General features: G+C 44.9%; 2 protein-coding genes across 5 annotated transcripts in view; both read right to left on the reverse strand.

The window, feature by feature from the left end:
• Window positions 1–3,640, reverse strand: part of CDH15 (cadherin 15) — a 20,689-nt gene extending 17,049 nt beyond the window's left edge. The window contains exon 1 of the mRNA XM_042438718.1: window positions 3,530–3,640. Within this exon, the coding sequence (XP_042294652.1) occupies window positions 3,530–3,589 (60 nt within the window). The 5' untranslated portion in view covers window positions 3,590–3,640. The remainder of the gene's footprint in view (window positions 1–3,529) is intronic.
• A 12,126-nt stretch (window positions 3,641–15,766) lies between these two features.
• ACSF3 (acyl-CoA synthetase family member 3) lies at window positions 15,767–80,473 on the reverse strand. Of its 4 annotated transcripts, none has more exons than XR_006100544.1 (11): window positions 80,192–80,472; window positions 77,641–78,340; window positions 75,719–75,874; window positions 65,987–66,141; window positions 64,060–64,205; window positions 59,334–59,446; window positions 45,185–45,311; window positions 27,064–27,198; window positions 24,485–24,596; window positions 19,620–21,872; window positions 15,767–17,475 (listed from the first exon to the last, which is right to left on the reverse strand). XR_006100544.1 is itself a non-coding variant. In XM_042438048.1 (11 exons), exons 1-10 carry the CDS (start codon window positions 80,356–80,358, stop codon window positions 21,752–21,754), a joined length of 1,932 nt encoding a protein of 643 aa, XP_042293982.1. In that variant the 5' UTR covers window positions 80,359–80,472; the 3' UTR covers window positions 18,064–19,739; window positions 21,708–21,751. The 4 variants fall into 4 exon arrangements, 3 of the variants coding, with proteins under 3 accessions (XP_042293982.1, XP_042293981.1, XP_042293983.1); XM_042438048.1 differs by lacking the exon at window positions 15,767–17,475 and having other exon boundaries at window positions 18,064–19,739; window positions 21,708–21,872; XM_042438047.1 differs by lacking the exon at window positions 15,767–17,475 and having other exon boundaries at window positions 18,064–21,872.
• Window positions 80,474–144,179: the final 63,706 nt, after the last annotated feature.

The raw sequence follows: 144,179 nt of genomic DNA on the forward strand, positions 1-144,179 counted from the left end.
TATTATTATTATTATTATATTAATATCTTGCTTTTTCCCCAAAACTAGGACACAGAGCAGCTTACAAATTAAAATGGTGCAATGATTCTATGATTCTAATTAAAAAAACATATCAATGTGCACATTAAACTAGCACTAAACTAGTACAATATGAACACATCACTCATTCAAAGAATAAAATGCAATCGAAAGGCAAAAGCACGTCACTTTATGCATCATGCGGCTTTCTTATTTTGCACCAGTAAAACACCTTTATCTTCCAATTGTTAGTTACACCTTCATTACAAAATTGGGATTACAGGCAACAGGTAAATTTCAACGTTGCATTTATGGAGACAGCATTAATTTCGAATCAGACCCAAATGTGTCCTTCGGCCAAATGTGACCCCAGCCCTTTCCTCTCCATCTCTCCCTTGTTTCCCCCTTGAAATGTTAGACGCATCCCAGCCCTGAATTCCACCGCAGCAGGTGGCGCACCATGGATGCTCAGCCCCAAACTCCTGCGCATGGAAGAATGCCACATTCCCTCCGCAGTGAAAGAGGATACCCTTCTTCTTTCCAAGTGACCCACATTGTGTGTGCATGTCTCTCTTTATGGGGAAACTGGGGTTGCGGGGCTGGGGGATTTGGATGCGGTTGCTATTTTGTGGGGAAGGGAAGCAGCCCAGGAGCATAGCCTCCAACGTTTCGTAGATGCAGACTTGATCGTCCATCTTGATGGGGAAAAGTTGTTAATGAAGATGAACAGACAAACTAAGAGAGGCTGCAGCAGTTTGCTTTTGCTGAAGGCTACAGGAAAGGGCAGGTTTTTGACCCTTTGCTCTTGCTGAGTTAATGGCATGCAAGATACTTGTGCACTTTGGAATAATAATAATAATAATAATAATAATAATAATAATAAGTTAGATTAGTTAGATTAATTATCTTAGGGTATATTTTAATTTATGATGTTGATATTGTGGATTTTGTCCTTTGTATTTTTATATATGTGTATGTGTATGTGTGTGTGTATATAAAGCGGGATATAAATTATTATTAATATAATAATAGTAATAACTTATTTAATAATAATGGTTTTAAAGCAATCAAGACGATTGATCCATCAAATCTCCTTATCATTTTGCAGCAATAAACTGAGGACAAAGGGAGTAAGACGGAGGAGGACATCTTAAAAGGAGATGAAAAAGTGGGAAGGCAGATCATGAATCAGAGGCTGCATCCACACTTGGGAAATAACCCGGTTTGGTGCTGCTTTAACTCTGTCTGGCTCAAGGCTATGGAATTCTGGGAGTTGGACTTTGTTGTGGGGCCCAGAGCAAAGCTCTGCTCCGCTCCGGGCCCACAACAAACTCCAACTCCTAGAATTCCATAGCCTTGAGCCAAGGCAGTTAAAGCGGTGCCAAACTGGGTTATTTCCCCAGTGTGGATGCAGCCAGAATTGTCTCTGACAAATTGGTACAGATGGAGGGGAATGCAGAAGATGCTTTTGCTATTAGATGCAAGAGAAGGTTCGCAGATTCCACAGAGCTCCATAGAAAAAACCCAGAGCTTGTGAAAGTTGATTTTTTGGACTATAGATGAGATCCTGAAGGAGATGGAGCACATCATGGAACCTCATGGCAGTTGCATAACTTTGCCCTTTCGGTGAATTGTGATGTGGCACAGTCACTCCCCTCCGCCACGCACCGGATGCCATGTGCATGCCATGCACATGGACATCCAGGCACAACACACGCAGAGGTCTCCTTTTCTGTACAGCTGTTCTGCATTGGATATAATGCCCAACGCTTTCCATAGGGGAACTCATACACGTGTGAGACACCAACAGGGACAAAGAGCTTTAGAAAGATCTATCCTATCCCCCCATTTGCAAAGAGGACACATTTCTTGAAGGGGAACAGCCAACTTGGTGTTACTCAGTGAGCTTCTTCGCAATGCTCAAAATGGATCCTCTCTGGAGAGAAGGTGGAAATGTAGGGCATGTCCTGGAAAAGGAGGGCCTCTGGTCAGCCTGAGCTGATAGGGATAGAGACACATCCCCAAACTTGTTCCTGGGCTCATTCCAGCATCTCCCTCCAAATTTATCCATTTGCAAGGCCTGCTGTGCTCCAAAGTGGAGCTAATGTGAGCCACATGGAATGCAAGGTTCCTGTCTCCATTAGCCACCGGAGTGGGTTGCATTTTTATGCTCGCAGCTGTCCAGGACGGAGATTTCACGCTATTTTCTCCATTCAAAAGGCAGCTGGCAGGAAAGGGAGGAGGGAACCCTCTCTGGTCACCGTTGAAGAAATGGGGCACAAGGATCCAATGGCTTGCTGGCCTAAGTCTAACAAAACACAAATACCATATATACTCGACTATAAGTTGACCTCATGTATAAGTCGAGCACAGGTTTTGGGGCCAAAATAATAGATTTTGATATGACGCATGGATAAGTTGAGGGTAAAACTTAGCGTCATGTAATGAAAGATGTAACGGTTGAAGCAAAGGAAAACAATGCTAAAGAGCTTACAAAATTCCAGCAGCCATAACTATTTGTGCTCAAACTAAAGGCTGGATGGATGAGGGAGTGGAAGGGGGTCAGTGCTTCCAGGGCAGTTTAAACTCTTGCCTTTCACCTTATATATATATATATATATGAGTTAAAGTACAGTGGACCCTTCCCTTATACAGAGGATCCATTCCAGACACACACACACCCCGCGCGCAAGGGAAATATTGCATATGATCAAGCCCCATTAGAAGTAATGGGGTTTATGCCCATGGCGCGCCACGTGGCATGCACTGCGGGCACCCCCCATTATGTCTTCCTGGCATGCCGAGGCTTCTTCCAATGCGGGCTTCCAGCATATGCTGGAAGCTGCGTAAGCTGCACCCTCCTGTAACGCGGGCGCATTGTACAACACTTACCCATGGATAAATAGACTCCAGTTTTTTGGGTCCGTTTTTTTAACCTAAATTTGTAGACTTATACATGAGTAGACACAGTACTCCTATTGAGTGAAACACAGTGACAGTTGCAGAATATAATGTGCAAAAGTAACGCAGGGTTCTTCCCTCAAGCGCCACTGTCCCTAGGCAAGGTCTATGGCAATCCAAGGAGAAAGCAAGAACCCAGTTTCAATTCCCAGCCTTAGCTAGCAAAGCAAGAATCAAAGGAGAAGGTACCCTTTGGCACGTGCAAAGTGTTTTTCTCTTTGACTCAGCTGCAGGGATTCTGTATTTTTGTAGTTTGTGGGATTCTGACAGGGAGACCAATAAACTCCTAGCACTCCTCTTTGCTGTGTTAGTCTGGAAAGCCAGTATGCAAAGGGATCTTGTAGCCCCCTTTGAGAAGTTGGTAGCATGGGCTTCTCTAGACTTGAGCCCTACTGAGGAAGGAGGCTCAAGTCTAGGAAAGCTCATACTACCAACGTCTTTCTTTCCATTAGTCCCAAAGGTGCTATACTTAAAATGTCACGGTGGTGCCCTCATTTTGCCCCTTTCGTAGCCATACCCCCAAGGGACCCCTGCCCTGCCCTAGACTTACCTGTATGCCAAGGGCTGCCAGGAGATAACAGATAAGGAAGGAGAAGGGGAAGGTGCCCATCACGTCTGCAGCCTTTGGGCCAGCTGAGCATGGGATGGTCTCCGTCCTGTTTGCTTCCTCACACTCCGAATGAGAGAGTGGCTCTCTTTTGGACAGGGAGCTAAAATAGCTCAGCCGGGCCTCTGTGACAGACAGCACATGTGTTGCGCTGGGGCCTGGGAGAGGAAGGCCGGGGGACGGATGCGGCTTGGAGGGCCTGGCTTGCATCTCTCCCCCTCCAAGATGCTCACATCCACTCCAACACAGACCCATAGCCCTGCTTTGAGAAAGGACTGAGGCTGCAGAATTTGCACTGGGAGCACTGACTCCCAGGAATCAGTACCAAACCCAGTGATGGGGGTCAGACAGAGAGAGAGAATGAGAGAGAGGTGGGCTGAAAGATGGTCTTTCTCCCCACCTGGGAATAATAATAATAATAATAATAATAATAATAATATACCCCACCCACCCACCATAACCAATAAATCATAATTATAAACAGTAACAATAAAACCCCTCTACTCTTTCATCCATTAAGAGTAAGCACAAAGAGTTATGTCTGCTGGAATTTGGTCAGATCTTTGACATTGTTTTGCTTTGCTTCACCCTTTAGATTCTTTGCTTTCTGCTCCTATGTTTTACCTTAGACTTATTTCTATGGGTCGTATCAAAATCCATAATTTTGGCCCCAAAACTTCCCCTCGACTTATACACGAGGTCGACTTATAGTTAGGTATATACGGGTATCCTCCCCAGTATACCATCTTTACTAAGGACTGAAACAACAAAATGCAGGCACCTGACTAACTTCTCCAAGGGTTTTCTTTTTCCCCTCCTGTTTGGTTTGTAACACTTTGCCTGATGAAGAAGAAGCCCATGGAGCTTTGAAAGCTTCCAACAAGTCTATTGTGTGTATTTTGGTTGGCCAGTAAAGGTATCACTGGTGGTTTTTGGTCTGGATTTGTTAAATGGCCAACACAGCTACCCCTGAATGTTTTCTAAACAGGATACACAGGTAGGTAAAATAAAACTTACTTTATTGTTACATCCTGGTTCCAGAAAAAAATAACTAATCGGTAGAGAAAACCTACTTTTGCACAGAGATCCCTAAAAGCTGGTCTCCGTGTGTGTAAGTAAGAAGAAAAACAATCTTTAGTAACATCTTGCCGGACGAAGAAGAAGCCCATGGAGCTCCGAAAGCTTGCAAGAAGCATGTTGTGCATTTCGGTTGGCCAATTAAGGTATCACTGGGGGGGGGGGTTGTCTGCAATTTTTATGCTTGGGTTTGACTTGACACAAAGGAGTCTTGGATAAGTTTCTGTGTTGTTGGCCAAGGCCTTGGAGGGTTTGGAGAAGAGGAAGAGGAGGAGGAAGAAGAAGAGAGGCAGGTGCCAGTCTGGAGACCGGGGAAAGGCAGCAGGCAGAGCTTCATGGCGGAGGCAGAGAGTGGCCCAGGCATTGCAAGGGTTTTTCAGTTTGCCTTTGGGGCCGAAGAAGCCTGAGTGCGCTTCCCTCCTTGCAAAGCACACTTGTGCCAGTCAGTTCAGGGGATGTTTCAGGACAGCTGCAGCCTCAGCCATGGCAGCCCCATTCCCAGCTGGCATCCCTTGCAGCCGCAAAATGGGGCAGGAGGGATGGGGAGTGAGTAGGGGCCAGAAAGAGGGCTTGGAAGCTGGAACCACATTGCAAGTTACAACAGCTTTGTGCTTATTGTTACACAGAGTCAGAGAACTTTTTTCACACAGAGGAATGTGTGAAAGGGAGGGGGGCAATCCAAAAATGCAAGAAATTATGTAGTATCTTATCACACGCACAGACAGACGCAGCGTCCATCCGAAAGAGAAAGCGGCACGAATGCAAGTGAATTCATCACATGAGTACGTACCCATTGGCTTCTTGATTTTGAATTAGCGTGTTTGCGTATGCGCTGGCAGGGCAGGATTCCATGGCTGACAGTAATCCCATGACTGAACTGGAGATGCATTTCATACTAATGTAACTGTGAACTGACTGTGAATTTGCAGTGGGAAAGGATTTATAAATTCAATATTTTCCCGAATTTGGCTATTCCTGGGATGTCTCATGGTTGCCTTTGGATTGCGTATCCTTTGCGTGTGACACTGTTTGAAAATCTTGTGCAAAGTAACGTGAAATACTATGGATGACCCTGGATTTACCTTTGGTTAACCTTCCAATTTCCCCGTGTGATAAAGTCCATAGAGTTGGACGGGACCCCAAGGGCCATCCAATACAACCCTCTTCTGCCATGCGAGAAGTCACAATCCAAGCCCTCCCTGAGAAATATGGCCATCCAGCCTCTGTTTAAAAACCCCCAAAGGAGAAGACTCCATCACCCTCAAAGGAGGCAGCATATTTCGCTGTCGAAGGGCTCTTACCGTGAAGAAGATCTTCCTGACACTTGGCTGGAACCTCTTTTCCTGTACTTTGAATCCATGGCTCCATGTTCTAAAGCGATTTCGCGGTCGTTCGCAGGTTCTTCCTTTGAACGGAACAAGGCATTTCGATGACAGGAGTACTGCAATGAGCCAAGGAGAAAGAGACAGAGTAGTGCAATAATGAAAAAGCAAAATGGAATTAACTCATATGTTCTAGTGGGTTTTTCAGGCTATGTGGCCATGTTCTAGAAGAGTTTATTCCTGACGTTTCGCCAGCATCTGTGGCTGGCATCTCTAACATATCTCTGAAGTTGCCAGCTACAGATGGCGGCGAAACATCAGGAATAAACTCTTCTAGAACATGGCCACATAGTCCGAAAAACCCACACAAACCTATGGATGCTGGCCATGAAAGCCTTCGACTTCACATTGGAACTAACTCAGTTTGTGAAGTCAAGGGCTTTCATGCTCGGCATCCATAGCTTTTTGTGGGTTTTTCAGGCTATGAGGCCACATGTTCTAGAAGAGTTCATTCCTGACATCTCTGAAGATGCCAGCCACAGCTGCTGGTGAAACGTCAGGAATAATCTAGAACACGGCCTCAGAGCCCCAAAAAAACCCACAATAAACTATTAACTCTGTTTGTGCAATACATCATTGTGCGACAAGAGAGTCAGTTCTACTTTCAAACAGAAGGCAGGACTACACTTTTAGTTGAGTTTTATGTTTGTAAGGGAGAGAGGTGAGACGGGGCATAAAAAGCTAAGGTAAACCATAGAATCCTAGAGTTAGAAGAGACCACAAGGGCCATGCGCTCCTGCCATGCAGGAACACAGAATCAAAGCACCTCCGACAGATGGCCACCCGGCCTCTGTTTAAACACCTCCAAAGGTGAAGATAAACTCCATAGTTTATTATAAACTCCGTGTGATAAACTCCATAGTTACAAAAGCCTAACTATACTATGATGCTCTTCCACACCTAGGACTTTTATCCCATGGGAGGCAAACGCCCGCATCCCATGAATAAACGGCCATTAAATCCAGTGAATATCCTATTAATATCCTACAAGAGCTGGACTGTTTTCACACGACATCACCATGCAGCTAAATCCATGCAGGTTGAAAACAAGAGAGAGGAAGGGACAGAAGAAAGAGTTGTAAAACTATTAACCCCTGGAGAAGAGGAGGGGGACACAAAGTGACTTCTTCACCAAATCAAACTGACCAAATGACCACGGATATCATCAGTGCATCTGTCAGGAAGGCAGCCTCCTTCTCCAAAAAGAACACCAAGCTGCAAGGATTGATGCTACTCCAACAGTCAAAGTCTTCCATCCAGCATTCTCTGAAGATGCCAGCCACAGCTGCTGGCAAAACTTCAGGAATAAACTCTTCTAGATTATGCCACATAGCCCAAAAACCCACAAAAAACTATAGCCAAAGTCTTCCCAGGACAGATGCTCTGAGCCGGCTTGGCTGCCTTTGCCCGCCTAACCCTTTGCCATCCAGACTGCTGCTTCGATGCCCAGGTGCTGAGACCATCTGTGCCTCCTGTGAGGACTGGATGGAGTCCAAAGACGGCACCGGCACCGACATGACACACTTGGCAGGTGAGTGGAAGAGAGCGACGGAGGGAAAAGGGGAAAGAAAGCGAGAGGAAGAGGGAGAATTTAGACCATCACATCTCTGTTGCTCAACCCAGTTAGTGCCCCTCTGATCTGGGCTCCATTTGGCATCTCTATACTCCACTGGATGGGCATCACAGCCTCTGCTTTGGAAAGGAAAGGATGCTGAAGCCCCTTGCCCACCCTCACCATCATTTTGCTAGCTCTGAGGCCGGAGCAGATGGTTACTTTAAGGATCCGGCTACAACAGAGTTGCAGCGGCAATACCACCAGCTGCGCATAATGCTCTTTCATGCCATTCCCAGGTATGGTGCTGGTATGCAGAGGCCTCTCCCAGTGGAGCGAGTCACCCGTATTTGCAATTTGTGCCAGATGAGGGGATTAGTGTGCTAGCAGATGGCATGGCTCTTGGCAAAGGCCCAGATACTGAGTGTGCTGCGCCAGCGTGTTCCAGAGCTTCTGTGATGTTACACTTTTGGACTGTGGCTCCCAGAATCTCTCCCGGCCAGAATGATAGGAACTGTAGTCCAGAAAAAAGTGACCTCTCCTAGTCCTGTCCACATTCCTTTGTCTGTGGAGCATGTGTGTTTCACATCCTGCTAGTGACATATTCAGGGAGTAGGTTGTGCTATGCAGAGAGATTTGGGGGGGGGATAATGGACAACAGTCATGCCCAAATTTCATAGGTGGAGCTGTGTATGTGGAACCAATTGTATATGAGGTAGTGCATTCAAACACAAAGTAGCATGTAAATGTGTATAGCCTTTGCACATTGTGCATTGCAATCTCCCAAGGGGTTGTCAGCCCTTGACCATTGATCTACATAGAGAGTCTAATAGAGACATAGAGCTGGAAGAGGCCCCAAGGGCCATCCAGTTTAGCCCCAATCTGCCATGCAGGAAGACACCATCAAAGAACTCCCTGGGACAGATCCAGCCTTTGCTTAAAAAACTCCAAAGAAGGAGACTCCATTATCCTCCAAGGCAGCATCTTCCACAGTCAAACAGCTCTTACTATCAGAAGGTTCTTCCTAATGTTGAGGTGGAATCTCTTTTTCTGTAGCTTGAATCCATTGCTCTGTGTCCTACTCTCTGGAGCAACAGAAAACAAGTTTGCTCCATCCTCAAGATGACATCCCTTCAAACGGCTATCATGTCATCTCTTATCTTTCTCTCCTCCAGGCTAAACATACCCAGCTCCCTAAATTACTCCTCAAAGAACTTTGGTGGTTTCTAGACCTTCCATCATTTTGGTCACCCTCCTCTGGACATGCTCCAGCTTGTCAACCTTCATCTTGAATTGTGGTGCCCAGAAGTGGACACAGGATTATTCCAGGTGAGGTCCAACCAAAGCAGAATGCAGTTGATGTTTGCTATAGGATGGCTTAACGTAGTTCCAGCAGCAGATATTTTTCTTGGCCTGTATGTGCAAAGATGGTGGCATTTGACTGCCATTCAACACAAGGGTGGCATGGCACTATTAAAGAGGCATTAATTTACATGTAGAGATCTGCCACCTTGATGCAGACTCTCAGATATGATCTTAAAGAGGGCCCTAACCCTGGTCCTGATCCTGACCCTACCACTAGTTCTAACCCTGACTCTAAGCTTGACCATAACCCTGATCCTGATCATGACCCTAATCCTAACCCTAACCCTGATCCGAATCCTAACCTTGATCCTAACTCTAACCAAATACACAATTTCACCATGTGTTGATGGATGTTCATAGGCTGAGGATGTGCAAACATGAATAACTCCACCTGCCCAACCTTGAAGTGAAGCGGATCATTTCATATTGAACAAAAATATCCAACTTCTTGCATAGGAGAATGTATTCATGCATAAGACACCAGCACAATTCTGACCAATGTCTGCTGCATTCATGATAAAAATTGCCACAAAAGCACTGTCCCACAAAGAAGGAAGGAGGGTGGCATATCCTGCCTGGTTGTTGTTGGGCCTGTGTGACCTTCAATGTGCTGGAGGCAACTGAAGACAACAGACACCACAACCAAAAAGTCCATTTGCTTTTGCTGCACAACTTTGTTTTCAAGCTAGTTTCCCCCTCCTGCTGCCATGTCTTCTTGTGACCAGCAGAGGGCACTCAAATACAAAGGAAAGGAGGCTGGGACATCTCCCAACACACTCTCAGCTCCCCAGTTTTCCCAGTGGGCCCAGTGGCTGGGCTGGGATGCAGCCCTACCACCCTGAACTCCAATGCACCTGACCGCCTCCAATTTTGGAAGCTCTGCACGGTCAGGAATAGTTAGTCCTTGGACAGGAGACCACCAGGAAATGGCAGGGATCTCTCTAGGAAAGAAACTTGGCAAAAGCAAAATTAGCACTATTGGGCAAGATAGAACTTCCCCAAAGTAAAAAGGAACGGATTTTGTTGACTTTATGTTTGGATTAATATCACTTTATATCTCAGTGACGTAAACACATCTGAAAAAACACATGCAAATGCAGGCATTTTGCGGATTTTAAAATCCCGTTTGTGCACAGGATTTAACCAATTTGCCTCTGTGTGATAAAAGTCTGAAGACTCTGGAGACCAGGGTTCAAATCCCGGCTCAGCCATGGAAACACACCAGAAGAACAACAAAACTGGAAGGAACAGGAACAAAACCTGGGACTTTCCATTCAGTCTGTGTCTTTATATCTTTCTACACTGAATCAGACTAACAAAGTTATGTTTGTCATGTTCACTTTTGTTAACATGCTCCACAAAGACAAAGGCAAAAAGTGCTTTCTAAGGAGATTTGACAGGGACCGGATTCAGGAAAAGGCCCATTCCTTCGTCAGTATTGAAAGATGACAGTTAAAAGTTCTTACGCTTTATAAATAAACTGTAGTAACAATAGTAATAATAGTGGCCTAGCCTCTGCGTTTGAGGAGGGAAATGGGGAGGAGGAGGAGGAGGCCTTCATGCGTTTGGGGCCCGGGGCCAAGGCAGCAAATCACATTTAAAGGCCATTGGCTGTAGCGCGGCTGTCGCATCCGATGCTGTCAAGCGGAGCCACTGATCTGTGCAGGGCGGCTAGTGGCGATGCCATCTTGTCAGCCCACATATGCCCATCACTCTGTGATCGGAGGGGTGAAATGCGCAAGAAAGCGGACGCATTGCCAGCTGAGCGGGCGGCACATGGGAAAGGGAAGCCGGTGGAGATGTCCCTGCAAGGCCTTTGTCCTACCTCTCACAGAGATGCACAAACACACACACACACTGGCTGTCAGGTTGTCTAGCTTTCGAGACTCCATCCAAGAAGGAAAGGGAAAAGAAATAGCTATGGGATTCCTTGCACAGCTATGAAACCCACTTTGGGCAAGTCACACTCTCTCCGCCCCATTGGAAGGCAATGGCAAACCTCCTCTGACCAAACCCCAGGAAAGGTCACCGGTCAAGTGGCCATTTGCTGAGGCTGAGAGAGTGTGACTTCTTGCCCAAAGTGGGTTTCACGTCTGAGCTAAGATTTGAACCTTGGTATACTGAGTTTATCACACGGGAGAAAATCCCATTCAGAAACAGGGGTTTAAACTAAGAAAAAACCCCACAAAAGCGGGTTGATTTTCACTCGACGTCATTGTTAGACTTGTGTTAACCCAAACGGAAAGTGGGCAGAAAGTAGACAAAAGCCGCTCCTTTTCCCTTTTGGAAAATCCCGAAAGTAAAAAGGAGCCACTTTTGTTGACTTTCCGTTTGGGTTAACACAGGTTTAACAACGCCGTGTGTAAAATCAACCCGCTTTTATGGGTTTTTCCCTAGCTTTTAAATACTGTTTCTGCACGGATTTCTCCCGTGTGATAAACTAACGCTCAAACCGCTACTGCACGCTATCACAGTATAGATCAGTTGTTCCTCTGAATGTTTTGGACTTCAGATCCCAGAATTCCTGACTGTTGGCCAAACTGAGGCTGGGGCTTTTGGAAGCTGAAGTCCAAAACACCAGGAGGACCAAAGTTTGGGAATTGTAGCTCTACACAATACAGATGTAACCTCACTTTTCAAGGCAGTGCTTTCACCTCATTGCTCTGAGGATTTGGAGATGTAGGACCAGGCCCCAGGCATCCCCGATCCCAATGTCAGCCATTGCCAGGGATGGAGAAGCGGTGCCCCCTTCCGCCTATCTGTCATTCGCATATATGCCAGGCCAAATGGATGGATCCGTTCTGTCTTCTCTGATGGCTTTTGCTCCCTATGGCCCAAAGAAGCCTCTCCTCTCCTCGATTATCTGGCTAATCCCACGTCTGACCCTAATGCACTCTGGCAGGAGGGCAGCCTAGCAGATGGTCCCTGCCATTGGCACCCTGGAACCCGGGTGAAGTGGGTCGGTCTGGGGTTGGCATGGTGGGAGACCGAGCGAGGAAACTGCACATCAAATCATCTCTGACAAAGGAAGGGGAAGGTGGGAACGGGGGCGAGGGAAGCATATTTTCTCTGTCGTAGCCCCTGGGCCACTCACTTGTCTGGCATCCTAGGATGCTTACATCCAGGACAGTTGCAATGGCTATGCAGATGGGGCATAAAACAACAAAACCCTAAAAGCAAGATCTCCGATAGATCTTTTTATTAACAAAAGGGTTTATACTTTTTGACATTGGAATAAACTTCAGAGAAGATGAAGCACGTGTCCATCACTTTCGTGCCATTGCTGTGACTAGGCAGAACGCCGCAAGGTGGAAACGCTTGGTCTGCTTCTTATGCCAACGTCGGGTAAAATATAATGCCTACTTTTTTCCTTTTAAATTTCTGCCTTTTATTTTTTCTCTGATGGGAGGATTATAAATGCACCAATTCCTCACATTTGCCTAGCCACATGTGATACGTGTGTGTTTGTGTGTTGTGAGCCTTCAAGTCACTTGTGAATTATGGCCTCCTTAAGGCGAACAGTCTTTAACCCATGATAATCCCACAATTGCACTAATGGTTTTCACACAACGTCATGTTCAAAGCGCTATTATCCCACAAACAACCCGTGATAATCCCACAATTGTGTTAATGGTTTTCACACAATGTCATGTTATAAGTGCCATTATCCCGTGAATAACCCGTGATAATCCCGCAATTGCACTAACAGCTTTCGCTTGACGTTGAGATGAAACGTGATTCTAGTGCCAATATCCCTTGAATAACCAGGCAAGAAACAGCAGCAAATCATTCCCGCGAATGACTCTTTCCTATTTATTGCCTGGTTATTCATGGGATCATGGCTCTTGTGTTAATCTCATTTTAATCACGCTTTAATGTAAGTCGCACAATGTTTAATTTTTTAAAATTTTATTCCACATATATCAATACATCGATTATACAATATCATACTTACAATCCATTCCAGTCACTGAGCATTGTTTTACTGCAGATACTTGATTTTCCTTCTGCATATCATTCTTCTTATTCAGTTCATATGTCCTTTCATACTAAAATCCTTTCATTCTGCACTCCATACTTCCTAACAGCATTCATACTAAGTGGCTAAACTTATTGTTTAATTGTATGGGTTGCACGATTTTCATGAGTTAATCACTGTTTAAAATTCACATTTCGCCCGGTGTGAGAAACTCCATACAGAGGTGCAAATCCAACCTATGTCTGCATCTTTCGTTTTATGGTTGTTGAGGAGGAAATAGTTCATTACTTCTCTTGCACAACTTCCACGGAGACTCACCTTCCTTCTGGGACCATTCAGGGAATGGCAGTTTTATCAGATTAAGCAAAGGAATGATTCTGGGAGGATCAAGACAAGCAAAAGACCCATTGGCCCAGGAATCCGATCAAACCCTTTATATCCCACCTTTCTCCCACAATGGGACCCCAGGCTTCTAGAAACTCCTGTGTGAGCAACTGAGTCTGTTTCTTATATTTACACACCTCACAGCAAATCCCAATACTCTTGATTCGGTTCCAGCAAAAATAAACCGGCCGCGTTTTGCATTCCGGCAAAGAAGCAAAATTATAGATCGCAAATGGGATTCACATGGTTTCCTCTGTTCTTCGCAGCACTTAGCACTCTGTTGGCACTGAATAAATACACAAAGCAACTCCTTCGACATTCCTCAGGTTTGCGGTTGCAATCTACAGAGGACAAAGAAAGGGGCGGACGGGGAGCAAATAAGCTCCGTAACAAGTTGTATCTGAGCTTTCCGATGCTTGCGTGGGAATGAGAAGAACCCTGTTGTGGTTGCAAGCAAACATGTGCATTTCGTACCTTTCAATAGTTCTAGATGAAACCAGGATATGGCCAAGCAACATCAGAGTGTGGTGAAGATGTAAAATAGAATTAATAAGGAAGAACAGATAAGCAAAGAGAAGTTGCAACAGTTTGCTTTTGCCGGAGCCTCCTGGGAAGGGCTTATCATAAGGCATGACTCAATGGGAAAGACAATCATGCTTGGTAAGGTGGAAAAGAGTAAGACCACATTGTAAGTGGATTGATTCAATCCACGGCCCTGAGTTTGCAAGACCTATATATATATATATATATATATATATATATATATATCTCCTCTTGTTTGATCTTTTTAACACCTTTAACACCTGATGAAGAAGCCAGTGGAGCTTCGAAAGCTTGCATCATGCACTTTGTGCATTTGGATTAGTCCGATAAAGGTATTTGTGGATGCTGGATGTCACTGTACAGCACTGGTTAAATAGAGACTCTATATATGTTTCCTTCTACAATCTAGCAGCCTGTCAAGGCAGAAGGATGCATCCAGAACCTGGGGTCCTACATCCAGAGCAGCCAGGACCCATTGGTGTGGAGGGATGGAGAAGACCCTCAATGGCCTCCCTCTACTCACCCCCCAAAGTATGGGATGAGATGTGCCATCCTTGGCAGGAAGGCAGAAGCCCTGGCACTGAATGCCAATGCAGGAGCAGCAGCGGCAGCAATAAAGGCACCGGAGCCTAGGATTTTATATGGCAATAAAAGATAATGTCAGCTATAAAGAGTGCAGGCAGTCCCCAGCATTGTAGGCGGAGGGAGGCGTTTCTCTCTTTGTGTGTAGATGGCTTCCTTTTCCCCTTCTGCAGAAAGAAGAGCCAAAAGAAGCTGGAAAGAGAGGGCCAAGGATATCTATTTTGGGTGTGGGCTAGGCAAAGACCGTTTCCTTACAGCCAAGGAAAGGATATATATCCCTAGGAAGGACCCTTGCATTCCGCACTGAAGATGTAATCCAGTTTGACACCATTCTAGCAAAGTACAAATCCCAGTATTCCATAGCACTGAGCCGGGGCAGTTAAAGTGGTGTCAAACTGGGATGTTTTTCGAAGTGCAAATGAAGCCATTAATAAAATAGAATCAAAGCATTAAAAAAATTAAACAAAGGAGCAGACGTCCAGAGATGCTGCACCAAGTCATGCTCAATGTTAGAGGCGCTGGAGGCCAACTTCAGCATGGACATTTTATCTGCTGCTGGCTGAGCCCCATTGAATCTGTGAAGGGTTTGGGGGCTGTGGCTCCCATCCTCATCCTGATTCAGTCAATATTGGGGGAAGCGGTGACAAATTTCAGCGCAAAGTGTGCCGAACAGGTGTATCCATCATATTGATCCGTCCGGATGCAATCAATGGCCTCTGCCTCCCTTCCCAGGCTTTTCAATGGGAAGGTTAAGGAAAGGGTCCTAAAGATACTCTACTTGCCCACCTTTCGGTGGTCATAACATCTGGATACTGGCCCAAAGGTTCTTTCTCCAGTTTGCTTGCTTCATTTGGGCCCAGCTTGTTGTTTTTGTGTGTGTTCGAGTCCTTTCTGCCTGATGGCAGAAGGCAACCCTATCATAAAATCCCAAAGTGAATATCTAAAGTAGCACTTCTTGTCATAATATTCCACCACTGAGTCAAAGGAAATGTGCAAACTGGTCATTAAGGGCGGCCTGGGGGCAGAGTTGGGGCACATCATCCATATGTGCCAGAGGAGTGCCGTCCCTACGGCGGTGCGATGTTGTGTGCTGCTCCAGTCATGGTACTCCTCTGGCACTGCGTTTAAACAATGCAGCCCCAAAGGAGCGCCTTAAATTATACCGCTGTGGCTACTGAACCCTTTCCTTTTCCTTGCCGCAGCCCCGATCTGAGGAAGATGGAGGTGGTCTGCACAGCCCCAAAGTTCTTCAAGGAGGACCTTTTTCAGAAACCATAAATAAGCTTTTTATTCATGCCCAAAAAGAGGCACATCAACTTTGGAAGGAAATATGCCTGACACCAACATTTTATTCTTTCTGGCACTAGGTTAAAATCTTTCCAGTATGCATAGTGGGACGGGAGCGGATATAGCAATTCCTCCGTCCTGAAATATCAGACCCTTGCCAGTTACAAAGCATGGTATTTCTGGGCTGCATTCTGATGGTGTGTGTCAGGCCCTGCTTCCAGAGCATAGACTGAAGCCTAATGGACCTGCTGCTGGACCAGAGGACATTCCAGGGCCATGCGTCTCAGAGACAGACCACAGGGCAAGAGCAGCAATGTCAGAGAGTCCTGCTGCCCATTAAGTAGAGAAGACCACTTATCCCCTGCCTATCTTCCCGAGCGGAGACAACCAACACCTTGGGATCTCAGAGGATTTATGGGAAGCATCCATTAATTCAGCAGCAGCTGCATTGAGCTGCTGGTCTATAAACCCCAGCCCTACCATCCAGGTGTTACCATCAGAAATTATTTGACCTACCTGGAGGGACTGTGTTTGTTGACTCTGGCTTGGATGTTGTTGCACTCTTTGCCAGACCTGAAGCTTGTATACTGACTCTGTTTGGGACCGAAGGCTTGTGTTTACTAAGTAAAGTAAATGCCGAAGTGTAGGCTGCTCTGTTCTTGTTCTTGCTCCTTAGCTGGAGTCTGCTATCAGCTGTGTAGCAATCCGCCTTTGTGACTGCCCAGGCTGGGTTTGGGAGAGTGAGTGGGTCCTAAGGCAAAGCAGGTGGGGTGAAAAATACTATCTTGTCTTACTCTGAAGCTCTTACCACCAGGGACATAGCTAAAATCATTTAGAATTGGAATAAACACATACAAATGTGAGAAACCACCAAATGATAGGGAAGAAGACATGGCCATCTGAGTGAAGTCCAGGGGACCAGATTGGGACCTGAGGCTCCCTGTTCCTAGCATCCAGCATCTCACACCCCACTGGGGAAATGTAAAATGTGGAGTCCCCCCAAATGCCCTTTCTTTTGGCACCAGTAACATTGTCCCACCCAGACAGAGAGGTGCTGAGTTCAAACATTCATTGGCAAACTCTGAGTGGCTTTTAAAGCCCCCCTTTAAACAAACCAGGAACCCCCAAAGGAAAATGGCACACGGCCCCTGGCTCCCACCCCTCTGGCAGAGCTCGCATCCCTCACTCAAGCATGACAGGCAGCTGTTTTACTGTATTTGCTACCTGTGCTCATCCATCAAACCCATCGATCGGGCAACGGCAGAGTTTTATTAATGATCTTGTCAGTGGTCCCGGTGCAAGGTGCCGGGGGCTTGTCGGGAATGATAGATCATGGAGCGCCCGGGCTGCTATTTATTCTCCAGTGACCTTGTCTCTCCCCATTGTTGCTTGCTTAAGAGTTATGAATGTGAGACATGATAATTTGATATTGATCTATATGGTAAGTGAAAAATATTTACTGCGTCGCTGAGGCTTTAACAAAGGAGACGGCGCCATCCCTTCCCTCCCCTCTCAAAGGGAGGGCTCCTTCCTGGCACCCCATTCCTCCGGGAGCGGCCCCATGGGACATGTAGTAGTGTGCAATGATGCATTGGCAGGTGCCTGTCCATCCCTCCCACTTTCCACAATGGAGCATCAGTGTGTGCCAATGGCTGGTGGAATCTGGCTTGGCAACAGGATTGCAAGTCCACCAACAGAGGCAGGTGTCTCAGCTTCAGGTTTTCCAGAAATGTATTCCCTATAGGGAAAATATATATTGATTAATTGATAGATTGAAAACCATTATCTATGTTGCTTGACAAACTCTTTGGAAACGCTGCAGCCAGGCTGCTGACCAGGAAAATTACAAGGGACATATTAACCCCGTGTTGTAAAAAAATCACCAGCTACCTTTTGTTTCTAAGCTCAATCCTGGCTCTGATCTTTATAGTCCTACAGGGCTTGGGTCCAGGCTATCTGATGGTTACCTCTCTATGTGAGCCTGTCTCACTTTGAAAATATTTGGGGGAAGATCTGTCCAACCACCATTACAGATTATTTGGGAAAGGGAAAGGGCCTTCTCGGTGGCTGCTCCAATGTCACAAAATTCCCTCCCATGTGTGACTTGGTCAGTCTCCTCTTTGTTCTTGTTCTGCCAAAAGGCTGAGACCTTTTTATTTAGGGAAGCCTTTGGATTTTAACTTATTGTGGCAGAAGGGTCTTTTAAAGGGGTGTGTTACACCTTTACCATTTTTCTTGCATTTTAATGTGTTTTAAACTGTTTTAATATAGCATTTTTAACAGAACTATGCAGGTGATGGTTCAAAAACTTTAAGAAATATAGCTGTACAGTTGTACAGATTCTTTATTCACAGATTCAACCATCCATGGCTTGAAAATATTCCAAAAATAATACAAATTTCAAAAAGCAAACCTCAATTTTGCAGTTTTATATACGGGGGACCATTGTACTCTGCGATTCTATATAATGGGACTTGAGCATCCATGGGTTTTGGAATTGAGGTGTGCATGTCCTGGAACTAAATCCCAGCAGATACCAAGGACCCACTGGGCTTTAATTTTTTTGCAAGCTGCCTTGAGTCCGGTATTAATTCTCTCTCGCTTTCCCTAACATAACAAGACCAAAACCCACCATTGCCTTTTGACCATATGTTGCAATTGAAAGATTGCCTCTATAACCAGAAAAGCTGACAAGGCTGGAAACAATTCACCATTATTAACCTTTTTGTGTGCTGTTTCAAACAAAAGTCATGGAATGCCTTACTGCCCTGCCATAAGTATTGCAAGAGTCTTGGTAGTGGAGGGTATCTCTGTGTCAGTTCTTTGGATTAAATGCTCCTGTGGATAGATTTCAAGGGCAGGGCTTTCTTGGTGGTAGCGCTCCAGTTAGGAAACTCCTTTCCATCAGAGGTCTAATTGTCTTTCAAGCACTGATTAAACACATATCTATTTGTAGAGGCTTCTGGGGAAGTCCAGTCTGTCTGCTGTTGCTATTTGCTTGGACTACTTTTATTGTATTTTAAGAGACATTAGTAATTTTAGATATTCATAATTTGTGAATGGAGACATTTGTGACACAGGGTTGGAGTGAAATGGATAATGTTATCTTTGGGGGATGTTTATAGGAAGGAACTGGCCAAGCCACCTCTGAGTATTCCTTGCCTAAGAAAACCCCATGAAATCTATGGGGTCTCCATAAGTCGACAGGCCACTTGAAGGCACACAGACACTAGTTGACGCATGTCAGTTTTGATGTGTTGGGGGGGGGGGGAGGTTATTGCAAAACTTCAGCATAGGTTTGGAGTTCATAGTTAACAAAGCTATTCCTAAACATAACCCTGCATGGGTTTTTGGGTAGAAGGGACTTACCAGGCAAGATGTGGGTAGGAATGCAGAAAGGGAAAGTGTGTGTGTGTGTGCGTGTGTGTGTGTGAGAGAGAGAGAGAGAGAGAGAGAGAGAGAGGCGTGCCTGGGTTATTAAGAGAGGCTGGGACTTATTTGCTCTTCTCTAATGGCTGCCCCCTCCCCTTCGCCAGCCTGCATCTGTAGTCAAACAGAAGGAGTGTGTGGTGGAGCGTGCCGAAAGGACAGATCGCAATTTACAGCGGGTTATTAGCTGTCCCCGTGTTGAGATTACAGACTCCCCTAATGAGGGGCTCTTTTACTGCACCGTAAAAAATAAGGAATGGGGGGGGGGGGAACAGAGTGAAGAAGAACCTTAAAATATAAAGAGAGAGAGAGAATGAAAAGCAGGAGCCGTTGCTTGGAAGGGTTGGCAGGAGATGTAGAAGGCAAGCGGGACCAACTACAAAGCACTGGGCAAAGTGTGGGTTTGTGTGTGTGAGTGTATCTGAGAGAGAGATGCTGGAAGAGATATTTCACCTGGGACTCATGCAGGCTGAAGGTGAAGCAGGGCCAGGACGGATGAGACGTGAAGGCAGAAAAAGAGCACCAAATGGAAGCGTCTCCCCTGGGCCTGTCTTCGGCAGAAGAATGGGAATTCTGTAAAAGCATTTTAAAGCACATTGATCAGACGGGCGAAGTCTCCAGAGAGGCTCATTCCACAGCAGAGACGATGGCTGTGATTCCTCCACCCTCCCTCCAAATCCCATGAGGGTCGTGCAGCCCCACTTAAGAGAGCGCGAACTTTTGTCGCGCCTTGTCCTTTCCTCTGGCTGAGATATCCAATTATACAAATGAATACAAGCCGAGAAGTCAGTTTAAAAGGGAAAGGGAACAAAAGAACCAATAAGCTTCCAAGATTTGTTTTTTTTTTAAAGAAAGCGTGTGTTGTAACACTAAAGAAAACCAAATCTGCTGAGCACTAAGAGTTCAGGTTATGCTTTAAGCAATTCGCCTTTCAGCTGTGAGAGCATATGAGAAGCTGTTGCATGCATTCAAGTTGTTTCCGACTTATGATATCGCAGGGTTTTCTTGACAAGGTTTGTTCAAAGAGGGTTTGCCATTGCCTTCCTCTGAGGCTGAAAGTGTGTGATTTGTGTGGGTTTCCATGGCTAAGTGGGGATTCAAACCCAGGTTTCATGTACAGTATACCTCTGTTCTATTTGACAGCCTCTCAAGCTTTCCCCGTTTGCAAATCTATAGCCTATAGGTGATTAATGTATTTGACACACAAGCCATGTGAATTTGGAAACTCCCAGGTATCTGAGGTTATACATACCTAAATCCTATTGCTTGTCCCAAATACAAATGAGTCAATGGGACTGTTCTAATTAACACAAACCCGTAGGAAATCAGGCTACAGATTCCTCCCCTTCTTCCTTTCTCTCTTTTTCTTCCTTCTTCTGAGAAGATAAGCCCTAGCTTTGCTGAGTTCTCTAAACTGGTAGCCTATAGGTGATTGAGGCAACCTGAAGATATGTTCAGAATGTATGCTTAAATTCATCAGCAAGCTTTTCAAATATATATCCTTGAATGCTGCCTGTTTGCTTTGCATTTACTGCAGTCCATCTTAGACTGAACAAGCGATTCAGACCTTTTCACGGCTAATGAAGACTGCCTCTTAATTGAATAGTCCTTCTCAAAAAAGGGTCCAATGCCCTGGGAAACTACGCCAAATCTAAGAGATATCCTCCCAGAGGACTGCTGGCAGGTTCAAACTACAAGAAAAGAGATTCCACCTAAACGTTAGGAAGACCTTCCTGAAAATGAGAGCTGTTTGACAGAGGAATTTGCTGTCTCGAAGGGTGGTGAAATCTCCCTCTTTGGATGTTTTACAGAGGCTGGATAGCCATCTGTTGGAAGTGCTTTGATTGTGTCTTCCTACATTGCAAGATTGGACTGGATATCTCTTGGGGTCTCTTCCTTTCTTCCTATGGGCACTGCCCGGCTGACCTCCATCTTCCCTTAACCACTGAATGGCCATCAAACTGCTAAAATAAGAACTAAGGGGATATTCCAGACAAAGATACTGAATACTTCTTTCTGCAACAACCAATAAAAGGCACATGCAGGTGTAGTTTGATATTATACCTGCGTAGGTCACCAATGGGATTCCAGAAGTTGCAAACAGGACAAGATCTTTAGGGAGTGCAGAGTGGTGTCATGTTTGGGGAGGGCTGAAGCTCCTTTCCCAAAAGCCACAGGGTTGCCCTAAGTCTGGATGTAAAGACCTTATCTTCCCCCACTGGCGACTTATAGCTTCAAGCTGTACTTAAATCAGCTGCAGAAAAAGACCTGTCACCAACTATTAAAGAGGCCAGATAGAAGCAAGCCAGAGTTTATAAAATATTGACGTATGGTTATGAAAAAAAATCACAGATCTGGCCCCGTCTTAGACATGATCATAAGACAAAGTGTGTGTGTGTGTGTGTGTGTGTGTGTGTGTGTGTGTGTGTGCACAAGGAAGTGATCAGAGTGTTGGAAAGGAGAGTGGCATCCAATCACCCTTTTGGATAAACCTCAGCACAGTTGTTTAGCCACTTCCCGGCCAAGGGTGCAGGTGCCTGCCAAAGCTTTCCTTTTCTGCTCGGCTCCCTCTGGCATCGTCTTCCTTAGGAGGAGGAGTAGAACTGCTTGAGAAGGTACTTCTTGTCCACTTTGCCCATTTGGTTGCGTGGGATCTCCTCCACCAGCAGCAGCTCAGATGGGATGGTATAGGGTGCCATGGACTCCCTGGGACAGAGAAGCACATTCAGGTTAATGCACAGGCTTGATGCATACAGACTTTTAAACAATATCCCTGCAACCTGGGACATGGCCAGCATGATCAGATCTTGTGGGCAGATAAAGGACTCACACTCCAGTGTTAGAAAGACAAACATTAACCATCCAGCATTCGAACTGTCAAAAGAGCTTAACTGCTTTAGCCATAAACCAATGGGTTTACTAAAAATGTCAACTCCAAGTAAATATATATACTGACTTCCTCTGAGGCTGAGAGAATAGATTTGCCCACTTCCAGGGCTGAACCAGGATTCAAAGCCTCATCTCCCAGAGTCCTAGTTTAACACTCAAACCACTAGGCCATTCTGGTTCTAGAAAATCCTTGAAACATATTGGTTTGTTGCTGTTTTATTTGGAAGGGGTTTGCCATTGCTTTCCTCTGGGCTGAGAGAGTGGGACTTGCCAAAGCACAATCAGGAGTTTCCAAGGCTGAACAAAGATTTGAACCCTTGTCTCCTGGAGTCCAGTTCCAACACTCAAACCACTCAACCACACTGGCTCTCACAAATGATGACATTCTCCTATTTCAAGTTTTATTCAGGCTGAGAGAATATGGCTTGCCCAAGGTGACCCATGGTTAAGCAGGGATTTGAACCCCAGTGTCCCAGATTCCTCATCCAATGGTCAAATCGCTGTGCCAGGTTGGCTAGTGTTTCTGTGTGTATATCTGTGTGTAAGAGAAAGAACATCCAGGCAGAGCCCTTCCAAGAGGCAAATGGATTGCTTTTAATGGGTTCTCATCAATCCTTGCAATTAGATATGGCAGGCAGCGCAAGTGACAAATTGTCAACATAAGCACTAAGGAGCCCAGCAAACTCCTGCTCCACCTCACAAGCTCCAAGGGGGTAAACGTCCCTCCTTTTCTTCCCCTCCTGACATGGACAAGCCATGTTACTCTAGTGCCCATGTATGTATGATGGGTCGGACACCCAATAAGAGCATTTTCTCCTAATACCCCCACCAAGAGAGTTGTCATGGCATGAACCAAAGTCATCTTGCCTTCTGCAAAGGAAGGAAAGTGGGTGGGTGAGGGTACATCCTCTTGCCAGATCACCAACCTTGGGCCACATCAACCTCCGACAAGCACCGTTTCCAGCCCAGAGTCTGAAGTGACATGACAAGCCCACCGAGCATGTCAATGCTCTTTTCCTCATCCCCCCCCCAATTCCCTGCCACTGCCTCCAAACTATCCATGCCTCCTGCCATATGGGGCCTCCAACTTGAGACTCAGCGGTTGTCAGTGTGAAGAGGCTAGCGGCGAAAGCCACACAATGAATTGTTCTGAAGAGGGACATGTGTCTCCTGCCAGACAGCGTAGCAAGAGGAGGAAAAGTCAAAGGGGGCGACAGGAGGCAAGTGATGTGGAAGATAAGGAGGAGAAACAGGGTGAGCGGGAGAGAGAAGGAAGCCCACCAGGAGTGTCAGGCCCTGGAGGTAGCCGTTCGTTCGGTGAAAGGACCAAGAACCTCTGCCTGAGGTACCTGCCTGCCGCTTGGAGATGCATCACATTCTGACTGAGTCTCTCTTTCCTCAGGGATACAGATGAACTGCCAGTTTTTGCTATGAGGAAGGGGAGAAGGAAGAGGTAGGGAAAACAGGGTAGCACAAGAGCAAAGAAGGAGATGATCAAAGGGGTCATACATATTCTTCCTTCTCTTCTTCATCTTATGGAATTGAGGAGGTTAAAATCTTTGGGAAAAGGCTGTGCAGGTTCCCTGGCCATCCCCACAATTGGTTATTGGGCTATGCATACTATTATACATCTTGTCATTGTAGTTTAATATTATTCTCAGTTTCAGAGTCTACTGGATGTTTCTGCCTGGAGTTTGGGACCTTCAATGATTCCGATTCTATCAAGGAATCTAGGAATTAGCTAGATATTGTCAAATGATGTAGCACTCTCCAAGTAGTGATTTAATTCGAATTCACATTAGGGAATTCCAGCAGGTGTTGGCCCACACAACCAGAACTGATATCATGTCAGTGTGGTGTAGTGGTTTGGGCACTGAACTATTTTGTACCCCACATCCCTGCTCACCCATGGAAACCCACTTGAGAAAATCATACTCTCTCGGCTTCAAAGGCAATGGAAACCTTCTCTGAACAAATTCTGCTAAGAAAGCCCCGTTATATGGTGACTCTAAGTCAGAAATGATTTGAATGCATACAACAACAACAACAACAACAACAACAACAACAACACACCACCATTCTTGGCAGCCCCCAAGAATGTCTTTAAAGATAAATTTGGCCCTTGAATGAAGATGGTTTCCCACTTTGGGCTAGCTGGTGGAACTTCTGAAACTGATACAGGACGAAATTCATGCTGAAGTGAAAGATGGGGAAAACAACCACATATTACCAATGTATTTAATTCTTCATTTACTTGTTCAATACATTTGCAGTTTTTGCTTTAAAGAGAGGTGCTCAAAACATATTGAGAAAGACAGGAACTAGCTTGCAAAACAGGGTCTTGACTTCTTTGTGTTCTTTCAGAAAGACCCTGCTCTACCCTCATTAAAGGCAAAGGAGATAGCCATGAAAGGCAATGCCATGCTTACCTTGCCCACTCCTTCAATTCCTTGAGAGACAAAGTATGGCCTTGGTGGAGTTTGACCACAGCACTGACTTTCTGGCCCCACATCCTGTCTGGTGCACCAATCACAGCGACATCTGAGAGAGAAAGAGCAAAAGAGTCAGGCAAGAAAAAGTGATTTCTGGAAATCCCTTCCAAAAAAGATCTGCCAGAATTGATCTTTGAGGCACCAGGCAAAAGGTACTGCATTTACCTGGGCTTTTGTTGTTGTTTTTTTGCTCAGTCCAAAAAAGCCAATATGAACCTAGGCTGCATCAACAAGAATATAGTGTCCAGACAGAGGGAAATAATGCTACTGCTCTGTTCTGCTTAGGTCAGACCTCACCTGGAATACTGTGTCCAGTTCTGGGCACCACAATTACAGAAGGAGAGCGACAAGCTGGAGGTACCCAGAGAAAGGGCGAACAAAATGGTGAAAGGTCTGGAAACCAACAGGCCCTGTGAAAAGTGGCTTAAGGAGCTGCAAATGTTTAGCCTGGAGAAGAAAAGGGTAAGAGGTGATATGATGGCCCTGTTTAAATATTTAAAAGGATGTCGTACAAGCTTGTTTTCTGCTGCTCCAGAGTCTAGGACAGTGGTTCCCAACCTTCCTAATGCCGCGACCCCTTAATACAGTTCCTCATGTTGTGGTGACCCAAACCCTGAAATTATTTTCATTGCTACTTCATAACTGTAATTAAATAGGTGTTTTCCAATCGTCTTAGGTGACCCCCATGAAAGGGTCATTTGACCCCCAAAGGGGTCCCGACCCACAGGTTGGGAACCACTGGTCTAGGACCTGGAGCAATGGATTCAAACAACAGGAATGGAAATTCCACCTCAACATTAGGAGGAACTTCCTGACAGTAAGAGCTGTTTGACAGTGGAAGATGTGGTCTCAGAGTCTTCTTCTTTGGAGGTTTTTAAACAGAGGCTGGATGGCCATCCATCCCAGGGAGACCTTTGGTGGTGTCTTCCTGCATGGCTTAAGAGGGTTGAACTGGATGTCCCTTGGGGTCTCTTCCAACTCGGATTCTATCATCCAAATGGGATGTAACTCAAGCATGTGCCATCATGGCCAGATCCAAAGTCTTTAGAAACGCATGCAGCTGGCACACAATTTTATACTACTTTTATTCTTTTTAAATACACACACACAGGGCTATTTTTTTTTTAAAAAAAAACTGACTGTATTAATTTTTATGTTGTTGACTTCTTTATGTGCATTCGTAAAACTACCTGGATGTTGTTGTTGTTGTTTTCAAGGGCAGGGTAAAAATACTTTAGTAAATAAATAGAAAACACAGCCAGATGGCAGAGCCTAGGAGTAGAGAGGGGCAAGGGAAACCTGAGTGACAAGGCAAGGCGATGCCGCCTCTTCCCATATGTTTCTGCCTGTCCTCCTGAAAGCATCATCCAAGGCCCTGATCCAGTGGCTGGCTACTTCTGAGTAAGCCTTCTCTGCAGAGGTCCCCAAATTGTGTGCTGACCTCCTAGGTGTAGAATTGATTCAGTTTCCAGCACCAGGGAAAAGATATTTCTGGTTTCTTAGCCCCTTTACATTTTTATCTCATTGCTTGGTTTACACCAAACAAGCTGCGTTTTAAAATTGTCCTTCTTTAGGCTGCCTTCAGATTCATCTTCTATTTTTAAAACATTGCAACTGCTGCTTTTATTTTGTTTGTTGGTTGGGTAAGTGATGTTATGCGCTCATTAGGGGCTTTGCTGTGTTTGTTTTTATCGTATGCGTGGCCCTAAGAACTTTGGCTGTAGGGCAATTGGTGAATGAAATGAAATACGTAAAGACAGTTCCAGAAGCATAGAAGGAGATGCATGAAAGGAAATTATGGTATCACATCAGATGCTTTTCCATGAAGACATTAGAGGAACACCCAGGTCCTTACTGTATCTAAAATTACTGTATAATCTTCCCTATTTTAACCCCTCTTGTCATGTTCCTTTCCTTGGGCTGTCATTTTTGGGGGCAGTCATCTTTGGAGTAGAGCACTGCTGACCTAAGACTTTTGGCCACCTGAAGGAGCCAAATGCTGCTCCATATCCCATCATCTCTGGGACAACACATTAAGGCAAGGCTGAGCAAAATGTGGGTGGCTCCTGTGACCCACTTTCTGGGGACCCGGAAGCCCTTTAAAGTTTCTTTTTAAAAAATATCCTGCTATTTTTCAAGTGATTTTCACTCCTAAACTGGCTAAAACAACCCAAATTCAACTGCAAATGATGCAATTTGCTTCTCCTACCACCTCAGAGCTTACCTGACCTCCCAAACAACTTTCAAAGCTAGAAAAGGCTTAAAATAATCCCAAATGGCAACTGGAAGTGATACTATGTCACTTCCAGCATGACAGAAATGTGGTAATGTAGTATATATGTCTGTGTGTGTCTGTTTATGGAAAGTCTGTTTATGAAAACAAGTGTGATGGAAATTCCCCCTAAAGGCAATTTTTGTAGCGCTCCCCCTGGAGGTCCCCCGTGGTCTGGAGGACCACATTTGAGTGTGAGCTGCACCATGTCCACCCCTGTTCTAGACAGACAGATATAGTTTACCAGCAATACTCTGGTGGGCCAACAAATGGCGCTCAACCTCCAGGGCGCTGATTTTGTAGCCTCCGCTTTTAATGATGTCAACGGACGTCCGCCCCCTGATCCAGTAGGTGCCATCTTTATACACAGCTGTGTCACCTAGGAAAGAAAGAGAGGAGAGATGAAGGAAGCAGTCTGGTGCTCTATTTGCAGCAAAGACAGAAACTGCAGGAGGATATGATGCCTGGGATTGGGGTGCTGGAAACGCACCAAGAGGAATGGAGAAGCAGAGTGGGGACAAAAGCAGTGAAGATCCTCTTGAGGTCCTAGCCCAACACTCAGACCACCACACTATGCTCCACTCAATGGCTTCATGTTGACTCTGACTTCTGGTAACATTCCCCTAGGGTTGTCTTGGCAAGCTTTCTTCAGAGGATGTTTGCCACTGCTTTCCTCTGAGGCTGAGAGCATGCCTTGCCCAACGTCACCCAATGGGTATCTATGGCCAACCAAGGGAGAGTTCGAAACCTGGTTTCTTGGAGTCCAACACTCCAACATCATGCTGGCTCTACAATGCTACTACAGTGGGTCCATTGTATCCATTCTAGGACCCCCCCCCCCCCCCGTGGATACATGAATGTTCAACTCCTATTAAGTAAAATGTGCTAGTGAAATGGTGTCATTTAAATAAAATGTCAAAATCGAGGTTTGCCTTTTGGAATTTATATATAGATGCTTGAATCTGTGGATAGAGCATCTGTGGATATGGAGGACTGACTGTACTTAGATTAGCTTGGACAAGTGCTTACAATCGCCCTTTCTTGAAGTGCTTTTTCTTTTTGACCTGGAAATATTTAACCACTCAACTGTCTTCCAGACCCCTTGCTCTCTCTTTCCGTCTCTCACTTATCCTTCCCACATCTTATGTGTTGCTTCTCCAGGGCTCTTTGCAAAACAGCAGTCCACAGGACAAACACAACGGCCTCTTTCCCACCCTGTGCCATCTGCTGCCAGTCTGAAATGTCAGCCGAATCGGAGGCAGCTGCCTTGCTGTCCTCATGCCCTCCAAGGGTGACTTTCCAGAGGCATAGGGGCTTGCCCTCTGTAGGCTTGTAGTCAAGGGTCCTGTTGCCTCAACACACATTGGACACTTGAACTTCTTGATATCACACAAGGATTTCCAGAGGAATAGTGACTGTGCAGCAGACTTATGCCAAGGCATACCCCTGGTTCATTTAGTTTAGTATGGCTGGCTCTGACTGGCAGCTCAAGCTGAGAAAATGATCCCCATCACCTGCTGTCTGATGGAGTTGGTATGTTTAGTTTGGAGAAGACAGGAAAATGGGTTAACAGCCATCTTTTAAATATCTGAAGAGTCACCATAAGGTGGAAGGTGGAGTGAGGTTGTTGTTTTTTTGTTGCTCTTGAAGAAAAGACTTCAACCAATGGATTCAAACGACAGCACTATAGTCCCACTTTAACTGCCATGGCTATATCCCATGAATTTGTAGTTTCAAAAGACTGCTGGTGTCTCACCAAACTACAAATCCCAGGATTCTGTAGGCAAAGTGGTGTCAAATTGCATTATTTCTACAGTGTAGATGCACCCGCAGTCAAAGTGGAATCATAGCACTGTATTTATGCAGTGTAAAGTGGCTTCAGGAAATCAGTTTTTGGACCCTTGCAGAGGTACCTGTACTACAGAAACCATTGTCTAAGAGAAGGGCAAGTCAGACTCCAGATCTGTGGTGATAAAAGAAGGAAACTTGAAGCTCTCTTGGTGATTTCTACCCCAATTATTATGAAGGTCTGCCAGAGCAGCAACTTTCAGCAGCAAGCCCCTGTTGTGGAAAGTCAGCATAACACTTAATTGCTTTGACCGTCTTGTTCCCAGGGTGAGGCCAGCTGCACAGAGGCATCCTGGCATCTTTTCCTTCTCCCTTTCTGCTGCCAGATGGGCTACTTGTTGCTACATTGACTCCTGTAGAATACTTTAGGATTGAGGAAAGGGAGGAGAAAGGATGAATGTACAGTATAAAGGGCTTTGGGCTTGCTGCATCTGGAGGAACTAATGAACAGTTTGTACAGGTGAAGCCAGCTTGGCACAGAGTGTGGGACTAGGACTCTGGAGACCAGGGTTCGATTCCCAGCTCAGCCATGAAAACCATTGGGCGACCTTGGGCAAGACTCAGCCTCAGAGGAAGGCAATGGCAAACCTCCTCTGAACAAATCTTGCTAAGAAAATGCTGTTTGAAAACACTGACATTATGGACCAGGCCAACAACTATCATGTCAGAATGCACAGGGAAGCCCCTGGACTCCACAAACACCTGGACAACTTCAACAGGAAAGAAGAAACCCTTAAAGTGAACAATGTTTGGCTCCCAGTCCTGAAAAACACCAAAATCAAGCCCCAGCAAATGCAAATGAAAAGCACCCAGGGTTAATGGGATTTCCCAGCAGACAATGGATCATTAAGTAAATAGACACTCTATAGGTCTTGCCATTCAACAACAGAACAATAAACGAATTAACATGGAAATAGCTTCTTCTCAGTATATATACCTCACTATCTTCCATGCCAGCATTTTCTGAAGATGCCAGCCACAGATGCTGGTGAAACCTCAAGAATAAACGCTTCTAGAACATGACCTCATAGCCCCAAAACCCCACAAAAAAACTATGAATGCCGGCTGTGAAAGCATTTGACTTCACCCTTGCTAAGAAAAAGCCATGACAGAGTTGCTTAGGGTTGCCATAAGGTTTTGAAGGCACACAATAACAACTCTTGGATGAAGCACCTTGACTAGATGCCATCGCTACACCTGCTTTGATCCTTTGTGGGGGAATTTAAAATGGCATTTCCAAGATGGCACCTTTCCTCCCTAGATGGGCTCAGACAGCGTTGTGGCAAAGAGAACCCACAAAGGTGTCACTTCAAGGCAAAAGGCAGCTGTTTAGAAATATCCCCTGCTTCTGAATGTGCTTCTCCCTCCCTATTCTTGACATCTTCTGCTCTCAGATCCAAAATGTGGGGCAGAGAAAGACAAACTTCCCTGGGCCTTGGTTGAGACGGAAGGCCAGTTGGCCCCTCTCAGCCATATCGCAAGCCATTGTTGTCAGACTTTCCCGGGGAACTTTTTTGAATGGTTGGGGCAATCCTTTGAGAAGGGGCAAACAGAATGAGGCATTTCCCCTGCTGGATCCCTTTTGCAGAGGTTGCACTGGGCGAGTTAAGGACAAATGACATTTCAGTACAGGAAGGGTCTCCCAGGAAGCTCTCCTCTCAAGCTGTCAGATGCAATGGCAGTAACACCAGCTCCTTCTGCTTCTTTGGTGGTTTTGCCACAGGGATCTCAAAAGTATTTTGCCAAATGGAGGCAGTTAGCCCAAAGGTGGTGGTGGAGAGGGAAAAACTGGTAGGGCAGCTCATGGAGAAGAGCAGTCGGATTAAGGCTGGACTCCTTGAGTCTTCCATGGCACCAGAGAAGGGGCTCTTGATGGCAAGCAAGACCCTTTGAACACAAGAATCACTAAATCATGATGATTTAGTGGCCATTTAACCCAGCCTCCTGCCATGCAGTAATGCATGACTAAAGTATGCCTGAAAGAGGCTCAATGCAACCTTTGCTTAAATACCTGCAAAGAAGGAGAGTCCATGACCCACTGAGGGAGCTGATTCCACTGCTGAAAAGCTCATACCGTCAAGTTCTTCCTGGGTCTTTAGGTAGATTCTCTTTTATTGGAATTTGAACTCACTTGGGTTGTGCCCTAGACTCTGGAGAAGAAGAAAACCAGCTGGCTTCATATTCTACATGACATGCCTTTCAGGTATTTGAAGATGGCTCTATCGCGTCACCCTTTGCTCTTCTCTTTTCCAAGTTACATGTCCACTTTATTTCTCCAAAAAGGCCCCATATGCTTCAGAAATACTTGGGGCAAGGATGGGCAACTATGGAGGGGGCAGAAACCATTTTCTTCCCAATGGGCCATAGCACTGGTTTTGGTCATGCCAGAAGTGATATAACATTGCATCTGGCCATCATTTTGGCTGATTTTTGCAATGTGGTTTTTCCAGCAGTTGGGGGAGATGAACAGCCACATTTATGGCTAGGGTTATCAGATGGAAATAAATCTTCCTGAATTATATTTTATTTAAAAATTGGGCCATGACATGGTTTGGGGTGCTTCAAGGGCTGTATTTTGGGACCTCCAGGGCCACATGCAAGCCCACATGCTTGGCCCATCCTTGTTCAGGGCTATGGAATCCAACAATTGTTTTCCCCAATCCTTCTTGACAGTGTCGGTGGCACGCATTTAGAATTCCAGAGGAGCAAAGCCGTTCAATAAAAGGCCTTCTGTGGAAAGGAAGGTTTTGTCTCCAGCGTGTGGAGAACAGGTGCGGGAGGGGGAATGTGGGATGACAAACAATTAGAGGGAAGGAGTACGAGATTAATGATGGGATGGGAATCGGCTGTCCCCGCAACAGCCATGCGAGGTGCCAAGTTTATGGCACGCGAGGTTCTGTGATGTGTGTACGTGTGTGTTATGGACATAAACCTCCCCACACGCCCCAAATGAAAGCTGCATCAATAGTTCCCCATCTGCTCACATATATCACACACTTCATTCCAGTTTATTAGCCGGAATAAATCATAAATATTTCATTATACATCAACGGTGCTCGACTCCGGGAAGGCACAATCCATCACCCCGATGCTCCCCGCGACCCGCCACCTCACATTAAGCTTTCCAGTCTATTAAACAAGATTGATACAGTGTGCTAGGATGGACTAAGAGAATGTATTTATAGCACACCGGGGGAGAGGGAGGGCACAAGGAGCACGCAAGCAAGCCGCCCGGATGAGCCGGAGCTCCCCTCGAAGGGTACCTTGAGCCACACAGTTGCAAGAGAAAGCACAGCATCCATCAAGGTCCCAATGCCTCCCATGGGCCTTGGTGAAGGAGAGCATCAGGACAGTTTGCTCACATTCCAGGGTTAATTAAACTGCAGGGTCCACCAGCCAGTTAGCCATCCAGCTCACTCACTGCCCACTCATGACCTGACAATATCAAGGGTCCTTATTTCAAGGTGGGCGTGTGTGTGTGGAAAAGAATGAGAGGAGGAAGAATCCAGGGGACCCTCTTGTGGTCCAAATCCTTGTCCTCTAAGAATTTGCCAGGGGATGTCTGCTCAACCATTGCACCCTAAAGGCACCAGATCCCATCTGATCTTGGAAGCTGAACTAGGTCAAGCCCTGGTTAGTGCTTGGATGGGCCGCCAATGAATACCAGGTGCTGTCGGCTGTATTTCAGAGGAAGGAACTGGCAAAAACAACTCTGAGGATTCCTTGGCTAAGAAAATCCTATGAAAAAATTCATGGAGTCACCATAAGTCAGCAGGTGACTTGAAGACACACACACATACACACCTTGGAGGAAGGAGAGTTCACAATGGTGTTCAAAATCTAAACTGCTTTAAAAGATAAGAAGGGGTCTCCTACATTTGACTTCAATCTAGTGGTGGGGACTTAAGACCTTGAAGTTGAAGGCGCTCTATCATGGTTCCAGTTCATCCCTTTCCACTTTCTAAGATAGCCAAGGGACCTTCTCTTTTCTCATGATGCAAGCATTAGGTGGTGTCCCAACTTCTGTTAAGAGATCAAAGTACTCTCCGAAGGCTTTTGCACTACACAATGATAGTGCTTAGATACCACTTTTACTGTCTTGGCTCCATCCCATGAAGTCCTGAGATTTGTACTTTGGGGAGGCCATAGAGTAGTGGTTCCCAATCCTCTAGATGTTTTCAACTTCAGCTCTCAGAATGCCTGGTGGCCAAGCTGGCTAGGGCTTCTGGGAGTTGAAGTCCAAAATGTCAAAGTTTGGGAAAATAGAGTTCTTTGACTTTGCAAGACTTCTTTGGCACAGAAACTGGAATACCTCATGAAACTACAAAGCCCAGGATCCCACAAATTGGAGGCACAGCAGTTAACATGGGAGAAAAGTGCTTTAATGGCATAGTGTGAAAAAGACCTTGGCTACTGGCAGCAGAACATCAAGATAAAAATATGGCTAGTATTTTTGTCCCCGACCCAGTCCTCCTCAAGAACCCTGACCATCATTGCAATGTGGACCCCAAGATCTTCTCTGGAATTTAATCCTGTCCTCATGCTGAAAGAAGCTCCTTACATCTACCTCTCTTTTGCCTAGAAAACAACATTTGTCTTCTACTCAGTGGACAAGGTAACCTGCTGTTCCCGATCCACCACTGTCCTTAAGAAATGTTCATCGCTATGCTCCTGCAGCCCCTTCCATCACTCCAGCTGAACCGTAACTCCATGTGAAAGCCAGAGATGAAGGCCAGACCCCAGGATGCTGCTAGCAGGAGACTTCTGTGAGGTGGTGTTCACATGTCTTGTGTACACATGACAAGAGTCCCAAGTTAAAAACAATCTGAGCTGCATCCAGGAAATCTGAAGTGCATGAAAAGAGGAAGAAAGGGAGGAGGGAAAGAGAAAAATCTACAGATCTCTGCAGGTGACGGTGCCTCAGACGAAGAAATTATATCACTCATCAATTTGCCAAGCTCCAGACCTCTGCAGGTGATGAGATGCCTCAGACTAAGAAATTATACATCACTCATAAATTTGCCAAGATCCATTTTAATACTAATCAGGTTCTTTGCTTTCCCCTGACTGTCTTTGGGGCAGCTTTTCTCTCCCCTGGTGGTTCAAATCTTCCTTCTAATTGCTTAATGCACATTTCCTTTAAAGTGAAATAAGTCATGCCTCTCTTTCTTTGTACCCCTTCTCTTCTACCCCTGAGGTTACTCTAGCTGTGAATCCCCATCTCACTCCCTGGCTCTGCATGAATACCTCTCTCTATCTTTCATTTATGCAATGCCAACTGTGCACTGCATACAACCAAGGAGCTGCCTGGCAAACTGGAAATTCCTTTTTGCTGGATACAGCAGGGAAAGGGAAAGAGTTCCCTTGGCAAAAGAAGGGCACAAAGTTGGTTCAGTAAAAGGTCTTGCCAGGCAAACAGACCTCAAAGAAAGCGCATTCAAATCTATTGACGTTGCTGCTATTTATTGGGTCAGATTTGACTTATCTCTGATGAGAGACTTCCAAGATCATCATCAGGTCTTGCATCATCAGGTCTTGCAAACTCAGAGCAGCCATGGCTTTCTTGATGGAGCCTATCCTCCTGTACTGAGGTCTTTCTCTTTTCCATTTTCCCTAGCATTATCACCTCTTCCATTAGCCATTTCATCTTTTGATATGTCCAAAGTACGACAGCCTCAGTTTAGACATTTTTGGCTTCTAGTGAGAATTCAAGTTTGATTTGCTCGGTTGTTTTACATGCCTTCAAGTCAAATCTCCCAGAGTTTTCTTGGCAAGGTTTGCTCAGAAGAGGTTTGGCGCAGCCTTCATCTGAGGCTGAGAAACAGTGTGACTTCTCAGAGGTCACCCAGTGGGGTTCCATGGCTGTGTGGGAGTTTGAAGACTGGTCTCCCAGAGCCTCACCAACACACCAAACTGTCTCCGTTTCCTTGTCAAAACTGAATCTAAGGGAGTTTGAAATTGCCTTCCTCTAAGATTGGGAGTCAATGACTTCCCAAGGCCACCTACAGCCGTTTCTGTGGCTGAGCAGATATTCAGACACTAGTCTCTGGAGTCCTAGTCCAACACTTCTATTTATTTTTGGATGTGGAACTGTTTCCTGATGCAAAGGATGGATCAGATAAAGTCTACGAAAGTCTTCTTTTGCTCAGCTAGCCTCAAAGGGGATACAAAATCCTTTTGCATACTGATATTCCAGACAAACACAGCTAAGTCTCTGAATTCTGTTTCCTGAAGATTTCAACCCTTTTCTAAGATAATATAAATAATACTAACGATGATGCTTAGAAGGCAACTGAGTTCTTGGTTGTATTGAACAGGACTCTAAAACCAATGGAGAAACTTTGCTTTAGAGTCCCCAGCAATGATAATCGGGAGCCAACAGGACCCCTGCATGCTTTGAGAAACACAACTCAATTTGTGAGTAGGCCTGATAGGTGGTAGTTTCCTCTGTAGTTTTCTCAGAGTGTAGTCTTCTAAAGGAACAAGGTTAAATGATGCAATGGAGGAAGGATTTTTGCATGCCTTGGATTTGTTCCATTCTCCACACTAAGATCTGGGCTCTGGCAACTGATCCTTGAGAAAGAGGGAATTAAACCAGGGGCATGAAAGGCCTGGACCAACTTGCATCCTGCCAGCCTACAATGGAATTCTTCTCATGCTCCGAACTCTGGGAGTACGTTTGTATTCTGTGCACAGACGCACGGAGCCTGCTGTTGGAGTCACGCTGCGAGAAAGGGCAAAGCCCTGCCGAGATGAAAAGAACATGAGGAGCTGGTAGAGCCTCCCCTGGCATTTACACCTTTAAAACACACACACGCACACAGAGAAAGAATGGGAAAAAAGGAAACCCACTCAAGGGCATTTTGCAGAGCGCTTGGCTAATAAGCTCTTCTGCAAAAAACAAGGATGGAGTCAAGCCAAAAGACCTGGTGGGGATGCAAAGGCAGCAATGTCTCTCTGTGTGTATCATGCCCGCTGAGGCAGAAAGGCCCCAAGCAAGAGGGAGGCAAAAATGATCTAGCCTCTGATGATGCTCAAGCCAGCCTAGCTGCCCTATTTGGTGATTGTGGTGATGCCTGGGTCATGCAGCCTGGCAGCTTCCTATGCGTCCGAGTCTGTGAAATTGTCATTGACAACTTATGGTGACCCTGCGAATGACAGACCTCCAAGTCATCCTACAATCAACAAGCCCTACTCTGGTTTTGTAGACACAGGACTGCCATTGTGTCTTCCTGAATGGGTGTTGCAGTATTGCCCTAACAACTTCCTTGGCATCTGATGAGTTTCATGGCCCTCCCAATTTTAAGGTTTCCCCCAGTGTGTGTGTGTGTGTGTGTGTGTGTGTGTGTGTGTGTTGTGGGTGCTGACTTTCAGAAGTGCAATGAAGTAGGGAAGGGGAGCACATCTTCTGCCCAGACATAGGCTGACGATGCAACAGGTTTCTAGAGAAGAAAGTGGGTCACTCGAAAATGGGAAGTCCTTCTTTTCTTTTTGTCTCTCTCTTTCTTTCCTTCCTTCCTCCCACATTAGCATTTAAGTATTTATAGACATTGGTGCAGATGGTGAGGAGGAAAGGGAAAGGGGAGTTTGCCATGAAGCACGGCAGCTTGAGAGGCAGAATCCTAGCAAAAAAAGAAGAGAGATAGATAGAGAGAGAGAGAGAGAGAGAGAGAGGGTAATTGCAATAACCAAGATGCAGGAGTTACAAACTCCTCATTGCTCTTTCCCTCCTACCCTTTGCAGAACAGCTTCAGGATCAATTACAAGCCTAGCTAAAGCAAGCCATAACTCTTCCCTACATCCCCCCCAACCCCCATGTAGTGGTCTTTCTTGCATGTCTCTCACAAACAAGACGATTAAATGATCATAGATGGATGCAACACGGTGGAGTGGATGTGGAGATGGGTGTCGTGGCATGAATGGGGTTTTACCCTTCCCCAAGGATTCCTAAGCAGCCCCTTTGTTTAAATATCGCAGGAGCCCCCAGCCTCAGCTAGATACCCTCCCTCCTTTTCCTCATTGCTGCTTCCATCACAATGCCATTAGTTCTGAGTAAATATGTTCTCAATTGTCTTGAGTGAAATCCACAGGGAGGCTTCTGTTGAAAGCAAAGAGCCCAGGGCCATCACTCCCAATGATGCTATCTGTCCAGGATTACAGAGGGGATTTGGATGGAGGAGGAGGAGGAGGAGGGAAGGGGAGACCCTCAGAATGGAGAGGGGCCTTCTGCTTTTGTCTTTGTAAAAACAGGGTCCTTATCAGCTTGCAGGGCAAATAAATAACCCAGCTTAAAGAAAAAGGGCTAAGGGCTTGCAAAGTGTTTGGCCTTGGACTGGGGACGTGAAGGACAAAGCCCCGGCCTCCAGCTCAGAAATGTAAATCTACAATCTCCATGCAAGCCAGGAGAAATAATATCCATAATTTTATCCTTGCCGTATCACAAAAAATATATATTTCTGGGCAGTTTTCGGTCTGCGTCGGCACATCCTGAAGTGCCTTGGGAAATTATTCTGCTCACAAATACACATGGGGTTATTCTGCACCCCAAACTATCTTTTGCGTGTGCACAAAATCCATGTTTTTCAAGAAAAACTCACTGTTTCCAGAGACATATAAATTGTGTGTGTTTGTGTCTAGGGGGTTGCACAAAAACATCATTGTACTACAAAACCCCTATGAATTTCTGGAATCACCTCTTTCCCCATGAAAAATGTGCTTTTGAGCCCCCTAACACACACACACACATACACAAAATTGTTTCTGAAAACATGGTTTGTGCACAATATTACCATTTTTTTAATGTAATTTTATGTAAACCGCCCTGATCTATGGAAGGTGCGGTATATAAATAAAAACTTTATTATTTATTATTTATTATTATTTTCTATGCAAAAAAAGGTGTGCTTCTCTGTAGAATAATTAATCCAAACACTATGTGATTGTGAATATCAGGCAAAAACTACAAACCTTAGGAGTCCAGGAATGCCCCAAAGCAGGATGAAAATGCTCCCTAGAATAAGGTCACACACAGAGCTTGCTACTGAACAGACAATGTCCAAACCTCAGAGCTTCTCAATCCAAGGAAACCATGCTATCCACCAAGCTACTGTGGATCTATCAAATCTTACCCAATCTTACCTGAAATGGGGGGAAGTCCCTTTTTTGGGCTACTGCTCTTGTATCCCACAACCAATGGGGCCACTGACTATGCTGGCTGGGGGTTTCTGGAAGGTCTAGGAACTTCTGCAAGCTCTGCCAAGTTGACTAAACTGAGACTGTCATATGTTGCATATACCGTATGAAGACATGACCCACTAGAAAAGACAGTATTGCTTGGTAAGGTGGAAGGCAGTAAGAAGACCATTTTCCAAGTGGATAGACTCCATCAAGGAAGCCCTTAGTCTGCAAGACCTGAGAAGGGCTGTAACTTGGAGGTCTCTCATTCATAGGATAAGTCAAAGTTAATTTGATGGCAGCTGCCAACAACAAGAAGCTTTAGTTTTTTGTGGTTTTTTTGGGCTATGTGGCCATGTTCTAGAAGAGTTTATTCCTGATGTTTCTCTGGCATCTGTGGTTGGCATCTTCATCTCTTGACGCAAAACGTCAGGAATAAACTCTTCTAGAACGTGGCCACATAGCCCGAAAACCCCACAAAAAATGATGGATGCCGGCCACAAAAGCCTTTGACTTCAAACAAGAAGCTACGTTTTACCTTCTAACCGAGTAGTCACTACAAAATCCTCCTTGCTTCCTCCTCCTCTTCCCAGCCTCAGGGATGTGTATTTCTTATGGTGGCCTGAAACCAGCTCGTAACTTAGACACAACATTTGCAGGAGACGATAATTAAGCAATAATTTTAAACAACAAAAATAGTATTAATCGAATTTACAACCAAGAGAGACCATGTAAATAAACAGGGATGAGAAAAGGCATCGCCGGCTAGGATTTTAATTAAACGGGCTCTATTTATAGTTTGTGTTGATCAGGCGCAAGTGATTTCCACCTCAGGTGTGAATGCCCATGAGTGGAAACAGACACCCAACTCCGAGTGGGAAACACCTGCTTCTCTCTGGAGACTGTGACGGTGCCAGGGAAAGTCATAGCTAACCCACAGCGTGGCTACTACAGTGTGGTATCTGTTTAACTTGTGCTGGTAGATATGAAAGAGAAAGGAAGGAGAGCTGTCAAAAACTAAGCAAATGGCAGTGGTGGCTGGTGGCTTCCATGTCAATGGAGCAGGGGGTCCATTCCAGGTTTTTGGCTAGCTTTAAAGCTAGTTAATCTCACCTTCTTGCCTATCAGAGCCATTGCAGAAAGCAGGCAGAAGAAGGAAGAAAAAGACTAAGAAGTCTAGACGAGCAAAAGAAGCAATAAAGGGTTTTGATGGGGACACAGATTGGAATCTAGGTACAGTCGTCCCTTCCTTTATGCGCATAAGGGAAACACCACGTATGCTTGAGCCCCATTGAAAATAATGGGGCTTGTGCACACAGTGTGGCGCAGTACATGACATTGCTACATCCAGCGCACAGCTTCAGCATAAGCCAAAATCTGCATAGGACGCGGGCACACTGTATTCCAAGTGAAATGAGTTGAATAAATCTTGTAAGAAAACCCCATGATAGGTTTGCCATAAGTTGCAAATGACTTGAAGGTGTACAACAACAGCAACAACAACATCCACTAAATTAACAAAAGGTTCACAAAACTCCCTACGGATACATTGAATGCAGGCCCCATCTTCTGCATTTGCACAACACATCTGATGAAATCTAGAATATGCTAAACCCTCATTTTGAGAAAGGCACATGAAAGACAGAGACGTGACCTCCGTAAAAGGAATGCAAAAAAAGCCCTGAACGCTAAAAGGCAGGATTTGGTTACATGCAAAAAGAGCCTCATTGATTGTATTGGTGTTTTCCCAGCGCTTAAAAGCAGGGAAGCTTAACAGAAATGAGTCACCGTTTTAAAGCCCGCATCAAACAAGTTAAATAACTCTTACTTTCTTAACGACATATTAATCAAACGGCATTGATCCTCGAATCAGATTCTGTTCCCAGCCAAACCCTCTATCTTCCCGGCCTCTGATGCAGGCATTAAGGGAGTTTTATTCTGACAGATACAATACAGCAATCAATAAAGTCTTATTATATGGAGCTGATATACATGGATTTGCTCACAGGATTTATGCACCACTTCCAAACTCGGCCCTATTTCATGCCTCTGCCTCAACCTGTAATTGAAAATAAATCTCCCTGGATACTCTCGGGTTCTAGTTTCCTGGATGCGTCGGCACCTGTGAGCGGTGCTGGCCTCTCCTAGGAGATTACATAGCAAGACAATTCTGTTTCTCTGTGCCATTCATGCGGCAGCACGCCTTTCCTTTAGGGGAGAAGTCCTTTGCACAGTGGGGAGGAGAGGCATGCATGCGCTGAAGACAAAAGGCCATCTTTCAGTCAAATTGGCGTCAGCCACTCTCGACGGCTGTGTTCTTTCTACTGAGGTTGAGTAAGGAGATGTTCCTGTGGACTGGGCCCATTGTGCAAGAAGACGCAACGAATGGATTTTCAGAAATGTGGAAGGACTGTTGTTTCTTCACACCGCTATTCCTGGCACCTGGCAGATAGGGAGCATGCCAAGAAAACTGCCAACACAAGTAGCATCGGTGTACAACCTGGTGCTTGGTTTACTTGTCTGAGTGACCAGGAATTACCTGTCCTCCATGCCTACTAGACACTGTTTCTGGAAGGACACCATGATAGTGGTGATGTGGGTTGCACTTGTTTTATTTTGTTTAAACTACTGGGGATTGGCGGGAGGTGATTTCCCACAAAAGGAATGACCTTTCAGATTTCTCACAGGAAGACACAAGTTTGCCAATATGGCCCTGAGCAGTTTTGGACCAGAATTGGCCAACAGTCAGAAATTCATGGGGTCACCATGACTTAACAGGTGCTTTGAAGGTACACACACACAAGTTGCCTTGAGTTGCATTATTGAGAAAAAAGAGGGGATGATGATGATGATGATGATGATGATGATGATGTCACACCACACAGCTCAAATCTGAAGTACCTCAACCCATCTGTTTGCACTCCTGCTTTTCTCAAACTCTTTGGGGCCAAAGAAACAACGGCCGGCGCTGTTGCTTGAACATTTAAGAATCTAATCTTGGCAAGCAGGATTTTGAGATATCCCCCTGTCCCTCTATCCAGCCTTAGTATAGCCCTTACTGCAGTTGCAATCTGCTTCATTTGCATTCTACTCTACGGCGGTAATTAACTCTGTTTAGCTCGTTCAAATGTATCCTCTAGAACTCACTAAGTAGCAGTCATTTTGCTGCTATGCATAAAAAAAAAGGGGGGGGGACCACAAACCCTTAGGAGTAGGTATCTCCCTGGGATTCATCAGGCTTAAAACTGAGGCATCATCATTTGTGTATTTCTAAAACGTGGGTGTTTTCTGTGCACTTGATTGAGTGCAGAACTGGGTCCCTTGAGTATCCTGCTATTCATGTAAATGTAGCATGAGCACATAGGTGCTTTTAAAAAAAACCAGAACGGTTTGCATACCTTACTCCTTCAGAGATAACTTGGAAAAGGCAAAGGCAATACCTGGAAAAATCAGTGAATACAGCAAAGGAGTTAAGCAGAACATCTCCCACATCATGCTGGCTGAATCTGCCATGGCCCCATGCTATGGAATCCAGGGATTTGTAGTTTGGTGGAGATCTCGAGTTCTCTGACAAAGGAGGCTAAATATCTAATAAAATTACAGATCCCAGAATGCATTAGCATGGAGCCATGGCAGTTAAAGTGGTGCCAAACTGCATTATTAATCCTCAATGGTTGGCGGTGGGTAATGGCTGCATTTTCATGCACCATTCAGTGGTATGGAATACAAGTGTGCAGCTTTGTTGAGAGTTTATGTTAGCATCCTTAGGCTGCAGATCCACACTTTATTGAGTTTTATGGGGCAATAATGTCTTTGGCTTATAGACTGGCTGGCTCCTCATTCAGTCCTTCTTCCAAAGGCACCCTTCTTCTTACAAGAATATTGACCAGTTCTTCTCTCAGGTTTTGGCTTCCTCAACAGATGTCCTTCTCTTTGGAAAAAAACCTCTTTCGGGGAGGATTGTCGCTCTCAGTGTGCAGATTGGCCTTTTGCATGTGTGTTTGCTTGTGTGTGTATGTACGCTGAATGTAGATTATGCACAGCTCTGTGGATAATTAACAAGGCTGTCTGAGTTTTGCATTTCACCCTTGATCAAGCAGCACCATTTGTGGAAGTACATTGCCTCCCTCCTTCCAACATTTCAGAAGATCCAAAAAACAAAAAGAGGAGGGAGAATCAGGGTGGGTTGTGGGGGAAACCAGCAGAAAACAATCAAAATGCCATCACTCTCTTCCCATCTCTGTCAAATGAGATTAGAAAGGGGGGAAGAGAGCAGAGGTCTGTTGCCCAGACGTCCCCAACTCTTCTCTAATCCAGAGGCAGTGTCAATCTAAAAGCGTCCTGCTCCTTGACAGTGCCATCTCCTAGCTTGGAAGTTCAAAAATCTGTCCTGCGAAAGGGTTAAGTTTAATTTATACTGATTTCCATTTAATATCATTCTCTCCCCGTAGGAGCCAGCAGCTGTGAGCTGATTGTAGTTTCTCATTATGCAGTCTGTATCGCTAATGGTCTGTGACAAAGGCATGCCATCTTCCAGGCCGTACCCCCGAGAACCAATTAAACACACATACTTCCTTCCTGTTTGCCGTGCCTTACAATGAAATTAAACTGAATTTCAAAATCATTTTCTCCTAAAGACATCTCTTTACAATAATTAATGCATGCTATTCCTTTGCATCTGAAATATTCATCAGGAGGGTCGATATTTTTTCAAAAAATAATAAAGTTCATGAAACAAAAAAAGAAAGAAGCCGCACACCAAGATCAGATTGCCCCAAAACTCTTGAGTTGCCTGTTATCATCAAGCTGGAAAGTCCCACCGCTCACAAGAGGACTAGGGCAGGAGCAAAACACGTCTGGCTACAACTTTCATTTTACCTTTAAAAAATTTAAGTGGAACAGAAAATACATAGAAAGGCCACAGAGAGGTCACCAGAAAGCATAAATTGAGACCGACTCAGACGCAACCGCAGCATTTCAGTATTCAAAAATGCTTTGCACAACAACGTAGTGTAAAGATAAAGTTTGCTTTCCCTTTCTCTCTCCCTGCTGAATTTTGTTACTTCTTGACTGAGGAAGAAATCTGGATATCTCAAAAGCTGGCACCCAAACTTCTGGGCCCTTTTGCTGGGCCTTATTATTATAATATGGATTTTGGAACATATTATCTCATAGTCTTTACAACTCCTGCCTGACAGGGAGCTGGAGTGGATAGCCCTAGATTCTATGAAATCCTTTAAGTAGACAGATCAGAATCATTAAACTGCAGATAAAAAGTGTGGATCAGATAGAGAGAAAAAGGCCAGATGAAAACTAGCTATTGTAGAGGGGAAATTCAAAGAAGGATGTTCTCATTTAAACCTCTTTTTCATGGACATAATAAAACACCAGCTTTCTTCCTCTCACAGTGGGTGCATCTACACTGTAGGAATAATGCTGTTTGACACCATTTTAACTGTCTGCAGAATCCTGGGATCTGTAGTTTGGTGAGGCACCAGCACTCTTTGGCAGAGAAGGCTAAAGACCTTATAAAATCCCAGGATTCCATAGGACAGAGGTAAAGTACTTAAAGGGGTTTCAAATTGCATTATTTCTACACTGTAGATGCACCCAGTGCATCCTTGGCCAAGATAAAGAGGCATTTTTCTGTGCAACGTTGGAGGACAAGGATGGGGTGGGGAATGAGAATTGGCTGGAGGAAGGTAATGAAATTAACCGGATGCCCAAGTTTGTTTTGTCACCCAGATTAATGACAACCAGGGCTGAGTAAAGAGAGGACACGGGGTCCTGTGTGTACACAGTGACTAATCCAAACAACCCACCGCAGCTAATAATGATAATGAAAAAGGAGACAAACAGAGCGTTGGGTCAACAGGCTTAAGAGGCCATAATGGGTTTTGTTGCATTCCTCGCTCAGGCTGGACTGCCCTGGCACAAGCAAAGGCTGAGGCAAAGAAAGCTGACAGCGTGGGGGGTTGGACTACAATTCCTTGTAGGATCACCAGTTTCCAAGTGCCAATTGGTTCACTCAGTGGGAGCGCAGCAAGGAAGATGGGAACTGAAGTTCCTTTTTAAGGTATGACTTGATCGTGTTCTCCCTGCGGCCAGCTGGAACTCTTTAGGAAGCCCGACAGCCAGGGTAGCCCATGCTTCCAATATCATTGAATCTGCTCTGGATTTTAGTCTAAACTCTAGCGAAGTACTAGTACTGTACCACTTTATTCTGCTCTAGTCAGACCTCACCTGGAAGACTGTGTCCAGTTCTGGGCACCACAAGTCAAGAAGGATGTGGACAAGCTGGAATGTGTCCAGAGGAGGGCAACCATAATGGTGAAAGGCCTGGAAACCACCAAGCCTTATGAGGAAATGCTTAGGGATCTGGGTATTAGTCTGTCAAAGAGAAGGTTAAAGGGTGACATGACAGCCATGTTTAAATGTTTGAAGGTATGTCAGAGTGAGGATGGAGCAAGTTTACTGTCTGGTGCTCCAGAGACTGGAATATGGAACAATGGTTTGAATCCCTACTCAGTCATTGGGTGACTTGGGCAAATCACATTCTCTCAGCCTTAGAGAAAGGTGAAGGCAAGCCTTCTCAAAGTAAATCTTAAGAGCCAGTGCGGTTTAGTGTTTCAAGTGCTGGACTAGGACTCTACCAGACCAGGGTTTGAATCCCCACTCAGCCATGGAAAGTCACTGGATGATCTTCGGCAAGCCACGCTCTCTCAGCCTAAGAGGAAGGAATTGGCAAACCTCCTATGAAAAACTGTGTCAAGTATACCCCATTATAGATTTGGTTTAGGGGAGGCCATGAGCCAGAAATGACTTGAACAGAAAAACAACAAATTTCCAACATTTCCTCCAAAGAGCTCAGGGCAGCAACAAATGGGGATCTTCCTGTCTCTGCACAACAATTCTGTCAGGTAGGTCAGGCCCTGTGAGAAAGAGGACCTGGATCTTCCCGCACTCTCACCACAACACCACACTGTCTCATTTTTAATCAAAGAAAAAAGCTTTTTAATTATTGCCATTTACACCCCCTTTTTATTTCTCCCTATGTCTCACACTGTTTTGCTTCACTGGATGACCCTGGGTCTGAATATTGTAAGATTATATTACGGGGAGTGAGCTCGGCTGGCGTACATACCAAATGCAGAAATCCTGTGGGCTGAACCACATCAGCGAACGCTGTGCCGCCATTTCACTGCTGTAAGCTCAAGAAGGGTCCCACTAGGACTTGAGTTCAAATCCCTGACTTGATCAGAACTGGGAAATTGAAGTGTATGTACAGAAAACAAACAGTTCCACCAACCCATTATGCCCCCCCCCAACCTGGAGCAGAGTACCTGTTTTGAACCAGCCGTCCAGAGTAAAAGCATCCCTGGTCTCCTTAGGTTTGTTCCAGTATTCCCGAAACACTGTGGGTCCTTTCACAAAGAGCTCCCCTTCTTTCTCATCCAAACCTGGGGTCACCTGGAGAAAAAAAAAGGGGATGCCATGTAATCCACAAGCAAAACAGTTGTTTGCATTCATTCCTCCATCATCCTAAATAGCTGCACTCTCACAACACACACAACAATATCCAGAATCTAAGCCAAGGTGTCGCAAGCTCAGCGCCCCATGAAAAAACCTTGGTTTTTGGAATATTTTGGTTTTTGGATTTCTGGATAAGGGAGATTCAACCTATATTATACACTACGGTTCAGGATGCCATTTTCATTGTTTTGTTGATTACCAACTACTTGTATGGTCCCAGATCAATACCCCAGAGCCTTCCGGAGCCTTCTCCGTGGCTGTGCTTGGGCTTTGGAACTTCCTCCTTGCTGGACTTTTGTCAGCAGGTGAAACCTTTTTTTATTTGGCAGGCTTTAGGAAACAGTTTTGCAAGAAAGTGCCATTTCTTCTTGTTATTCTGTGCCTTAAAGTTGTTTCTGACTTATAGCAACCCTAAGTTGACCTGATCGTAGGGTTTTCTTGGCAAAATTTGTTCAGAGGTGGTTTGCCATTGCCTTTCTCTGAGTCTGAGAGTATGTGACTCACCCAAGGTAACCCAGTGGGTTTTATGCCTGAGCTGCAAATTGAACCTTGGTCCCCAGAGTCGTAGTCCAACACTCAAAACACTATGTCACTGGCATTCTTTCTTTTGTGCTGTACAACTTTTGTACTTTTTGCAGGTGGTGGTGGTGGCACTTTTGTACTCCTTTCCCCCTTTATTTGTATTCATTGATTTTCTTTCTATCCCTGCATTGCAAGGAGCAGACTAATAAGAATATTGCTTAGAAGCAGTTCCTGCTTGAATGGTGCTGAAGGAAGTGTTAAGGTCTGAAAGAAAGGTCCTCCTTTGGAGGTTTTGCAGCAGAGGCTGGATTGCCATCTGTCCCATCTTCTTATATGGCAGAAATGGGTTGAACTGGATGGCCCTTGAGGTCTCTTCCAACTCTTATGATTCTGTGATTTCCTCTTATATAGCTAAGTAAATAAAATAATGCCAAAATATTGAATCCCTTGGGAAAAGAGTCGGGTAGTCTGCAGTGCAAATCCCCATCCAACATGGGTGAGAGTTCTCCACACACACACACACACACACACACACACACAGAGAGAGAGAGAGAGAGAGAGAGAGAGAGTTTGAGAGAGGGATGGAGAGCGGGAGGCCACCACTCCTGCTGGTGTGATCACAAACGGCTGTACGGGCTCCAAATTCCTCATCCCTTCGGCTCGGGAGTCTGGCAGAGGCACAACCTGCTGTCTTATCTAGAGCGTGGGCTCCTTGGCAGCAGGCGCCTCCCTGATGTGCCATTTTGCGACATCACTGCTGGCTTGCAAACAGTAAAAACAGAAAGCCCGTGACGTTATCTTAATAGGATTTTGCTTCCTGAACTCGCAGTGATGCTGGTTGTGTTCCCCAGTGCCCACGGAGCATGTGAACTAGTTTGGCATTATCAGCTGGTAGTGATTGAACAGTAGTGTGTGTGTATGTGAAAATGCATGGAAAGAAATGCTCCTGGGCTACACCTGCTCACCTCCTGCACTCCTCAAAAATGAGTTTAGATGTTAACAGGCCCTCACGCTCCCAAATTTAAACGCACTCCTCACTCTCAGTGGAGTTATTGCTCTGCAAGCAAGTAGCTACCTGTCCTTTCTTCTGCCAAATCTCCAAGGCCTTCCCTTTTGTTGATACACCGGATCTAACTTACAAGCAGCTGTTGAAAGCATCAGATGGCTAATTGCATAGATATCCTATTCTCCAAGTGCCATATTTTAATGCACGTTTCAGCTGCTTTAATGCGTTCAAGCAACTTTAACATGCAGACACGGTGTGCCCTGGAAGGCTGGCGTTTGATAGCTTTCCGCCGCAAAACGGATTCAGCAAGCTGAGCGAGGCCAGCCGGCGTGCCAGATAAGATTACATTTGCCACGCATGAAAATAAAAAGGTTGTAATAAACTCTCTGAAGGAATAAATCCAGGTGATTATAAAATGCATATTTTCAATGCTTCAATTTTACCTCTCTATTAGGCAAGGTGGGCTAATGGAGGGACAAGACGCTTTTCTCAGATACAATTCCTCTGCTCCCAGAGGAGTGGGGATCTATCACTTAGGGGATCATTTCTAGGATAACCTGGCCCTTAGGCTGACAAAGTACAGCAAGAACCTGTGATGGACATTCACTCTGCTGGATTAAATGACCTTCCAGTGGATCCCACAAAGCATCTGCCATGTTATTGACCTGGAAAGATTTTGCTTTGGAACCTCACGCTTCTGACACATTGGTGTGCTTCCACCTTCAAGTTGCTTCTTGACTTATGGTGACTGCATGCATTTTCTGAGGGTTTTATTAAGCAAGGAATACTCAGAGGTGGCTTTGCTAGTTCCTTCCTCTGAAAAATATAGAACCTGATCTTCTTTAGTGGTCCCCTGTGATGTCCAGCCAGGACTGTTTGACTCTCCCCCTACATTTCCTTTCATATTGGTTCAGGCCGTGGTATGTTTTAGTGTAGGAAATGTTCATTGTATTAGTTGTGGGAGGAGCTGTAGGATCCCCTGCATTTTTCCAGGTTTGGTTTGCGCCTTCCCAGCATGTTCTGTTGTAGCTAGAGGCTTTTAGTTTGAGGCAGTCTTTGCTGTGAGCTGGCAGAGAGCTGTCTTTTGGTGGCAAACAGGCCCAGACAGCTGGAAAGGGCATTTCTTACACGTTAGCCAGATCAGTTACCAGGAACTAGTTAGCCGATTTAGTTACCAGGAATAAGTTAGCCAAATTAGTTACCAACATCAAATAAGTCAAAGAATTCAGGAGCTGAAAGACCCTGCACCAGCTCCATTGAGAGAGGAGATCAAACCAAGATCAAATCCAGAGAGATGACACCCTGAAGCAGACTGTAAAGTATCTTTTATTTCAAGTTATCTAGAGCTGGGGAGGAGAAAACCCTTTACTTTTGTTCTTTAAATTAAACTTCCCCCTTTTTTGAACTTTACGTTCAGCATCAGAGCCTTTTTAGGTAAAAGAGTTTGATTTCACCAGGGTACCGGCGTTGCACACCCAAATCTGCCACCATCTTTAGCTGGGTGTATCTTCACATCCCCCATCCAAGTACCAACAACTCCCCCTGCTTAGCTTTGGTTACATTCAAGGTATTTAGGCCTTTGTTTACCTGAGAATGGGAAAGCAGGATACCTTTGAAAGGAAAGGTGGGGAACCTATTTCAGCCTGAAGGCTAAACACAATTTCACAGAAGTCTTCCAGGGCCACTTTCCAGCTATGGGCAGGACCAAAGGCAAAAGGGGTAGAGCCAAAAAATCCCATATGTTTGCTTAAAGTGTTCATCACAATTGACTAGGCCATAGAAATGGCATCAAAGACCTCATATAAAAGTTGGACTAATTACATGCCTACAGCAGAACCATCCACAACAGTCAGAACGATCCACGTCATAGTAGTTCCGATTCCTATGGCTGGTTGTGAAAGAAGATCAATGCCTTGAAAAGTGGTGCTGGAGGAGAGATCCACAGATCCACAGATAGCCAAAAAGACAAATAAATGAGACCGAGAGAGTTGCCATTTTGAGAGGGACTGTGATTGAGCTTGCTGGAGGAGGTGCAGCTTGCAGAGAGCTGGGGGGGGGGGATAGAATAGGTTTCTGTCCCCCCACAAGGTGACCAGATGCCGTAACCACAAAAGAGGACAAGAAAAGTGTAGGATATTATAAAATAAAAGCTATAAACACTTCTTAGTCATGCCCAAAATGGAAGACATTTTTGAAATTCCTCCTGGACAGAAGATTGATGTGTAGGACATGTCCTGGAAAAGGAGTCTGGTCACCCTGGTTTAAAATCTCAACATCTCTAAAAACCTGGCTATGTCTGGAAATGCTGCCACTTGCCACATGAAAGCACTGGGCTAATGTGGAAGGCCAGAATGAAAAAGGACCAACATCCTTTCAATGAAATTTATTTTGGAAAGAGAATGTAATACTCTTTTCTCCTTTGCAACCCACAAGGGTTGTTCACCATTGGAGCGGACATCTTTTGCTCCAAGAGAGTTCGTCCAGGAGATATCCCTTGATGGATCATGTCCTTGTTTTAGAGGGGAAAGTCAGACACAGGCATTGGTATGTAGGGAGCAGCATTCCCCCCAAGATGAAGGGAGAGGAGGAGGAACAAAAAAAGCACGCCTAAGCAGCAAAAAGTTTAAAAAATGCTAATCTTTCTAGTGGGACATGGTTGTAAACGCGCCAGCTGTGCTCTCCAAGATTACCAGAGGCAGCATACGGGGGGGGGGGGGGGGGGAAAAAAAAATTTAAATTTTAAAAACACATTTCCAGGATGGCACATTCCACCTTCCACCATCATCACCGCCCAGCACTGGTTAAAAATGCAAAAGGCTTGCCCTGCTGGTTTATAGATTTGCAATTAAATGATTACCTGAATCAAAGTACTTAAGGAATACTAGGGAAGTTTCTTCGTGGCAGGGGTGGCAGGGTTAAGGAGGAAGGAAGAAAATCATTTCTGCTCATGCTGTCTGCATAAATGAGTTATTTTATCAATCCATTTGCTTAACAAAAATCAGAAATCTGAATAAACCATTTTTAATCAGAGCGAAAAGAACAGCAGGAGGCTCTTAGCCAGTGCCCCCTCCTGGTTTTTAAACTGCCGCATGGTACTAGCCACACAGTATTTGCCACACTGCGGGACACACTCATACACAGGCAGCCATGCATGCAACATTACCCTCACACTAACAACGCTAAGGGCAGACAGCGGTGCTGGCTAGAGAAAAGAAATTAAATCCTTGCTCGCCAATGTTTCAGCCAGCTCTCCAGAAGCCCAGTTGGTTTAGGAATTAGGACTTTTCAGGAACCTTTGCTTTCCACTAAAGAGAAGAGGAGGAGATGCAATCAGCCTTGGGTTTTCAGAAACATAGTTGTTGTTGTTAAATGAGTCGAGTCAACCCAGACTCGTGGTGACCCTTGGGGATGAGACATCTCCAAGACCCCTTGTCCTCCACTGCTCTGCAAAAGTCCTCTAGACTCAAGCCCATGGCCTCCCTGATTGAGTATATCCATCAGGCCTAATATTTATTTCTCTCTGTCCCAGCATACAAGGTTATGGGGTGCTGTCTGGTACATTCACCCCTAACAGTGGCACTGCCACTTCCTTCTCTGCAGACAACAGGGTTACAACATTTGACCAGATTTCTCAATCCCCCTGCTTCTTTCTTTCCTGTGCCCCTTTGATTTTTATCCTGCTTGGCTGGATGATGAGTTCTGGAGAACTCAAAAGACCGCACATTCCCATAACATTTTACTCAGTTCTAATAAAGGTATTGGGTCCTAAAGCAAATCATGCCTGAACTCTCCCTGGAAAACAAAGATGACTAAAGTTTGAGGCTGTCATATTTCAGCCACATCACAAAAGAAGGCACTACTCATTAGAAAAGACAATGATGCTGGGGAAAGTAGAGGGCAATAGAAAGAGAGGAAGACTGCAAGGCAGATGGATAGATTCAATCAGGGAAACCATAGGCCTGAGAATGCAAGACTTGATCAGAGAGGTAGAAGAAGATAGGGGGGGCTTAGAGATGTCTCATTCACAGGGTTGCCAAGAGTTCAGGTCAACTCAAAGTCAGCTAACAACAACAACAACAACAACAAAGGTATTGCTTATCTGTGAATTTCGGCTTGCTTTTGTTCCCTTGGACCAAAATAGCTTCCTTTGTTTCTCCATCCAAGGAGTGCGCATGTTTAATTTATGAAATTCACTAGTCTGTGACAAGGTGGTGATGACCCTTAACTTTAGATGGTTTTACAGGGATATGAAGGAGGAATTAAGTTGACTATTAAGTGAAAATAAGTATGCAAAGGGATCTTGGAGCACCTTTGACATTAACTGAAAGAAAGGCACTGGTAGTCTGCTTCCTCAGGTTTGGACTCAAGCCTATGAAAGCTCATGCTACCAGCTTCTTTCAGAGGAAGAGAATGACCACAATATACTGTAAGTGGATAGACTAAACAAGAAAACCCTAGCTGCCCTGAGTTAGAATCATAGAATCATAGAGTTGGAAGAGACCCCAAGGACCATCCAGTCCAACCTCCTGCTGAGCAGGAAAGCACCACTGAAGCCCTCCCTGTGAAAGATGATCATCCAGCTTCTGTTTAAAAACCTCCAAAGAAGGAAACTCCACCGCTCTTTGAGGAAGCATATTGCATTGTTGAACAGCTCTTATCATCAGGATGCTTTTCCTAATGTTGAGGTGGAATCTTTTTCCCCGTAGTTTGAACCCACTGCTCCGCACCCCAGTCTCTGGAGCAGCAGAAAACAAGCTCGCTCCATCCTCAACATGACATCTTGTCAAGTCTGCAAGACCTTAACAGGGTTGCTGATAACAGGGTGCCTTTGAGGTCTCTCCTTCATGGGGTTGCCCTGAGTCAAAGCTGACTTGATGGCAATTAAGAAAGTGACAGCACAGCAACGCAAGGCCATATCTGTCTTGTACCCTTGTGTCGCACACTCTGCTCACCTGTGTCCAGGAGACACAAGCGCACCTTGACCAGTAGCATCCTGGCAGCTGCAGGGGTTTTATGAGGTGTGAACCAAGGAGCAAGGGGCTCATTTTGCAGGAAGCCCACCAATCTGGCATCAGGAGCAATAAACTTTTAATCGCTGCCTATTCTGGCAGATTTGCTAGTAGTAAAACGCTCAGCAGCACATTACCCATCTCCTTGGCAACCTGGTCCCACATACCCATTTGTAATTAAAAATTCTCCCATAAGCTCTCTTTCCACACAAGCGGCATTATCGCTGCTACGAGCCGCGTGTCCTGCAGCAGGCTACAGAAGGCAATTTCGGAGCTGTGCCATTTCCCTCCTGCTGGAGAAGAGGCAGATTTCGGCTCCTTGGGGAGACAACGCCGAGCAAAAAAACCTAAAAACTAAAAAACAGAGCGGGGGGAAAGTCACCCAGAGCCCAGACTGTAATCTGCAAAAGCCACATTTCGCATCTGGCTTTGCAACGGTAACTTTTCATAAAGGAGGTTGAGAATAATACGATCAATTTGCTTTTCATTTTGGCTAGGTTTCACACTTTTAAATGTAGGGGAAAGAGAAATGAGGGAGAGAAAGAATAAAAAGAGAGATTTTAAATGCCAGGACCACTCTGTAATATCATCAAAAAATAAAATTACTTATTTACACAGGTGAGATGTTTCTGATGCAATAGGCAAATGATTTACTGAAAATAAACATATTTTACAAAGTGATGAGTCCAGACGCTAGATATCTAGCTCGACATAGACAGATACAGATGGACAGGTAGGTAGGCAGACACAGATATATACAATTATATGCTTACGGAGCCGGGGGGAAACTGCATCTCACCAAACACTCAACATGCTGCACAAGCAGGGTGCTAGGGATAGATGAAATGACCCAGAAATTCCTGAGCATAATTTAAATCATTGTCTATTCTCTTTTAAAGAGGTGATTAATTTTAATTCACAAGCATGCCTTGGAGACAGAGGGATCAGAAGAGGAGTCTTCATGTTGGGAATTCAAAACCTGCAGATTCCTACACCACCCCCTTTATGTTATTTTATTTTATTTACTATTGATGTGGTTTTGTGTTGTTGTTCTTCTTAAAAAAAAACACCACCAAACAGCTTACAACAGTTAAAAACAGGCAATAAAATAAAAGAGACGTAAACATCCCTGGGAAGTCACTGAAGGACAGAGTATGGAAATAAATGAACAAAAGGAATATAGGTCTCTTCCAACATCCAACACCCCCAGTAAAGAAAAACAGTAAAAGCAGCCAATTTAAAACAGCAGAGCAGCTCAGAAAAATAAATTCATCATTTAAAAAGCAGGAGGAAATAAGTGACTGACCAGTGTCAGGGCATAATATCTTTCCAAGCTGAAGTGAGCAATGGTGGCCCTCCACATGTTTTGGGACTGCACCTTCCATCATTCCTCACCTATCATTACCTAGACTAACTAGGGGCAGGTCAACGCTGGCCAGAATACTATGGGCTGCTCCTGGAATATTCTGGCCCCAGTGCTGCCCTGAATTCCTCCGGTTATCTCCACGCTTCAGAGCAACACTGGGCAGCTGGCTACACCCGCATCACACTGTGCTGTCTGCTTCCAGCACTAACACAAATCCCTCCTTCTGAGGTCAAAAATAAGGTGTCCAGCATCAATCCCATGGCTGGGCACTTTGTTGTGATCTCAGAGGGAGCAACTCATGCTAGTAACATCGATGCCAGGTGGCACAGCGGGACAATTAGCATTACTCTGGCTTTTCCTGAAAACAAAATTTAAGTCTTTTTAACCTGGTTTAATGGAGGGATGGCCTAGATTTGGTGCAGAACTGGCTTCACACTCGAACTGGGGCTTTGGCCTGTGCAGATATGTCCTAGGACTGCTTTTAGGCTGAGAGACCCAAGAGCTATTGAGGGGAGGTGCAAAAGGAGAGCACTGCCCCGCTAATAAGAAGTATGCCCTCCTAAGGAAGTGTTCCTTCAGTCCCCAAATTTCTAGCATTCCAGTAACTTCAAACTTCAGCTGAGCTTCCAGAAACAGAGAGCCTGAACAGACAGGCCAAAATAAAGCTGCTTCGGGTCACTTTGGAGGTATGCTGTTTAAATGACACATGCATCTGAAGTGGCCAGAAGCTATGCCAAAGCTGCACTCCAGTCCTTAGGATTGGAGCCTGGCTTTGGTGCAGTTTCCAGACTCTTACAGTGCATGCATCATTTCAACAGTATGCCTCAAAGTGATCCAAAGCAGCTTTATTTTGGCCTGTCTGTTTGGCCCAGAGTTTCTAAAGAAATAAGAAGTGGCAAGGAAGGATAGCAAGGGAAGGTGGACACACTATATCTTAGAATTCTAGGTGTGAACCATTTTCAAGGTCTCACCCGCTGCAATGCTAGAAATTTCATTTTGGGGACCAGAATTTTTACTTGTGGGGAGCAATGCCCTCATTCCCTCCCACCGCATAGCTATACACCCTGCAGCCAAAGGATGTGTCTGCCTTTCCCTGCATGCATTTGCAAACCCATTGGCTTCATAGAAATTGGTGAGTCACAGGGGCATTCGGCCAGCCAGCTTGGTGCCACTTTCATCTCCATCCTTCTGGGGGAATGGTGTCTTCTGTATAATGTAAAGAACAGAGGTGTTTCATTGGGGAAAGTCCAGCTGGCTATTTTATTACCAGCTCCCCACAGGAAGGAGAAACGTCACTCAAGCTCCCTGGTTTGTTAAATATTTAATGTGCCTCCAGGAGGGTTCTTGGAGATGCCGCTCAGTGTATTTCAGCGTCAGGCTGGCCTCCAGCTGAGACTGATAGAGGTGTGGACATCACATGTCTCTTGGCAAGAGAAAGCCACCAAGAGGGATAGTCCCTGGAGCACCTCCAGATCCCAAGTTTACACTACGGTATCTTAACAGTAAGGTCTGAGGTCTTTCTGCTTGCAAAGGAGGGCTGGGAAGGTGATGGCAAAAACTTCTCTTTCTTGCCCTATCTAAGATGGTGGAGGGTCTCTGCCAATCATAATAAAACTGTGCAGGCAAAATGGTGGCTTGTAGATGTCTGGGATCAGAACTCACATCAGTCCTGGCCAGGGTAACCAATGGTAATGGATTTGGGGCGCAGCAGTCTCAAACTAGTATGTTTGGTCAGTTAGCATGCAAGCAGATGTCAATGGAGGGGGTCTCTCCAAATGACTCTGGAAATTTGCTTGGGAATGCTGAATTTTCACTGACCTGCTTTGTTTGCCGCGATGCATATTTCTGCAGGAGCTGCCCAGGGTGCTGAAGATATTTGACAGCTAGTGTTCGTGCTAGATAGTGCTAAAAAAACTAGAATAAAGCACAGAGTAGATTTACCACTCCTCTGACATAAAAGCCACTGACTCAATAAGACTGAACCCATTGACAGAGTGTGCTCTACAACTTGGCTAGTTTCACACTGCTCTCTTCTTTTTGAAACATCCCCACAGCCACCAAAAACTGCTCACTCTCAAAAAAAAATATATCTCCCAAATTAAGAAATGTGGTGTTATTTTACAGCTGCAAAACCGTTTTATCTCCTGACAGCGCCCCATTGTTCCAACTCTCAGAGTCTGGTTCTGCTATCTAGGCAAGTGTCTCTTTTCTTCCCTTTTCGAGGAAGGAGGGGAGAAAGGGGGAAATGGTGATGGTGGAGGCTTCAAAAACAAACAAACAAACAAGACAGACAGACAATACCCGCTATGCTCCAAGAGTTTGCAGGCTCCTGCCAGCTGGGAAGCTACAGCCTATGAAATATGCATCACAGTGAACAAAGCAAGAGGAAATATCCAGTGCTGGGGAACCAAAAAGAGGAGGAGGAGGCAAAAGAAGAGAGTAACCCTTTCTTGCATGTAATGCTGTGATGGTGAAGGTGCGTGCATGTGTGTGTATGTGTGTATATGTCAGAGAAAGAGGGTAGAAGTAGCAGAAACTACAGAAGTAGTTTCCACCAGCAGCAAGGCAAAGAAAGGCTGGAGGAGCTGAGGAAGACTGGGAGTATACTTATCAAATTTGCAGAAGACACCACATTAGGAGGAGTAGCTAATACCCCTGAGGACAGGATCAAACTTCAGGATGACCTTAATAGATTAGAAAGCTGGGCCAAAGCTAACAAATAAATTTCAGCACAGAGAAATGCAAGGTACTGCACTTAGGGTGGAAAAATGAAATGAACAGATTTAGGATGGGTGATACCTGGCTCAATGAAACTACACGTGAAAGGGATCTAGGAGTCCAAGTAGACCATAAGTTGAACATGAGTCAACAATGTGATGTGGCAGCTAAAAAGGCCAATGCAATTTTAGGCTGCATCAATAAAAGTATAGTCTCTAGATCAAGGGAAGTAATAGTCCCATTTTATTCTGCTTTGGTCAGACCTCACCTGGAATATTGTGTCCAGTTCTGGGCGCCACAATTTAAAAAGGATGTGGAGAAACTGGAGCCATGTGTCCAGAGGAGGGCGACCAAAATGGTGAAGGATCTGGAAACCATGAATCCCTATGAGGAACGCCTGAGGGAACTGCTGGTTATGTTTAGCCCCAAGAAGAGAAGGTTAAGAGGTGATATGATAGCCCTGTTTAAGTATTTGAAGGGATGTCATGTTGAGGAGGGAGCAAGCTTGTTTTCTGCTGCTCCAGAGACTAGGACCCGGAGCAATGGATGCAAGCTCCAGGAAAAGAGATTCCACTTCAACATTAGGAAGAACTTCCTGACAGTAAGGGCTGTTCGGCAGTGGAACAAATTCCCTCAGGGTGTAGTGGAGTCTCCTTCTTTAGAGGTCTTCAAACAGAGGCTGGATGGCCATCTGTCAGAGATGCTTTGACTGAGAGTTCCTGCATGGCAGAATGGGGTTGGACTGGATGCCCTTTGCGGTCTCTTCCAACTCTATGATCCTATGATTCCTGTGCAAACAGGAAAACGAAAATGACAGGGATGGAGGCAACAAGAGATTCATTCTTTCCCTAAAAAAATGAGAAGGAGGACACATTTGTTATTGTAGAGCCTGGGAAACCAGAATTCTTCAAACGCCTCTTGCACCATCCAGCATGGCCAGTGCCCAAGCTGGGCAGAAGGACAACAGTAATGCAAGGCATGTAAAACAGTTCACATCTGCTGTGTAGTTCTCCATTAGAAGACGGAGAACACTTTGTGAGGCCTGGCTTCGGAGGGGGTCTGAAGAAGTCCAAGCGTGGAGGAGGATTTGTATATGCGATCACAGACACTTGGGAGTTAGTCGTTGGAATCCAAAGGGTCAGTTACCTAGTCAGACAGATCATTGAGGCCCATGCATTGCCATCTCTAGTTGAGCAAAGGGAAAGCTTGAGAGACTATATGAAATACTGCAAGAGGCATGAAGGAAGTCCTATCCCATCTAACCAACCTCATGGCTTTAACCACAATGAGGAGAGGGGCAAAGAGAGAATCTTTGATAGGAGAAGGGTTTCCAACATCTTGTGCTAACAGTGTCACCTGAAGTTGAAGGAACACTGCAATTTCTTCTCAGCACATGCCATGGCCTGTTGAACTGTGGTAGAGCCCCCACACTGGGTTTTATGGTAACTATCCTTGTATCTTAGGGATAGGGCTTAGCATCTTAGGCCGGCCTCATAAAAATGCACCCACAAAACCCAATGCAAATGAGGCAATGGCTGTGTCTCAATACAAGTCAGAATACAATATTATGCAGGCTCAGTCTCCCTTATAGGGAATTTCAAAATCCAAAATACTCCAAAAACCAAAACGTCTTTCATGGGTGGTTGAGATCATAACACTTTTGCTTTCTGATAGTTCAGTGTGCACAAACTTTGTTTCATGCACAAAATCATTAAAAATATTGCATAAATTACCTTCAGGCTGTGTGCATAAAGGATATACGACACACAAATGAATTTCATTTATACCTGTTGTAATCCGCTTTGATTCCTTTATGGAAAAGCGGAATATAAATAAATGAATCATAGTATTATTATTATTATTATTATTATTATTATTATTATTATTCATGTTTAGAACTGGGTTTAGTCGTTATACATATGCAAATATTCCAAAATCCAAAAAAATGCAAAATCCAAAATACTTCTGGTCCCAAACATTTCAGATAAGGGAGACTCAACTTGTGTGTGTGTGTGTGTGTGTGTGTGTGTGTGTGTGTATATTAAAAAAATAATAACAATGAGTAAAAACAGAGATAGGAATACTACTCTCATGCCCCCCCCCCAATTCTTGTCTACTGAGGGGAAAAGTATGGGATGAGGTTAATAACCACTGAAGCCAAAGAACCGCGGAATCCAAATCGGAAGCCGAGGATGGTGCCAAGGTTCATGGAAAGGTTTCTGTAGGCTCGCTAATGAAGCAAAGTGGGAGAAAGAAGGCTGAGAGAGCCAGCAAACTTCCCGCTAAGTAGATTATTGATCTCAGGGTTGTGCCAGAAACTAGTCTGCAAATTACATCAGCTCTCTTTCGGCACACAGCATCGCGGGGCTCTTGAGCGGCCGAGCATAGCTTCCTAGCTTAAGTGTGTGAGAGAATTCTCTTTGCAGAATTTCATCTCCTGGCCTTTTCTTCTGAGGCGCAGATTGGATTATGGACGTGAGAAACTTCAGAAGAGAAATTTCAGAAACAACACCCAAATAAGTTTGGATGCATCTCATGGTTCAGACTTTAAAAAAACAAAACATGAGGTTGTTGGTGGTTAACAAACGTTATAAATACACAAGAGTGGTTAACATATTACAGATTTTGAGATTCCTGCACTGCCGTAGGAACTTAATTCTTCCAAAAAAGAGGGGGGCAATTCCCTTCCATGGGCCCCATATGACCCTCACAATCTATCATCATCATCATCATCTGTATTTATACCCCGGGTCCAGAGCCTCCTACTCCCCTTCCAGGTTATCTGAAGTAATGTATCTCCCTATATGAGCCTGTCCATGCCTTGAGATTTTCTGTAGGCCTTTCCCCTCACCCAACTCCCTGATTTCATTTCTTCTGCTTCTTCTTAAGGGTTATGCTTGTAATTGCTTTTAATTTCATTAGTAGTTTGATTATACAGTATTTTAAAACTATTCTATGATGTAGATTTTTTTCACTTTAACCTTTTGTAATCTGCCTGGAGTCCCAGACTAGGAAAAGTCTGGATACAAATATAATAGGAATAATGATAATGTAGAAAGCCAGCTTGGTGTAGTGGTTTGGGTGTTCGACTAGAACTCTGTCATAGAAACCCACTGGTGACCTTGTTCAAGTCACACACTCTCAGCCTCAGTGAAAGGCAAAGGCACAGCCGCTCTGAAGAAACTTTGCTAAGAAAAAAACCATGATAGGTTTACATTAGAGTCACTGTGAGTCAGAAACGAATGACAACAATAATAAATTGTCATCCCAATGATTTTTCCCAACTGTCCCGCACATCTCTGAGGCGCAACATGAAGCAAGCTGTCCTTCCATCTTACCTTTGTGCCATTCTCGTCCCCTTCAGCATGGACGGTGTAAGCTGGACCATCCCTTTGCAAACTTTCTGTGGCAATGCGGACTTTTACTCCAGGCAGTGGCATCCCCACAGAACCTAAAATAAAGAAAGGATAGGAAAGTAGAAGCTGGTGGCATGAGTAGGAGGACAGAGGCCAAGCTCCATGAATGTCACAAAAAATAATGGGTCAGTACAAGATCAAGAGAGCCAGCACAGTGTAGCAGTTTGGTGTTAGATTCTCACTTCCTGGGATAGTAGTAGCCAAAGGCCCAGGGTGTATTATACCAGTTGAGAGCCAGCAGGAATTGAGCTTCCACATTCATCCTGGGTGTCACCTGTTGCATCCAGAAGACTGGGATGAAGATAAAACTTGGCCAAGACCAAAATGGCCCAAATCAGCAACATCCTTTGGATCATTGTGGTACTGCCCCAGGAATGAAGGATTGCTGCTACTAATGCCTGGGATCTGAAGGGACTGAGGTGTTGGACATAGATCCTTCTGATGGCATTTTTAAAAAGAAGAAGAGTTAAACATCAGACTGACTTATTTTCTGAGTGGGCTGCACATGTGTACCTGATTCCCAGCCCCTGCATGTACTCTGAAGACATAGAGGTAATTTAACTACTGCAAAGAGAGGGAGGTTTATGCTGTTGGGGCAATGCAACACTTTCCTTCTCCCCAGCATGCCCTTCAGCCAAGAAAGAGTCTCCAACAACTCACATCCTGCATTGCCAAAATAAACCCAGCATGTAAAAGAATTGAGAATTGATTTATCAGCAGCCCTTCCCACTGAGAAGTGGCTTATCCAGAAACGGTCCCATTTGGGCTTCCCCACTCTTGTCATGGCTACAAATGACAAACCTTTGGAAAGGGAGGGTTATGAAAAGGTGGGAAATGCTGACAGTGTTAATGACGGTGACACCAGGACAACTGTGCAATTGATGCCTTTGAGGAAAGACAATGGCTTGGACTGCTGAGGGCTCCACCACCATGTTTTTTGTTTTTTAAATTAACTCTGCATGGATAACAGGGGGACTGATTTGGCTCCATGGTGGTGCAAATAAGGATGGGGTGGAAAGGGAGCAGGCACACCAAGAGTGTTTTAATAAGCAACTAGCTTTGCTTCTTATTCCTGCCACATAAGTAGGGAGATATCCCAGGCTTTTTGTCCCCTTTCCCTTCCCTCTCCACCCCACTCCAGGAGCATTTACAAGCTCCTGGCCATTTGGCAAGTTGCCTCTTGAGCTGCCAACCACCCAAGACAGGCAGCCCTCGGAGAAGGGAGCAACCCTATTAGTCCTCCCCTGGCCTCCCCCCCCCCGACTCCCGCCAGCCCTTCTCTGTTTAAGTTAGTTGTCAGTTCTTCCCTGATAAATTTAATTGGCCCTGCGGTCTGTGTCCTTTGGTATCAGGGGACCTGGATGCTGTCATGCGTGGGGGTGTCCTGGGAGAATTGAAACAGGCCAACGATAAGGCTCTCAGCACTCTCCCTGTCAACAATCTATGGAGTCCCCGCTGTAGGAGCTATTAGCCGCCTCTGATCTAAACCTCCAATTAAAGTGGTGATTAGGCCCAGTGAGGCATTCGCTGGCCATGAATTATTCATCTCCCTTCACAGTAACAACACCAGGGGGATTCAGAGGAGAGAAAGAGAGAGAGAGAGAGCACTGCAGAAAACAGACGCATTTTAAGCAGGGATTTTAACCATCTACAAGCAAAACACTTGGCTCCGAATCTTTCATCTCCATTCTGTCCAACTCTCCACCTTCAGATCTCAGCACCCTGGGAGCAGACGTGTCAGGGACCTCGCAGGTGGCGGGAGGCAGGGGCTGGAGATTCTGGCAGTGAGGAGGCAAGGGGCACGAGGCAGAGGATGCGGAAGCCTCTGCAAGGGACAAAGATGGCAGAAGAATACCTTCACACATAAACACATATATAGTCCATGCTATAAGAACAGATCTATTTTGTCTGTTTGTTTGTTTGTTTGTTTGTATCCTGCTCTTTTCCCACGACTGGGACTCAGAGCAGCTTCACAGTATTTTTTTTTAAATAGTACAATAAAATAAAAAGTACATTGAAAAGAATTTTTAAACTGGTCCAACATCGAACATCCCAGCCTGTCCTTATAGTAATTCCCTAAATGCCTGTGTGAGCAGGTAGGTCTTCACCTGCCATCAGAAGGCCATCAAGGAGGGAGCCGTTCTGATCCATTCCCTGGGAGATCAGGGAGTTCCAGAGTCTAGGGGCAGCCACTGAGAAGGCCCTCTCTCGTGTCCCCACCAACCGTGTTTGTGATGGTGTTGGAACGGAGAAAGCCTTCCCCAGAGGATCTCAGAGTCCGGGCCGGTTCATACCAGGAGAAACAGTTTGCCAAATAGTGCCTGGAAACAAACTGGCAGCCAATGAAGCTGTTTCAACAGGGGAGTTGTATGGTTTCTGTAATCTGCCCTTGTTAATAGCCTGGCAGCAGCTCTTTGAACCAGCTGAATTTTCCGAATTCTTTTCAAAGGCAGCCCCATGTAGAGCCCATTACAGTAGTCCAAACAGGATGTAACCAAGGCATGTACTACCGTGGCCAAATCTGGCGTCTCAAAGAATGGGCACAGCTGGCGTACAAGTTTTAAATGTGCAAAAACACTCCTGGTCACAGCAGAGACCTGGGCCTCCAAGTTCAAAGCTGAGTCCAAGAGTACCCCCAGACTGCGAACCTGTGCCTTCAGGGGGAGTGTGACCCCATCTAACACAGGCTGGATCCCAATTCCCCGATCTGCCTTCCAACTGATCAGGAGCATCTCTGTCCTGTCTGGATTAAGTTTCAACTTGTTTGCTCTCATCCAGTCCATTACTGAAGACAGGCACTGGTTTACAACCAGGACAGCCTCCTTGGATTGAGGTGGGAAGGAGTAGTAGAGATCTAGGGAGAAGAAGTGTTATTCTGATAGAAGAAGTGTATCAGGGCAAAGAGGAGCCGCATTCCTTTGCTTGGGGAGACCTGATCCTAAGCCACTCTATACAGAGGTGTGTTATCTCAGATGCTTGCTGGCCAAGTCCCCAACAGAGGTCAATGGAGGGAAGGAACTGAGGATCTCCTCTCTCTGCCTCTTCATCTGCCTTCCAAGAGGCAGATGAGGTCCAGGCTTAAGAGCCTGTGTCACAGAAAAACAGTCATATGACAGCATCATGAAGAAAGCAGTAGCTTTCATGGATTACCATTACTGGTGGCTTCCAAGTCAATAGGGCAGTAAGTCCATTCCAGGTCTTGAGCTAAACTTTAAAGGAATTATCCAAGGCACAGAAGCTTACTGCCCCATATAAAACCACTCATTTAAAGCTATTCAAAACCAAAAGTGAATTAACCATCCCAGTGACATGGGAGTCACCATCTGCCATCCACTTCCACAGAGGAAAGGAAGAGAATTTTGGAGGTTTAGGTCTATGGACACACAATACGTAATGGGATTGGAATAAAACTGGATTCAGAATATATTGACAGTGACAAGTGCATTATTAACAAAGAGACTGGTAATAACATGAACATACACACAGAGAGAAAGGGGGTGTGGAATGGAAAGAAGCAGGAGACTTTGCTGATTCTGTATCCATCATAAAACTCTCCAGGAAAAACTCTCTTGGCATTGGGTTTCTTATTCTGCCTGCTGACTCCATACCCCGCAGTGCCAGCTGCCCAGTCCTGAAGCTTTCAGTTGTTCTAATTATTCTCTTTTGTCTGTGTTGTGTCAACCTCAGCATCTAGCTTCTTTTTCATCTTTTCCATCCCCTAGGGAGACTTTTGGCATACATCCTGCTGCTGAACATGAGAGCAACGGAAAGAGAGCTGAGGCTTCAGAGCACTTTGATGGCACTACTGTTGCTGTTACACTGGAGAACATCGAAGCTCAGAGGGTGAAATCGTAAGTCCTGGGATGTTGCCTCTCAGCCTCTCCTCTGGCTAGAAAACTTTGCTGCAGTTGACTTTTTCTTGTGCCATTTCTTGTGCCATTTTGTCCATACTATTTCAACATGGTGTAGTGGTTTGAACGTTGGACGAAGGCTCTAGGAGACCAGGGTTTGAATCCCTGCTCAGCCATAGAAACCCACTGGTGACCTTTGCAAGTCACAGTCTTTCGGAGTGTACAGATATGGTACATATCCAAGAAAACTCTAGGATATGTACCATAGTTTAACACAGTGGGGGAGGAGTGGGGGGAGATAGAAAGATGGGAAGGGAATATGTATCTGTAATCTGTAATCCAGTTTCCAAACCCCATCCTCAAGAGAGACAGCTGTTGAGAATGGGAAGTGTTCTCCTGAACTGATGCAATGAATTGAAATATCTGAAGTGTGGATTAGTGGTTTGAGAGTGAAACTAAAACTCTGGGAGATCAGGGTTCAGATTCTAGTTCAACTATGGAAATCCAAGTTGCATTCTCTCTCCTTCAGAGGAAGGCAAAGGTGGCAAACACTCCTGAAGAAATCTTCTCAAGAACTCTGACAGAGGTGGCATAAACCGGAGTCAACGTGGAAGCACATGACAACAACCTCCTCTGCTTTTACTTAGGGAGGAGATTTCGCCAAAGACACACACCATCTTTGTTTGTGCCTAGTTATAATGTGGTGGGTGAAGAAACCATTTTGTTTTAACAGGCAGCATTCAAAGCATTTCAACATCTAGCTTGTGAGAGCTTGCAAACTCTCTCCAGACTCTCACCTGGGACCCGAGGGCCATGCAATGGGTTGGAAAGGGCCATGCCGATCTCTGTCATGCCATATCTCTCCAGCAGTGTGTGCCCAGTAATACTCCTCCACCTCTCAAGGACAGGCACAGGGAGGGCTGCAGACCCTGACACCATCACCCTGTAAGCAGCAAAAGAAGCCAAATGACAGTTGGAATAGAAAAGTCTTTACTTGTCTGCGAAAAGAAATTAGGAAGGGTGCCAGTCTAGTCTCTCTGGAAAGGGAGTTCCAGAGTCTGGGAACAGCCTCTGAGAAGACCCTGCCTCCCATGTTCCCACCAGATGTAGGAGTGAGCGACATGGGACAGAGAGAAGGGCCTTCCTAATAGTACTATCTTATTGGTAGGACAGAGCCTTGGGAGCAGCATTCCGACCTTTTGAAATGAGACAAAAATGTACAAAAAGCTGGGAAACCACCAAACAGTAATGACTTGCGGAAGGGGGCATGGTCACCTGGGAAAGCCCAGAGGGTCAGATTCAGTCCCTAGGAAATCCTGAGGTTCCCCACTCCTGTTCTGGGCAATATGTAGCAGAAAAAGCAACTGAGTATTGGACAGCAGCCAGGAAAGCAACAAACACTGGTCATGCCATGCTCCAGGGAAGCCTTCTTCAAGCTGTGATGTGCTATCACAACCCCACAGTACAGGTGCCCTAGGGCTCTGAAGCCAGATGCCCCCTGGCACTCACCGTACACCCGGAAGGGAAAAAAACAAGGCAGCTTTTGCTTTTCCAAAGTGGCGACAGCAGGATAAAGCTTGGACTCTAAACAACAACAAAAAATAGAGATTTGCATTGATACCTTGGAAACCAGCCTGGGAGCAGAGACCTTCCCGATGGTTTTTAATGAAACAGGAAGAGGTTAGCCTGGAGAATAAGCTGGAGTCTTGGCTTTCTTCCCTTGGAAGAGGAAATGCTGTACAAAATTGAAGAGGCAGCGCCACTCAGCTCTGGAAGAAGACCATGCTGTCCCAAACTCTGCTCCACATTACCTAAAACAGGTAGGCCCCGGTATTTAGGTCTTTAAAAGGCCATCTTTTTCCATCAGGAAGTGGCCCTAAACTGATAAGGACCTGCCCAAAGAATTCTTCATCTTCAGCAAGTGTCCTACCTAGTGCCCTGAAAACATCAGAGGAAGAGAACACCATCTAAGTTCATGCAGAAACTATAAGTTTCCTTGGGGTGCTTCACAGAGATGCAGAGAACAAGAGAACATTCCCCACATACCTAATATTTTCTGCATTTTGAAGGTAAGCAGTTAAGCCTAAGTGGTGCTCAAATGGGAGATCTCCAGGCTTGTAGGGCAAGGAAAGAATTCAGTCTCAAACCTTCAGAGATTTTCTGGTGCCAGTCACAATCTGACAACACTGGGCTAGATGGGTCTGGTACAGTGTAAGTGTGTGTGTGTGTGTGTGTGTGTGTGTGTGCGCGCGCCTTCAAACTGCTTGTTGACTTATGGCGACCCTATAGATTTCATAGGATTTTCTTAGACAAGGATTCCTCAGAGATGCTTTTGCCAGTTTCTTTCTCTGAAATATAGACAAGGACAGCTGGCATTGGTTGGTGATCTCTCATCTAAATAATATCCAGGACTGTCCCTGCTTAGCTTTCAAGATCAGATAGGTTCTGTGCTACCTTGGAGGCATTAAGGCATCTTCCTAAATGCTTGTGATCAATAGAAATCTAGAAAATGCAGGACTGCTTTGGAGTCAGTAGATCAACAATGTTCCATATATAGTTTGGGGTCTCCCAAGTTTTCAACATAGCTATTAAAGGTGTATGGCAGGAAAACAGAATACAGAAGCATAAAACTTCCAGTTATATAATTAAATATAGTCCAATGGAGAGGAGACTGGGAATCACAGCTCCAACCCTGCCTTGAAAATGAAGCCAGGGTCCACCTACCGGATGTTATTCTGACATACAGCATGGATGAAATCCTGGACATGAGGCTGCGAGTAGTGCTGGTTGTAATACTCGGCCAGTTTGGCATAGATGGTAGGCACTGCCATGAAGACATTGACCCGGTGTGTCTGGGGGTTCAGGAATGTCTCCCAAACCTGGAAAGCAGAAAAAAATAAGTCACTGAAGAGTTATCCCACCAAAGCTGACCAATGTTGTCTGCAGATCTCCTGGAACTGTTGGGACCATGCCTGGCTAAAGGGACTTTCGGCTGGAGGGAAGCAGCCGGCTTCTTCCATCATCCCACAGATAACAAGAATGCAGGGATCCCCTTGCCTTGGGTCCTTCTGCACATTTGTGCACATTGACATGATGTAATTTAAAGCAGTTCTTTTAGCTCCTCTCCAACTAGGAGGAAGAGGAGGAGGAGATTCAAATGGGGAAAATCTGCTCATCTACTGAGTAAAAGCAGAGCTGGGGTGCACCAAGAAGGAAGTCTGACTGGATCATAATGCCCACACTTACTTGGGATCTGAACCATGGCAAATAGCCACTTTACAGACAAAATGAGGAGGGGGGAAATACGAAGCCCTTGTTTGTGTAAGGCCCCATGATGGACGCAAAGTGGGTCAAACTCCCACTTCTGGCAAGTTGCCTCCAAGGTCTCTGAGCCTTGTTGAGCATTCTGCCCCAGGAGCGTTTAGGGGGCCAGGTAGCATGATGAATAATTAACCTCTGCTAATTTGCCCCCAACGCTGGCACTCTTCTATGCCACCCCCCAAGAGCGTTCCTCTGCCAAAGCCAGAGGGAGAAACCCCATCAATAAATTAAAGCCTCTTCCTATGGCAACCCTCCCTGCATCCTCCTCTTCTTCCTGGCTCCTACTATCTACCCTGTTGCTGACAAATGTATTCCCTGACAGTTCGTGACACTGTGGTGCCTCCATACACACACTCCTGTCCCCAGCTCAGCATGCTGCTTAGGTGCACAGAGGCGCATGCAACAGGGAACAAAGGCATGAAACAACTTGAAACTCAACAAGCTGCTCTCCTCCATGCAGTTGCTGCTGTTTTTCCCCCTTATCCCTCTGCTGCTATTCCAGGGCTACCCCCTTAACTCAAAACCCACTTTGTTTCTTCTATTGCTGTCTCCATCCACTGGAAGGCTTATGATGCAGAATCAGTCAGTTCTGTTTCTGTTACAGAAGGATGCATCCAGGAAAGCTATGTTGTCTGAAGTTAGGGAGAGATACAGCCCTATGCCACAGGCTTGTCTAATTTCCATTTCCATTTCCAAGAGCCCACAGCTGATGTATATGGACAAAGGGTTAAATGACCAGCCTCATGGACCCATATCACTTCCAGCTTTTCAGATACTTGCCATGTGCCAACAAGAATACTGTCCCTCTCGGTCTCTCTGCCCCTTCCTCTTTTTCTGCAGTGGCATCTCCTCTCTTATAGCATTTGCTTTAGACCACAAATGGGCAAAATGTGGCCCATAGCCCACATCCCGTCCCCGGCCCAATTCTGGCAGTCTCTAAATTGGTGAGAATTGGGGGTGTTTTCCATCTGAAAACTGCAGTGAGAGCTTCAAACTGGTGCAAAAACCTCTCTCAGCTCCACCCCAGAGCCCTTCAGTACACCCAAACAACTCTCCTTTTATCAGAGTCCTTCTCAAAATGGTGGTGGCATTTTCAGTCACAATTTTGAGAAGGGCTTGGATGAAGGGAGAGGTATTTGCAAATATGGCTGTGGGTGTGTGGGCTGCAGGGTGGTCAGGAGGGGGAAAGAATTGCCCCCGGCCTCTTTGCAGTTTCTCAATCCTGTTTCAGAGAAATGGACACTGAAAAGCCATACAAATGTTTCCTTCAATGTCTGAGGACTGCAAAACACAAGCACCAAGGAAGCGTCTCCTTCTGCATTGGGGCTTTTGGCGCTATGGACATAAGATGAATTGGAGTATGAATTCATCACAGCTTTTTTCTAACTGTTGCCTTCTAGAAGCAGAACCAGAGAATCCTAGAGTTGGAAGAGACCCCTAAGGGCCTTCTAGTGCAACCCTCTTCTGCCATGCAGGAATACACAGTCAAAGCACTCTCAACAGATTCAGCATCTCTTAAGGCCAGATTAATGGAAAAGAAGTTTCCCGCTGCCCTCCTCTGAGGTTGTGAAAGCATGGCTAGAAAGATTCGTACCATGGGATATGTACCATGGTCTCCCAGAATTCTAGCCGAACACTCAAACCATTACACCACTCCGGTTCTCACATGCATACACACATACAAACCCAATTCTAAATTTTGGAGCAGCTTCTGAGAACTCACAAGACAGCACAACACTTGGCAAAGCATCCACTTAATCAATACATTTCTTTTGTCATCATCTCCATTCAGTCTTTCCCTCCACGCTCCCTCTTCTAATTCTTGCAGTCTTGTCTCCAAGAGCGTTTGTAAATCTCAGTCAAATTTCCAATTAAAAACAATTAGAAACCAAAAATATATAACTACTGTTTTCCCCACCAATTCTGCATAGATAACCACATCTCTGCATAATCCACAAGGGCCTCTTTGGTAAACCAGATGCAAATTGGTGTATCAATTCAAGTTGTTACCGAGAAAGGGAAAAGGGTCCATTCCCAGGCAACAATCTTTCTAATGCATGTTAAATCATCCCTTTACTTCTCTCTTTTTGATCTCCAAGGCAGCTTTGTGTTCTCTTCGTTCCCTGGCAAAGAAAGAGTGCTGCTATGCTTGAGCTTCGCTAAAAGCTTTCCCCGTTAACCCAGCTATAGAGTTGCCAGAAGTCCCATATTATAAGGAATGTCAACTATTTAAGGTTTGTGAGTCTCCCTTATCCAAAATGCTTAGGACAAGAAGTATTTTGGATTTTGGGATACAGTGGGACCTTATAATCCGCTGGGGTTTGGTTCCAGGACCCCCCGTGGATAACAAAATCCGTGGATGCTCAAATCCTATTAAATATAAAATGGTGTCGCTTATATTAAATGGAAAATCAAGGTATGCTATTTGGAATTTACTTTTTTTTTAGTATTTTCAAGCCATGGATGCTTGAATCTGTGGATAAAAAAATCCATAGGTAAGGAGGGCTGACTGTATTTGTATTTGCATATATGTAGATAATGAGATATCTTGGAGATGGGACCCAAATCTAAACACAACTTTCATTTAAGTTTCATATACATCTTATTCACGTAGCCTGACGGAAATTTTATACAATATTTTAAAAATAATTTTGTGCATGAAACAAAGGCCTGATACAGACAGGCCAAAATAAAGCTGCTTCGAGTCACTTTGCTAGTGTGCTGTTTAAATGATACATGAGTCCTAAGAGTCCAGAAGCCGCACCAAAGCCACACTCCAATCCTAAGGACTGGAGTGCAGCTTCCAGACTCTTAAGACCCATGCATCATTGAAACACCATACCTCCAAAGTGACCTGAAGCAGCTTTATTTTGGCCTGTCTGTATAGGGCAAAAGTTTGTGTGCCCTGAGCCATCAGAAAGCACTGTCTCAGCCACCTGTGAGGAAAAGGTTTGGGGGTTTGGAATATTTCCGCTTTCAGAACTCCAGACAAGGGAGAGTCAACCTGTACAGACTGAACAGGATGCCAAGAAATGCCGTATTTTGGGGTGAGAGTCCTTCATAATGACATAATCTATGGACAATATGTTGATTTTGAGCTATGCTAATTGAGACCGAAACTTTCATTTGGTATTTAAATAGAATCACAGAACAATACAATCAAAGAAAGTTAAAGAGTTGGAAGGGACCCTAAGGGCCATCCAGTAGAATATACAACTAAAGCAATCCTGAAGGATGCCCACTTAGTTTCTGTTTAAAGACCTCCAAACATGGAGAGTCCACCAACCTCAAAGGCAGTCTATACCACTGTATAGTATCCCTATAGTCTATATTCTGGAGGTTTATCCAGATGATTTTTAAATTGTGAATTTAGATGCTGAATTTTAAATGTGGACTGTTCTAAAATGTGTATGTCTTATTTCTCCTTTTAAACTGTTGCATGTTTTAACTAATGTGTTTTAGTTGATGGTTGTTTGGTTTGTTGTTGCTCCCAACCTCAATCCATTAGGAGAGGCGGGTAAGAAATATATTGTTATTCACGTACCACAGAAAAAACCCTTTCACGTGCAACAGGCTCTTATATTTCAGACAGATTCATATGGGAAGAGGTAGTCTTTCATACATTCTGGCTCCAAGCTGTTTTATTTGTTGGTGGTCTCTCAGCCAAATGCTAACTAGGTCCATCCCTGCTTAACTTCCAAACCAGGTGAGATCAGGTGTGCCCAGAGTAGGAGGGTGATGTCTGTCTTGTGTCTGCAAACTTGCTGAAGGATACTGCCCAGCCACTCTTGGGAAGAGAAACTGTTGAATGAGAGGGAACGAGGACCTAAAACAATGCAGAAAGTCCAAAGCCGCCATTGACGTGGATGAACCAGGCCGTTTCCATCAAGGTGAGGGGAAAGCAGGGCTCCTTCCTCCATAGGCTCCCAAGGTGCTTGCTGTGTGCGATGCCCTCCAACTACTCCTACGCTCCGCAGGGCTCTGTTTTAATCACTTATTCATCATGAGCCTCTGCATCCTAGGGTACTGCTTTTAAACCTTCACAATGCTGCAGGCATGCTGAAAGGAGCAAACACTTTCCCCAGGACCTGGGAATCTAACAAAATATGACAGGCCCTGGTTTCCTTGTATTTCTCTCTCCCACCCTTCCCCTTCTCTCCTTTACACATCAAAAGGCATTACTCTGCAACAGATGCTGAGGACAAATGGCAGATCTGGCAAGAAGGAAGAGAGCACGGGAGAACCTTAGTAACTTTTTCTAAGCCCAGCTTTGTGAGAAATGGATCCGGCCGGCGTGAAGTGCCCATCACTGACCTGCCCGTCTTGCTGGTCATCATCTTTGAGCCATGAAAAAGAGATGAATTGATTTTAAAAGCAGTTAAGACACCAGCATGGCATAGTGGTTTGAACATTGGACTACGACTCTAGAGACCACAGTTTGAATCCCATCTTGGCCATGGAAACACACTGGGTGACCATGAGCAAGTCACACTCTCTCGGCCTCGACCTTCTGCCAACAGATCTTAACCAGCAGAAGAGCTCTGCCTTCAGACAGCTCTGTCAGCAGACCCCTGAGATTAGCAGGTACAATTACAAAAAGAGCATTTCTGCCAGCTGAAGAGGCATGTGCCCAATCCAAAGACCTCACTGCCACAGCAGATTTGAACAAGGATTTCACTGCCCAGCTTCTGCCAGGCCCAGAATCAGATTATGTTTGGGAACTGGGATGCACTGGAGCATACAAAGAAACACTCAAACTGCAGAACGTACAACTGATGGGATCAGTCCCAGAATGAATTACTCTCAGCCAGCCTTAGTGGAAGTTCCTGAGTTGCTGCTTCTTTTTCCTTCTTTTAGAATGTGGGAGTGTTTCTAAATAGCTCTCTGTCCTGGGAGACTAGTGTACAATGAATAATCGTGGATTCACATTCAGAGCCTGTGCCACACTTTGTCCCCTCTGGCCCACAAATAGCCCTTTTCTTTGTCAACTAATGACCCACCTTTTTTAAAGCCTCATTTGATCACAGGATTATGAAAAACAACATTCCCTCCACTTAACTCTGATTTAATAGCAACATTTCTAGAGATCATCATTTATAACTATCTTTACCTAATTAATAATCTTATCTTTTCCCATGTTTTACTGCTCAACTTATATTAATAGCATTGCTGCCATGCCACCCCTTTTGATTTGACTCTCTTTTACACGCTTGGATAATATACTTTAAGCTGTTTTCAAAGAGATAACCTTGTTAGTCTCAGTATAAAAAGGGAGGAGGAAACCAGTTTTTGACACCTTTAAGAATAACCCATTTATTTTAGCATAAGCTTTCATTTTAACATGCTTGCTTGGGTGCTGGTTACTGAATGTAATAATTGATCCACACATTTCATGTCCTTTTCCCTTACACAAAACACAACACTGACCACATTTAGTCATTGAAAAGGTTCCTTTTATGGATTGCATTTCCAACAATCCCCAATATGGCCAAACAAAGCAGCATCCATCCATCCATCCATCCATCCATCCATCCATCCCCTCCTCCCTCCCTCCCCTTTATTTAAATCCCACCTTTCTCCCAGACTGGGACTCAAGGCAGCTTCCAAAAAGGAGGAAATGACCATAAAATACAGCTGGGAAGTACCTCCCTGCTGAATGTTATGGGGCTTATTTCCAAGCAATTCTGTGTAGGATCATGCTCCATGGGGTGTTTTTGGAAGGAGTTCCTGCAACGTTTCCTTTTCTGCCTCCTGAAAATGGCATGGCTTTGCTGGTGACTGCGGTTCTGTGCCTAGCACAGAAAAGCCCTTCAGGGGCACCTGGCAAAAGACACGGCGGGGTGCGTTTCTACCAGACGGCAAGACGGGGCCCACGTGAGCCATGGATAAACTTTTTATTAATAAATGATTAATGGGAAGTAATATCCTTTAATAACTTCCAATAAAAAGGATGCCAGGAGAAGCTTTAGTGAGACTCTCCTGACAGATGGTGCTGCAAAGTGAATTATAGCGCCTACGCCAACGCAAGCGAGCAAACATCACCTTTCTTTAATAAAGGGTGCCCGGTGTCACATGATGATGGTAGCACAGTGGGCGTTTTTTGCACCTTAATGAATGACCTCTGCTCAAAAGGATGGCATGGGAACACCTGTGCATTTTGCCTGGAGCTGGGGAACTTCAAAAGTCATTTGCAGTGGAGAGACAGGGAAGTTGCCCCTTTTTTTGGCAGGGAGTTAAAATGATTTTTGCAGCAAGGGCTGGGCAATGCCACAAAAGACCAGCAATCTGGATTGTTATCCCAACTACATCCTAGTGACCCCCTGATGTGCGTGTCTTATACATCTCTCAAACATGAAATGCTCATACTAACCTTGATTTGCTCTTTAAAACCAAAACAAAACAAAGCCTTGCCCCTGGAGCACTATATACTAACTTGTCTTGTTGCACTTGTTATGTGCTGTCAAGTTGGCTTTGACTTATGGTAACCAATGAATGAGGAGGAGGGAGAGAAGGTGGGGGGGAAAGGGAATGTGTGGCAGCACCTTTATGACTAACTGGGTTTTTATTTTAGCATGAGTGTTTGTGAATATAAACCCACTTCTTCTGATGCTCTCCCTCTACTCCCTTCCTCCTTTTTATGCTGCAAGAGACTAACATGGCTACTTCTTTGAAAACTACCAATTGAATCAGACCTCCAGCAGCCCTGTTCTGAATAGCTCAGCTCAGGTTTTGCAAACTCAGGGCAGGTGTGGCTTCCTCTATGGCATGGGTCTGCAAAGGGCAACCCATGGCCACACATAGCCCCTGGATCCCACTTCTGTGGCCCCTGAAAGGTCTCACCAGTCCCCTCCCCAAAATCCCCATACCACAATTTTTTTAAAAAAATGGTGTTTCAAGGGAAAGATGCTCTCCCAGATCTTGACTAAGAGGCCCTAGTCTGAATCCTACTGTTAATCCAAACTACAGTAGATCAATTGCACCAACAGGATTTGCCTACAAACTCATTCACCATTCAAGAACTGATTCAATGGAACTACTCTTGTTTGGACTCACAGGATTGTGGCCCCTGTCATTTATGCTCTTGCAAGACACATGAGCTGTTGACTAAAGCCAGCCAAACACAGACGACAACCTGTATCTGCTCCTGTAAAGGCATGCTGTGAATCAAGTAATCTAATAAACACTATAACAATAAAGTATTTATTAGGTATAATGAAGTGTTAGTGATTAGAAAGCTTGGGCTCACTGCTGCGGTTTCTCCTGAACCCGTGCCAGTATCACTCAAGGCTGATTTCGGTGGCAGCAGCAGATTCGGATTCAAGTTCCTGGCTTTGTTTTGATCGACATGTCAAGCCTCCGACTTGCCATTAGGGTTTCTTTATATCACCCTGTAATTGACTGCTCTCTCAAGGTGCAAAGGAACAGAAATACAAAAGGCAAGGATGGGAAAACGTTCCAGCTCCTCTTGCGAAATCCTCTGTGAAAACTGTGCTGCTTTTTCCAAGAGCCGACTGCAGTAGCAAAGAGCATTTTGTAAACAGCTGGTGAAAATGGAACTCAAAGGCAGCTGGTGTTAAACTCCACAAGAAAGCCTGATTTACCCCTCTGCACTTTCTTCTCCCTCTCAGTCATGCTGTTTCCCTCGGGAGGCGCTCACACACACAGGAAAATAAGAGCCCAGGGGAAAGAGTAAACAACAATAAAAAGGCAGGCAAAATCCTCCTGAGGCCTTTACGGTGCTAGAGGGTTTGTGCAAGGGAACAGGACAGGCAGCAGGTGTTTGGCCAGTCCTTCTTGGGCTAAGACGACAAGTAAGGGCAAGCGAAAGTCCTGCTGGTCCCTCTTGAGTGATGCCCTCTCTTGCCCTTGCTTGTCACTGTCTGCTGAGCACTCTCTGATCAGTGCACATCACTTTAGGCTCCTTTTCATCCAACCAGAGTGCAGCTTAAACCCTCAGCTTGAGTTCTGTAGATGTGCTGAAGAAGCCAGGCGTGCAAGAAACCATCAATTTTCCATCGACACAGGATGCCAATATATGCAGAGCTTTGGTGGGCTTCCTTTGTCCTTTCTTAGAGGCAGAATCCCAGTCTGAAGAGGAAGTTTTAATAGCCCTTCCTGCTGAGAATTGCTGGTGACCAGCCTGAATGGACAAACATGTTGCAGTGCACGGAATCCTCAATGAAGTGCTCCTGCTTCTAACTCTGGCAACTATCCCAGAGGGTATATGTGCACAGAGCCAAAGATTCCCACTTTCAGCTTTGACAGCTATCCTCTATGACCACCAGGAAAAGCAGGGTGAGGCAGGGGGTCCCAGGATACCTGCTTCCTTCACCTACTCACATACCCAGCTTTGTCTGAGAATGGAGGTAACAGCTATAAAGATAACTCATTCTAAAGAAGCATTGCCCCTTTTTCTTCTTTCTTAAATAATCCAAACTGATGGCGAACTCGTTGGTGTCAGTGCCATTCCCAAACATTCTGGCCTCTTCGTCTCTTTTGCTCACAAGTGCTGATGATGGAGTTGATGCTGTGCCTTTCATCTGCTCTGCTGTGGCGCGGTCTCCAGGGATGGAGCATTCACATCAAAGCTGTTGCCTCTCACAAAGCCATGATCTCAGCATCTGGCATGGAATTTATGCTGCTGTCATTCTAGAGCGGCCTAAATGTTCTAAAGTCACCAGATCCCATCTAATCTTGGAACTAAACAGGGTAAGCAACGGTTAGGACTTGGATGGGAGACCACCAACGTATACCAGGCTATATTCCAGAGTAAGAACTTGGTCAAACTACCCCTTTGCATTCCTTGCTTAAGAAAATCCTATGAAATCCATGAGGTCACCATAAGTTGACAGGTGACTTGAAGACACATACACACACTCCTTGTAGGGATAACTTTGAGAGAGCATAGATGGCTGGGGGATTCTGAGTGCTGTAGCCCAAATAGGTCTTTGGTCTTAGCTTGGCTGGGGAAGACTCTATGACTCACCACAGGGGACCGGCTACAAAGAACAAGACCAATACAAGAACTCCTCTCAGAAGCTAAGTGTGTGAGGTCAGACCACTTCTGAAATGCAAAGGAGATTGGGCAATCCGATCCCACCACCATCAACAACAATGAGCACCAGGCAAGCTTACTGTTTGTGCACTGAACTCAGGAAGCATGATGCATGTGGCTCCCACCCAGAGAGGACACAGGAGCTTATTGACCACACCATGGACGTGGTGCAAAGGCAGCACATGGAGGATCACGTCGTCCTTGGTCCATTCCCATTTGTCAACCAGCCCGGTGATCTGCAAGGGGATATTTAGACAAATTAGTCTAAATCACTAAATCAGTGACTAATGGTGTCACTGCTGCTATTTATTTGAAAGGGGGGTTCCTCAGATTGCCCCACTTGTGGCCGGGGTAGAATTGGGAGATGTAATCTTAAAAAGGAAAATTTCTAAGCAGTGTTTTGGCCCTGATTTGATGCCCTTCTTGTCTTGGGTGATAACCCCCCATCTCCTTCTTCTCCTCCCCCTCCTTATCTCCATAATTATCTTCATATTTATTTATGTATGTCCTGCTTTCCCGCAGCCCTGAACTCGGACGTTAGCACAGACACAGATAAAAATTCACAAAACTCAAGCATACAACGGATGTAACTACATGTTCCATAGAATTAAAAGCAATTTAAAAACATATCCGTTAGGGAAGAACAAATACAGACAACCCAGTCAGAGCAATACACTGTTTGTGGACATAGGAGCAGAGGCTTCTCTGCTGTGGCACCCCACCATTTACTAATGCTTTGAGGGCCTGACAGATTTCATCCAAATTTGCACAGGTGGCTGGTTTAAATTGTTTCAGCTACTTTCAAACTGTCCTGTTTTAAGTGCTAAATGGTTTAATGTGCATTTAGCCTTTAAATTATTTTTATTCTTATAAAATAGATTTAAACTGTTGAGACTGGTTTGACTGCATGATCTTCAGAGATACAGAAGGAAGTATATATTTAAATACAAACAAATGGAAACAACACACATTTAAAAGCCCTTTCCCCATGAGCACACACACTTCCTCAAAGGCATGTCACAACAAAAAAGTATTTGCCTTGCCATGAAAAAGCCTTTTGTCTGTGGTCCCCTCAGCCTTTGCCAATGTACAACACATGTACACTGTGTTGGGAGTTGCAGTCCAGCAACATCTGGAGGGCCACAAATTGTCCACCCCTGTGTCTAGAGATCCATGGTGGTAGCAGAGACCAATTCTATGTTCTATGTCCAGATGTTCTGGACTGCCCATAGTCCCTTTTCCATTGACTGCGCTGTGGAGGGAGCTGGGGGAAATGGTAGTTCAAAACATCTGAAGGGACAAGTGTTCAAAGCTTGGCTGCAGTATGAGCAACTCTAGGTTTTCCTGAATTTCTTTGGAACCAGTGCAACTCTCCTATTCTTCATTATTCCACATTCCCTTTAAGGTGGAATGGACAAACCGGGCATCACATAGTGCTTCTCAATAGCCAAGGAGACAAGTCTGGAGTGACTCTCGAACCTGGGTGCTTTTGTTTCCTTAAGAGAACAATTTTATCTGTTGTAGGCTTGTGCTGGTATAGCAGACTTCTAACTCTTTTTGGCTCAGGGAGCTAATGGTGTTTTTTGCCTTGGGGAAAAGCAGCTAAAGAGCAAACAGGCTTTTCAGGATGCCTTTGTAGCAACACAAATGGGCAAGAGATGCAAATGCTCAGCATTGAAAAAGTTAGCTTGTTTGGGGGGGAGGGAAGCAGTGAACAATAAGGATGTCTTAAAAATAAGGAAGTTGCATTCAAACATTCCTTGCAACGTCTTCATAGTCCTAAATAGGCAAAGCCTTTTTATTTAAAGACGCCTTCAGCTTTTAACTGGTTGGGGCAGAAAGAAATTTGAAATAGGGTGCGCTGGATTTTTAAAAATTATGTTTTGTACATGTTTCAGAGAGACTCCTCCTCATCTTTAAAACTACTTCTGTCACTCTCAGGTGAAGACCCTGCATCTCAAACCAGATCCTTAAATGAACAGCAGTTGAATTATCAACTCACCACAGCTTGGAGATTCTGGTGGGTGCTGAGGACACCTTTGGGTCTTCCGGTTGTGCCACTTGTGTAGATGATCATGGCACACCTGTCCTTCCAATCCGAAATGGGACAACCGGTTTCTAAAAGGGATCCGTCTATTGTCACGTCTGTCTTCCCAGACTTGAGAAGGGAGAGCACAGGTACGCCAAGTTTCTCCGCACTAGGTGCGATCTTTTCCAAGTACCCTTCCTCTACAACAAGGAGAGCACTCTGAGAATCCTGAATGAAATACTCTAGTTCTGACGCGGGATGTTTTCTGTAGAGAGGAACAGCGATGCCTCCGCTCATCCACGAAGCCCATTGGGCCGTTACATAGGAGACATCGTTGGGGCACAAAAATGCAATCCGTTCTCCCTTCAGGTCTCTGCTCAAGTTGCCCAGAGTCTTACATATTTTCTGGGAGAGCTGGAGGCTTCGAGCGTACAAGTCCTGGTAGCTGTGCTCCCCATTTTGGTCAATGATGGCTATTTTTTCTCCAAAAGCTGGTGCCCTGTTGAAGACGGGGGAAACCTGCCCATGGCTGGATGTCTTGCTGGAATAGAGGCGTTTGAAGATACAGAGGGTAGTCCTGAGGCCAAGGCAGTTCCATCCTGGAAAAGAAGAGCTGCGAGCAAGCAATCGGATCAAGGAACCCCCTTTATAGAACCTGACCATTTTGCTGACGCTGGAGGAGGAAACCAAAGAATTTAGTTTAGAAGTTGTACCCAGAACTCAAAAGATAGTGCAAGAAAGAAAACACATCAACCCCTAAGACAACCCTACAAGTATTTTTTTTCCAGTTCACGGACTGCCATGACTGCTTTTCTGTGAATGAAAAACCAAACAATGTGAAGTTGAAGGCTTTCATGGCTGGCATCCATAGTTTTTTGTGGGTTTTTGGGGCTATGCGGCCATGTTCTGGAAGAGTTTATTCTTGACGTTTCGCCAGCATCTGTGGCTTTGGCATCTTCAGAGAAATATCAGAGATGCCAGCCACAGATGCTGGTGAAACGTCAGAAATAAACTCTTCTCAAACATAGTCACATAGCCCAAAAAACCCACAAAAAAACCTAAAAACCAAACAGCTATCTGCTAGATTAAATAATAATTTCTCAACTAGGCAGTTACTATTGTGAGGTCTGGATATCACTCTGTAGTGTATCTAAACAGGTGGGTTTATATCCATGAAAGCTCATGCTAAGGTAAAAAAACAGGCTTAAAGGTGATGCTACTTTCATTCCCCTTAAAATGAAATTAAATAATAAATTGTGTGGTTTTTTTTAAAAAAAGAAGTTTTATTCCATCCTTCTCTCTCATCTACGCTAAAAGTCAGAAGGTGTTTGCACATCACCCTTCACGGCTTTTAAAACCACTGTGAAAGAAGATGCTGATTTTGCGTGGGAAGGGCTTTAACTGAATGTGTCATACACCGATGGAGAAGGGAAGACAGATCTGGTGACAACAGCTTGCCCTCTTTCCATTTCACACATTCAGCTCTAGAACTGCATCCAAAAAGGGAGAGAAATAAGGGGGGTGGGAATGCAGATTGTTAGCAAAACCCAAATAATTTCCACCTTCAAAGTTGCCTTCTCATTGGCGGAGGTGCATATGAGAGTCACATTCTCTCAGCCTCAGAGGGAGCCAATGATAAACCTCCTTTGGGTAAATCTGGTCAGAAAATCCCTGGGATATGGTTGGTATAAATCAACATTGTCTTGATAAATGCAGCAAAAACATCATCTTCTAGATGTACAGAAACAAGTAATAACTGTGTATGTATTCTACTAAGGCAGGAGCTGCTTCAATGGAATGGTAACATCAATATAGTTTAAGCCCAACTTCTCATCAGTTTCATGTATACCAAGAGTCCAAATTCGCAATCACTTGGCACAGCTTAGACTAGTCAAATATCTTATGCTTCATGTCAATCAAAAACTAATCCTCTGTAGGAAAAGGTAAAGGTAGAGCCTTAGATCAATCAAAATAAGGAAGTGAAGAAAGCAATAATCTCACAACATCAACACATTTTTATTTTAAGACATTCTCTTATAAAGCCTAAGATTCCTTTTTAAAAATAAAACCAATGAGGGGGGGAGTAATGCAACAAGTTACTTTTTAATTACAGCAATAAATAATGGACACAAAGTAAATGTAGTAATAATAATAATAATAATAATAATAATTTTATGACTATATATTTCATCACATGTTATTTGCATTAATTTACACTTTTATAGTACCGTTTTAACTTTGTTACAGTAATATTGTATTAATTTTATCATCTTGTTGGTGGTTTTAGATTGTGGCCCGTAGGCAGGCTTTTGTTTCTATTTTGGACTGTTGCTTTCTCTCCTCTGGAAAGTGCTATGTAAAGCCTATGGCGCCAGACAAATAAATGTAATCATAATAACAATAATAATGTTTTAAACAAGTTCTGATCACTGGGAATTCAAAAGCAAATGTAAATGCAGAATTCAGTCTCTCCTTTTCCTTCCACCCAGAACAGGAGGGATAAAAGCAGAAGCGCTCCACTTACATCCTTTGGACATTTCCAGGAATCTGCTGTGGAAGAGAGCATTGGCATGCACAGAAGGAAATTAAGTGCAAGGCTGAAATAATGGATGAGCTGTTATTGCCTTGGAACCACAGCTTCTCAACTAGATGGGCTGCACGCTCAGTTCGAGAGGCTGTTAACTCTTCCATTTGTACAATGTTAGTAATAACCACCCTCTTAGTTTATCCTGTGGAAGTCTGGCAGGGCTTCAAAAACCAGACACGACACACTGAGCGTTTGTAAAAACTTGCGGAGGGGGATCCCTTTCTTTGTGGCCCAGCATTCTCACTGGCCATGGAAATGAGGATAGAGAAGGAATGGAAAGTATTCCAAATACAATGGCCTTAAAAGATGGCAGCAGTTGCCTGTCCCATTGTATATAATGAGACTTGAGCATCCACAGATTTTGGCATCCATAGGGGATCATGGAACCAAACCCCAGTGGATTACAAGGGCCCACTGGAATAATAATAGTAATAACAAATCCCTATTGTATCTAATGGGATTTGAGATCCATGTATTTTGGTATCCACAGGGGCCCTGGAACCAAACCCCAGCAGATTTATTCTATCCTTCCATTTAGGCAAGCCCAAAGCCTTTAGAAACAGCTGTTGTTTTTACTTGGCTTGTCACAATGACGACAGCAACAACATCGCCATTCTGGAGCTGAGAGAGTGTGACCAGCCCAAGGTCACTCGGTGCTTTTTTGTGAGTCTTTTGGGCTCTGTGGCCATATTCTAGAAGAGTTTATTCCTGGCGTTTTGGCAGCATCTGTGGCTGGCATCTTCATATAAACGTCAGGAATAAACTCTTCTAGAACACAGCCTGAAGCCCCACAAAAACGATGGATGCCGGCCACGAAAGCCTTCAACCGCTCAGCGGGTTTCCATGGCTGAGGAGGGATTCGAACCCAGCTCTCCCAAGAACCCCAGCCCAGCACTCAAACCATGGCACCAACTGCTTCTCACTGGCAGGACTGTTGCCCTGAGGCTGAGAGAGCGTGACCTGCAGCCCAAGGCCAAGCAAGGACTCGAACCCAGGTCTCCCAGCGCTCGAAACGCTGCAGATATTTCAGGAAAGACAGTCCAGAGAGACCAGAAGTGAAGGAAAGTTCAGCAGTATAATTCTCCAACGTCTGAAGCCTCTGCACATTATAGGCGGCATGCCTTTTTATAGGGATTTAGGCAACGAACACGCAAGCCATGCGCTGACTGGATGCACATGCAGCCCTTTCCAGTCATTGCGTACAAATCCACCTTCATCGGGTATCCTCATCCATTCTCCTCTCAGGGCTGCTTCCACTCCCTCCCAGACTGGCATGATTCCTTATTCTGGGTGCATGGAAACATTTAGGCCCCATTTAGGGGCCATAAGCAAACCTGGGCTGCCATATAAAACGCCTATACAAAGGCAGGCCACCTGCGCAGCCTGACTGCCCTGTTCTCTCTCCTTTTTCTCCAGTTCATCTGAATTTGTTTTACTTTCTATGCATCCAAATATTAGGCATTTTGGGGCTGATTTGTTAACTTTGTCCTCCTTCTCCTCTTTATCCAGTATTAACAGTCCTTGTCCTTGGTGCTATCCATGTATTAGTATAACCCACCTTCCAGTTGCCAAATGGGGGAAGGAAATAAGCGACGCACCGCTCCCACTTCCGGTTTCTCTCCTGAGGCGATTGTTCCGTTTAAAGAGAGAAAACAAGAACCCGCCTCGCAAAATGGAGGCCTGAGCCCTTCCCAAACAGCTCCTCCTCCTGTTTTTGGGTCCTTTCCCCTCAGGAAAGGCGACACACAGCGCCGGAAATTGGGTTTCCGAGGGTCGGTCCGTCGGCGAAAGATGTCCCCGAGGAAACAAAGACCTGCCGCGAAGGTTCCGGACTGTTCGAGTGCGTGACGTCATTCACGCCTGCATAGACGTCACTACGACGTCAGAACGGGGGGAGGAGGGCCTGCCTGGGTCACTTAGTTATCACCCTCCCCTTCCGGTTTCAAGGCAGGGTCCCTGAACTGGCAATTGCCCATATTTTCATATACACCTGTACATATAATATACATATATATATATATATATATAGAGAGAGAGAGAGAGAATAGTACAGTATAGTATAGGTAGATATGCTAAATATAATATACTATATCATTATATATATTAATCTAATTATACTATATAATATATAGATATATATATATATATATATAGATATTTACTTATACCCCGCCCTTCAGCCCTAAAGGCTATCAGAGCAGCTTACAATTATTATTTTGAATTAGACGGTTTTATACACACACACACATATATATGTATAAAATGCCTTGCAGCCCTAATCTCATTCATCCTGAAGAACTGTATGACATTATTCTTAATGCCCAACAGCTGCAAAACCTGCCTCAGCTGCACTGAAGTAGGCCAGATGGATCTTTCTAGCATCCTTGAGACTAAGGTCCAAAACACACTTCAGAAGTAATCCAGTTTGAGTCCGCTTTAACTGCCCTGGCTCAATGCCAGGGAATTTTGAGGTTTGTAGTTTTGTGAGACCTTGTGCCCTCTCTGGGGCCACAATAAACTACAATTCCCAGGATTCCCTAGCACTGAGCCAAGGCAGTTAAAGCGGACTCAAACTGGATTATTTATGCATTATTTCTGCAGTATGTTTTAGACCTAACTAAGTAAAAGAAGTTGTAGCAGAAGCTTTTTTCTTAGGACTTTGTCACACAGGACGGATCCCCTGCAGAAACCGGATTTAAAGTGAAAACAACCCACAAAAGTTAAAGCACGTAGTTTTCCAATCAATGTTGGCATCAATGGGAAATTACACAACATTAATCTGAACGGAAAGTCAACAAAACCTGTTGTTTTTTACTTTCAGGGGAATATGGAAATGACAAAAGATAAAACCAGATTTAACTTAGACCTAGCCTAACAAGGCTGCTTTCACTATTTTCAAAATCTAATAATGTTAGTGCTATATATACGATGCCAGTTAACAGACGTAGAACTAATTTTAAAACAATCACAAGAGCAAATGTTACCAGGGAAGGTCACTTAGAAATTAAGAAAATACACTGAATTGCAGATATTTTGGCTGTAAAGATGGTAATATGGACTCTAAGGAATGATAAACCAGTTTCAGTGGAAATTAATTGAAATTTTCTTGTTAGTTTTATTTGTGAAATGAACACTCTGTAAATAATGACAATAATACAGTAAAATGTAGTGTGCTTCATAAATTATACAATAAAATATTAAAATGGCAAAACAAATTAAATTAAAACAAAATAAATGACACCAACACGTCAAAACCGGGCTTTTTGACTAGTGCACCTGTTTGTATTCTGGGCTGACTTTAGAAACAACCTTTAAGATGAATGGCACTCTTTGACTTTCACTGTTGGTCCTCTTTTAACAGCCAAAGACGAATATTACAAATTTCTATCACGTCGGTGATGAACTAAGTGCTGCGGCAGAAAAACTGTACTTAATTTTTAACAATTGGCATATTCTCTCCCCGAGGGTCCTGCGTGTTTTTCAAAAGCGGTGTACGATGTTTGATCGCTCATTTATTTTATGGTTGTAACACACCTCCGCTTAGTTCGAAGGTGCTTAGAACAAACCAGAAATGTCACAGCTAGGTCTAAACCAGATTCTTTCCAAGATTTACATCCCGGCAAAGTCTCCCAATGTAAAATTTTGTCTTAATTTAAATCTCCTTGTTTCTGTATTCTACCTCTCGTTTCGACAAGGCCCATGTCAAGCCCATCACAAATGCAGAGAACAGCTTGCAAACCTGACTGGAATACAGACCCTAAAGGCTCCAGAGGAACGAAAGCTCCAATTAAACAGGCCCCAAGAGCATTGCGGTATAAAGGCCTTGTGATCTTTAAGTCAATGTCATTATTTTTCCCCCTGGAGGTGTGATGTTTAATTGATCAGCTTCGGGAGACTGACAAACCCACATTGTCCCTTCACACACCTGTGCAACACTGTGCGCTTTGACATCAAGCTTTGCTTAGACACCTTGCAAGGGGGAGAGATCGAAACAGACTGTCCTATGTGAAGTCGCATCTACTCTGAGGATGCCAGCCACAGATGCAGGTGAAATATCAGGAATAAACTGTTCTAGAATATGGCCATATAGGCTAAAAAACCCAGTTTCAGTCCTACTTCAGTCTTATGATAGCAACTTTCCTATTTGAAGGTGTCCCTGGATTAAAGACTCCAAAGGAAGAAAAATAGTATTCATACCTTACTCTCCAACTGCCCTGGTTTAGTAGGGACAATCCTGATTAATCCTTTGTCATCCCCAATGCACTCTGGCTTGCCTCAGATTTCTAGTATTTTCATTTAAACTGCCATTCTATAGTGAGCCTCCGTTGTTCAGTCCAATGGCTAACAAGAGAAGTCTGGGCCATTAAGAGAGATAAAGGCCCAGACTTCAGGGAAGAGAGATATTCACTACCACAACCTGATTGCCACAAAGCTTCTTCAACAGAGGAATTCCTGCTGCATCAGTGCATGTGTTGTGCTGCGCATGGCAGACTTCAGCATCCTTGGCACAGCCCTGCGCTTTTGAGACATGCAGCATGTCAGGCGCATCTGTTAGCTCCAAAAGTAGCTGCAAGGGAACTGTTTCTTCACACACACACACACACACACACACACACACACAGCCCCTCTTCTGCACTTCATTTAGGATATCTGCTAGACTGCAGTAAAACTTCACCGGTTACCTGGGGCCTTGACGTCAGGCAGCTGGAAAACTTGAGTTGTTTCCATATAACTGTGCATACTTGCGAGCACATCTTTCCACTGATTTGGTTTGTTTGATGGCTGGTTTTTCTAATCAGGTGATGATGCAAGGGTGGCACATTTTTCTTATTTACTCATCAGTGCTTCCTTCTACTCAAGCAATGGGTGTAAACAGTAGATTGCCCATGCTTTGAGATCTAAAGGGCTTTCTGTCCATCCCACCATCCTTCCAGGCTTGTCTGATGGGAGCATAGGAAATAGTCTTCTTGGTGGCTATGAAACTCCCTCTCAAGGGAAGTCAATGCACTTCTGATATTATGGGAGACATTGTTAGCAGCTGTAACGTTGCTGCCAGAGTAAATGCGGGAGGAGAATTGGCAACTGGGTTTGTAGCGGGGTCTTGTCTCAGGAAAGGCTTCAGTTTCATGCCAAATGGGGAGTGAAAAGAGACCATCTGAGAGGCAGAGAGAGTAGGATTTATAGCCATACATAGGGGCACATCCCTTCCAAACAAGAAGGCAGCCAACCCCAAAGGCGGCAATGCTATCCGGGTTAAAGAGATGGAGAAGGAAACCTCACCTTCCAGTAGAGGGCAGGAGTGATCAATGACAACTCCCATTGCTAGGGACCTTCATTCTGGGGATGCTCTGATTGGGCAACTGACCTTCTTTCAACATTTTGAAGGATTTTAAATACTATTTTCCTCTCTCATCCATGGCTGAATTTGTTTTGACTTGCGTCTGATCTTCACTTACTAGTAACTGTCAGAAGCCATTCTCCCTAGAAATATGTATATATGTGTGTGTATTCAGGAGCACATCCTCAGCATAGTATTGTCTTATCTGTAGGAAGACTTAAGTTTGGAGAAGGGTCTCTGGTGCTGCTTGGTGGTCTGTCCCAAGGTTGTCAGGCATTTTCCTTGGGACATTCAGGGAGGTCTAGCTAGCTCAGGATCATAGCCAACAAAGCTTTGAGACTAGAGGAACAGAAAAGGACCAAGCTGAAGATGTGCTCAATGGCGGTGGTTGTTTTTGACCCTATGAGTGAGAGACCTCTGTATCCCTCTATCACCAACAGTCTTGCAAACTCTGGCCATGGCTTCTTTCATTGAATCAATCCACCGGTAATGTGGTCTCCATCTTTTCCTACCACTTTCCACTTTTCCCCAGCATTATTATCTTTTCCAATGAGTCACATCATCTCAAAGCATGTCCAAAGGACAACAGTCTTAGTTGAATCATCTTCACATTTGAGGTTACTTGCAGGACTGAGGAAGAGTTAAGTAAGTCAACACTTCTGACTCTATCATATTTACCAGTTTTTTGCTTCCGGATGTTGGGACTCAGCCGCGATGAACTGGTGGCTTCCATGTCAGTGGGGTGGCAAATCCACTCTGGCTTTTAGTCCAGACTTGAGAGGAGCTAATCAAAGTTCCTTCTATATATCCAACACTTTTAAGATCTCCCTTAAAAATCTTGTTATTTGCCTTCAAGTTGATTCTGAGTGAAGGCAGCCCTCTCCTATCATTTTTTCCCTGCACGATTTCTTCAAAGGTGGGCTGAAATTACTTGAGGCTGAGAGAGTGGAACTCACCCAAGGTGCCCCAATGGGTTTCCATGAGCGATCAAGGATTCAAAGTACTACTACAGAGTACTACTTCAACATTCAAACCACTACATCATGCTAGCTCTCAGTGATATATTTGCCACGATAGTTCCCCAAAAAACATGGGCCAGGGTTGTTTTCTGGGTCACTGTGGTGTTGAACCCACTCTGACTTTTAGCACAAACTTTGAATGAATTATCAGAAGTGTGGAGCCCTATCCACCGATGTGTTTCCAGGATCTCAGAAATCTCTTTTAAAGGTCAGATTAAAGCCTATGGTGGAGTCACTGCCCAGCATCTGACATGGGTGCTGCCACCCATCACTGGGACTCTGCTGGTTGTCTGGAAATGGAGCCATGCTCTTGTGCCCATCTCTCTTCCCTTACCAGCGACACCTCTTTCTCACAGAGACGCACTCGCAAGACAAAGGTAAAATGATCTCCGAGGCCTTGAAGGGGAAGGAGGCTGCGAAGTGGCAATGATGTGTTTGTTGAGTGGGAGACAAAACATTTCAGTCAGAAGCCAGCCTTGTCAGTGGGGGACACTGAAGTGTCAGGCTTCCCTTCTGCATGGCTTGGTTGGCGCAGAATATTAAGGAGCAGTGATTCCATACTGCTGCTGCCACTGCCATACTCTTCTTCTGGGCCTGGAAGGGATCTGGGCCCTGTAAAGAAATAGATAAATGAAGCCACACAAACCCAAACTGAGCAGGAATTCCTATAAACACAGAGGGTCCAGGAGGCCGGGGAAGAATGAGACTGGAGATGGGGAAATGCATGCCTTGGTACTCTTGAGTTCTCTCTGTCACTACCAGGTGCCAGCAAAGAGTGACCTGGACATGGAAAAAGAAAAGGAGAAGACAGTGAAAATGAGGAAGGGGCTGAAGAACTGTTGTGGATTCAAACTTTAAGGTTTCACCTGAGCCTCCCCACTTGACTGGATATGTTTATGGAGGTTAAGCCTCTCAGAAGCTATTACCTTCTTCTTTCCCTTCTCCTCTTCAACTATTTTATCTTCCTCTTTACCCTCTTCTTCCTCCTTCTTGTCTTCCCCTCCTTCCTTTTCCTTCCCATTTCTGTCTTCCCTGTCTTTCTCTTCCTTCCTTTCTCCCCATTCTTCTTCTTTCTCCTCTCCCTTCCTCCTCTTCTTCCCTTCCCTCCTTGTCCTCCCCTGCCTCTCCTTCCTCCTCCTCCTCCATCCCATTTTCTCTCTCTTCTTCCTTCTCTTCTCCTTCCTCCACATTTTCCTTCCCCTCCTCTTCTTCTTTCCTCCCCCTTCCTCCCTTCCTTCCTTCTCATATCCTCTTTTCTTCTCTTCCTCCTCCTTCTCTGGCCTCCGCTGAGGATTACCTAATTGACAATAAGAGGACACCCCTGACCCTGTTGCATATTAAGCCTCTGTTGGAAAACAGTAGCTTTTATGCTCTGGTTCATAATTACTTTCTCAAAAAATAAAGAGGAGCAATGTCACACCAGTAAACTCCAACGCAATAAAAGCCTCTCTCCCTCAATCTATAATTAATCAAGGAACTACTTAATGTAAGGGAAAGAGAGATCGGGAGGAGGGAGGGCAGAGCAGTCCAGGGCCGGTGTGTAAAAGAACACAGTGACGATGCTGGAGGTACATGGACTGTGTGTGTGTGTGACTGAATGCATGCTAGACAACCAAAAACCATTTGCACATCCAGGCGCATCTAGAAGTAAGACTTGGTAGAGTTCGATAGGGCTTATAACCATGTAGGTGCAGGCAAGGCTGCAGTGTTAATATGTTTTATTTCCAGGCTGCCTGGGTTGACAAAGTGGACAAAGACCAGATTCATCTGGAGAAAACCTCGCAAGGGGCTCCAGATGGACGCAGCTCAACCAACAGATGCCCAGACGTGGTGGATGGGATTTTCTAAGCTCTGCAAATGGCTGCTTGTCTGGCGACCAACTAGCCATGGGCCGAGGAACGCAATCTGTCCCCTTCGTGAAACACTGGGCTCCATCACCAGCCAGAGAACCGCAGAGGAGACAGATGGGGGCCAGTTTAATCGAATTAACCAGAGTTTGTTGTTCCTTGCTGTGCCAAAGAACCGGCTGCTGGGTCCAGTGCCCTGGGGCTACAAGTACAACCCTGGCAGGGGAGGGCAGAAGAAAGGGACTCTGGAATTGGGTAACAAATACTAAAATCTGGGCATAAGAAAGCCAGGGAAGTACAGGAGGGGACTTGGAGGATCCAGGTTCTAGTCTCTACTGAGCCATGGAAACTTGCTGGGTGGCCGCGGGCTGCTCTCTCCTTGCCTTTCTCCTGACTGATCTACCTCACAGGGTTGTTGTGAGGCTAAAAATAGGAAGGAGGAGAGAACTGCGTGTTGGCTTAAGTTTACAGCTGGAAAAGTGGGATAAGGATACGGCTAAGGAACAGATAGATCTTCTCATCGGCCGCCCAAAGACTGTGGAATGACCAGCTAGAAGAGATCCAACAGCCAAACCAGCCATCGGAATACAAAACACATTTGAAGACCTATCTCTTCTGGCAGGCCGATCCAGGCAGCTTTGAATCATTAATTTTAAACATGAATTTTATATTATGGTCCGACATATTGTAATATAAATATTGCATAGAGATGCAGCTTAATATGTGTATTTTATGTAATGATTGTGTTTTAATTATGTTGTAACCCGCCTCGAGCTGCGAGGAGAGGCGGGCAAGAAATAAAGTTATCATTATTATTATTATTATTATTAAAAAGAGGGAGAGGGTTGACCTAGGTCACAGAGATGCTGTTGTTGTTGTGTGGATAAAAGTAGAGAGGAGGAGGGCAGTGATGTTCACTGGTGGGAAGGTGGACTGTGAATGGAGAGAAAGCATAGACAGTTCTCTAACAAGAGACTCCAGGCCCATGTCTGAAGATGGGAAGGACCAGAGTCCAGTGGTGGGTCCTTTCTTTGCTAGCCAAAAAGTTTGGCTCCTGGCAGCATAATATCTTGGGTTGTGGGTGCCAGGGAACCACCTTTCTTTGTATAACCTTTGCCAGATGTTACCGTCCATGTCCAACATTGGCTTTAGGCAGGGTTGACTGGACACAACAGGCCACTTTGGTGATGGTTCCACATTTTGGAAATGCCCATCGTCCCACATGGTGACTGCCATGACATGAAACCCGATGCTATTTTGAATTCAGGCAAGTTTGGTCATTCTTGTGCTAGTTTTATCTGTTCTGCCAAAATGTGTGGTCTTTTTCTCTCTCTAGGCAATGTCTTATTTGTTTGACTTCATGTTCTTGTCTGTGTATGTTTGTGTGTGTATGTGTGTATATATATGTGTGTGTGTGTGTATGTGTGTGTGTGTGTGTAGACACATACACACACATACACACACACATATATATAATGCTTTTATCATCTTCCAGTACACTCCCCTGCGGAGTTTCTTACTTGGAGAGCTGTACAGAAATATTATTTTAAGACTGAAAAAGACCCAAAGTGATGCAGCTGAATGCTTTGCAAGGCGATTTCTTCCATTGCGGAATGGTTTATCTCATTGGGAAATGTGCAGAGCCAGCTTAGAAGAAAGTCATCTGCTGGGGAACCAGTTGTCCAACAACAACAAAAGAGACTACACAAAGGCATCTTGCAGCACCTTTGAGACTAACTGAAAGAGAGAAGTTGGGAGCATGAGCTTTCCTAGACTTGAGCTTATTTCCAACCTTGGGATCTAGCATCCTAGACCTTGTTTGAAGCCCAGTCATCCTTCCTTGCTCCTGTGTCCAGCCCCTCCTTCCAAAGGGATGAATTCTTTTTTGTGTGTGTGTTTTCAATAAACACAATGATGCAAAATGCTCCCCCCTCTATCTCTTTCTCTCCCTCCTCGCCATCTGCCAGGGGTTCTTCTAATCCTTAATCCTACCCCAATCTGTCCCTCCAAAGGGACTTGCATCCAGCTGATTTCTGGGATCCTAAAAGCGCTCCCTCCTCCTAAAACAAGGGTTTAATCAGAAAACATTGGCACCTCATCTGAGGCTGGGAGTCAATGAAAGCAGTGGAAGAAGGGAGGGAGAAAAGGGCCTATCCGGCCATATGCTATGAGTCAGGAGAAACCCCATTAATTCCTCAATATAGCTCCAGCTATCGACGGCCCACTTTCCAGCACCCAAGCTTTGAGGATTTAACTCCTTGGCTTATGTTTTGTGTCTATCTGCAGAGGAGGATTTCATGAATTAATAGATTATTATTATGTCCCCCCTCCCTTTTTATTCTTTGACATTTTATGCCAATGTTTGTTTTGCAAAGCAAATAGGATTCCCCCCTCCCTCCCGAATCAATCGAATCAAATCAATACACTCCCAACTTTGCAAACAGCAATGGGGCCAGTACAGCAAACCAGTGGAAGTGGGGCACTCTGATGTTGGTTTGGTGGGGAACTCAGATCTGGGTATGGCGACAAGTCTTCTCTTTCCAGGATAGAAGCTGTCCAAAGTGCTGAACTTTATACAGCAAATGTGTTGTTGTGGTGTGCCTTCGAGTCGCTTCTGAGTCTGACTCATGGCAACCCTAGGCCACTCTCTCACAGGGTTTTCTTGGCAAGGTTTGTCCAGAGGGGCTTTGCAAAGGCCTTCCTCTGAGGCTGAAAGAATGAAAGTTTCCCATAGCAAATGCATTTTATAGCTTAATACGGAGGTGCTGTGTGGGTGGATGTTGGATGAGTTAAATCTGTCAACTGCCCAGCTCTCTGTCATTATTAGCTGAAAGCAATAACAATGCAATTCCTGACAGAGGGAGAACAAAAGGAATTGGTCTCCCCTTTGGAACATGTGGGGGGTGAAACAAGTCAGCTTTGCAAGGGAGATCAGGCAGACTCTTTAGCTGCCAGTCTCTTCTCTGCTTGGCGAATGGGGCTCTGGCATGCGCATGGTGCAGGGAATGCACTTCATAGAGAGCATTTGGGATGTCAATGTCATCAGCAACGCTCTTATGTAAAGGAAGCCCCTCAATGAATGGGAAAGAGGTGCAACTCTAATCCTTCCAAGAACCCTTTCCTGTATTGTTTTATCGTTTTGTTTTATTGAACCCTTTCCTGTATTGTTATGTATTATTTACATGTATTATGCTACTATTTCTTAGACTGTACGCCATGGGCAGGTTTACGCATATCTATTTTATTGTTTGTATGTACAGCGCTGTGCAAATCTACAGCACTATATAAATAAAGCATAATAATAATAATAATAATAATAATAATAATAATAATAATAATAACCCCTCTCATACGTTTATGCATTTGACATCAATATCACATTTCTTACCACTTTTAATGAGAGGAGAAAAAATTGACTGAGAGTACATCTAAATAATGCAGCTTGGTACCACTTTTACTTACTGTTGCTCCATCCTTGCATTTACCAGATTTTAGCCTTCTTTGTCAAAGAGGGCTGGTGTCTCACCAAACTACAAATCCATAGCTTCTATAGAATGGGGCCATGGCAATTAAAGTGGTGTCAACCTTTATTATTTCTGCAGTGCAGATACACCCTTAAAGGCACACAACATCAACAACGCATCCAGGGATAGCCATGTTGGCCTTATAGCAAAGTACAGTATCACCCGAAACCCAAAAACAGGCACCTTTGTTGGACCAACCCAAAGGCACATTAAACATGTTGGTTCAATAAAGTTATCCTTGTTTTGTGGGTTTTGGATGACACTGAACATCGACAACAGTTATCCTTTTTGTGCCAAGGATGGGAGAGAAATGCTTTTGAATGATACCTTTTCTTTCTGCAGTGCCAACATGAATTCGGGTAGCTTTCATGACTACTCACTTTGTCCAGGTGTGATGCCCTGCTGCAGGGATCAAAAGGCATTGGAGCAGCTGTGGTGATTAAACAGAGAGTCTGTGAACATCTAGAAGGCAATGTCATAATCACAAAAAGTCAACATGGGTTTCAGAGAAAGAAGTCATGCCAGACAAACCTGATCTCTTTCTTTGATAAAATTACAAACTTGGTAGATGAAGGGAATGCTGTGGATGTAGTATATCTTGATTTCAGTAAGTCCTTTGACTAGGTTCCCCATGACATTCTTGCAAACAAGCTAGTGAAATGTGGACTAGACAAGGCAACTGTTACATGGATTTGGAATTGGTTGACCGGCCGAACCCAAAGGACACTCAAGCCATGGCTCCTTTTCATCCTGGAGAGAAGTGACCAGTGGGGTGTCCAGTGGGGCTCTGTCCTGGGCCCAGTGCTATTCAACATCTTTATCAATGACCTGGATGACAGAATTGGGAGCATACTTATCAAATTTGCAGATGACACCAAATTAGGAGGAATAGCTAATACTCCAGAGGACAGGATCAAGATTCAAAACGACCTGAATAGACTAGAAAGCTGGGCCAAAGCTAACAAAATGAAATTCAACACGGAGAAATGTAAGGTATTGCACTTAGGGCGGAAAAATAAAATGCACAGATATAGGATGGGAGACACCTGGCTGAATGAAACTACGTGTGAAAGGGATCTAGGAGTCCAAGTAGACGATAAGTTGAACATGAGTCAACAGTGTGATGCGGCAGCTAACAAGGCCAATGTGATTCTAGGCTGCATCAATAAAAGTATAGTGTCTAGATCAAGAGAAGTAATAGTGCCACTGTATTATGCTTTGGTCAGGCCCCACCTAGAATATTGTGTCCAGTTCTGGGCGCCACAATTCAGAAAGGACATTGAGAAACTGGAGCCATGTGTCCAAAGGAGGGCGACTAAAATGGTGAAGGGTCTGGAAACCATGCCCTATGAGGAACGACTTAGGGAGCTGGGGATGTTTAGCCTGGAGAAAAGAAGGTTAAGAGGTGATATGAGAGCCCTGTTTAAATACTTGAAGGGATGCCATATTGAGGAGGGAGGAAGCTTGTTTTCTGCTGCTCCAGAAAACAGAACCTGGAACAATGGGTGCAAGCTACAGGAAAAGAGATTCCAGCTCAACATTAGGAGGAACTTCTTGACAGTAAGGGCTGTTCGACAGTGGAACACACTCCTTCCTCGGAGTGTAGTGGAGTCTCCTTCCTTGGAGGTGTTTAAGCAGAGGCTAGATGGCCATCTGTCAGGGATGCTTTGATTTGGATTTCTGCATGGCAGAATGGGGTTGGACTGGATGGCCCTTTGGTCTCTTCCAACTCTATGATTCTATGATTCTCCTTCTTTGGCCTTCCCAGCCCTCTTTTCTGATAGCAGGAATCTGAGTCCTGGGCCATGATGGTTCGCAGAGTTTTCCACCTGTCCTTCCAAACACCAGCCTCTTTCTCTGAGTCAGGAGCAAACAAGTGATCAGCCCGGCTCCCAGGAGACCAGAGCACCTTGGTGTAAAGTGCTTGCCTGAAGTGGCTGCCACATCACAGTCAAGGAGGAAATAAGTGCAAAATAGCCCCATTATGGTAATTGTGCAAAATGATGATTGATGGAGATTTAGTTCTCTCATTCGGGGAAATTAGATGAATGCACTCGGTACTAATGCTTGGATCGGAGGAGCAAAATGCAGCCATGCAGAGCCAGGGAGCCAGGGCAGGCAAAGGAAAAGGTTACTATAGTTTTCTGTGGGTTTTTCAGGCTATGTGGCCATATTCTAGAAGAGTTTACTCCTGACGTTCCACCAGCATCTGTGGCTGGCATCTTCAGGGCATTCAATGGGCCACTGAGAGCAACTCCTTGCTCAATGCAGGATCTCCAGCTAAATCATCCCTAACAGGTAGCTGTCCAGATAGCTCTTTTTGAAGATGTCCAGAGAAGGAGACCCCACCACCTCTCTATGCAACTGGTTCCATTGCCAAATCGCTCTTACTGTCAAAAGGTTCCTTCTAAGCTTCAATCTAAATCCACCCCGCTGTAACTTCAACCCATTAGACCTGATCCTTCCCTGTAGGGCAGCAGAAAGCAGGCCTACTCTCTTAAATATATTGAGGTATTTCAAGAGTCACCCCTTAGTCTTCTCTTCCCCAAGCAGAATATGCACAGATCCTTCTACTTTTCCTCATATGTTTTGTTCTCTTAACCTTTTCCCAGTCACAGACTCCTTTGGGAATTCCATGAAAGCTATGGAACCCTTTCTCCGAATGGTGCACATAAATGCAATTTTCAAAGGAAAAGGGGGGAAATTGGGGAGAGTGGGAATCAAAGTCCTCCTCGTCTGGTTCAAGGAGACTTTGAAGACCATCCATGGATGGCCTTAGAGATCCAGGAAAACCCAAGTTAAAAACCCCTGTGCCATGGCAACATAGACAATATTGGATGAAATGTGGTTTGAATAATTGAAAATATCAAAATAAGAATTGATTTCTTTTCTTTCCTCTAACACAGCCAAGCTACCTTTGTCCAACCTGGTACTCTTCATGTCTGCTTTGACTACTACCACTATTATCTGGCCCTGATTTGAGTTGTAGTCCAACGCAAATGGAGGGTCCCACATCGGGGAAAGGTATCTCAAGCTAACAGAAGCCAAGGGTCTTCAGCATTCTTATGCAGGTGGTAAAGTTCGTCCCTGTAGTAATTAAAATACTCTCATGTTTGTTGTTGAAGGCTTCTTAGACAATGTGGAATATAGATTATTTTGTTAACCCCCCAGACATTAGTTAGCAGGGAAGAAAGGAGAGGTAGAAGGCTCTCAACTATGACTCATGGCCAACCTCTTGGAGGCCCTGCCAAAGTCTTGACCTAAGAAGGAGCTGATGCATTTGTGTTTCTGTATTCATGCACACTTTGGTGAAGAGCCTTTCCATGCCACCTTTCTACATTTGCCAAGGATTTCTGCAAACCTGAGGGGTGATGGGTAAGGGGTGTGTCTTAGGGAGTTCCTTTTTGCAATGCATCAAGAGGACTAAGGTTTGTTTGCAAAAAATAGCTGGGAATCTGTACTCCTTGGTTTCTACACCTGCATTCTTGCCACGTTTTCCAGACCGTGGAAGAGGAGAGCTGGGGGACTAAAGCCATGGGTTAAACACTTCTCCCAAGAGAAGTCTGGAAGGTCTGGGGTGACCTCCACGCTTGAAGGAAGGATGGAGCAGAAGGGTCTGCTGGATGAGAGGACAGTGGACCTTCCAGTTGAAAATGTGGGATGTGTGACAATGATCAACTTCCCTTTTTCTCCCGTCTTCTCTCTCCTCCTCCTTTTTCTTCTTTTTTGGCATGAGCAGGAAAAAGCGAAGGCGGTCTGCTTCTCCCGGAACGTGGCTGCCAAAAACCAATGCCATCCTGAGACCCCCAGTCAGCCGGACTCCGGCGTTTGCTCCAAAAACCCAGAATGGCTGGTTGTTGCATATGTTTGGGCTCCTTTTCCCCATAATGTTCTCACCGCTTTTTCTTCCCCCTCCTCCAAAAAATATGTGGTGAACAACCAGCTGGCAAGAGGAGATCTCCCTTCTCTGGGTTTATTTCTCTGCCAATTTCTCTGCGAGCTGAAGCTGGCACGGCAGGCAGCTCCGGTGGCAACCAAAAGGAAGAAGCCGGGAGGGCTGGGTTGCAAAGGAGGGAAAAATGGACCCATGCCATCGACGGAGAGCAGCGTGTGTCTGCCAGGATGCCAGAAGGCAGCATGGGGCCAAGAGGAACATACGAGGCTCAGAAGCTGGCAAGCCCACTGTGAAGCAGGTGGCAGCTGAGTTGGCAGAGGTGCCATGGAGGATGGGCTGCCGAGATGCAGCAGCCAAGGAAAAAGAGAGGAAAAAGAGAGTGTGAGAAAGCAAGAACGAACAAACGAATGATGCAAGGAAGCCGGAAAGGCATGGCAGGTAGCGAGCCGATGGTGGAACCTGGAAGAGGAAGGCACACACAGAGATATACACTACAGGAAAGGTATGTCCCCTTCATTTGTTTTCCCAAGGCAAAAACAAGGGCCATGTGTGTGTCTGTGTTTTTGTGTGTCCATCTCTGTGCAGTGTGTGCCCGACAGCTTGCCTGCTGGCAGCAAGTAGAGTGCCATGTCAGTGTGCCTTTGTGTGCGGTCATGCCTCTCATCAGATTGGAGCCTGGATCGGTCTGCGTTGGTCCCACAGAAGAAATGCCATTGCAACAGCCTCCTATGCCGCTTGATGCTTTTGGCCATCTTTGTGCTTGTGTCTATGCCCACAAAATTGAGCGTTTTGTTTAATGATCCTCAGACACTTCCTGGGCACTGGAAGGGCTTTGTCTAAATCTGGGCAAAGGGTTGGATATGGCGTTCCCTTCTGTTTTGGGCCTCAGCAAAGCTGAAAGACTCCTTCCCTAGTTGAGTGAACAGAGGAAAGGGTACAGATGGTGCCACCACAGATCCGGTGTGTTCATTGTTCTTGGTCCTGGAATGAGAGTACATTTTAAAGGCTGGGACCATCCATCCTCCAGGCTCCAACCACAGAAGAGACCAACATGGCTACTCTGTATGGGGTAGAGTTAAAGGCTCCCATTTATGAGGACAAAACGAAGCCTAGACAACAGACACATCAAGGCTAGCAAGCCCTTGTTGGAGATGATGCAAATGAAATCAACCCACATCCCAGGAGGATTGCCCAAAGGTCCAAGGCTTGGCTTCATGCCTTGAGCTGAAATAGAAATTTGTATGCAAGCATGGAGCAGGGCAAACATTTCCAACGTTACAAAGGTCCTAGAATTTTGCGTTTGCAACATTCAGAACAAGTGGAGTCTTCTTTATCTGAAACGCTTGGGACCAGAAGTGTTTGGGATTTCAGAGTTTTTTGTATTTTGGAATATTTGCACACACATAATGAGATATCTCAGAGGTGGGGCCCAAATCTAAACGTGAAATGCATTTATGTTTCATATATACATTATACACATAGCCTGAAGGTAATTTTATACACAATATTTAGTAATAATTTTGGGCAAGAAACCAAGTTTGTCTACATTGAACCAGCAGAAAACAAAAGTGTCCTATCTCAGCCACCCATGTGGACAATTTTGATTTTTGAAGTATTTTGGATGTCAGAATGATGGATAAGGGAAACTGAATCGGTACCAATCTTCTTTTTTAAACAAAACAAAACAAAAATGGAATGCTCCTAATCTAAACCTTGGTGGTGATGGACATAGTCGTTGTTGGCCAAATTCAGTTCTTATCTTGTCTGAAACACCTAAAACCTAGTGCCAGATTGTAGCTGGGGATGCTGAAATCTCTTTTAACATGTAGAATATTGATTGTGAATTACCAAAATCTTTGATTGAAATTTTCTTCCCACTCTTCCTCTGACCAATGGAAGATGCTACTGAATTATTTAGGATAGATGTTCTCAGCCAGCAGTCTTCCTGATGTCTTTGAACTACAACTTCTATCATGATGATGGGAGTTGTGGTCCAAAATGCAAGTTTCGAAGGTTGTTAGGAGGGGTGTTGGCTATGTATGAGGCATTGGAAGACCTCCTAAACTGAGACTGGGGACTGTTTTCCCCATGGGATGGGATGGGAAATATGGGCCTAAATCCTATTATTAATTCTGAGTTCATGTTGACTCGCCATTCAACATGGCTGATGCAATGCGTTTATTCTAGTTGGGACTAACTAGCATCATTCCAGCCATGCTTGTTTCCAATAGCACATGTAGAGAAATTTTATCAGAAGATCAGCACTGTCAAGAAAATACCTTCCAACAGACTCAATCTGGTAGGGATCTTACCAGTTAAATCCCCATGGTCCCACTTTCCCAGCTGCTTTTAATGTCCCAGTTTCTCTTTCCTCCTCCCATTTTGCTCCTTAGTGACTTCAATTCCTCCAAGCTGAGTTCAAATTGCAAAGGTAGTTTGCACTCAGTTAACTCAGCAGGAGGAGAAGAGAGGATGGGGCATAATCCTGCCCTTCCCAGTAGGCTCAGGCAAAAGCAAACTGCTGTAAACTTCCTCATTAATACCCTTTTTGCCACCTCAACCACGTTCTGATGTTGCTTGGCCACATGCATCCTGCTTTTCATCTATGAAATGTTGGAGAGTATGCAAAAGCCACACATCATAATAGATGGCCCTGGCTTGGTGTGGCCCTGAACTAGTACTTCCATCCTTTTGGGGATACTAGAGATCAGGTCAAGTGGAGGTAGTTTGCAAAGTATTTGCTATGTAGCTAAGTTTGAGGCGGAATCTCTGTTATTGGATGCATCAATGCAAGCCAGGAAAAATGAGAAAAACCTCACCTTGTCAGTTGCTCCATCAGAGGTCCAGACAGATGTCTTCTCTCTCTCCCCGGTGTCTGATGTTAGAGAAATGTGGAAAGATTTGGGGTGAAAGTTGGGAATGGGTCAGACGCCATCGTTGCCTGTTTCCAGTTACTCCATGACGGACAGACATGACTTACCATGGACTTTACAGTGAGGTGCAAACTGGAGTTACACACTGGCACATTTGTTTGTGCATTTGGATTTGTTTCTCTCTTCAGATTTAGATTGCTAGGCATGCTGGCCGAGGGCAGTCTGCAGGTTTTAGACCCCTTCCACTCCAATAACTCTTCCAGGCTCTGACTAGAATTTAGGATTGATCGCACCAGTTTGCAAGAGCCAAAGCATGAAAAATATCTCTGGGGGAAAGAAAGAGAAGGCATTAAAAGCAAACAAACAGATAAATACCCAATCTGAGAACAAATTCACAGCTAATAATCCTTGCTCCCAGTCCCAGCTGAAAACTCTGGAAAGGAAAAAAAGCCACCAACCCCTGTAATCCATGGTTTGCATTTCAATTCCTCCTCCTCTTTCCTCCCTCTCATAATTTTCTTTCTTTCTTTCTTTCTGGTAGTTCTACTTGGAAGTTCCCCATGTGGATGCTTTTCCTTAGAAGCACCTGTGCTTTTAGCTTAAAGAGCAAGACAGTGGTCAAATGATGTTTAATGATAGGTGCACCTCCTTCCTCATGTTTCCATATGCATGCTCCAATGACTTTGATATTGTAGGCAAAGAAAGATAGAGGCTCTGGAAGGCACCTTTATGAGAGCAAGAAGCCATGGACATTGTCAGAGGTCAGAAGCAGCTTCTGGAGAAATTAGCAGCAGAAGATAGGCAAGGTAAATGGGCACATTCTCATAAAATTAGCCTTAGTCCAAGAGAGCCAGCATGGCATAGTTGTTTGAATGTTGGAGCATGACCCTGGAGACCATGATTCAAGTTCTTTCTTGGCCATGAAACCCACTAGATGATCTTAGGCAAGTCACATACTCTCAGCCTCAGGGGAAGGCAGTGGTGAGCCTCCTCTGAACAACTCTTGCCAAGAAAACCCTTAGAGTCGCCATAAGTCAGAAGTGAATTGAAGGCACACAACTACAACAATCTACAACCAAGCATCATTTTGGGGTATGGACTGTACAAATTCATGACAAACCCTCATTCTCACACTGATACAACAATCTTTCATTCAGTACAGTGAGTCCCTGGTGTCCATTAAGGTTTGACTCCAGGACACCCCTTGGTTACCAAAATCTGTGGATGCTTAAGTCCCATTATATATACAACGGGGGAGTAAAATGGTGTCCCTTCTATGAAATGGAAAATCACAGTTTGATTTTGGGAATTTATTATTATTATTATTATTATTAGTAGTAGTAGTAGTGGTACAGTCGGCCTTCCTTATCCATGGCTTTTTTATCCACAGATTCGAGCATCAATGGCTTAAAAATATTTTTTAAAAGCATACATTCCAAATAGTAAACTTTGATCTTCCATTTTATATTGGACACCATTTTACTGTGTCATTGTATTCAATGGGACTTCAGCATCCATGGATTTTGTTATCCATGGAGGTCCTGGAACCAAATCCCGGCGGATAACAAGGATCCACTGTAGTAGTATTTTGAATATTTTTAAGCCGTGGACGGTTGAATCTGTGGATGCAGAACCTGTGGATACAGAGGGCCAACTATACCTGCAATCTCGTATATTGTGAAAACAGTTTGTGTTCATGTTGAAATTACTGTTGCGTATTCTATATTTCAGGAGCAGGGCTGTCTTCCTATTTTTGTTTAATGAGAACATCCAGCCCAAGATATACCTACCAGGTTTTTAAAAACTATTTTGTAACTTTGGGGTCAATAATAAAGGGATTAGAGAGACACTATGGTGCAAAGGTTTGGGTATTGGGCTAAGACTCTGGGAAAGCAGGGTTTGAATCCCTACCAGTCAAAGAAATGCAACAAAGCTCTAGGATAGGGTCTCTGTAAGACAACATGAAAGCACATGACAACAAATAAAAGGATTACATTGCTGCATCTGCACTGCAGAAATAAAGCAGTCTGACACCACTTTAACTTGCATGGGTCAATATTATGGAATTCTGGCATTTGTACTTTTGTACATAGCATTGAGCCATGGAAGTGAAACTGGTGTCAAGCTGCTTTATGTCTGCAGTGTGGCAGCAGCCAGTGCCTGAGGGGTTTGTGTTGTGTGTGCGCATTCTGATGGAGCAAACATTAGGCCACTTAACTTTAAAACTCTATTTTTGTGGCCCCTTTTTATTGCAAAAATATAAATATGCATAGAATTGAATATATCCTGCTATTGCTATTTTAGGCTTACGCTCAGTTGGCAAGACAACTTAACTATCCTTGCCCCAGTGTCAAACACCTGCAGTTTTTGATGAGCGCAACTAACTTGCTGAAGCATCTTCCTTCCAGCTTCTGCTGCAAGTGAGTGGGAATGGACAAAAAGTCCTTGAGGATAGGAAAACTTCCCTGAAAATTAGTCCCTTCTTAAACCGCATCTACACCACAGTTTGACACCGCTTTAACTGCCATGGCGCCATGCTATGAAATTCTGGCATTTGTAGTTTGGTGAGCTATTTAGCTTTCCTTGTCTGAGAGCTTTAGTGCCACAACTATCTACAAATCCCAGGAGTCCATACAACGAAACCGTGACAGCTAAAGTGTTGTCAAACTGCCTTAATTCTTCAGTGTGGCAGCAGCTGTAGTTTCTTGTAAATGTCCTTTAATAATATAAAGGGGTTGTAATCCCCCCCCTTTCCCCCAGGCAAAACATTTCACACACAAAACTGTAGGATGCTTGTCAAGCCAGCATTTGGAAACCTCCTGCAAATGCCCAGGCTGTAAAGTCACATCTTTTAAGGCAGACTGGAATATAAAACAAATATTGGCTGCTTTGTATCTGTGCTTTAACACACCACTTTGTCCACAATGTCTGCAAAACTGAGACTGATGGAAAGAGACACTTACTTTGGAAGCCAAGGAGGTTAAAGTGGTGCCAAACTGCATTATTTCTGCAGTGCAGAACAGAGCCTGGGAAGGAACCTTTTTTGGATCACAATTCCCCCAAACCTCTAAAACATGCATCTGAGGCTTAAATCTATGAAAGCTCATGCTACCAACTTCTTTCTTTCAGTAAATTAACAAAGGGGCTACAAGATCCCTTTGCTCCAGATCTCTGGCTCTTGTGATGGCAAGGAAAACGATTGGCGAGCTCTGGTCCAAAACAGAAACATTTCTAAGCGTTGTAGTGGCCATGTTTAGGAACGCAATACAAATCCAACTCCCTCCTCTCTACGTTGCTTATTTAGAAATGAAATAAAATCAATAAAAGCCATCTTGTCCTCCTTAGGAGTTCTGGGCTCTGTTTGATGGTACTGTATATACTCATCTATAAGGGAAATTTTAGTCCAAAAATTGAGCCCAAAAACCTGAGTTGACTTATCCAGGGGTCAATGTGAGTACGGTACTTTAACTCTTATGAAAGAATGAGTTATCCCTTGGTGAAAGGCAAGAGCAAAATCTGCCCTGGAAGCACTGACCCTTCTCTGTTCTCTCATCCATCCAATCTTTAATATGAGCACAAACTGCTAGGAATGCTAGAATTTTGCAAGTTCTTAGGTATTGTTTTCCTTTGCTTCATCCTTTAGATCCTGTTACCTGCCCCTAAGTTTTACCTTCGATTTATCCACATGGGTCATATCAAAATCCATAATTTTGGTCTCGAAACCTGCCCTCGACTTATACATGGGGTCGACTTATAGTCGAGTTTATATGGTATGTTGCCCAAAGGTCAAGAGTGGTTCGAAGAGCTGTGAAATTGCAGGGATGTTCTCCATCTTGTGGGTGCATCTTTGCCCCTCCAGAAATGCTACCCAGAAAATGCCACTTTGGGGCCAGGTTCTCTCCACCTTCCATCCTTAACTCTTGCAGCATAGGTGTTTTGGGGGCAGAGGATGTGAGATGCAAGGATGCCAGGACAGGCTGGCATGGAGCCTTTCTGGCTGGAAATTCTCCTTCCCCATTTCTCCTCCAAACCCCCTCCATCCCCATCCCTCCCTTCTTCCTCTCCCTTCCCTTTCCATATTTCACAGTTCCTGCTTCCTGCATAGAGCCTGGAGGTCTCCAGAGACCCCGGCCAGATGTTCTTCTCAGAGCCACACATTGCTTCTCTCATGAAATATTCATAGAGCCTCACTGCCTTTTTGACATGGAAGCCTTCTGCAGATTCCCAAATGATGGAAACCAGCCCAGCACAGAAGACGCATTCCGATAAAGGCATGCGGGCATCCCCCACAGCACACAAAAATGCACACACACACACAATGGCTACCGGTTCTCTCCTTCCCCATCGGCCTTCCTTTTCTAACCTTGGAATCTTGCAGTGTGTGTGTGTGTGTCTGTCTGTGGAGCTTATCACATGAAGGAGATCAGCAGTTTAACCTGTGAATATCCCAGAAAAAATGTGTAACCATTTCACATGATGTTGTACAAAACCCACCGTTAAAGTGGTCACAAAGAAGCATTAATGCACATCTTTTTATTTTTGGGATTTCAACAACAATGCATTTCCAGTATTGCTTTATTTGCACAATTGCATGTGATAATCATTCATGCACTTACTTGCCATTTCTGCTTCGTTTGCGGGATGCTTTAAATGGCACCTTCAGGGTATCTAGGTCCCAATATCTCCAGGGGAGCCAGGATGGAGCTCTGGTGCCACAACAAACTACAATTCCCAGAATTCCATAGCCTGGAGCCATGGCAGTTAAAGTGGTGTCAAACCGGATTATTTCTGCAGTGTGGATGCAGCCTTAGTCCCACAGTCTTCACAGGAGACACAAGACATGGCCTTCTTGGTGGCTGCCCCTATGTTTTAAAACTATTTTCCTTGGGAGCCACATTCTTCATGTCCTTCCTTCAGCAGCCTCCTTGAATCCCATTTTGGGAGAAAGGCCGGCTATACATCCAATAAATAAAATAATGAACTAAATAAAGACTTTTTAAAAACATATCTGACAGGTGTTTAAAACGGCAGGTTTTTAAGGGAAGGGCTCCCAAGAAGGTGCTGTACTACGGTTTTTAATTATACTGCTTTTAACTTCTTTTTACAATTTCACAAGTGTGTGTTTTGAATTGTCTAAATATTGTGAATAGGTTAATTCTTCAACTTGAACGTTGCTCTTTTCTATGTTTCTACCTACCTTGAAGTCATTTCAGTTTGTGAGATGCCCTGAGCCCCAGTTTTGGGGAAAGGAAAGGTAGAAATCAGAGGCAGTAGTAATGCAAATCACAAAATCCCACATGCTCCAACTGTCCCCTTTTTGCAAGGACAGCCCTGACTAATCCTCTGCTATCCCAGTCTTTCAGCTGCTTTCAACATTTCCCAATTTCTCTCCCTTCTTTTTCCCCACTTTCCTCCTTTGTCCTTAGTGTATTTCCACTGCTGCATCTACACTGTAGAAATAATGCAATGTGGCACCACTTGAAGGCCTGTCGTTCCATCCTATGGAATCCTAGGATTCATAGTTTCACAAGGTCTTTAGCCTTTTCTGCCAAAGAGTGCTGGTGCCTCACAAAACTTCAGATCCCAGAATTATGGAGGGTGCAGCCATGACAGTTAAAGTGGTGTCAAACTGCATTATTCCTACAGTGCAAATACACCCTGGGCTCAAAGCACAAAGGTAATTTGCATTCATTTAATTCAGCAAAGAGAGGAGAAGAGCAGGGTGGGATCTTGGTTCCCACTACATTTGCATTTTGTCCCTATAAAAGAACCCACTTGTGGTTCACATTCACGAATGAATTGATTCAAAATGGACCTGCTCCAGCCAGTCGAAGGGCAAATTTAAATCGATTCTGTTGCAGGATACTTCTGGTTTGCAAAAAAAGGTGCTGGAAAATGGGCCCAGCATGGCAGCCATAGGATCCTGATGATGAAGAAGCCCTCCTTTGCCTGTCCTTTCTCTGCCTGGCAGATTGAACAAGGGACAAAAGGTGGGAAGGTGGGGAGGGGGAAGATGGATTTGATGGGCAGAGCCCCTCCCCAATGGCCCGTTCTTTCCCCACTCTTCCCCAAGTTGGCCGGCTGGTAATAAGCTATGCATGTCATGTAGAAATAAAAACATGTTCTGGAGAACAAATGATGTTAATTTGCTGAGAGGCTCTGAAGCCACGTATTAGCGAGATGCCTTGAGGGAGGAAGGGAGGGGGGAACAGCTGTGCTGGAATTAATGGCAGTACACCAAATTAACTCTACCATGCATCATAGTCAGAGGGAGAAATACCAGCTGAACAAGGCAGGGAAGGGAAGGCACGGGCACCATCCACCAGGAATGGCGCCTATGCCACCGGCCCCACCGAAAGGTGTCACAGGATCCCGCTTCCCATTTTTGAAACAATGCAAACTGCCTGGGCTTCCTTCTGGAAGAAATCCAGCCCTAGCTTCAGCCTAATGTAGATTTCTGCTGGAGGAGTTACATTACCAACTCTGATACCGACATAATGTGATGCTATGTGGCTCCATGCCCAAGGTGCATGGCTCACACAACTCCTTGTGCAACTGGAGTGTCCAGTGCACAAATGCGACACATAGAGGCATTTGCATGCTACTCTGGGTGCATCCACACTGTAGAAAGAATGCAGTCTGACACCACTTTAACTGCTTAGGCTCCATCCTATAGAATCCTGGGATTTGTTGTTTGGTGAGGCACTGGCACTCTTTGGCAAACTACAAATTCCAGGATTCCATCGGCTGGAGCTGCAGCACCTTCAAGTAGTGCATGATTTCTACAGTGCAGATCAATGCTTCCCAAACCTAGGTCCTTCAGGTGATTTGGACTTCAGCACCCAGAAGCCTCAGTCATCTTGGCCAATGGTCTGGGATTCTGAGAGTGAAGTCCAAAACTCCTGGAAAGCTAGAGTTTGGGAATCTCTGGTGTAGATGAACCCTCTGTAATGTGTGATGGCATGCAGAACAGTCCCATAGACACAGCTCCATTTACACCTTGTCAGCTGGATAAACCATTATGCACTTTCTCCCCATCACTCTGCACATGACATTAATGGGATGCCAGTCCATGAGATGGGGTGCATATCATGTTCAGTCCACCTGATGAGAGCACACTGCAAACATCACTCTTTTTCCTCTCTGTAAAAGGGTCAAAAACACAGCAGTCTTGGAGTGAAGGACACGCACTTGCAAACCAGCCTTGCACCCATCATGTCTAAATCCCATTGTTTTGGTGTCTCCACAGGAATCACTGTTGCTGGATCTTGGAAGTCTCACTGGGGTTTCACCCAAGCCATCCGACTAAAGATGCAAGAACTTCTTCATTGGTCCCATCAGGATACCTCTCTGGAAAACCACCATCAGGGCATAAGAGAGTGTCTCTGAATCTTTACTCATTTCTTCTTTCCCATCCAAAAAGCTGGAAAGATATTGTACAAGCCTCTTCCATTCCTCCTCTCTGATCTGCTCCTTTCCAAACCTCTTCATCGGTTACTCAGGTTTCATACACAAGTTCCACCTTTCATCTCCTTGGGAATGTAGAGACACTGAACAAAGAGAACAGCTTGGGAACAGCTTCAAAGTTGGGTCTATAAAAGCCAGAGAAGATGTAGATCGCTCCTTGGTGTGAAAGGACCCACAACCCTCAGTACAGATCTTTGGAAGGATAGGGAGAAACCCCAATGGAGAATCTGGAGTTTTTTACTTTTTTGATGGGAAGGAATGATGCAACAAGGCTATGGTTGAGAGATGATTTCCAAAGAAGGTGTTCTACATTTGGTTTAAAGAGATGCATATGATCCATTTGTACATGACCCATGTCCTCCATGTGCAACCAGACATAAGCTGACCTCAAGTGTGACATTTATTTCCATTAAAAAAACACACAAAACCAACTGCATAGTATCCAACAGCTCAAATATTTGCTTCATAATACAGCATCTGCTTCTTCTTATTCCAAAAACAGCACATCAAACCAAATGGGTGGATTTGTGAAGCTGGTGACTTTTCCTAACTGAACCCAGTTATCCAGTGGGTTTGGAAAACTCTGCATTTATTTATCTATCTATTCAGGCGTGCCATGCATTGTGCATGAACATCTGGGTTATCAAAAGCATACCCTCTGAGCCAGAGGCAGCAGAGTTTCTTTGAAGACTCGGGGTGCTGCAAACATGCAAATGTCACCCCTTTGAGAATGAATGGCACTGAAAGGGAGCACACCCTCGCATGGATCAGAGGTGTCATTTTCTGTCTCCTTGGCAGCTGCACCTTAAGTGCCATGGGGCTCTTTGGCATACATTAAAGCTACTTCTTATAGATGTCATCAAGGACATACTTATGGATGCTTTGAACAGATATTGGAATCAGGAAAGAGAGAATGGATTTTTCAAGCAGGAGTTGGTCAGGAGGGCTGACCTGTTTACATATTGTTGTTGTTGTTGTTGTTGTGTGCCTTCAGGTTGTTCCTGACTTATGGAGACTCTAAGGCGAACCTATCATGGGGTTTTCCTGGCATGATTTGTTCAGAGGAGGTTTGCCATTGCCTTCCCTTGAGGCTGAGAGCATGTGACACACCTAAAGTCACCCAGTGGATTTCATGGCCAAGCTGGGCATTGAACCATGGTCTCCAGAGTCACAGTCCACCATTCAAACCACTATGCCATGATATTATTCTATTGGGTGTCAGACTCTACGAGGGTAATCTGGGAGATTGCATCTCAGCAACCCTTGGCATGTTGGATGCAGCTTGGCTCATACCCATTGGAATGTAAAAACCTAAGTGCTTTACCCTGTCAGAGAATGTGGGAGATGTAATCCTGCTTTCCATTCCCACACGCAGATAATTCATTCCCCACTTTCCCTCTTTGTTCAACTGTGGTTGCATAGCAAAGTCACCCAAGACCAAAACCTTGATCCCTCGGACGCATGGAAAAAGAACTGCTGTCAACATCTGGTAACAGTTTTGCAACACCAGAGCATTTTGCTGCTCTCAATATTCCCCCACACCAATAAATTTGGGAAACCTTGGCCGTGCAGGGAAGAGTTTGATCAGACATCTCTTTCTTACTCATGTTTTCTTGCCCTGTTTTTAAAAACTGAGTTTGTTACAGCAAGGAAAGTACCTTGTAAGAGCTGTTGGACAGTGGAAGACGATGCCTTGGAGGGTGGCGGAGTCTCCTTCTTTGGAGGTTTTCAAACAAAGGCTGGATGGACATCTGTCAAGAGTGCTTTGATGGTGTCTCCTTGCATGGCACAACGGGGCTGGATCTATTCCAACTCTGTGATTCTATGGTTAAGAGAGTTACACAAATCAAGAGAAAATGTTTAATGTTTTTTTAAAAGCTTTTCACAATTACTGTTCAAAACGTTAAACTTTATAGAGATTATCCAAAATGCAGGACCTATTTTGTGAGGGATCAAATTCAGAACTGTGGATTTCTCCTTTAAAGTTCAAAATAAAATCAGAAATGGATCCATGACTCCAATGACCTAAGTATCACTGTTAAAACCTCTCTCTTTGTGGGTACCAACATTCAAAGCCTTGCACAGAACAGATGTGCTGAAAATAAAGATCCCTCCACTCAGTAAGTGGTCTTTTTGACCACTTCCCAGCCAGTGTCCTTCTTTCTGGAACCAAATATATACTGGGGCCCTTGGTGTCCACTGTGGTTTGGTTCCAGGACCCCCTGTGGATATCAAAATCCATGGATGCTCAAGTCCCATTAAATACAATGGCATAGAAATGGTGTCCCTTATATAAAATGACAAAATCAATAAATATATAATATTTTCAAATTGTGGATGGTTGAATTTGTGCATAAGGAATCCGTGGCTACAGAGAGCTGACTGTAGGTGTTCTTGTGCACCCTTGCACTCTTGGAGCAGGCATTTAGGAAAATGCCTGTGGGTGTGCCATTGTACCCAAGTGTGCAAAGACGAAGGGCATGCTTCTTGGGGATGCCGCAGCCCAGAAATGCATATGTGTGCGCATGCACATGAATGAGTGTGCATGCAAATACAAAGGCATGCTTCTTGCTGGTGGCTGCCACATGGTTGCATGCACCAGGCTGTGCCAGAGTGGTGCCAGATGCAGAGGCAGCGCCATGCTGGAATTTAAATTTCATGGGCTTACAATCAGTTTCAGACGCCTCTCAGAGCTACATTAACGAAGCTGGCTCGTTTGAGTGCATAATTAGCCTGAGCCTTCTACCTCGCTAATTTTGAAGCAGGAGAAGAGAGGGGGAGGGGGAGGGGGAAGGGCCTTGGAATTTGCATATTAATTTAGCGGAGGGAGGGAGGGAAAAATTGTTTACCACTTGCTTCTCGGTGTTGATCACAGAGGACTTAACTCTTTCGCGGGTGCCATCTGGAAGTCATAGTGCTGGGCGATGCCTGCGCAAACCGCCTGCGGAAGGGGAAAATGTGGATTTTGGAGGATGTTGGAAGTCTCCAAGGCCTTTGGGCAGGCCTGCCTAGTCCCCTAAGGAGGGACAAAGAGAAGAGTGGTTTAAAAATGAAATCACCTTCCCAACCATTTGGCCATCATAGCATTCTGGAGGTGGAGGTGGAAGAAGTTTCCAAAATATTTTTTAAAAATGGTAGGCAAACATATTTCTTGAGCATCAGGAAACCATGGCAAGGAGAATCCCAGACTGGGAGACTCTTCACAGTTTGGCACAAAATTTGCATGTGGAGTTTTCACTCAGAAAATAGCAGATGAAAAGCATCTTCTGCACATAAAATAGTAGCTGGCATCTTGTTAAGCGGTTGCAAGATCATAAGCTAAGCTTACAACTTCATCACTGTTTTGTATTCTTATTTACAATTGTGGCAACATTGCTGCAACTATAAATATTTGCATGTGTGCTCTCACTTGGAAAATAGCATTTTCTGTGCAGGGAAAGCATCTTCTGCACAGAAAACAATGGCTGGCATCTTGTAAGGCAGTTATAATGGTGCAGTGAAGCATTGGTGCCACAAAAAATTGAGATCGGACCCCACAACCTGCTTCTGCCACTGGAGCTCACTATCAAGAAGAGGCTGGATGTGCCATCCTTCAGTGTTACTGAACTCCATCACTCTCTATGGGCACCATAAGGTGGGTTTGGGGAGATATTTATGGTTGTGGCAATGTTGCCATGATTGTAAATGTGAATATCAAACAGTTACGAGGTTGTAAGCTGAGCTTATGATCTTGTAACTGCCTAGGAAGATGCCAGCCGTTATTTTCTGTGCAGATGATGCTCACCAACACTGCCAAATGCCATCCTTCAGTGTGGCTGCCTGGAGCAGCTCTCTCTCCCTGAGATTCAAGAGCCAGCATGGTTTGAATGTTGGACTACAACTCTGGAGACCAGGGTTCGAATCCCAGCTTGGTCATGGAAACCCACTGGTTGACCTTGGGCAAGTCACACACTCTCAGCCTCAGGGGAAGGCAATGTCAAACCTCCTCTGAACAAATCATATTCATGATAGGGTTGCATTAGGGTTGCCATAAGTCGGAGACAACTTGAAAGTACACAACACATACACACACACCCTGAAGGCCAGGAACAAGAGGCCAGGCCCTGAAATTTGGGAACCATAGGAAGGCAGGGGTGTTCCAGGGGTCCAGAAATGGCACGTCAGTTGCGCATTGCAGAACAGAGACAAAACAGGGCTTCCAATCTGGGACTGTTCTGCGCTGGCTGCACAGCGTGAAGCGGGTTCGAGGGAGCAGCAAGCAGGGAAAAGAGTGCGGCAGCTTGTCTCCTGGCTCCCCCACTGTCTCTTGCTCATCCGAGTGAGTCGAGATGGCTCCCTTTGTTTGGAAGCTGTGGGCGTCTCGAACCGGGCTCAGCAATAATTTGTCTGTCTCCTGCAGCTGGCTGTCATTTCACATCTGTGAACTGGTTTCATTTGCACCGTCATTAAAAAAAATCCCCCCCCCCCCAGGTTTGACAGGTAGTAAAAAGAGGGAGCTTCATTCACCCATCGCCACCCAACATCCCTCTTCTCTTTCCTACCGGAGCAGAAATAGCTCAGGGCAAGAATGGGGAGGGCTAGGAATGAAGAATATCGTTATTGTTTATTCTCAGGTTGAAAAATTCCCAGGAAGGATGGCCAACAAGGGAGAACCTTGCACAATGTTCCTCCCAGTATTCTGTCCCAAAGTGTTGCAAAGGAATTATTCTGCATCTTTAAAAAGGGAAGGTTTTTATGTGCAAAGGGGCCTGTTTTATCTGCAGAAAAATGTGTCTGTGTGTGTTTGTATTTCTGGGTGCTGGCATCCTGTGCTGCAGTTACAGATATCTAAAGAAGAACTACAAATCTACAACTGCTCCATGTCAAGTTACCACTTTTGTTCTTGTGTGTCTTCAAGTTGTTTCCAAGTCATGGTGACCCTATCATGGGGTTTTCTTGGCAAGGTTCTTCAGAATGGGGTTGCTATTGCCATCCTCTGAGGCTGAGAGAGTGCGACTTGCCCAAGGTCACCCAGCGGGTTTTCCCTAGCTGAGCAGGGATTCAAACCCTGGTCTTCCAGCATCTTAGTGCCACACTCAAACCACTATACTATGCTGTCTTTCTCATTGGCAGCACAAAGAACCTGTATTTGCAAAACAAGGGATCATGGCCAGACATGAAGGGTCAAGATATTTGCAAAATATCTGCTTTGGCACTGAACTATAGGTACCATCCTAGATGGCATGTGCTCTTTTGCAGAGGGTAAATCTGGCACAAGGAAAGATAGGCTCTTGATGTGTAAACAAGGGAATTTTAACAGTTGCTGCAAGGTGAGGATGCTGCACCAACCAGGGAAAGATCCCCTCTTTCCCACAGTTGCTAGGGATACCATCGCCTGGTATTCTATCACATCACTTTTCCTTACCATCGAAATTTCCAAACTGCAAGCCCTTCCTTGGCTTTGATAGCCCACTCTTGGTGGCCTGTCCTCTTCCCTCTCCGCTTTGCTCTGTTGCAGCAGCCTTGCTTGCAAAGTCTTGGCCTTAAGCCTTCCTGGCCAGGTGGGCAAAAGGCAAGATTTGGGCGCCACGGCGTCTGCAAGGACCCAGCCCGCCGAGGGTTAACCAGTGATGACTGCCTTTGTCTCTGCATCAGTGTACATAATGCACTGCTCATTTGCATACTGCAGTGTGCGCTCAATTAAAATGAACTTTTAATTTCTTCTAAGTAAATTACTTCTTCCCGGTACGTGATGCGCACAAATGTCAGAATAATGGGAGAGCTTTGATGAGCTCAGGAGGCAGAACAGAGCAGGGACACAAACGGCTTTAAGGGAAGATTGGGGAGGGGAGAAGAATTGTTCTTCCCCTGCTACACACACACACACACACACACACACACACACACACACACACACATACACATGCACCCTGAAGAATTCCAACAACCCGAAGCCAGGAATCAAAAAGTATGAGCAGCAGTGCACAGATCGCTACATTTCCCACTAAAGAATTTACCTCTCTGGCATGCAGCTGTCACCTACAGTTCTATATAGTTTTATATAGGAACTATAGGAATATACGGCAAGGCGATGGGAGAAAATGAAGTGAGATTGCATGAACGTATGACTCCTGCAACAATTTATTCCACCCTCCAAAAAAATAAACCCCACACACCATCTTGCAGAATAATTTCAGCATATTTCTTTGCAAACACTCACAGAAAATATTGCTGCCCGTATCTCAAGGAATGATGTGGGGAGGGAAGGATGGATCTGAGAAGGCCAGGAAGATGCTTTACACACATTTGCACTGGAGGAGGGTAGGTGTGAAGCTGGTGTGGTGCAGTGATCTTAGTGTTGGGATTAGGACTCCAGGAGACCAGGGTTCAAATCTCCGCTCAGCCTTGGAAAACCATTGGGTGCTCTTAGGCAAGATCTGCCAGCCTCAAGGAATGACAAACCTCTTATGAAGAAATCCAAGAAAACCTTAGATAAGCCTGTTGTTTTGACTGCCTTCAAACTGACTTTGACCTATGGCAACCCTATGAATGAGAGACCTCCAAGTCCTCAACTGTCTTGCTCAGGTCTTGCAGATTCATGGCTTCTCTGAATGAATCCATCCTTCTGGCATATGGCCTTCCTCTTCAACTTTGTCATCTTTTCTAGTGAGTCCTTTCTTCTCCTGATATGGGCAAAATATAATAACCTTATCTTGGCTTCTAGGGAAAGTTCTGGTCTGATTTGCCCTAGGAACAATTTATTGGTCTTTTTAGCATTCCAGAGTATTTGCACCACTCTTCTCCATCACTGCATCTCAAATGAGTTGGTTTTCATTCTATTAGCTTTCTTCAGTGTCCAGGTCTCACAACCATAACTATAATAAATACAACCATAAGGATAAGTAGGTTCATCACCATATTCAGAGTTGACTTGAAAGTAATCTCTTGACTTTAAGAGATGTCTGAGAGTGGAAGGCTGCCTCAGAGGTTGGTAGATTCTCCTTCTTTGGAGATCTTTAAACAGGGTTTGGATGGGCATCTTTCAGGAGTGCTGTAGTTGTGTATTTCAGCATGACAGAGGGTTTGTCTGTGATGTTGGCCTGTGATGCTATGATCCTCTGAAACCATCAAATTATGTTCAGCCCCTCTTTTAAAACTCAGGCTAAAACCCAGAGTGGATGCATTTGCCCCAATGACATGGGAGACACTATCCACCACTGTCTCTGCAGAGATACACATGTGTGCTGTCTGAGCACCGTAGACGTGAAACCAGATGGCAGGGGGAGATTACTGGAATTTGATTTCCAGATAAATCACAAGGCAGGATGAGCGCATGGCATTCCAGATGCATTATCCATAATCCTCTGGAATGGAACCGTTCCAAGTGAAGCTGCCCCTTCAGCCACCTTTGAGAACAGCTGGAACAAACAAGCGAGCGAGTGAGAAAGAAACAACTCCAAAGCCAAAGAGGGGCTGTTGCCAAAAGCAGCTGAGATCAGATCAGATGGTCTATGACACCCAGGGTCCATCTGGCGCATAGTTGGGCACAAACATGGGACCTGATGGCAGGGAGGGACGGACCATAAAAGGGGAGGACAGTGGGATCTCCACATTCACTGGGGTTACGGGTGAAGGATCCCCATGAAAGTGGGAGAATTGCAAATAGAAAAAATGATGTTTTTATACTTCTCTAAGAATCTCTAGGTCCTTTAGTGCAAATCTGTGGTAAACATCTACCGGACATTGACCACAGAAGTATGCTGGAGGATCTACAAATGTCCAGAAAAGTGTTCTCTCTAGGAATCTCTAGGTCTTCCAGTGTGATATCTGGTGGATGTTGACCATAGAGACATGCCTAAGGACCTAGAGATTCCTAGAGAGAACATATTAATCAAATCCATCAATAATCAAAACAGCAAAAGTCAAAGCTGCAAATGTGAAGGGACGACTGTAGTCATAAGGGCACTTTTGCATCCCCAAGAAAGCTCCCCATCCCAGAGCAACCCAAATGTCTTCCATGGCTGCTGCTGCTGTTGCTTCTGATGTTCAGGCTGAGATCACAGAAAGTGGCCTCAATCCTACTCTTAGCCTTGACTATCAAGTATATTACCCATTGCAACGTTTTTTAAAAAGTACTAACTCATTGTGTTCTTGATTAAGGTGCTTGTTACTTAGCTACTTTTCCATTACTTTTTAGGCAAGAGGAGAAGGCAAAGAAGAGAATGACATAATATATATTTTTTAAGTTTTAAAATGGTTTTTTATTTAATTTTTATACAACAACATCACAAAGTAGCTAGAAAATGTTATCCATTGTTATGCCAATAAAGCCATTTTCTTTCCATTGCTGCTTCTTTTGGAAATGTCACTTTTTAAGGCTTTTGTTAACCAAAAAGGTAACTTGTTACATGGAATTATATTACTTCTTGCAACCTTATTCCTGTGGCTTAGTCCCATCCGGAGTCATTGAATGGTATTATAATATTATGGTGTAAAATCAACACAAGACAGACAAAATATCCACCCCAATTTTGGCTTTGCTTTGCACGGTTACTCTTTGCTCTCTCCCAGCATCATTGAACATGCAACCAAGAGGAAGCTATGGTAAGGTTGCAAAAGGCCTCTGGGAGTAGCAGAAGACTCTGATTTAACGATCCACATGGCAGGACTGTTAAGTCCTGAAGATGTTGATCCATCAAGTAATAAAACTCTATCGCCTCACTTTTGCTTTATTAATCAAGCTGTGAAAATTGCTCCAGGTAGCTGCACAAAACCAAAAAGCCTGCTTGGAGAAGGAGCAGTTTTAAGTCTGGCATCTGAAGGGAATAATCACAGGTGCAATTGTGGTTTTCAAGCTGGAAAGGTCCACCATTTATTGGGATGTGCAACGCAGCCGCATTGTCCCATCCAAACCAGCGCCTTCCTCGCCTCTTTGGAAAACCATGTTCTCATATCTGGAAAGGATGATGGAGGACTTTCATTAGGTGTCTAAGAAAGAACAGACATGGGGGTGGTGATGGGGAAAGAACTTAAAACATGTCATTGTGTTATCGCAGGTAAAAAGCCAATTTAATCAAAAGAACCAGGCAGTCACCATGGTCACAAAAGACTTCATTAAACCTGGAATCTCTGCTTAAGGTCTCTGAGAAACCGCAGGGGAATAGAAGGCTAAACGAGACAGTCTACACCTCCTTGGCATCAGAATAAAGGGAACGAGTGAGCAAGATAAAGCAAAGGAAAGGAAAGGAAAGGAAAGGAAAGGAAAGGGAGGAGATTGAGAGTTATCGTTCAACAATTGTTTTTCTTTAAAATGGCTTTAATGATCAAAAGGACCCTTGAAAGGATATCAAAGGGAGGAGCGCATGGCTGGATGCTCTCAGGTGAGCTGGAATCATTCCTTTCGCCTTCTTGATTCAGGAACTGAAATGCAGGCAAACCGAAAGGAGCCCTTGGTTCTTCTTAATGACAACCCCATAAAACAAACTCCTTGGGAGCTTTTAGGAAATCTCAGCTGAGCAGGCCCTGAGCTTGTGGATGCATGACATGTGGATGCAATTTGGGGTGTGCCATGTAACACCGCAAGCATCTTTGTTTGGATTACTGCTCCCACAATCCCCCAGACAATATGGCCCTACTGTCTGGGCATTCCTGGAGATTTTACGTTCCAAAAGTAATTTCCAAGCTCTGTCTCTTTCTATCTTTGGAATGGCTGAAATTCTACATGGGGTTTGTGTGGAAAGCATCTCTGCATGTGGAGTTATGCACGGATTGGGTTGTGCAAGGCTTGTGGTGTTATGTGGCAGGGTTGCACACCAGAATTGCATCCACAAGTCATGAGTATGTTCATGGACATTATTTGCCTGTGCATGCTAGTCTGCATGAGCAATGGCCCTTCATGTGCAGCTCCACAGACTGAAGATGGATGGTCGACATCAGACAAGATGCCCAGCAACTTTCTGAAGGGAACTTAATGCATACGATAGACACCAGCACATTTGTGGCCCTTTAGACTTTAGGATGCGTATCAACAATGGATGGATGGCTGTCACCTTTAGGACTTGTCTATACATTTTCAGAGGAGCAACAAGTGGAGAGAGAAGTAAGAGAACTCTCCTGGGCTCTTGATCTCTGAGCCAAGAAATGCAGAGCTTGGGAAATCCCCAGCTAAGTGCGGATCTGAACTCCTGGAGCCCTATTCCAGCACTCAAATCACTACTCCAGACAAAACTAGCCCACACCAGAACTAGACTAGGAGTGCATCTACACTGTCAAAATAATGCTGTTTGACACCACTTTAAATGCTATGGCTCCATCCTACAGAATCCTGGGATTTGTAGTTTAGTGAGGCACCAGCACACTTTGGCAGAGAAAGCTAAAGACCTTGTAAAAGTACAAATCTCAGGATTCCATACAGTGAAACTACAGCAGTTAAACTGGTGTCAAACTGCATTATTCCCACAGTGTAGGCACACTCTAGGGCTAACAACTCCTAGGGTCAACGGTCCCATTTTAATTTTTTTATTTTGTAAAAAGATTCAAAACCTGGAACTGGTGGCTTCCCTAATCTTGCTATGAATCGGATTTATAGTGTGCATATCTGTGCTTGAGAAAGTTGTATTTTAGACTATAGCTTCCAAAACTTGCTAGCCATTACAAAGCCAGGGCTTGAGGTGTTTGGGAGCTGAGAACCAAAAACCTAATTTCCCCAAGCTCTGCTGAAGAGTCTAAATGTTGACCATGAAAGAGTCCAGAGCTTGGGGAAGTTACTTATTTGGATTGCTGCCCCCCAGGATCCTCCAAACAGCGTACCAAGTGGGAGCTGTAGTAACTTTTCCAAAGCTCTTCTCTGTGGCCAGCTGTTAAGATAGATCCTCATGTCAGTTAACACTCTCGGTCCCTTTTTGGTTTTCAGCACCAGGGCTTTGTGGACAGATACTTCCCGCTTAACACCAAGCAGCACCTCTGAACTTCTCTTGCTATTTACTAGACAGAATAGAATATGGAAATATCACCATTTCAAGTCCAAAGGGACCTTTCTTGGTGATGGGAGTGTTTCCGTACACATTACTGAGCATTTGAAAAGTGCAAAGACATTTTCAATGGTTGTGCATTTTACTGCAGCATCCACTTAAACAGCAACAACAAAAACCAGCACAAGTGCCAAACAAAATGGATGCACCAGGCTAAGTGGAATCAAGTCTAAAACATTTGTTGTTGTTATGTGCCATTGTGCAACCCTCTGAATGAGAAGCCCTGCAAGGGCCTCTGTTAGGAACAGCCTTGCTCAGGTCTTGGAGAGGTCTCATCCACAGGGTTGCGATGAGTTGGGATCAACTCAAGGCTGGTTAACAACAACAACAACAAAGGTTTTACAAAGTCTGGCTTCCTTGATGAAGTCACTCCACCTGTACTGTGGTTTTTCCTCTTTCTCCATTGAAACATAGAACCTCGTGATATGTCCAAAGTAGCACAGCCTCAGTTAAGTCATTTAGGCTTTGAGGGAGAGTTTAGGCTTGATTTGCTCTAAGACCCATTTATTTGTCCATTTTTTACAGCCCATATTATCTGTAAAACTCTCTTCCAGGATATACAGGGCACCCTTGCCTTAAGCGGGTATCCGTTCCGGACCCCTCTGCGTAAGGCAAATAGTGAGGATGCTCAAACCCCATTGAAAATAATGGGGCTTGTGCATGGCATGTGTGCCATTGCAACTTCCATCTCACAGCTTTCAGAGTAAGCTGAAAGCCATGTAAAAGGTGCCTGCGTATGACACGGGTGCACTGTATTTTCAACTGAGTTGATATTCCTGTCAGCTTTCTTCATGGTCCCTACACATCCATACATAGAAAATAGAAAATACAATGGCATGAAGAATCTGACTTTGGTTTTCAGTGGCAGATCTTTACACTTGAGGATCTTATCTAGTCCTTCCAAGCCTAGAGTCCAGACACATTGTAGATACAAGAATTGATGTTGTTGTTAACCACCTTCGAGTTGACATCAACTCATGCTGCCCCTGTGAATGAGACAGACACCTCCATTTTCCCCTGTCCACATGTGCAATCCACTTGGACTGAATACAGCCATTTTGCATCAGAGCTGCAGTGCCCAACCACTTCCATAGGGAACTGATGCAAGTATGAGAAACCAACAGGATTCCAGATTAAGGGTCAACCAGAGCCATGACATCCCAAGAAAGGAGTTCAAACTCCCTGTCTGCTCATTGCTGTTCCAGACAGTGTTAAGTCATGGCTTGCAGGTCAAATATTTTTTCACCATTGTTCCCCAGTGGCTAAAAATGGTACATGGAGCATGAAAGTCAACACAATTCAAGGCATTTTAAAATTGTTAGTTGGGTCATCTTGTTCAGTGGGGTCACTTGCCATCTTTCTTGTCGCGTGCCTTCAAGTTGTTTCTCACTTATGGCAACCCTAAGGCAAACCTATCATGGGGTTGTATTTTATTAGTAGTAGTATTAAAATTGTATTTTATTATTATTGATGGGAGGGTTTGGGAGGGATAGGGTTATAATGTCATTATATTGTTATTATACTTTATTGTAAGCCACTTTGAGAGTTTGGAGGAGTGGGGTATAAATAATAATAATAATAATAATAATAATAATAATAATAATAATAATTTCTTAGTAAGTTTCTTCAGAGGGGGTTTGCTATTGCCTTCCTTAAGGCTGAGAGCATGTGACTTGCCCATGGTCACCCAGTGGGCTTTATGGTCAAGCTGGGAAACTTTCTAAAGTGCACTTATTTCTCTGTCTGTGGCACTGCAGGCCATAGATTGCATGGCATGCCATAGATGCTTTGGGGGACACTTTGTGTCTTTATGTCAACCAAATCCCTACATTTGCCTGCACATATATATACATTCTACCTGAAATCCTTGCCTTTGCTATCCTGCCCTTCCCTCGCCATCCTCATTCCTACCTTGTTTCCTACTCTCTTACCTGGGAGAAGCTTGAAATATCCCCCCTCCATCCCTGCTCCAAGAAAAGAGCACCTGCACCTTTAAGAGGATGAATTATTTCTCCCATTTCCTCTCCTCTCCTTGTTTTTCATGCCAGTCTCTCCCCCCTGGATACCTTCTGACAATTACCACTTCCCCGGCAGCTGGTGTGTGCTGTTTTGTGTGTGTGTGTGCGAGTGTGTGCGAGAGTGTGGGCACATGCTGCTTTCTATGCGCAAGAGGTGATTGGAGCCACGCTTTTCCCCCCATCGCTGAAATTTACATTGAACCACAAATTAATTTCATAATTTTTTCCTCTCTAATTATGCCAACATCTGCTGGAAAGGCAAGCTGTGTGCCTGCATTTTAATAGCTCGCTTTCCCTGGGTTCCTTCCCTCTCTCTCTTCTTTCCTTCCCTCCCTTTGCTCTGAACTTTCCAATAATTATCACCAAGAGAAGAGCTTTCTCTTTCACTAACACACACACACAGAGACAGAGAAGAAGAAAAAACCCAAATGAGGAAACCTTAGTCTTCCCAGAGCGCAGAGAAGGAGTGGGTTAGAGAGCTGGATCTGAAAGGCTTCTGTCCTTTTCTCCATTCCTACAATCTATGAAAGGGGTCTTGGGGAGGAAAGACAGTTAGTAGCAATAGCAATAGCAGCTTCATTTATATACCACTTCATACCGCACTAAGCAGTCTCTAAGCGGCTTACAACTGCAAGCTAAGTGTAAGATAAACCTTTGGTTGGCTGCTCCATCCATCAAGAAGTGCCCCTACAAATCCCAGGATCCCATAGGATGGAGCCATGACAGTTAAAGAGGTGACAAACTGCATTAATTCTGCAATATGGCAGTAGCTGCAACCTAGGCCTTCATGCTCTCTTGCAGGGTTGGATTAGATGACCCTGAGAGTTCCTCCTAAAAATATGATCCAGTATTTCTGTGGAGTTTATAAAACAGGACAGGAGGCTCTCAGTTTCAAAAGAGAAGATAGCGCGGGCAATTCAAAAATTCACGCAATTACGTGTTTAGTTATCACAGCTTAAATTCACTGTAATGGCCTCCCCGAGCACTACCCAGATTCTGTGAAAAGTAAGCCATCACATCGGTGGGTTCTTAATTGCGAATTGGCACCCTTGCGCATGCTCAGTGAGACTCCAGATGACTGGAGCATAGCATATTTAGGCAAGTGACAGAGAGGAACCAAGGAACCCCAAAATTTACAAAAAGAGGTTGGGGGCGGGCGGGAAGAAGGGTTGAAAGAACATGTGCTATTCACGTTAAAACGAGCATATATTCACTCTTGTCATGTTAAAACATGAATGTAATGGTTATCCAATAGCTCACAGTCCATGCCTCTTCATTTGCAGGCAGCAGCCCCCCCCCCAGCAATGTTGAAGGGCAAGCGGAAGCAAAATTGAAGCAGAATTGCAGCGTGGCTTCATGGGAAACCCCCCCTTCCAGATGGGGGGGGAGAACCAGGACCAAAGGAGACATGCACATCACACCAAACAACAGCGCACTGAGTGCGGAGTTGCCTAGGAACAGGGTTTGTGACTTCACTAGTTCACCAAATTTACTTAACTGTGGATTGACGCATGATTGTGTTCAGAGTGCGTTCGGACTGCCAGTGATTGCGTGCGGTAACCTTTCGCGCAATAACACAATGCGCTTGATTGCATTCAGGATGACACTGGATTATACTTCCAATTTCAGCCATGTGATATCGTTCTGTGAGGTGGTCAGTGCCTTTCTTTCCATCCTTCTCTCTGCAATAAGCCTTTCTCTCCTCAGGTCTGGAGAACCGGGCCGTCCTGTCATTTGTCCAGGTGTCCACTAGGGACTAGGCTGAGACCATCCAATTCACTCTTCCACCTAAGAGTCCAGATTGTGAAGCTGCCGTACAAGGAGGAGGGGTGGCTTTTCTGCTCTACAGACCTTAGGAATATTTGCAGATTCTGTCATCCTCTTGGCACACCAAGTCTGCCCAGCAAGAAAATGGTCAACCATTACAAACAAAACAATAGAAGTCAAAGATATAGCCATCTTAGTCTGTAGAATCAGTACACAGAGAGCTCTTGAAGCACCACTGAGACTCACTGAAAGAAAGAAGTTGGCAGCAGGAGCTTTCGTAGGCTTAAGTCTACTTCCTCAGATGCATTTGGAAGTAGACTTAAGTCTAGGAAAGCTCATGCTGCCAATTTCTTTCTTTTACTTAGTCTCAAAGGAGCTACAAGATCTCTACAAACAAATTCTCTACAAAGTGCATTCTGTGCTAATACTCCCCCCCCCCCATAAAGCAAGGAGGCACAAGATACCAGAAACAGTTTTTGCACACATACACACACCCAAAAAAATCACAGTGAAAATGCTTTTTCATGCTCTATTTTGCATTTCTGCACACACACACACAAACACACACATATATTGACATAGGTGAATTTTGTGCAGAATAAGTCCTGAACTGCAAAAAAATACCCATTATTTTGGTTGGTCCAATAAAGGTACCCCTGTTTTGTGGATTTTGCACTTTGCTATATGGACAACACAGCCATGCCTGGATATGTTTTCAGAACTGGTGAAGTCTGTGGTGAATCCTGTGTCATTCTCTACAGGTGTGGAGCATAAGAAGAGGGAAGGCACATCCCCTCCGGCCGTCTCTCTCTGGAAAGCATTGGTGCCATTTCCATAGGGAATCCTGCCCCTGTCATTCCAGCAGAGAGAGGAATCTCCTGCCTTGGCCCAGTTGTCTCATTAATAGTTGATTCTGCTAAGAGCTTCTCTTAATGACTCTCCGTCTTTCGTATAAAGTAAAGCCTGGTTGGGGGAGATACATCAAAGGGGGCAATTAAAGACGCTATTTAAGCCGCTCACTTCGGTGGAGGGAAATCATTCAGGTTGTTAATGGCTGAGAAGAGAAGCTGGTTGAGGACTGGGTGGGTGAGGTGGGGTGGTGGCAGAGGTGGAAGCAGAACTCTGCTAAGCAAAGATGGGGTGCAGTCGGTGGGGCTGTGAAGCTGGACACCCGGACATACAAAGATCACTCCAGCCAATTTTCAGCTTCCTGCAATTGTCAAATGCATCTCTAAGATTGCCTCTTAGGAACTAGAGAACTTCAGAATGCTCTCTTTAGAATCATAAAGTTGGCAGAGACCCCAAGGGTCACCCCGTCCAATGCCCTTCTGCTATGCAGGAAAACACAAAGCACTCCCAACCAATGGTTAGCCAACCTCCAAAGAGGGGGACTCCACCACTCTCGAAGCCAGCATATTCCACTGTCAAACAACTCTTACCGTCAGGAAGTTCTGCCAAATGTTTAGGTGGAATCTCTTTTTCTGAAGTTTGAACCCTTTGCTCTCTGATGCAGCAGAAAATAAGCTTGTTCCATCCTCAATATGACATCCCTTCATATATTTAAATATGGTTATAATGTCACTTCTTAACCTTCTCTTCTCCAGGCTAAACATTCCCAGCTCCCTAAGATGCTCCTCATAGGGCTTAAAACATTTTCAAAGAATCATAGAGTTGGAAGAGACCCCAAGGGTCATCCAATCCAACCCGCTTCTGCCATGCAGGAAGACACAAAGCACTCCCAACCGATGGCCATCCAGCTTCCGCTTAAAAATCTCCAAAGAAGGAGACTCCATCATGCTTCAAGGCAGCGTCTTCTACGGTTGAACAGCTCTTACCATTAAGAAGTTCTTCCCAATGTTTAGGTGGAATCTCTTCCTGAAGTTTGAACCTACTGCTCCATGTCCTAGTCTCTGGAGCAAAGAAGCATGCTCCATCCTCAGTGTGCTCACTGAGATTCACACTGCATTGCACAATGCCACAGTTCACTAAAAAGGTGGAGTTGCACAACTGTTGTCATGAGTAGAACATGACACTCTGTCCCCTTGACATGGGATCTCAGCTGACTTCCCAAGTCCCACCAGCCTTGTTAACTCTGGCCTCTGATGTCTATGCATACCTCAGTGCTGTGCCAATGCATCCCAGGTACTTTCTGGATACCACTGCACATCATCTCCCACCTGTCTGACCTTGAAGCACCTTTGCCCTCCCGTCCCATCCTTAAGTTCACTTTAAAAGAAGAACCCAGGTCACTTGGGAATGGGAGACAATAGCTCAAAGAGGCGGGAGGTGGGAAAGGCGGAGGAGGCGGACAGAGGAGGGAGGGAGGGAGAAACGTGATAAATTGCAGAGCTATTGAAGCACTGAGTAGTAAACTCCATATTTTTAACGCCATTTAAATGCCTGCAAGCAGATTAATAAGGTCTAGGTAATAGCAGAAGCAGCCTATATTTATTCTATCTTAAATGCCAGTTTGTCAGGCTGTATTAACATTGATGGTAAGACTTGGATTGAGGACAAGCAGAGCTGGGACTTGGCTTTATCTCTTGCAAACAGGCAGCCCGAGGACCCTTTATCAGTCTTCGGCTTGCACAGCAGCTGCCTCTTCAAGGGTTGGAGCGCACCCCTCCACCGTCTCCCCCCTTTTCCCTCCTCCCCACTCTTTTTAATCAGAGGAGAAGAAGTTCCCGGCTTGATCGTTCCATTTTTATCTCTTTTATTTACTCCATTTTAATGTCTTTCAGTGCATATTTTATTCCCATCAAGGCAGGGCCATTGATAGCTGATTTTTTCCACCCTTTCTTTCTTTGCCGCCTCCTTCCCACTCTTTGCCATTCCCACATTGCAGGCAAAAAGAAAAGGATGAGAAAGGAAGGGTGCGGGGAGAAAGAGGAGGAGAGAATTATCCTGTCAACTGCTTTCCTCTACCTTGGCTTCTTTCTTTTCAAGGCTGGGTAGAGCTGAATGCCAGGCCCTGTTCCACCATTCTCTGAGGGCTGGGAATGTTCAGAGCAACCTTTGAAGGAAGGAGAGCAAACACAGGAGCTTTCAGGTGGCTTTGGGGTTTGTTTACAGGTGGAGATCCATAGCAAATACAGGCAGCACTCCTTCTGAAACATAGGAACATACTGGTGGAGATCATACACTGGGATTGCTTAGTGTAAACCTCTGGCATGCTGAGTTATACACCAATTGTGCTGCACAAACTTTGTGTTGAACGGCAGCATGGTATGACCAGGCCAAGATGGGAGCGGAACGCATAACCAAATGTGCATGTCCACCTATGCCCAGTGCAACCCCATGTGCAATGAGACCTGATGCTCAGCTCCACTTTTGCAAACTTGAACCAAATATGGCTGTTTTGCATCAGGCCCAAACACCCAACTGCTTCTGTAGGGGAATTTACAAAAGACCTTACTGCTGGGGAAGGCAGTTTAAGGGGAGTTGGGCCTTGAGGCTGTTTCAAAAATAGGCTCCCCTTTGTCCAGAGGTGTGAATGCTCTCCTAGGAATGGTGGCATAGGAATCAAGTCAATATATGAATAAAGGATAAATAAAAGCCAGGAACAATGGACATAAAGAGCAAAAAAGCTTCGTGTTAAGAGTCCACTTTCAGCCCTTCAGCTTTATAAGACTAAAAGCCTGATTCCCAGTTTGGATAACTCACTCAAACCAGTATTCCACTGTCGGTTGGGGTTACACAGTCAAAACTTTCACATGTAGAATTATACACTAAGGCTGCAATCCAACATTCTCTAAGCAGAAGTTAAACATACTGTATGTGCATGCAAGAATACCTTGTGTCAGCAGTGTGCAACCCCGACGCAGAATAGCAACACTGCATAACACAGCTTATTACTGGGTGCCATTTTGCAGTCCATCTGTTTTACCAGTGCTGCTAGTGGTGCTGAAACTTGCTGGTGAGGAATATACACTTGTCCCTCCACATTTGAGACTTTGACTTTTGCAGATTTGATTATTCATGGATTTTATTAATATGTTCTGTCTAGGAATATCTAGGTCCTCTGGGGAAATTCTGTGGTCAACTTTAACCAAATGTCCCACTGAAGGACCTATAGATTCCTAGAGAGAACATTCCCTATAGACATTTGTAGCTCCTCTAGCACAATTCTATGGTCAATGTCTGACAGATGTTGACCACAGAGTTGCACTGGAGGACCTAGAGGTTCCAAGAGAGGTGTAAAAAGATAGTGTTTTTGTTATCTGTGGTTTTTCCACACTCACAGGGGTCCTGTGCCTCTAACCCCAGCGAATGTGGAGGGATGAGTGTAGTTCAATACCTTTGACAAGTCCCATAAAAGACCACCTTAGAATGGGAAGAACCTCCTTCAAAAGCCAAAGTGGATTAACCAACCCACTGCAATGGGACCCACCTCTGCCTACTTGACCTAATAAGAGATGAAACAATAGTCATATTTAAATATTTAAAATGATGTTATATTGAGGATGGAGCAAGCATATTTTCTGCTGCTCCAGAGACTGGGACACAGAGCAATGGATTTAAAGTACACAAAAAGAGATCCCACCTCAACATTAGGAAGAACCTCCTGATGGTAAGAGCTGTTCTACAGTGGAATACTGTATATACTCATGTATAAGTCTAGAAATTTTAGTCTAAAAATTAACCCCAAAATCTGACCATGGGTCAATATTAGTGCTATATTGTGCTACTCTTATTTTAAAATAGGAACCATCTCCTTGTGTGATCTGTCCTGGAAGCACTTATCCACCCCTACTCTCTCATCCATCCAGCCTTTAGTGTGAACACAAACAATTGTGCCTGCTGGGATTTTCTATGTTCTTTAGCGCTGTTTTCCTTTGCTTTATCCTTTAGATCCTTTGCTATATGCCCCTAAGTTTTACCCTCGACTTATCCATGGGTCATACCAAAATCCATAATTTTTGCTCCAAAACCTGCCCTCGACTTATACATGAGGTTGACTTACAGTCGAGTATGTATGCCGTTGTTTCAGAGTGCGGTGGAGTCTCCTTCTTTGGAGGATAATAATAATAATAATAATAATAATAATAATAATAATAATAGTATTTATTTGAACCCCTGGCAAACAATGGCGGTTAACAACAGTAAAATATAAAATATGAAATTAAAAATCCCCCCCTTAAGACAGTATTAAACAGTATAAGATATTAAAACACAATGTCAATGCATAAAAACAACAATTAAAAACTAAAAACCCTGATATCCCTCTGTTGATCCTCAACCATCACTAAGATGGGGCCACGGGAGGAATGAGGGGATCAGGAACCTGGGCCTGGGTTTTTAAACAGAAGCTGGATGGCTGGATGTCAGGAGTGCTTTGATTGTGTATTCCTGCATGGCAGAATGGAGTTGGATGGTCTTTGGGGGACCCTTCCAGTTCTATCATTCTTATAGACCTGTTGCCATTGGGACCCCACATTCCTTGCCTGTGTTATTCTCCCCCAGACGCTGCCACTGAGCTGCCTCTTCTTTGCCCTCTTCCCCAAAGCCTTTTTGCATACTGCAAAATAATGACAGCCAATCCCTTCTCCTCCAGCCCCCCATTTCTTCCTTTTACCCCCAGCAGCCCTTAATTTGCCTTCTGATCAGCCCGAGGAAGTCCACTTTAGGGCAAAAGGTCAGACGCCAGCATGGTTCTCCTCCTGGGTTTGGCAGGGACTGGAGATTTCTCCGGAGGGCAGTCAATGTTCCCTTTGCCAGCTGCTGGCCTCCGGGGCCTAATCCCTTGCCCTATAGACTAGTCGGTGCCCTGGGAGGAGGAGATGGAACCTTTTCAGCAGAATAATGATTTTAATGATGCAGTTACTATACATTTTCTGTTACTATACATAACGCCAGCAACAAACAGAAGGATTGGGAGGGGTTGAGTTTCTGCTTTGGACAGGCCAGAGATGCTAAAAGGATAAAACCATTGCATTATACAAAACCAATTTCTTGCTTGGTCCTCAATGCCCTCCTTTCTCTCCCTTTCCTAGTTCTGGTCCCATGCCACACACCTCCACAAATCCAGGTGACTTCTTTCACTTGCTCTTAACCAAGGGAGCTATAGGAGTGGGAAGAGAGAGGAAACCAACTCATTTTAATTTAGCAGCCATTAGCCTTCCAAACATCAAAGGGTGGGGAAAATGGAATTCCTCATTAGCTAATAAAAAGCCCGTTGCTGGCTCTCTCTCACACGCTCTTTAATATAATTAATGGCAGCCAGCACTTCAATTAAAGCTTTTGCAAACTTCGTTCCCTCCCCGATTATACCCCTCGGCCACGTACTCCTGTCTCTCTTTGTAACCTTCACATGGATTCGCCAGCTTTGCATCAGCCTGAGAGTCACCCCGGGACGGCCCTGGTTCTAATTTCCCATTGAGCCCCCAAAGCTTGGTAGATGATCTTGAGCTAATCCACCTCACAAGGTTGTTGTGATGGTCAATAGGAAGGAGGGTACACTCACTGAAGAAAATGTAAGGTAGAATTGCCCTATGCCTAAGGCCAGCAAGGGCCCAAGGGGACCTAAGAGAAGCAGCTACAGGTAAATCACTCCAGTCCACATCCAGCACAGGAAATCCAAGAAGATGATGAAGATCTCAGACAATCCAAGAAGATGAAGATAAAATAAATTGGTTCAAACGTCAAAGTATTCACCTTTTGTTATCATCACAATTACCTTATAAGACTTCCATCAGTTATGTTCTACAGTACTATGCAGATTTCCTCCTGTACTCATATATACCCTAATTTTCTTTATTTTCTCACAATTCAAATTGAAATTCATCTACTACATAAATGTTCTATTACCTAGTTTTATATTTTCACATAACATATTGTGTGACCCACTCGTTGCCACCCTCCTTTGCCTTTTCATTGATTCATCGTTACTTAGGACGAATCCTCATTATCTCTCCTCTTTATTAATAAATGTATTAATCATTTTAACTCTTGCTTGTTTTAATCCTTCATGCTAATTCTTCCTTTGTTCCATTTCTTTTGATTGTATAAGGTTCTTTATTTCAGTCTAATGTTAACTTTGTTAGTTGTATATGCCACAGCTATTACCATTCCATTCAGGGATATATGGGAATTATGGTTTATGAGTAAATTAGTACAAAAATATTACTGAGGATTTTGTATGGATTTGGTATGGGAAGAGGAGGTCAATGCGGGGGATGACACCATGAGTTACCACAGCAGTTGATGCCAACCCCAGTGACACCAATGGCTGGAAGGCTCATTTCCAAACAACTTCCAGCGTGGCCTAGTTGGGTTTTCTAGGCAGAAGACACAACAAGGGAGAGATGCAGATGGCAACCTCTTTGGAGAGACGGCAGAAGAAAACTAATCCCCCTTCCCCATCGCTCCTCAGGGGTCTGACATTATCATCTCTCTGCTGTGTGCCACTCCTCCCTTAGGGCAACTAATCCTAATCACCCCACATCCCACAAGGGGCTACTTCAGATGGCGTGGCCATCTCCAGACGGTCCCAAGAGCCCACCCCAAGCCCTCCTGGCTGACATATCTGCACAGCTGCAGTGGGGCCAATGGAGTGGCAGAGAGACCCTATAACCCCCACATGGCTGGGATGCTCCTAATCCTCCTTCTCTCTCCCTGCAGAGGGCTGCATTTAAAAAGGGATTACTGGCATTTATTCACTTCAAGGTTTATGGGATCGTTACGGGGTCACCATCTGAGCCAAGAGATTCGCCATCCAACAATGACAAAAGTCACTTGGATTCAGTTTTGTGTTGCTGGCTAGCTGGCTGGTAGACAAGCAGATTTTCAGGTTAAGACAGATAGCGTCGTGACACAGTCCAACAAACAAGGGCCTTGGCTGAAGGGGACAGATGACATTTCCCCCCAAGGTATATGAAGACCTTGGAGAACGTGACTTTTTGTACTACAGCTCCCGCCATCCTCCAGAGAGCATGGTCTATGGCTAATCCTAATTATGCCACATCAAATATGCTGTAGCCTTACAGGTGATAGCCATCTTCTGTGACTGAAAGAGTGTGACTTGCCCAAGCCCACCTAGTTCCTTTCTGTGGCTGAACAGGGATTTGAACCCTGGTCTCCCAGAGTCCTCCTCATCCACCAAACCACACTTTGATATTACAAGAAGCAAAACCCATTGCAGCTGTTGCAGAAGAAAACTTTCCATTCTCAACACTGGATCACTTCAAGGCTGAGTTCAGGGAGTGGATGGAGGCTGGTATGTTTCTCTTTCCATGTCTTCTGCTCCTCTTTATTGCCATGTTAAGATATGATGCATTTGTATTTTGTTGTTGTTGGTCTGTGCCTTCATTTCTGACTTATAGCTACCCTAAAATGAACCAATCGTGGGCTTTCTTGCCAAGATTTGGTCCAAGGTGATATGCCTTCCTCTAAGGCTGAGAGAGTGTGACTTGCCCAGGGTCACCCAGAGGGTTTGCTTGATGCAACAGAGGAGGATTTGAACCCTGATCACTAGAGTCCAATGTTTAAACGTGGGGCAGGACCTCCAGTGGGGTGCAACAGTTGCTCAAGACTTGGGAGGCTCTGATCTCTTTGCTTCCTCCTCTTCCTAAATGTCTTTATTTGTAAAATCTGCACATATGTTAAGTATTGGACTTATTTTAATGCAACTGTTCTAACCTGAACAATGACATTTCCTTATGAAATGTTAAAATATAAATACAGTGGGCCCTTGGTATCTTCTGGGGTTTGGTTCCAGGAACTCCCCCCCCCTCCCCCCGTGAATACTAAAATCCATGGATGCTCAAATCCCATTAAACACAATGACATAGTAATATGGTGTCCCATACATAAGATAGCAAAATAAGGGGGCTTGGGGGGAGGCTGAGGATTCTTGCCCCCCTTTTCTTTCCAAAAACCAGGCCTGGGGGTGGGGGAGGGGCAAGGGGATTAGATGGAGAGGGGGGGTTTGGCAGGTGGGGGTCCTGCCCTCCTTGAGGGGCTGCCAGCCAGACTGGAAATCTTGGGCACATCTGCTCTCCTCCTGGGCTGGGCGACAGATGGGCCCCATCTCTCTTCAGATTTGGGATGCAGTTTGGCGGAGGGGAGGGGGCCAGGAAGCCTAGGGACAGAGGCAGAGGCAGCCCTGGGAAAAGGCCAAGCAAGGAAGGAGGCAGGGGGCCTTTCACACGCCTCTCAGGTTTCCCAGGGCTTCCAGCCAGCCCCAGGCCAAGTGTCCAGGGAAGTGGCTGGGAGGGAGGAAAGAGGCCAAGGAGGAAAGGAAAGGAAAGGAAAGGAAAGGAAGGAAGGAAGGAAGGAAAAGAACTAAGGAAGGGAAGGAAGGAGGGAAGGAAGAGAAGAGACTATGAGAGGGAGGATGGGATGGTAGGAAGGAAGGAAAGAAAGAGCAGAGAGAGAAAGAAGGAGGGAAAGAGAAAGAAAAGGAAAACAGACAATTTTTCAAGTCATTGATTGCAAAGACATCTAAAGACCATTGTGACTCCAAAAATCTTCATCAGGCTTGATCTCAGATTTAGCACTGCTGTGACCCCCAAACCAATTCTTCCACATTCTCTTGGACCACTTTTTACTTGCAGCCTTCTTGGCCCTCTCCTCTCTACAATTTCACAAATCTCGTACTTTCCCAACATTCATGTGACATAGCACTGTGATTTTGGTTGTGAGTTTGCTGCATGGAGTAAGTGGTTTCCCACAGGTGAGGGGCCCCCATTGAATAAACAGTGCTTGGGACATCTGGGATTACAGATTACCCTCCTGCCCTTTGCTTGCTTTTTAGCTCCTTGTCAGGAGGTTTATGATGAGCCACTGGTAGGAAATGAGAGCTCCTAAATTCCACTTGATTCACCAAGCACATTGGTAGGAACTCCTTGAGTTGCACAATGTCTGTATTCAGCAAAAAAGAGAGGTGTAGTGTAACCATTGTGTAACTATGGGAGATTAGATTTAAAGTGCACATGCATGATGTAGAATCACAAGAATCACTAAAGAAGGAGGATGTGCGTTGTTCCCTCCCATAGCAGTAAGGTGGCAATGCACTGTGACTTCTGGTAAGTACCAGAAGAAGCAGATATGGATTAACCAAGTCACTTTGGGTGATGCACAAAGAGTCAAGGGAGTTTGCCAAGGATGACAGGAGGTGCAGTAACAAGGGCCTATCCATGCCACAATCCCACAGTCATGATAACAGATGCCATCGCAGAAAGACATACATTATGCACCACTTCAGAGGCCAAGAATCCAAATAAATCCACAAACAGGACACACAAAAGTCAAGCAGCTGCTGTGGGACTGATAACTACCTGATCTTGAAACAGTGGGTGCTTGTTTGCTCTGTATTTCCTATGTAAGTGGTGTTGGTGCCTCTGCCGCTTTTCCTTGTCATGAAGACATTTTACAAATGATAAGTATACTTCTTCAGTGTTCCTCAACTCTGGTTTCTTGTAAATTGGATTCTTCACTAGCTGCTCAGATTGGTGTATGTCATCTGGAGTCAAAGGCCTTTCTATATCTGGCTCCTCTGCACTGGATCCCTCAGATTCCATAGGATGGATTGTGACTGGCGAGTCCATTCTCGGTTTTAGTTAATGAAGCTATGCCAGCTACTGAAATCCATCCTTGAATTGTTCGGCACCACGGACAGCTCTTTTAATCTTCAGAGGAAACCCTGTATCATGCCTCATTTCCAGGACCCAGGTTCAGGCTATGACATAGACACAGAAACAGAAGGATAGGGGGACATGCCAGTGCATGAGACACACATCAGCCACAGCACAGGGACATGGACTCAACAGTATGCACCACAGCTGAATGTAGATGAGAAAAGGAGGTGCTGCAACAGTTAGAGTACAGCACTTACACAGGAAACACTCATTAATCAGGCAACAGCTGCAGGAGGCTGCCAGACCATAAATATTCCAGCAACTCCTTTGGGAAGTCATTGCTAACAATCGACCATTCTGGAGGAAGCAACACTCTTGATTCCTGGTTCATGTTTCCAAACAACTTTGGATTCTGCACCATAAACTGACCATGCTACTGGCCACATTCTTGGATTGATGCCTTGGATTTATTGCTGAACTCTACTGACCTAGACTGTCTGGACTCTGAAAACTATGTACGCCTAGTTGATAAGCTCCTTTACATGACTGGGGCTGCTTCTGTCTCATCTCTGATGGACTTTGCCTGATATTTCACCCCTGGCTGACCTCCAGAGTCCCCTGATGACACAGGAGTTACCAGCCACTACCTCGTCTCTCCACTACTGCCTTCTCCCACAACAGAGGGGCAGAAGGAAATCAAAAGGGCAAAGTGTTTAGTGGCTCATGAGGAAGACCTGTGCCTTTCTTACCTCCTCCTTCACCAGTGGCAAGAAAGCAGTTGGAGTTCATGGCCCTGCTTAGTAGTTTATTATTCCCTCATCGCTGGTCTAGAGAGAGGCATGGAGTGTGAGAAGGCAGGGAGCATCATGCTCTCCAAGCTCCCAGGCAATGGGATTAAAGGCAGGCCAAGCGGCCGTGCTTGAGAGATAATGTAAGCCCCATCGCCAATGTTCACACATCTCTCTTCCTGGGACTCTGAGGGCTTGTGAAGCCAGGATACCTTGTTCCTTCTCTGTCCTCCTTCCCTTCTCTCTTTCTATCGGTAACCCCTGGCCTGACAACAGCACGTAAATCCAGAAGAGGTTTGATGATAAGAGGATGGCCTGTGCTGAAAGATGAGAAGCCCAGATGGCAAGCCAGTGGATGAAAAGGAGAGAAAAGCTGGAGCGCTCTCCTGCTCTTATCTGCCAGCACCTCCATTCATAGAACTTGCCTGGGAGTAGCCTTGAGAGGCTAAAGCATGGATGAAACTGGAGCAAGGCAACCACAGGTTAGCTGACATCCTGTGGGTGACAGAAACAGCTATAAATTGCCATATTTCTTAGAATCCAAGAGTCAGAAGAGACCCCAAGGGCCAGCCAGTCCAACACCCTTTTGCCATGCTGGAAGACATCATCAAAATACTCCCAGCAGATGGCCATCCAGCTTCTGTTTAAAAGCCTTCAAAGAAGGAAACTCCGTCACACTCCAAAGCAGCGTCTTCCACTGTGAACAGTTCTTACTGTCAGGACATTCTTCCTAACGTTTAGGTGGAATCTCTTTTCCAGTACTGTAGTTTGAATCCATTGCTCTGGGTCCTGTTCTCTGGAGCAGCAGAAAACAAGCTTGCTCCATCCTTAACATGACATCCTTTCAAATATTCAAACATGGTTATCATGTCCCCTCTTAAGCTTCTCTTCTCCAGGATAAACATCCCCAGCTCCCTAATCTGCTCCTCAGAGGGCTTGGTGGTTTCTGGACCTTTCATCATTTTGGTTTCCCTCCTTTGGACACAGTTCCAGCTTGTCCACATCCTTTTTGAATTGTGGTGCCCAGGACTAGACACAAGATTCAAAGTGAAGTCTGACTAAAGCCGAATAAAGTAGTACTATGACTTTCCTCAATCTAGACACTATTCTCCTATTGATGCAGCCTAGAACCATATTGTTTTTCCTAGCTGCTGCATTCTGCACATCAAACACTTGCACCTTGTACAGTAGAAGTATTGACATAGTAATGTCCATGTCACTAATAATAACGGCTACCTGGCAACTCTAAGTCTAAATCCTGTTGGTTACTAGAGTTTGTTGTTGTTGTTGTTGTTGTTGTTGCTGTTGTTGTTGTGTGCTTTCAAGTCATTTCCAACTTATGGTGACCCAAAAGGAAACCTATCATGGGTGTTTTCTTAGCAAGATCTTTTCAGCGGGCTTTTGCAAATGGTGGTCCCCAAATCACTTCAGTTTGGTGCATGGAGCTTAACCATCAGCTTTGCACCAGGTTGTGGGCAGGAGTTGTGCCCCAGGACCAAACCAACTTCGCCACTGGACATCACTGGCTCTTCCTCGAGTTCCCCTGCCACTTCTATCTCCATCCCTCCTTCGCTTTCTCTCTCTCTCTCTCTGAAAATTGATAATTAACCTTTTGTCCACGTGGCTGTTGTGTTTATTTGGTTGGAGCGGCTGCAGGTTGCTGATATGGAAATTGCTGTGCGCAGCCAACACCTCATCCCCAACACAATCTGGAGCTGCGCACAGCCGTTGGGCCAAGATAAGCAGGTGCTTATTCACCCGGCCTTGCGGCAGCTGCACACTCTCCACTACCTGATCTCTCCAATCTTGGTGAAAAACTACTCGAGGTTGGGCTAATGTGATGGAGAGGGGTGATATGGCACCTGCTTGGGGGGCGGGGTGCCACGCCAGTTCCCCCTCCCCTTTGCTTGCTTGCTCTCCTCCTCTGGCTTTTATTTCCTTCCCTCTCTCCTAATCTCATTTCTCTTTTCCTCTCTTACCCTTACCCCTTCTGTCTTCTTGCTTATCTCCAACTCCATACCTCTCTCTGATTACTTTTTCTTCTTCTTCTTAAAAAAGAAATAATTTATCTGAGCTTCTTCTTGAGTCCCTCTCTGGTCAGGGCTTGTTTTAATGACTTCTCACTCTTTTTTCCCCTTCCTTCCATCCCTGGCAGCCCCCACAAACCCCTCCTGGAGCAATTCTTGTCTTCAAGGGTGACTTTGTACCTCTCAGATTTCTGAGATGGCTGTGAGATGAAGAAGGACAATGCTTTGGTCCAAATGGCCAAATAGGGTGACTTCTCTGGACAGCTGTCAAAATCTCTTGCGGGAGGGGAGATTTCTTTCTTTCTCTTTTTAAAATATGCCACAGCAGTGATCTGCCACTTGTCATTTCCCTAGGGACTCTGGATCAGTTCCTGTTTTGTTTGTTGTCATGTGTCTTCAAGTCGTCTCCAATTTATGGCGACCCCAAGGTGACCCGATCGTGGGGTTTTCTTGGCAAGATTTGTTCAGAGGCCATTGCCCTCCCTGAGGATGTGGCTTGCCCAAGGTCACCCAGTGGATTTCATGGCTGAGCCAGGAATCGAACCCTGATCTCCAGAGTAGTAGACCAAAGCTCAAACCATTATGCCAGGCTAGCTTTCCTACATCAGGGTTATATGGTGGAAAACTCCACCCACAGAGTAATGCATTCAATGCACTGCACAACCCTTAGTTTGAATTTAGCATTTAGCATTTTAGCACATAGGTTTGAATCATACAAGCCATTGTATTCCCTGTTACCCTGAGTGGATGTGAGAGCTGGATAGTTAAGAAGGCGGATAGGAAGAGAATTAATTCATTCGAGATGTGGGGCTGGAGAAGAGTGGTGAGGATAACATGGACAGCCAAGAAGTCCAATACAGTAAATGGGTCCTAGAGCAGAGCAAATCAGAAATCTCTCTGGAAGCCAAGATGACAAGACTCATTGGAAAAAAATAATGCTAGGAAAGGTGGAGAGAAGCAGAAAGAGAGGAAGGCCATATGCCAGATGGATGATGGACTCTATTAAGGAGGCCATGGCTATGAATTTGCAGGACCTGAGCAGAGCCGTGGAAGATAGAGAGTCTTGGAGATGTCTCATCTCCATGGGCTTCCTCGCCATGGGTCGGTATCGACTCGAGGGTGGATAACAATAACAACAAATTTAGCATTGACATTTCTATACTGCTTAATAGTGAACTCAGCATTCTCTAAGCAGTTTACAACCTGTAAGTGAATGGCAAGATTGCACAACTCAACTCAAGCAAGGCACTAAATACACAGCTGAATGAACAACCAAATACACAACGCATGTCCATGTGTAATGTGTGTCTGCATGCCCAATGACACCACAGGCACACCTCTACTTCCACAAACCTGAGTTGAATGTAGACTTTCCTCATCAGATGAAAATGTCCAACCACTTCTGTAGGTTCAGGCAAAGATCTGACTAACAATCCATGCTCCTAGTTTTAAAGATAAGAGGAAGCCAAGCTGTTTATTATCCCAACTTTCAATTTCAAAGGAATGTGCACAGCAGCTTCCAGGAAAGACAGCAAATAACATTTAAAACCCAGTAAAATGAGCAGACAATAAAATGCACTGGACAGGAGTACACAGTATAAAACAGTAAAACTAATACAGCAATAAAATCTCAAAGCTGTTTGGTTTTGGATAAACACAAGCAGACCAATGAAATAATGACAATGAAAACTTAAAGTTTATTCCTTCATTTGTTTTGAAGGACTTCAGCCCGGTTTTCAAGATAAAAATTACCTTATGACAAAATCACAAGAGCATAAAATGCAAAATGCATGCATGATCAGTAAGAATAAAGACAGCTGTGTTAAAAACAATTACACATATTAAAACTTACTTACTTGCAAGTTGCCAATAGCTAAGCTTTTGGGCTTGGTTTTAGAACAGGGGAAACCCAGACAAGTTTGGGAATCCACCCAAACAATGAGAGTTATAGGGAAGGGACTGTGAATGTTTGGGGGACTCCTGAGGGCCTGACTGAGACTTCAAGAGGATCAGGATAGGGGAATTGGACCTTTGTATGGTAGGACCCATACAATGTGACCAAATAAGTGGGTTACAATGGTGTAAGCTGGACGCAGATGATGGATAAGTAATTTCCAGCTTCTGGCAACTCTAGGATGAACCTATTGGGGGATTTTCATGGCCAGATTTGTTCAAAGGGGTTGCCTTCCTCTGAAGCTGGACTTATACCAAATAGGATATCAGCCAGGATCTCTTGGAGGTCAGCTTAAGTCATTTGTAAAGTCAACGCAAGTCAAAGTCAACTTGACTTCTAGAATGATGACGATAACAATAAATAAGGAGACCAGAAATGGACAGAGAGAGTCCACTTTGAGACCAATTGAGGCTTGAATTCATCCTGTGTTTGAGAGAGGAAGTGATCAGAAATACTCAGCAGCTGTTTTGAAGGGGAGGGCTGCGGGTGGAGGGGGGGTCCCTTCTAAGTTGTGTTCCCTTTTTGGACCTAAGTTGGGTAAGAAGATGTGAGAGCAGCTTCTCTGAGCTGGGAGGAGGTTTCCCCCCTTCCCATTGTGCTGAGAGCAACGAAACAGCTTCCCCTATTGCTCATAATGAAACTATTACTGACTTTATGGCCAGGAGGTGGGGTACAGTGGGGACTCCCCAACTATAATAACAGTCTGGATGTGTTGTGGGTATGTGTGGATGGGGTGCCCAGTGTCTATCTCAGTGGAGTCACTGGTGCATAGAATATGAGCATCTGCAGCAGGGAGGAAGATGCAGGTGTGGGATCTTTACTGACTTAGATCTACAAGTTGATAAAAAAAACAGTGCAGCTGGTGATGGACAGAGCAGCAAGGCAGAAGCCCAGCTGCCTTCACCTTCAACCAGTCTGTTGACTTCATGACTGCACTTGAAAGCATCTCAGAGAAAAACATTTCCAAAATTAAACTTTCAGCCATTTCCAGAGAGCCTTCATTATAGCTCAGGAGTGATAGGCTACGTCTGCAATGCAGAAATCATGGGGTTTGGTGCCACTTTAATTGCACTGCCTCAGTGCAAGGGAATCCTGGGGTTGTCATTTGTGGTGGCACCAGAGCTCTCTGACAGAGAAGGCTAACTATTTTACAAAGCTCCAATCCTAATGGGCAGTTAAAGCGGTATCAAAACTGGATTATTTCTACAGTGTGTTTTGGCATGCTGTCAGTGGGCTCTGGTGCCACAGCAAATGACAAATCCCAGGATTCCACGGTAGTTACAGTTATGTCAAACTGTATTAATTTCTGAGGCCTGGAAGAAAGGGGCCAACCCTCAAGACTTTGGATGAAGCCCTGAGAACCTTATGCACCCTTCAGTGATTGATATGAAAGTGATTGATTGATTGATTGATATGAAAGCAATCCCTCTTGCTATGACATGGGAAGGGATATGACTGTCCCAGATTGCCAGCCCTTCATCAAGTAGCCTGGAAGGTTGCTCAATCCTGGCCTTTGCATTGCCTCCAAGTGTGGGGAAGTACGAAGGGGAAGCTGTTAGGAAATCGGTCCAGATCGGTGGGTAAGGCGATGCAGAGCTGGGCTCCTTAGCCACTGAGACAGATGGTTCCTGTTGGGGGAAAGAGGAAGGGTGCAGCTGCCTTTCCTCTCTTCCACCCACACTATCGCCAAGGCACAGCTGTTTCACCTTCCCTTCTTGCTATGGGACATGACCCTCTCTTTCCATCCCATGCAAAACCAGCCCACAGCTTGGGCAAGAAGAAGAAGAAAATGCAGGAGTGGATGAAATGGGGTGGGATGAGATGATGGAAGGTCTTCCATAGGAACTCTGCGGGAGACACAAAGCCACCTTTCCTTTTGGGGCGACAGATCTGCTCTGGGCTTCAGCCTGAACTTCAATGGAGCTCTCCAAGGGGACAGACCTGTTTGAGGCCTACTCAGTGTGACCCTGATGTCCTAACCACAAAGGAGGATGAGGCACTTCAAAATGTCAGACGTTCAAGTCATAGGGAGGGCATGACCATATAAAAGCTAAAAAATACCATTCATATAAATATAAATCCATGCTTCTTAGCTGTGCTCAAAATGGAGGACATTTTGGAATTCCTCCTGGACAAGAGGTTGAAATGTAGGTTATGTTTTGGGAAAGAAAGATATCTAGTCATCCTGAATGGAGGACGTTTTGGAATTCCTCTGTCTAGGGCTGAAATGTATAGGATATGTCCTGGAAAAGGAGGGTGAATCTGGTCATCCTGAATGGAGGACATTTTGGAATTTGTCCTGGACCGAAGACTGAAATGTAGGATATGTCCTGGAAAAAGGAGGATATCTGGTCATCCTGAGTGGAGGAGGTTTTGGAATTTCTCCTGGACAGAAGATTGAAATGTAGGTTACCTGGTCACCCTAGGTCTATTCAACTTTGGATGACTCCATTAAAGACAAAAAGACTGACTGCTTCCACTGATGTATAAGAGGGTTTGCTACCTTGGATCTTTAGACCCTTTAAAGTTTAGACTAAAATCTAGAACCAGTTCTCACATGGAAGTCAACAATTGTCATGGCTGACATGACTGCTCTGCTTCTGGTAGCTGCATGGAGGAAGACACAATGTGGGTCGGTGAAGCTTCGTAGGATTTCCTGGGGGCCACACGGACTGCAAAAAACAATGAGGAAACTAGAAGTAGCTCCACCACTTGTTGTTGCTGTTGTGTGCCTTCCAGTCAATTCTGACTGATGGCAACCCTAAAATGACCCTATCAAGGGTTTTTCATGGAAAGATTTGTTCAGAGGAGGTCTGCCATTGCCAAGAAAGTGTGACTTGCTCATGGTCACCCAGTGGGTCTAATGGCCAAGCTGGGAATCAAACCCTGATCTCCCACACTGGCTCCCCAGCTCTAAAGCTTGACATATAATTTTACACACATAATTTTGAAAAGTGGACATTTTTTTGGTGTTAAACAGTTTGGAGGCAGGAAAGAAGGAGCAAGTGACCAATTGAAAAAGTTCCTGGAGGTCTTTCAGGAGCTACAATACATTATTTTCCTTTGGAAAGGGGGAAAGCCTACACTTTTTGGTGGGGGAACTAGGAACCACAGAAATGGCTCTGAGGATTTTGTGTACTTCTTTGGTGAGATGCTGAAGTTGACAGAAGAGACTGGCTCTGATTCTACAAACACACATGCACAGAGATATAAACATGCCCGCTTTCCTTCCAAGCATCACACTCACACACAAACACACACACAGACACGCTATTTCCCTCTGTTGACCTACGGAGAGACAAGCTGTTGACTCATCCCAAATATCAAACAGGGATTCGGAGCCAGGGAAGGGCTGTTCCAACAAGGCAAACAGGTGTCAGTCGGAAGGGAGCTGTCCAGGGCAAACATGGTATACCCGGATCCTGTTGGCAGAGCAGCTGGGAAATGGGTCTATTTTCCAAATGGGTGGAGGAAGGACGAAGGAGGCAGTTGGGCACTGTAAGGGAAAGCTGAGTGGGCCAGTTACACACACTTCGGCAACAGGTAAACAGGCTAAAATGTTGGAAAGTGTATCTCAAAATTGTGGAGAATACAATAGGGATGAAAAGAAGGTGCCGACAAGAGTGGCAGGAATGACAATATTGTGGCTATGGAAAGGATCTAGTCTCATCCTCTGCAGAAATAATGCAGTTTAACTAATGCAGAATTAATGCCATCTGCACTGCAGAATTAATGTGGTTTGACACCACTTGAACTCTTGTGGCTCCATTCTATGGAGTCTTGAGATGTGTAGTTTGTGGCAACGCCAGGGATCTCTGACAGAGAAGGGTAAATAGCTCACAAAGCTACACAAAGTGCAGAATTCTACACAGAATCATAGCAGTTGGTGTGTCAAGTGGTGTCAGACTACATTGTTTCTGCAGTCTGGAGGATCATCTCTTTGAATGAGAAGGCCATTGCATGTGGCGTGTTGAACTTGAACCCGAGTTCAAATTCCAACTCAGCAAAACAAAAACAAAAACAAAAAAAACATGGAATGATCATTCCTCCTGGACAGAAGGCTAAAATGTAGGATATGTCCTGGACAACGAGGATGTCTGCTCACCCTGAATGGAGAACATTTTGGGATTCCTCCTGGACAGAAGGTTGAAATGTAGGCCATGTCCTGGAGAAAGATGATGTCTGGTCACCCTGGGACCCACCAGCTCTATACTTCCATGTTTTCTATGCTCTTGCGCTAGGCAAGAGTGGACAGGCAGGTGTGAAAAAAGAAGGGTGATGCATTTTTAGCAATTGCTGGCAAAGGAATGTTTGTTTTACCAGCTGGGTAGCTTAGTAAACTTCCCCGTTCCCCCTCTTGTTCCTTGGCAGGGATGCATTTTCACACCCCAGTCCACCTTTTGCCCCAGCCAGGATCCAGAAAGGCCTGTTATCTCCCGGAGCACCACCGGCAAAAGACCGGGTGCGGCTAGGAAAAAGGGAAATGGACTCACACCGGGAGAGCCACCCCTCTCCCACCGATAACAAAAGGACCTGTTTTTAGCCTGGGAACTTGGGAATGGGGCAGGTGGCCAAGGCCAGGCTGGACCCTTGGCTGCATTCCCAAAAATGCCTCTGTTCTGTTCCATTCACAAAAAAATAACTCCTCCTTTTGCTAAACGAAGGGCAGACAAAGGCCAGGCTATCCATGTAGAGCTGTGTGGTCATCTCAGGTTGCAATTTCCCAGAGTTTGGGAAAGTATGGTTTTTTGGACTAGACCTCCCATTATCCTGTTGGCCATGCTAGTTAGAGGAACCTAGGTGTTGCAGTCCCAAAAGGTAACGTTTTCCAACCTCTGGTCTGTGTCCTGCAACCTTTCCCAGATGAAAACCAGCACACATATGGCCAAGTAACACCAGAGTGCAGTGAAGATGGCAAAAGTTATTCATGAGGAAGAAGCTAGGAGAGGATGCAGCAGTTTGCTTTTGCCTGAGCTGACCAGGAAGGGGAAAATTCTGCCTTGTCTTCTCCTCTAACCACTACTGTGTTAACTGAATGCAAATTATTTTTGTTCTTCGAACCCATTTTGCAGCAATTGAAATAAGGGGAAACTGGGAGGAGGACAGAAACTGGGACCTTCTAAAATCAGCTGAAAAAGTGGAAGGCTGAAAGAGGAATGATGGAGGATGGAGGATGAATCAGGCTGCTCCTGCCAAACGGGGAATTTGAGGGCATGCAAGAAAGACATTTTATGTGTTGACACCCAATTTTCAGAATTCCTAGGTTCTCCTAGGCCCCATACAGATAGGCCAAAATAAAGCTGCTTCAGGTCACTTTGTAGGTATGCTGTTTAAGTGATGCATGCGTCCTAAGAGTCCGGAAGCCGCATCAAAGCCACGATCCAGTCCTGAGAACTGGAGCACAATTTTGGTGCAGCTTTCGGACTCTTAGGACGCATGCATCATTTAAACAGCATACCTCCAAAGTGACCTGAAGCAGCTTTATTTTGGACTGTCTGTATGGGGCCCTAGTTCCTACGCTGCAGACTTTTTTGTCTTGGAGGAAAACTTTTAAAAAATATCTCTCGGATCAGGGAACTTTTTGAAAGCGTTGGTGCAAGTGTTTCCTAAATTCTGCCCTACTCAGTGGCAGAGCACCTGCTTTGCATTTGGAACGTCTCAGCGAAGTGAAGGCGAAAGGGGGGAAGGTGGAGGAAAACATTTTTTAAAAATTCCCTGGTAACAAGCAAACCACCTTGGGGACTGGCAACACAACAACAACATCAGCAAAACAATGCGGTCCCTTTGCTTTCCCTGCCAACGCCAACACATACGCACACATGCCCAGACTTTTTCTCTTTCTCAAGAACTGGCAAGAGGAACTTCCTGGCTCCTTGCAGATGTCACCCAGGCGGATGCAGCTGCAAGTGGCGATAACTTCCTCAGCCCACTGGCTGCCTCCAAGTCCCTTATCTCCGCTTCACATTCCACCCTGAATTAAAGGGGGGGGGGGAACCACAAAAAAAAGGAGCTGAGAAAGAAGAGAGAGAGAGAGAGAAAGCTTCTGTTTCAAATGAAATTAAAAAGGCAGCCACATGCCCTCTGCAGCCTGGCTCCTGGGATTAGCTGCGAGCTGGATTTAGACACTGAGATTAAGACAAACGCATCCAGGCATCAATGGGGAGAAATGTGCTGCCTTTGGAATACCAATGGCCCACCTAGGGACAGCAGGGAAAGTGTGCGGCTGTCTTTCTGAGTGGGAGGATGGGCAAACTGGGCCACCTCTGCAGCGGCGCAGTCTTGCAAGTGGGTTGTGAATATACACACACCAATGTGCACACAAGAGAGTGTTGCTGTAGTGCAGTGGTTCTCAAACTGTGGGCTGCAACTCCTTTGGGGTTCGAATGACCCTTTCACAGGGATCATCTAAGACCATAGGAAAACACATATTTTATATTATTATATTAATAATTTTATGGTGGGGGGGGGTGTCACCACAGCATGAGGAATTGTATTAAAAGGTCACGGCATTAGGAAGGTTGAGAACCACTACTGAGGTTGGTTTGAAATGGGTCTTGCAAATCAGGAAAACTGTGGCCAGGATCTGCTTGGTGCTTGAAAAGGTTTCCTATTGGCATAAGTTCTCCATTACGCTTGTATATGTTCCCCACTGGAAGCGGTTGGACGTTTTTGTCCAATGCAGAATGGTTATCTTGGGTTAGCAAAGCAAAATAAAGTGGGCCCTTGACATCCCCCCTGGATACAAAAACCATGGATGCTCAAGTCCCATTAAATACAATAATATATTAAAATGGTGTTCCATATATAAAACAGCAAAATCAAGGTTTGGTTTTTGGAATTTATATATATATTTAAAATATTTTCAAGCCATGGATGGTTGAATCTGTGGATGAAGAATTTGTGGATATGGAGGGTCAGCTGTATTTTGCTTAGGAGGAAGGGTGCCACTAGGGTGTGACTCACTTTAAAGCCAGCTTCTTGGGTCCTTATTGAAAGCCAGAAGGCATGGCCATGAGTTGCTTCCAGATGTTTAGAGCTTGAAAGGTCAAGAAGCTTCTGAGTGTCTGACTCTGGAAGCCTTTGCATGTCTTTCCTCTCTGCACAGCTGCTGATCCCACCCAAGGAGTGCAGCTGGGGCATCTCCCAGATTCATCAGCTATGGAGATACAGGGCTGTACTGAGCCGACTCTGGCTTCTCTCTCCAAATAATACAGCATCTGTTATTACAGTCTAAAGGTTGATGTCTTCTCAGCTCTCTATGTCCTGTTTAGTGACATACATAAGGACTGTGGCTGTTGTTGTTAGCCTTCAAGCAATTTCTGACTTATGGTGACCCCAAGGCGACTCTATCATGGGGTTTTCCTGGAAAGAGTTGTTCAGAAGAGGTTTGCCATTGCCTCCCCCCAAAGCTGAGAGAGTGTGACTTGCCCAAGGTTACCCAGTGAGTTTTATGGCCAAGCTGGGAATCGAACCCTGGTCTCCAGAGTTGTAGTCAAACACCCTAACCACTATGCCACAGTGTCTCTTGGTTTTTATAACTCTCCTTTGTTCTTGTGATGAGTTTGGTGATCTGGGTTTCTCTGTGGAAACTGTCACAGAGGCTGGCCACACTCCATGAACAAGGGAAGGAGTTCCCTGAGTGTTGTGGTGCAGCAGAAAGTGTGATAAATTAATGCCACAGGCGGCTTTGTCTTCTTTTTTTCCCCTTCTTCTTCTTAAAAGAAGCCATATACTTATGAGCCAGGGGAATGCCACTTGAATACCAATCAGCTCTTTGCTGTGTACTCAGAAACTCTATGATCTCAGCAAACAACTCAGAGCA

The sequence above is a fragment of the Sceloporus undulatus genome, chromosome 8 (assembly GCF_019175285.1).
Source record: "Sceloporus undulatus isolate JIND9_A2432 ecotype Alabama chromosome 8, SceUnd_v1.1, whole genome shotgun sequence".
NCBI classification, from domain to species: Eukaryota; Metazoa; Chordata; class Lepidosauria; order Squamata; family Phrynosomatidae; genus Sceloporus; species Sceloporus undulatus.

Excerpts from the sequence above, each read along its gene's own strand:
- ACSF3 (XM_042438048.1), bottom strand. The coding sequence starts at position 80,358 with ATGGAAGAGTTAACAGCCTCTCGAACTGAGCGTGCAGCCCATCTAGTT. Across the intron at positions 75,875-77,640 it reads ACCAGAATCTCCAAGCTGTG|ATCACCGGGCTGGTTGACAA; the intron begins GTGAGTTGATAA and ends ATCCCCTTGCAG. Across the intron at positions 27,199-45,184 it reads GGACGGCTGGTTCAAAACAG|GTGACACAGCTGTGTATAAA; the intron begins GTACTCTGCTCC and ends TTTCTTTCCTAG.